The sequence below is a fragment of the Lycorma delicatula genome, chromosome 4 (genome assembly GCF_047948215.1).
Source record: "Lycorma delicatula isolate Av1 chromosome 4, ASM4794821v1, whole genome shotgun sequence".
Taxonomy (NCBI): Eukaryota; Metazoa; Arthropoda; class Insecta; order Hemiptera; family Fulgoridae; genus Lycorma; species Lycorma delicatula.
In genome coordinates, this window is record NC_134458.1 from 43,885,665 (window position 1) to 44,029,843 (window position 144,179).

The 144,179-nt window shown below is 31.2% G+C and overlaps 1 protein-coding gene and 1 long non-coding RNA gene across 2 annotated transcripts; one reads left to right on the forward strand and one right to left on the reverse strand.

Moving 5' to 3' along the window:
* Positions 1 to 621: 621 nt before the first annotated feature.
* LOC142323330 (uncharacterized) lies at positions 622 to 16,804 on the forward strand. The gene is made up of 3 exons (XR_012756085.1): positions 622 to 1,021; positions 1,810 to 2,050; positions 15,695 to 16,804. It is a non-coding gene; the product is annotated as an uncharacterized LOC142323330 (long non-coding RNA).
* A 1,670-nt stretch (positions 16,805 to 18,474) lies between these two features.
* On the reverse strand, positions 18,475 to 83,355 carry LOC142323329 (histone lysine demethylase PHF8-like). The gene is made up of 17 exons (XM_075362815.1): positions 83,206 to 83,355; positions 77,139 to 77,224; positions 73,567 to 73,684; positions 71,768 to 71,928; positions 69,787 to 69,928; positions 59,695 to 59,896; positions 51,875 to 51,979; positions 47,412 to 47,557; positions 45,539 to 45,740; positions 41,651 to 41,863; positions 40,954 to 41,375; positions 33,053 to 33,300; positions 32,052 to 32,208; positions 30,125 to 30,354; positions 25,517 to 25,725; positions 21,481 to 21,664; positions 18,475 to 18,732 (listed from the first exon to the last, which is right to left on the reverse strand). The coding sequence occupies exons 1-17, from the start codon at positions 83,304 to 83,306 to the stop codon at positions 18,653 to 18,655; spliced, it is 3,006 nt and encodes a 1,001-aa protein (XP_075218930.1). The 5' UTR covers positions 83,307 to 83,355; the 3' UTR covers positions 18,475 to 18,652.
* Between the last annotated feature and the right edge of the window lie 60,824 nt (positions 83,356 to 144,179).

A 144,179-nucleotide genomic window follows, 5' to 3' on the forward strand; every position in this document is an offset into this window, starting at 1 on the left:
TGCAACAAGCATCTTTAATTACAGCAGACAGCATTCATTCGGTTAACTATGTTAAAAGATTGTTCATGAAGTTGTATTTTTTAAACCATACTTTATCCATTTGTTAATGTAGTTTTTCTACCATATTTAACTGAATCAGGAATATTTTAACCCTTTTGGCTTCGAAAACTGAGCTATCCACTGTCCGCTGCTCCGATTGTATTCACACTTCCCATTTAGGGACTGCGGTGCTATCTTGTAAGTGCACAATTGGGACAAAAGATTTTTTTTTTGTCTTCAGTCATTTGACTGGTTTGATGCAGCTCTCCAAGATTCCCTATCTAGTGCTAGTCGTTTCATTTCAGTATACCCTCTACATCCTACATCCCCAACAATTTGTTTTACATATTCCAAACGTGGCCTGCCTACACAATTTTTCCCTTCTACCTGTCCTTCCAATATTAAAGCGACAAAAGATGTAGTGGTAGGAAAAACGATTCTTTTCAAGGAATCGATTCATTCGATTCTCAGAAAGGATTCGTAAAAAAGATCGTTCGTCCGAATCAACGATTCTTTTCCTTGCCCCCACAACCAGTAATGTACATTTTAATGCGCATGCTCTCTTTCTCTTCTTCACCCGTGTTTAGCGGTTTATCTCTCTTCATGCTCCTGTTCGACTCAGCTGATGTATACCTATTAAATCTCTTCGGTTCTTCTCTTTTCATCTCCTTAACAAAGACTGCTACGAATCGAATTGTAACTGAGAAAGATTTGGTTTCATATCGCCTATTCAAATTAATTGTTGAGAATCGTAGACAGAATCGGATTTTACCGCAAACCTATTCTCGATTATTTCGTTCAGTAAAAAAAATTGAATCGAAGAACGACTCGTCCCGATTCTTCCCATTACTAGTTAACTGTATAGTGAAAATTGTGGGCAGATGTTCCACAGATGTTTGTCAGTAGGATTTTACAGGTTATGTTGATATGTTCTTTACAAGATTTGTGAATTTTTACGCCCTATGAAATGTTAATGAACGGGGTAAGTTATTTCATATATTTTTCTATTTTATTGATCTTTTTGCTTCTTTAGTGGGAATTCTGCTATCTACAGCCCAGTTACGGCATTTTTTGATCTGCGATACTGATGAAATAGCTATATGTGATATTTACAATACATTTATTAATTTTTATACTTTTTTTTAAATTTCACCAATTTACATCAACTATCATATCGATTATAGTTCCTAGGATAATTAAGCTTGTATTTTGTGAAATGATATTTTGTTGTATTTATCTGCTACTTGGTTGTGTAATACATAAGCATTTTGCTTGTGTATAAGTGATTATATGAAATGATGAGTTATGATAAAATGCCAAGCTCAAAATAGTAATCGAACCTGGGACCTTCAGTATATCAGTTAGTTGTCTTACTGAGGCAGCTATTTGTTTATTATTCAATGAATTCCACAAATATTCTACAGTTCGATCTGTAATTCTTTTTATATTCTGAATAAATAAATGATATTGTTTTAAAACAAATAATTTTGGTTATAATATTTATGTTCTTGTTTATAACAAATAAAGTAATAAAAATTTGGAAAATATCTTTACCTTATTTCTTTAGATACTTCTTTTATTAACAGATTAAATCACATAAATATTCTAAATAAAAATGCAGTATTCTGAGTGTTTATTTACTAATACACAAAACAGAATATAAACGTGTAGAATGGTATATAAAATTACCACATTTACTACCATTATGTGGACTGTACTGTAAACTTGAACCTGTGAATGCCAATATTGTTTATTGTGCTCTTGTTTCAGAATGTGGGTAAACAACATATAACCAGTGATGAGACTGAACCAAGATTTATTTTCATTGCTTGAAAATGAATCTAATTTGGACAAAGAATGAAATGAGGGTTCAGCAGCAGAATTTCAGAAACTAGATAACATCTCTGCAGATTCTACACCATCTTTGAGGTCTCCATCAGTTTCATTCTCTCTGTCTTTCTACTAACTATAACAACATCCACTTTTTCATCGTCTTTGGCCATTATAGAAGGTAACAACAATATGCCTATCTGCTTGCCAGATGTAGAGCTTCCTTAAGTGAGTATTGACAATTTTGAGTTCCACTTCCAGAATAACTTTCTAATTCTGCAAACAAATCTAAACATAGTTAGGGAGAACAAAGTGAATATTTTGATAATCTAAACATATTTGATTCTCTGGCTAAGTAAAATTGTGTTCACACCAAAGAAAACAGTGATATAAACACTTTTATTTACCATTCAATGATGAGTTCCTAACATAATGGTCAATCATACAGATTTATATGCGATGCAAGAAAGAGTTATTAGAGGTAAAAAGTCAGTCATAAAAATCTAGGTACTAATTACTGCCAAGGAATATAGGTAAAAATTGGATGTCTAATTTTTTTGGAAACTCATACATTATCTAACTTACATAATCACTGGAGTTCAGACTTAGCAATTCATGTACCAGCAGTTGGAAATAATATGCTCTGAAAGGAATCTAAAAAATTTCTGAAACAATTCACACAAATAACAATGCTGAATGTATATTGAATGGTCAACTAATATTTTATAAATATTTATGAATATTTCATTAAAGTTTTTATAAAGTTTTTGAACCTTCATTATGTCTTTCAGTAGATGAAGGTATCTTTTAACGGTACATCAAATAAATCTTTTAGCCTGATCAGCACATAATAATGCATTATATAGACCACATCAATGAACACGTAAAAGGGGATGAAAATTTAATAATAGTTGGAGATTGGAATGCAACCATTGGAATAGGCAAGGAAGGAATTATTGTGGGTGAATATGGGCTGGACAAAAGAAATGAAAAAGGGAACCAACTTATAGAGTTTTGCATGAAGTATAATTTAGTAATTGCCAACACCCAGTTTAAAAATAATAATAGAAGAATATACACATGGAAAAAGCCAGGTGATATTGCAAGGTATCAGATAGATTATATCATGGTAAGCAAAGATTTAGAAATCAACTCAACTACAGCAAAGCTTACCCTGGAAAAGACATTGATAGCGATCATAATTTAGTGGTAATGAAATGTAAAAACCTGAAGAAAAGGTATCAGATGAATCGGTGGAATTTAGAGAAACTTGAGGAAGAGGAGGTAAAGAAGATAAGGTAGAAAATGTAGAAAAAGAATGGGAGAATATTAAAAAGGAAATTCTTAAATTAGCAGAAGTGAACTTAAGCGGAACAAAGAGAACTGTTAGAAAACCTTGGATATTGCAGCTGATGGATGTATGTAGAAAATATAAGAATGCTAGTGATAAAGAAAATAAAAGGAACTGTCGAAAATTAAGAAATACTATAAACGGGAAATGCAAACTAGTGAAAGAAGAGTGGATTAAAGAAAAGTGTTCAGAAGTGGAAAGAAAAATAATCATTGGTAAAATAGATGAAGCATACAGGAAAGTTAAGGAAAATTTTGTGGTACATAAATTAAAATCGAATAATGTGTTAAACAAAGATGGTATACCAATTTATAATACAAAAAGAAAGGTTGATAGGTGGGTGGAATATATTTAAGAGTTATACGGAGGAAATGAATTTGAAAATGGTGTTATAGAGGAAGAAGAGGAACTCAAAAAGGATGAAAGATGAGAAACAATACTGAGATCTGAATTTAATAGAGCATTAAAAGATTTGAATGGCAGAAAGGCTCCTGGAATAGACGGAATACCTGTAGAATTACTGCACAGTGCAGGTGAGGAAGCGATTGATAGATTATACAAAGTGGTGTGTAATATTTACGAAAAAGGGGAAGTTCCATCAGACTTCAAAAAGAGTGTTATAGTCATGATACCAAAGAAAGCAGATAAATGTGAAGAATACAGAACAATTAGCTTAACTTGCCATGCATGAAAAATCTTAACTAGAATTCTGTACAGAAGAATTGAGAGGAGAATGAAAGAAGTGTTAGGAGAAGACCAATTTGGTTTCAGGAGAAGTATAAGGACATGGGAAGCAATTTTAGGGCTCAGATTAATAGTAGAAGGAAGATTAAAGAAAAACAAACCAACATACATGGCATTTATAGACCAAGAAAAGGCATTCGATAACGTAGACTGGAATAAAATGTTCAGCATTTTAAAAAAATTAGGGTCCAAATACAGAGATAGAACGATTGCTAACATTTACAGGAACCAAACAGCAACAGTAATAATTAAAGAACGTAAGAAAGAAGCTGTAATAAGAAAGGGAGTCCGTCAAGGATGTTCCCTATCACCGATACTTTTTAATCTTTACATAAAACTAGCAGTTAATCATGTTAAAGCACAATTTAGAACCTTAGTAACAGTACAAGGTGCAAAGATAAAGATACTACGATTTGCTGATGATATAGTAATTCTAGCTGAGAGTAAAAAAGATTTAGAAGGAACAATGAACGGCATGGATGAAGTCCTATGCAAGAACTACTATATGAAAATAAACAAGAACTAAACGAAAGTAATGAAATGTGTTAGAAATAACGAAGATGGACCACTAAATGTAAAAATAGGATGAGAAAAGATTATGGAGGTAGAAGAATTTTGTTATTTGGGAAGTAGAATTACTAAAGATGGACATGCAGGAGCGATATAAAATGCTGATTAGCACAGATGAAATGAGCTTTCAGTCAGAAATATAATTTGCTTACATCAAAAATTAATTTAAACATCAGGAAAAGATTTTTGAAAATATATGTTTGTAGCGTAACTTTATGTGGGAGTGAAACTTGGACGATCGAAGTACCTGACAAGAAAATATTAGAAGCTTTTGAAATATGGTGCTATAGGAGAATGTTAAAAATCATATGGGTGGATAAAGTGACGAATGAAGAGGTGTTATGGTAAATTGATGAAAAAAGAAGCATTTGGAAAAATATAGTTAAAAGAAGAGACAGACTTATAGGCCACTTATTGAGGCATCCTGGAATAGTCGCTTTAATATTGGAGGGACATGTAGAAGGGAAAAATTGTGCAGGCAGGCAATGTTTGGAATATGTGAAAAAAAATTGTTAGGATGTAGGATGTATACCGAAATGAAACGACTGGCACTAGATAAGGAATATTGGAGAGCTGCATCAAACCAGTCAAATGAATGAAGACAAAAAAAATAGACCATATCATTATATAAATAATAACAAATTAACCACCAAAACACAGTAACAGAAGAACCTAAAAAAAAACTAATACCAAATAGGACCTTCAAATCAGAGGTCCTATTCAGTATTAATTTTAATTAGTGGTGGTCAATATGTGATGAATTATTTCAATTTTCAAGAAAAAATGTTCATATATATAATAAACAGATTATAAGATAAAAGATAGATTTGATGAAGTCTATATTAATTATTTAAATACAAACACATGAAATAATTGTAAGGTAAGTTTATTAAAAATTTATCAACATAGTAATATTATTTCCATAAAAGAAAATCCTTTAATTGTAAGATTCTTCAAAGGGTTCAAAACTTTATTAAAATGGCAACAGAAGCATAATGAGGCCCTTTCTTGTAACCTGAAGTCACTTCTTTAAAGTGTGTTAATGGTTATTATGATTATTGTAATTACTGGAGTTGAAAACACTTCCAATGTATGGTTGAAAGAGGATATTTTTATTTACATTTTTAAAAAAATGATCATTCTTTTTAGCAAAGTTAGCGCATTCATAAATAGAAGCAGAAGGATACTAAATATATTTAATTTCCTAGAAAGGGTCTATACCCCTTATTTATTCATACTTAGGGTGCCATATAATGGTCTGACTGCCCATTTTTGTATCTTAAAAACTCAATCTGACTTTTTGAGAAACCCCAAGAGTTGTCATTCTGCTTTATACAGGATATATGACATATGCAATGAAACCATTTATGCCTCTTAAGCCCTAGAAACAAGGGTATAAAGTCTGGTGCCTTGCAAATGCTCTTATAGGATTTGTAATTGATTTTGAGGTAAACAGGGTATTCACAGGAAAGATTATTTCTACTGGATGGAGTTTGTTGTTAATACTTCACTGTTTATTAGTGAAAGTGTTATTGATTTAATACCTATCAAGGGAAATAATAAGCTAATAGTTTTTGTTAACTTTTTCACCATAACAAAATTTATGAATGTATTATTGAAGTGTAAAATTTATTCTTAGAATAGTGACAGTAAACTGAAAAAGACTAGCAAAATTCATGAGATCAGTAAAGGGATAAAAGCAAGGAGAAAATTGAAACCAGTTGAAGGAATTTAATTTTGGATTCAAGGATAAAGTTTCTGCTCTGAAATGGCAGGGGATAATAAATAAGTAAATTTTTGTTCTGATCAGTATATAATACACTACATAGATCATGTCATTTAAATAACCTAGTTACAATGTTGTCCACTGTGCAAAATAATTTTTTTTTTTGTAAAAATAAAAAATTATAAAGGTATTTAACATGAAATATGTTGTCCAGAAGTTTTAAAAGTGTACAACTGCATAATGAGGAATGTAGATAGATCTGATTAGTACCATGTAGAAATTCTATTGGAATGAACTCAGTGAATTGGTGACACCGCATCTTATATTTTTTGATAAATTTAATAATTGTGAATTCTAAACTACTGAAATGTTTGATTACTGGAAATAAGGAAAGTCAATTAAGTTTTAGGCTTCGGCTGGTTTGACAACTCACAGGAGGTTATACAACAAAAAACTTTAGAGAAGAACCAGAATTGTAGGAAGTTGTTGATGTACCAGATGAAGTTAGGACAGTAGGTGTCAGGGTCCACATTCCTCAATCAATAGATACTTGGGAAAAGTACAGACAATGTAATTTAAAAAGTTTTGAAAATATAACACAGCTCTTGCATTCAAAATGCCATGTGCTCTTTACATTGACCCTTGTTTTTGTATTTTCCACAAAAAAAAATGCACATGTTCTATTTCTAGATTGTTAAATATATTTTTCTAATAATCCTTCCTGTAAGTAATATTTTTATAATAGTTTTTTTTTTTTTTAATATAATCTCTTATTTACATTTTTATTTTTGTAAAGACTATTTTATAAAATGGTAATGAAATTATAGTAATATATAAAATTTCCTTGTTTTTATTTAAAAACATACATCTAATAACTTCTGATACAATGGGTCAAAATGGCTGATGTAAAAATTTAATAAAATTGATAAATGTAGAAAGCTGATTGGCTGCTGGAAGAGTATTTCCCATATTTATTAGCAATAGTGTAGTCAACAGACCAAAAATTACAATTAAAATCAATAAGTCTTATACTTTTTATTGTTTTAACTTCTCAATAAATATTTTTTAAATGAGTGAAGCATTCATTGTAATAAATTAATGCAAACTATGTATTTCAAACCTAACACATTTTTGATCACACCTTAAATATGTCTTCCCAACTCAAAAAAAAAAAAAAAAAACTAACATTAATTGATGACAGTGACAAGCAGTAGTACCAGAATACTGAAAATAACCCACCGGGTTGGTCTAGTGGTGAACGCGTCTTCCCAAATCAGCCGATTTGGAAGTCGAGAGTTCAAGCATTCAAGTCCTAGTAAAGCCAGATATTTTTACACGGATTTGAATACTAGATCGTGGATACCGGTGTTCTTTGGTGGTTGGGTTTCAATTAACCACACATCTCAGGAATGGTCGAACTGAGAATGTACAAGACTACACTTCATTTACACTCATTACATATCATCCTCTGAAGAATTATCTTAACGGTAGTTACCTAAACAGGAAAAGAGGAGAGAGAGAGAGAGTATACTGAAAATGGTCTCAAGGACAGACAAGTATAAAAACCTTAAGCATTCATTAAAAGTAGATTTTGTTGGGTATGCATTAAAATTAAATAATATTTTATGGTTACTCTTTAAAGTCTGAGTGTACTTTGAAATTATTTATCCAGCAAAGCAATATGCGATTGATGCAGTAGATCTTTTTGACAGACACTTTAGCTAGTCCTTTTGCAACTCTTATATTTGCACTATCATGTTTCAATATGGAATAAATTCAACTTAAAAAAGATTGATAAATTCTAGGATTCGTTTATTACTTATCTGTTACTTAAATATGACCAGTTTCTTCTTGTTTCACTTTAGCATGGATGAGATTGTGTTTATTCCAATTCGCCAATAAAACTCATTTACATCCTCATAAGTGTCTCAGTTTGGTGTCCCTGCACAAAAATAACTAGTATCTTAGTCAGGCTGCTTCCTTTTAGACTAATAGTACAGTAAAATAAAACTGAAAACAATGAGCACTGCTACACGAGGTATGTGTTATCAGTAATTCATTTTATTACATATTTTTTTAATTTGAGTAATTACAGTAAAATTTATACATTATATATTTATTTAAATCGGATGTAATAAATTTGAAGTAGAACAGTTTTATTTCCAACTTATTGGCAGAAACCAACATTTTCATTGTATACAAACTAATTCTTTACAGGAAGTTGGTGATGATTCCATCAGAGATCAATTTAAAACCTATACAACTACTTATGTTTTTCAAAGATACACTAAATTGTTTATTAAATTAAGAAATTCTTCTTTGAAATGTTTTTACAAAATTCCTTTGTTGGCGTTGAATTTGATGGATGTCTTCAGATTGCAATAATACAAAATAGTTTTCTCTGTTAACATATTTCTCTGTTAATATATTACTCAAAATAGTTCTGTTACATATTTCTCAAAATAGTTTTCTCTGTTAATATATTACTGTAAACTTCAGTACTATATATATATATTACTATATATATATATATATATATATATATATATATATATATATCTATAACAGTCCTCTTTTGTGTGACCACTATTTAATAAAGAGCATAACTCTTGTAGGTGATGAAGATACTAGAGATCTACTTTCACAGTGTATCTAAATTTTCCGTCATCTAGTATTTGGCCAGTACTTTAAGATATTTATTACCTCTTTATGACTTAAATAATGGGTGACTATGGCTCTGTCAATTTATTCCCACACAGATTGGTACATCAACATGTTGTATCAGAGTTGTAGGATAGGAGCACATATTAAAATGGCACTCAGTGAGATAGTTGCTGGTCTTTACAAAGCGGTTGAAAATCATCAAAACTACTACTAGCTCCAGTTTGTAGAGTACTATTCTTCATAAGAGATATATGTTAATGTCAGAAGTAATTTCAGGTACACAACTGGAATTTTTAATTTCTGACCTCCTGTTCCATATTAAGTGGAGTGTTGAGTAAAAATGACCAGAATTACATCCATAGATCTTCACTGGCATATCAACATATCTGAACACATTAACAAGCAGTAGCACCATCATGAGTCAGAACTCACAATATTTTCTTAGCATTCTGATGTTGAGCATTTTCTATACTCGCCTCTTTGAGTTGCAGTCTACTTTTTTTCACGTCACTGAAGAAAAATTGTCTTTCTTGAAATTTTGAAGCATCATTACATACTTTTAATGGCATACACTCTTGTGCATTAAATATTATTACTGTTATCACCAATTTGCAAAGTAATTCTCTTAAAGTGACTTATACTTTGAGCACAACTACCGATCATAAAACTGCTTTCAAACTTACTGACAAAATTTCTGCATCATGATTGGCTAGTGTAAATCTACCATCTTACCCCAAACATCCTTTGAGGCGCTAAAAGATCCTTGCACTGTGATGGACTCCTGGTGCATAACAACACTTTACTAGTATTTATAACTAACATCAGCATAAGTTGACTCCTGTCATACATTCCTACTTTATAGATTTTTATACATTCATATGAGGCTGCATGTCATATCCATGTATAGATTTTTTAACCCACACAACTAACTCTAAAAGATGCAAAGTCAAAATTCTATTCTTAATGGCATTTTCTCGCCAAAAAACCTGCTTATGAATTTAAAGTATTCTTTCCCAAAACATTTTTTTTCTTTATATTTTAGTTGAACATAAATACACTTTTGGGTTTTTTTTTATCATTCAGATGTTCATTCCCAGTTAAATTTTTAATATATAGATCAAAAGTAAAAGCAGTGCCCCAGATTGCATGAGGTTAGACAATGTGACTAATTAACCTGAATTCGGATGACATTCTACATTATAATTACAAATATTGAATCAATAAAACCAATTCTCAGTTTGAAAGGAATAAGATTTCTCATTTTAGAAATAATCCTCTTACCCCAATGGTATTCAATTTATGTCAAAAGTAAATCAGTATACATTCATTGAAACACCTTGGAGCAAAAAGCTATTAAGCAGCAAACCAACTGCATAAAAAATTTTTCTAATAGGATAATGAGTATGTTAGTAAAATTATTATTTTTTTAACCAATATTTGTTTCAATCAGGTTTTCGAGATAGTAGTTGCCACATGCTTTAAGATGTATCTGTCCTGCTTCCAGCCTGAGTCAAACCTTAATTTTTGTGGGTTTTGCTGTTTACTCCCTTCCCATTCATTAAATTAATTATGTTATTAAAATTGCAGTATTAAAATTATCTTTTAATAAATTTTTGAAATTTATTTTTCACTTAATTTTTTCCGTCATCAGAAAAAGAATTTCTTTACTTCTTTTCATTAATAGGTTCAACTCATTAAACACTCTTGTGAATACCCGACACTACAGGTTTTAATTTACAAATGATCATTAAACTGTCTACTCAATAATTCTCACTATTTGGGGAAAGCAGCTTTTTACTTCCTTGCTACCCTTAATAAAATAATTCTTACGAGGAGCATTCAAATCATGAAGTCAATCCTGGAATTTTGTAAAAAAAAAAGAAAAGAAAAGAAAAACAAATTTCAAGGAGTGGAAACTGTATTTATTTTTCCTTATAACCCCTTGCTACAGTTATACATTTATCCCAGTGGAAGGCTTCAGCATAGAAAAATTTGTCAATGTCTGAACCATTCTAGGACCAGCCTGGTTTACTTTATCATCATTGGAAATGTTGACCTTGTTTTAATAATCATCTTCAGCTACTACTGTCTGAATTCAGAGTTTATAAAAATCATTTTCATATAAAAGTTGTTTGCTGTTACAAATGCTTGTACTTTTAAATTAAAAGGACAATTCAGAAAGTTTCACAGATGGTTTTCTTAGTAGTCATGTGCATTTGGTACATGAAGCCACACTTGGTGGCGGAATTAGAAGTCGTGCTTATTTCATTCAGTAGTCATGAATCCTTAAGAGAAGGCCTAGTGCATCAAATAGTTTATAGAAATGAAATCTGATACTGTGATTCAAAGCAAGCTTCAAACTAGATTTAATAGATCATCACTATAGCTGTAATGGAGTGGTATTTGCAGTTGGTACGAAAGATTTTTACAGCTATGAGAAAATTTGAACAAAGGAAATGTTATAGGTTGCCAAATTATCTGATGAAAATTGCGAGCGTTTTCTTCATAGCCTTCATAATCAACCTAAAAACCAGTTAAACATTTCTTGCTAGATTGCTCATTAAGTGGTGTGGAAACATTTAAAAATGTACTCTTACTAACTTCAGAATGTAAACATAAGGAAATCACATAAAATGATTGTATTAGTTGTAGGAATTTTATATTCACCATGCTAGATTGGAAAATAATAACAATTTTCTTAATAAAATGAATTTCTCTGATTAATTACTTTTCATACTTCAGGGAATATAATCATACAAAATGCCATAGTTTGGGACTTGGAAAATCTGCACTTCACTATTGAGCACATAAGTCAGACAGTCTAAAAGTTAAGTGGCGATACATGTCAGTTGACAGAATATACGGTCCTTTTTTCTTTTATTAAAAGTTGGTCTTAACATGCTGGAAAAGTTTGCATATCCTTCGCTATAAGAATTACAGCTTTATAGCATATTCTAGCAAGATGGCACTCTGTCAAATTGGGCTTTAATGATACATGAATTTCTGAAAAAATTTCCTAATCAGTGGTAGTGGTGATCCCATAGCCTGGCCACCAAAGTTTTTACTCTGTGATTTCTTCACAAGGGGATTTATCAGAGATCACATATAGAACTTTCAAAAAACTAGTATTCAAGATCTGAAGATAAAAACCATCGCTACATTTGCCCATATCAGTCCTGATAAGCTAAGTCAGCAAGAGTTAATACCAGTTAGACATTGTACATGCTACTGATGGAAGACATGTTGGATGCTTGTGATTTTAGTGTATCAGGAAAAACTTTAAGGTACTTTTTTTTCTGGCCAAATAATTGTAAGAAATGCAATACATTTTTATGATTTTGTTCTTAAAGATCTTTTGTAGACACCTTGTATATTTTGTTCATCTTGATTAATCAATTAATGTATACACACAAATAACAAACTTACTTTAGTCAACTCCTATATAATATTTTATGGATCTGGAAAAATATTGTTATATTGACGTCTGGTTCTATTCAGAAATATTCTGTTTATTTAAATTCAATAGTTCCAATAGTTCCATAAAATGGAAATAGAAAGCATTTAATTTCAAAATAATACAGTTTATGTGAAAAACAATTTCTAATTAGATTACAATTACTTGGGTATTATACTCGCCTTAACTAACACCAACAACTATGAAAAATGAATTGTAATAATCTGGCAATTAATAATTCTTTTAAAATAAATACTATAATAACAGCTATACAGAATAAGTACTGTAACCATCATGTGATAGTATTCACTACAAATTGATGTTGTGTTGCTCATAAAACAGTGGTTAGCTAATCATTTTCTAGCAAGAGTTATTTACTACTATACATTGCTTGCACAAAGGCAAAATATTTTATCAGACTTTTATTTAGATATTTTATTAACTGGCTTATAAAAAAACAACCGTCATTTTTTTTTTTAATTTTAAAAAGTAACCATTTCTGCAGTCTGTTAGCAGTCAGGTGTATGTAACACCATGTCTGATGCTATAATGGAAATAATTGGAAGGAGTTTCAGCACCCGTATTGAAATCAAAACAAATCCATTATTAAAGAAACACAAAATATTTTAAAACCGATTTAAAAATTAAAATTACGACCACGGTTAAAAAAAATAATAAAACTTATATGTACAATGTACAAAAAGTGACTGGTCAAGGAGTTAGAGAAGCTCTTAGACAAGACAGCACTAAGATTATAATTTTCCAAAGAACTTTTATTCTTTTTAACTCCTTCAGTGTCAAAGCTGTAAACTTGTTCATACCCAGGATGTAAAAAAATAAATTAATATCTTAATTTTAATTTTGAACAGGAACTGATTTCATTACACACAGATACACCGTCATTATGTACTGTAGATTTTATTACAAAATCTAGTTTAAGTTTATGAAAATACAGATTACTATAAAATTATATTACATAACAGTTTATCAGGAAAATTCAAGGTGCCTAAAATCAAAGAATGATTTATTATAGGGTGATTATACAGCACTTTAATTAGTTCATCTGGGCCCAACGCTAACAGGAGATATTGTAGCTCAGCTAAGTCATATTTGTACAATATATTCCATGTGGCGACTGTAAAATACTTCTTTAAGCTGTTAAAATGAAGGCAGTAAGAATTTAGTTTTATCAGTATTAGTAATACTAATTTAAATCAAAGCTCCCATATGAAAATCATAATTACATAAAAGTAGTACATGTAACATGAGAATGTAAAAGTTTGTAGTAATTTACTCTCAGGAATTTTTTACAGTTACGCTTTTCAATTTAATTTTGTACACAAAAACTTTTATGTTAATAAAAAATATATAAATACAAGCCAATTCTAATTTTAAAAGTAATAACAATAACAGGAAAGGAATCAAATAAGATGAAATGGATACAAGTACAGTAGCAATAAAGTAACGTGTAGAAAATTAGAAAGACTTTATTTCTATTTCTTATATGATTCAGTTTCAGCATTATAATACAGGAAGACCTTGTGGAAGCATTCATCAGCCGTGAAGGTGAACTGTTGAGTAACATGTAGGAGTCATATTGTTGACATCATATCTTAGGTGATAATATTACCTGGTACTTAACAAGCTTTTTTGACATCATTCCCTCCACAAATATGCCTCAGCATTAAAAAAAAATTAAGATAAGAATGTTTTCTTCTTTCAGATTTGATCCCAAATATCATAAATTACAAAATTTAAGACTAACGATTTACATGTTATAAACTTATATAAAAAGTTAATGCCTATTATAAAGTACAGTAATTTGTCTGAGGTAAAATCAAGCTAGCCTACCACGTATAGTTGAGAACTTTGGATAACAGAGAAGTTTCTTAGAAATTAAACAAATAAAAAAATTAGTAATATCATCTCTCATCACCTATACTGTTAAGTAGAATACTGTAATCAGGCTACAAGTGCAGAATAATATAATAGTTAATTTAAGTATTTATCGCTAGTAGCTTTAATAGAAAAAAGAAGATAATTATAACTTAAAATTATTTAACACTTATGCTAGGAACTAATCAAAACAAACCAAAATGATAAAAAAATCAAAGTAGGGATAGAAATATTCCATTAACAATATATGATGTTCTTCTGAAGACATATCCATTAACAGAAAATACAAACTTAAAATCAAACCTTAATATGAAAAAAATAGAATTTCTTTTGACTGCACATCTATTCTAAAGAAAAAATAAAAGAAGTGTGAGCAGCAGGTAAATGAAATATTTAGAAATAAAACACAAAATATAAGTAATAAAAAGGAATAATGTCTTCAAAGACATTTCTACTGATTTCAAGAAACACGTTTCACAATCATACCAAAATAAATACATACATAAATAAGTGGTAAAAAAATAACACAAACCAGTTTTTAATAGTAATATATGTATTTTCAATTATATTTTGAAATATCTCAACGAGAATTTAATTAAAGAAAATGGTAAATTTAATGTTAATCTAATTCAGGACAGTACACAATGTTACAAGGGCAATGTAAAAATGTTTATATACATAAAACTTTTGTTTATTTACACAATGTACAATTATTAGTTTATATAAAAAAGAGAAAATAAAAATATACTGAAAAAAAGTACTTTTAACAAAAAAATATTTTTCATTTATCACAAAATGTAGCTAAAATAATTTTTTTAAATAAATAAAATAATTTTTTACCTATATCATCAAATACACATGACTTGATTAAAGAAAAGGAAAAACAAAACAAATTTAAATTTCACTTACATCTTTTTAAAAAATAGAGAAATACAGAGCACAAAAAAATAATAAACAGTACATAATTTTTCACAATCTTCTTTTATCTGGGTACCACTGCATTTTTATTTTCAAATAAATTAATTTATCATCAAAGTACTTCTGACAAATATTTATTAAATCTGGACTAAGCAATCGGTAAAAGAGTAGTGAGAAAAAACTTTTATAAATCTCTTTTACAATGTTTTTATTTCTGCCTTATGGTATGTTTTGGGAACAAGTTCCATCATTAGGTATGACTTCATTATTGTAGATTGTGGTGATAAAGTTAAAATGAAATAATAAAATACTCACTTGCAAAAAATAAATAAATAAAATAGATTCAAATATTTTTTTGTTTTAATTTAATTATCAATTTACAACAGTGAAATGCATAAGCTCATTTGATGATGAGAACTTGTTCCTAAATCAATTTCATAGACAAAGAAGTTACACAATTGATTTAAATTGAGGTATTAATATAATTTTTTATCTTTTTCAGAAAATTGTACGAGACTTAAGAATTAAAACTGACACCACTACCAGCAGTAAAATCATTATACTTCATTCTTTTATCCGTGCTGCAAATTTGGCATTCATCATTTATATGACCGGAAAATATATTTCAGTTCCAAGATGTTTACAGATTTATAAACATTGTGTTGTTAGTTACTTGATTTTAACTTAATATACTGGTTACTTTTCATAGTATGTTTGATTTTAGATTATTGAAAAAAATGATGGATTTCATAAAAAAAAAATGATGTATGTAATAAAAAAATTATTAGAATCAATATTACATTAGAACATTTTTAAAAATAAAATTAATTTCTTAACTACCAAGGGTTTAATCTTCAAGATTATACAGTGCTGACTTGAAGAACCAATTTCCATTTACTGTATTTCGGGTGGTAATTAATTCTGATATCTAGAAATTATATACATGGCTGGAGTATGAAAAGTGAAAATGTGGTTTAAAACATACAGTTTCTTTTGTTGTACAGGAAATCCCCATAACTTGAAAGAGGTACCAGAATAGAAAAAAAAAAACTTATAAAAATACTATTAAATACAGATACATAATGTAAAATACAACAAACTTGGTTTTATAAGGAAATGAACTCTTCAAGTGAATAAAATGGACAAAATATCTTTAATCTTTTGTTGGTAATACCAGACAACTGATATAGGTAAGAGAGAGGGGTGCAAGATTTATACCAAGAGAATACTCATCAAAATGAATAGTTCACTACAATTTAGAATAAGGACATTACCATTTTAAATAAAAATAAAACTGCATAACATTGCAGTATATATAAATAAATAAATATATATATAATACTGAATGTTTATTTTGTGTTACATTTATATATATATGTGTTGGTTTTTTGAATTTTAAAAATTCCTTATAAATTAAAATATGATGAGGTAATCTGCAAAACAAATTATCTAATATGACAGAATGAGACCAAAATCATCTACTGATTTAGATTATCATCATTCATTCTAGGAAGTTTTCTTAAATCATATACTTCAAATGCTATTTCATCGGTCATCTATTTACTTATTATAAAAACTTAACTGCTAAAAGGTTGTAGCTATTTTTTTTAATTTACCGCATTGTTGATTTTACATTTAAGAAATGTACTAGTTTATTAATATTTATTTTTATATCTAACAAAATTGTTACTTTTTTATTTAATATTAATCAATTTTAATTTAGATATTCACGAGTTGAGTGTAAATCCATCTTAGCAGTTTTCAGTAAGCGAATATTTTTTATTAAAGTTAATAAAAATAAAATTTTATCAAAACTGAACTTTGAGAAGTCTTGTCACATCTATTAGAAACTCTGAACCAAGATATCCACTGTTGAAGAGTTGTGGCAACCCAAACACTGATGTACATACTCAAAATAAAGAGATTAGATGGAGGAAAGAACTGGCAAAATGCAAACAACTCTGAGGAACTGTTAAAGTTAATCTGGAATCATTTCATGAAAGTATGCATGGTAGCAGTTTAATAAAGATAATTGCTATTCAAAGAGACTAGGACTATTATTTGTGTTTCTTGGCCCTCCAAAGACTCACCCTTAACATTTTTATCATTGTTAAGTGATTTAATAGATGTTTATACGTAAGATTATAGTAAGTATAAAAATGGCATGGTACTCAAATCACAAAAAAAGTAAAAACTGTAATTCTAAAAAGAAAAATTCATGAATTAAGTTTCTTTTTAAATGTTACATAATATTAAACAATAATTATGAAAATTTTGGGTAGTATGTAACCTTCAAAACACTAAAATAAAAATCATATATAACATAAATAACTTTTTTAATTCAAAAATTAAAGTTATTTTTTTCACCGGTAACTTAAGACTAATGTTTTGACAAGTTTTCATGGATCTAGATGATCACTTTCATCAGCTTGTAAAGTATTTTAATGTAAACTGCAATCTCTACCTTTGAGAGATACAGTTACTAATGATACAACCTTTTACACAATAATAATAACAACAATGTTATTTCACAATTCACTACTGATGAAGCTAGAACTTTCAAAGTGAAGTTCAGGTATTTAAACATTTGATTATATCAATTTTAGTGATTATCTAGTTTTATATGGCTCTCTAAGGGTAGCTATTTAATGCAAGAACACTGTTCTTTTATGGGAAAAAATGGTTATGGACAAACAAATGTTAAGCTTTTTTCCTGAGCATATGATATCTCCTTGATTGGCAACACAGAGATACCTCTTTTTTATATATTTGGTTTAAAATGGAATTCATAAAAAAAAAAAAATAAATAACTATTGCAAGATAACCAATCTCAACATTATGTTTTACTACTAATATAAAGTGTTACTGATCACAAAAATCTCATTTTTATCTTCGACAGTATAACTGTTCTTTATGGTTAATTTACATTGTTTATTTTACAATATTTAAAAGAAAGCAAATTGGTGCAATTCAATCACATTCTATCAAAATATTCACTGTATGAAAAATTACAACCACAGAACACAATTATAATTCTGAATATATTACACTTATCAGACATTTTATAAGTAATTTTTACTCACTTCATAACCCTTACAACTGGTTACAAAGCAACTCAATACATTGTATTAAAATTTACTGTTTATAGTGTTCATCAAAATTAAGTATAAAAATAAAATAAACATGCAAATAATACTGCAAATTTTAAGCAATAACACAAATACAACTAATTAAAATTTTCTATACATGAAAATAATGAATACATCAGGAACTAAATTAAATAACTGTACAATAAAATTACTGCTTAATTCAAATATGGTGATCATGTACATTAAAGTATATCGAGTGAGTGTCCCACTGCATAAATTACACTTAATCATTTAATTTAAAAAATTAAGAATAAAAAATAGAGTAACTTTTTAAAAATTTTAATGAAAGGAACATAAAAATGAGAAAAGCATCAATGAATCATCTTGTGAATTTTCAAAATTTTTCCCAGTCTCTGTTTTGCAGTTGCCATTCCCTTCTTTGGTTTTCGATCTGAAAAACAAAATTAAAAATATAATAAATTATATTAAAAAATAGATTTAATTCAATAACATATCAGTAAACACAAAGAATTACAGGGAAATACATGATCATACAGCTACATATAAATCCACTTAATGTACAGTATGATGTCATTATAATCCAATTCTTGAGGGTAAGACAACTTTGTTACTAGGAAGTACACTGAAAAAAAGTACCTAGGTTCATCACTACACTCCTGAGACAAAACAGCAATCAAAACAATGGGTTGGACAAGATCAACCTGCTCCAAAAAAAAAACCGACTTTTCGCACAAAAGTTACGGTAACTGTGTTTCAGGATGCACTTGGAATAATTTTCATTGATTATCTTAAAAAGGGTGAAACAATAAATGGCAAATATTATGCAACCTTATGCACCATCTCAGCGATGAAATTAAGGAAAAATGACTGCATTTGGCAAAAAAAGTGCTTTTTCATCAAGACAATACTCCAGCTCACACTTCAGTAATTACAATGGCAAAAATCAACAAATTACAGTTCTGCTCTAACACAATTCATTTGATCTGCCTCCCAGTGACTTATCACTTGTTTGCTAACCTAAAACAAAAAAAAAATCGCTTGGAGAGAAGAGATTTTCGACCAATAATGAAGTTATAATTGATGTAGATGATTATTTTAAGAAGTTGGATAAATCGATGTACTGAACTGCTGGAGCATTCCACTAGAGCACAAAGTGCTCTAGTGGAATGCTGGGCTAAGTGTATAGACCTTAGTGGTAACTATATTGAAAAATAAATCAAAATGTACACAGAAAAATGTTGTTTTCTTATCCAGGCCAAAAACTTCTAACCCTATCCTCATAATAATATAAGATATTTAATTACTGTAGCAGTATGTAAGCCTACAAAAAATGATTAATGACATGACAGATGATAAATAGTAGTGTTTCACACGATCATACTACTATAGAATATAAGAAATTTGTTTAATAATAAAAAAGCTATATTCCCAGCCAAGAATTACGAAAAAAAATTTCTAAATTGTAGATATTAATAACTCCTGTTATAATTTTACCGACACTAACATAAAAGTATTCTGTTTGTTTTCAGCAGAAAATATAATGCGTTTCTGCTATTCTGCATTTTCCTTTCTGCTAATGTACTACATATGATTACTGCATAAAATATAATCTGAACAAAAATACTGCAGTTTTGTATGTACTGAATACCTTAATTAATGTTGATTTCTGTACAAGTAATTTTATTTTAATCTTTATATTTTTTGTTATATATTTTATACTTATATTTTTTGTTAAACTACATGATCATTAGTATACTCACACTACATCTGAAACTACAGTATGCCAAACTATGTTAGAGTAAATTACAGTAATGTTGATAGTAAATTAAAATGTTAATATTAATCTCACTACCATTAAATAATCATGATAAATAGAAAAAAAAAATTTCTAGAATTAACTTTTTTTCTAGAATCCATTTATTTCTTCACATCTTTCTGGTTTAGAATATACCACCACTTTCTGAGCTATTCCACATACAGAGGAATCAATATTTTGCCTTGCTTAAGGGATGAACATGACATATATCCATCATTCATACAAATATAAGCCAACTTTATGAATCGCTCATAAAAACAAGACAACTATGTAAAGATACAATATAAAACATGGTAATAGAACTTAGAGCATCGAGTCAAACTCAACAAACTAAAGTAACACAGTATGCATAGACAAACCGAAACCTGCATTAAATCACAATAACTTTAATCACAACTTCACAGCATGCCTAATCACTGGAAAGCTAATTCCAATTCCAGCAAGACTATGTTATTAGCAATAAAACCTGTTTGCAGAAAAAAATACAAGCTAGAAACATTTTTAGAAAATTCTTTCATTAAAATGCAGACATTTACAGGATGACAATTCACTTAAAGAAAGGGACATGGATCCCTTTCCACGTTTTCTACTTTTTTCTATAGTCTAATTTTGTATTTTTTCTTAGCACAATCATTTATATTATACAGCTATATTTATATTATAAATCAGTCATACACTCAATGATTTCTTTACATACAATATTTTTGTAAAGATTCCTATACTGGATATTAATGAACAAACTATACAACTTGACATCTGAACTAGCATCAGCTTAGCTGAAATGTGAATCTCGACTGAAAGGAATTTAATTTTATAAGTAAAGCAAAGATGTATTGGTCATTAGTAAATTAAAATAGTTTTTAAGAAAGTCTGCAAAAAACTTTACTGGTTTTATGTTTTGACAATTGTGGCTCTAATTTTTTTATTTAGGGAATCAATTAATGTCCCAAAGTTTTACCCTCAACAGTTAAGGTATTAAGTAAGTTTTCTGAGAAAAACTGACTTGAGGAATTATGAAAAATATATTCAAGGAAAGGTGTGAACACCATTATCATTAAAATCAGCCTGTTACAATTCTAGAAATAAGCATGTTATTGTATAAAATTTAACCATATTAAAATAAATCCCAAACGCCTTACTTAAATTTTAACCTTAAAAAATCTAACCTTTACAAACATCTTAAAATAAGTAACTTGTAGGTAAGTCTTCTTAAAAATTCTACTTGTTTTCAAAAAGTACACTTATCATTATGAATTCTGCATAGATTAAAAGGAAATTTTTTTAATCCTAAGTTTTATATATTTTCTAATTTCAATTTATTTTTTCTGATATATACACAAGTTAACATAAATCAAAACTTACTTTTTATATCACTGGGTGTATTTTTAACAAAAATTGTATTCGCTGTAGATGTTGAAGGCAACGGTGATAATAACGATGAATGTAGTAAAGATGTAGAAGACAATGAAGGTGAGGATAATGTTTTGGGACTTGGTGAATCTGCCATACCCTTTGGTTTCTTTCTGTGATATGGTCTTTTTTGAGGCTAAAAAATTACATCAACATAAGTTTATTATATTATTTTAACAAAATGTGATCATGAGTAAAACATCTGATGAATTTTCCACTTCATAGACTGTATTAATAGCTTTATTGTACTGCTATGAAATAAATAGTTTCACCTGAAATATTACTATTTAAATGTTAATAATTTTTTTTAATGATATATTTTTTACAAGACTAGTATTTATGGTAGTGAATATCTAGATCCTGTTTCTATCTTTAACAGACACTAAATGCACTGAGAACTATTACACAACACAATATAGTCAAAGAAACAATGTAGACTAATTAAACAATTGATATAACTACTGTTCTCTTTATAACAACACAATAATATAATAAACAAATCTGACAATAGTACTTTTCTATAATGTATTTTCAACAACTTAAACTAATAGTAACAAAGAAAATAAAAATCTCATTTTTCACATTAAGAAGCAGAATTTTATACTGACCAGAATACGTATTGTTGAATTGACAATTGGAACATTTTTATCTTTAGTAACCTTCAGTATATGGATATTGATGTTACTGAGAGTTATGAGAGAGAAATTTAGAAGAGATAGAACTGGGAGCAGATAAAATATGAAAGTGGAGATGATTAGTTTTGAGTGTTAGTTAAGATTCAGTGCATGAGTGCACTGAAATCATCTATGTAGCATGTGATAAAATGTGTTAACATAGCTTGCTTTAATTAATAGCCAGTTGTTAGTGTAACTGCCCAGCAGGTTTTCATATAAAAAATTGAAAAATTATAATGTCAGAGAAAAAATAGTGAATGTTTGATTTTACATAAAAATTATACACATAAAAATTATACAGGAAAAGTCTTCATTACATGACAAATTGTCATGTAATGAAGACTTTTCCTTACATAAGTATTATGTACGTATTATTCTAAAAATTATGCATGTATAATGATTTTTGTAATTAAGTAATACATTAGATTTTTTGGGTGTTTTTAATCATTTTATTATTTCTTTTTAATATTTTCTATGTATTTTGTGTTTCTAACATCAAATCATGATAATGGTTTATTATTAGCTATAAATTTCCCAATAAGGATTAAGTATTAAGAAAAACAAAATCCATTCATTACTTAAGAAATACGTAATGATTAAATGTACACTAGCATATGAAAAATATAATTAAAACGAGCATTTTACTATAAAAACAACATAAATGCATTTTCATATTAATACTTCATTCTTTAATTTTAATTCATCATGTGCACAAATCAGATTTAATAATCTGTAATTTGCTGAACTACAAATGTACATAAAAATTAGCAGAATTTCAAATAAATTGATAAATATGTACATGCCAATCAGTTTAACAACTTTGGAAATGACAAAACAATAAATCACTGCTTTACTGATGTTCATTAATTTAATGAACTTTTTTTATTTTTACAAATATTATCTTTTTTTAATTATTATAATCATTTCCTATACTGGTCAGAATAAGTTTACTTCTAATTAAGTGGCCAGCAACATTTGATATTTTAATATTTTTGTTTTTATACTGAATATTCTACACATCTGATTTTATCATTTAAACTATGAATTTTTTGTGATTTTATGATCTGCACACTAGTCTACCAATAGCAAATTCATTATATTACTCTACTTGAATGACTCGCACGTAACTTTGGAATTCTCCAAGAGCTCAAATACAATATCCAAGATTTGATAAAAAAAAGCCAGAATTTTTAATTTCCTGGTCTGTATAAGTCGAACTGTCACAATTTTTGTTGTTGTTATGTTGGTACACTTGTTCTTAATGTATATTTATATTGATGGTTAATTTATTGTTGGCTGTTCAAAAGACTACATGGGTTTTGGTATGGTCAGCGAATTTTAACTTGTAGAAAAAATGGAACAAAGAATTTGCATTAAATTTTGTTTTATGAATGGGATAAAGTGCACCACTGGATTGGAAATGTTGAATGTTGCTTATGGCGATTATTCTATGAATAAAACAAGTGGCACAAATGTTTCCAAGAAGGTCATGAAGATGACGAGGGCCCTGATATCCCAGCACATCAACAAATGATGACAACAATGAAAAAGTGTAGAAAATGATTACTGACAAAGACTAAATCACTATCACAGAGGTTGCTGATGATATATTTGGCTCATATCAAGCAACTTTTACAGATGTTTTGGGCACAAAACGTGTGGCAGCAAAAATCGTTCCAAAATTGTTGAATTTCGGTCAAAAGCAGTGCTGATTCAACATAGCTCAAGAGTTGCTGAATGAAGTGAATGTCAGAACTGCTCAAACGGGTCATATATGGTGATGAAACATGGATGTATGAGTATGATGTTGAAACTAAGGCCCAATCATCCAAATGGAAGCTTCCTGAAGAGCTAAGACTGAAAAAATTTCACAAGTTCAATCAAATCTGAAGGTTCTGGTCACTGTGTTCTTTGATTTCAACGGCTTGGTGTTTCATGAGGTCTTGCCACAATTGTATGGTCAATAAGGCATACTACCTGGAAGTTCTATGTAGTTTGCATGAAGCAATCTGGAGAAAACACCAGGATTTGTGACAAAACAATTCATCACAACTGCACCACAATAATGCACCTGCTCACACTTCACTACTTGTTTGTGAATTTTTGGCCAAAAACAACACCGTTATGATGCCTCAGCTTCCATGTTCACCTGACATGGCCCCCTGTGACATCTTCCTGTTCCCCAAGCTGAAAAGAACCATGAAAGGACGATATTTTGCCAACACTGAAGTGATAAAGACAGAATCACTGAAGTGGCTGAATTGCATACCAAAAATTATGTTCCTAAGGTGCTTCGAAGACTGGAAAAAGTGCTGGCACAAATGTTTTATATCTGATGGAGATTACTTTAAAGGTGACAAAATCAATATTGATGAATAAATACGGATGTTTTTTAGAAAAACTAAAATTCCGTGCAATTGTTTTTATCAAACCTTGTCTTTTCATCATATCAACATTCTTACCCCTCCTCAAGACTAGGAATGTATCACCTCAAATGCTATAATTTATGTGGTTACATCATGGTGTCATAATTATAGTTGCTGCATTTCTTAAGAGCAGCATGGTGCCAAATCAGACCTGCAATATATATCACATCAGCAGTACTGAATGGGTTAAATGCTCAATTGGTTTTACACATGTATCATACTATACATACATGTAGTGATTGGCTAATCATACTGGTCACACTTTACCATACAAATTCTGCATTTTTGTATTTATTTCCATTTACATTTTTTTGGATTTAAACACTTGTCTGTTTATTCTTTTAAGTGGTGTATTTTTTATTTACTACTTTTATATATACAATTATAAAAATTTATTACTATACCCATTTTCACTACAGAGCCAGATGTTCACTATACAGCCTTTTCTGTGGTGAATAGAGTGACAGGTCACTTCCAGGGTTGAATGTCACCTGCATTTCATTGCAGGCTGATTTGAAACAGTAAATTTGGCTTAGTGAAGAAGAAAACAGAGATTATTTTACTTCACACTTTCCCTAATAATACTGGTATGGATGGTTGTTATTCTAGGGAACTGCTGTACCATTTTTGAGAGCAACTGGAAAATGACTGACAGGTCACCTGTAACCATTAGGCTTATAGCACTTAATATAACATCCACCTTGATTAGCTATTTGTATTATTTATGTGTTTATTTTGATTAAAATACATTAGAGAATATATGGGAAAAAACAATTCATACAGGTTAATTTGATAAATTTCTCTAATGAATTATATTAAGTAGTAATAGACAAAAAAATTATCACTCAAATATTTATGAAAATACAAAAAGCACACTGTATAATGTACCACAGACGGTGGAAGGCCAGCCCTTCTTGCAGCTGCTGCTTCAAGGCCCTTTTCTACTGCCTGTTTTCGAGCACCTTCCCTAGCAGGTCTATCTGTCTTTGGTGCAACATGGCCCACCTTTGCTTTCGGATTCCAAGCTTCATCCACTTTCCTTCTACCTGGCCGTGGAATAACTTCTTCCTCATCAGATAAATCTAATGACGGATATACTGAAAAAAGATAAAAGCTCATTTAATACATGATAAGCAAATAGCTTACCTGAAAAAATTTTAAAAAATTAGTGCTTGAACTAAATTACATTTTGCAAGTGTTTATTGCTGTTGCTGAAGACAAAATAGTACATACATTATCATCACTAAAATTTGATCAGAAATTACCTAACTTAAAAACTACATCAGTCACACTATGTATTTATAGAGAGGTCTTCATATGATCTGGTCTTCAGCCAATCTCTTTTCTCACTTAACTGGAAAAATAACAGACAGGAGTAAGAGTAACAAGATATTGCCCAACATAAGGGAAATTAGGTATCCAAACATTTCACTTTTTAAATAAAAAAAAATAAAATTGAGTATCTGAAACAAACAAAACCAATACTGTTGGAAAAAACAATCAAACTCCAATCAGAAACTAAAAATAATTACATAAAAAAGATATTAATAAATATAAATTTAAATATAAAAAATGCTAATATTCCTTTAACACTGATTTTTCATAGAACAGTCAACTAATTATAAAACTGCTTTTAAAACGGATAGTAAAATAACAATGATAGACAAAAAATTTTTTTTTTATTTTCTCTAAGTGTGATACCATTTCTTGAATTGTTTCTTTGCATACATTACAGATCTGTAAATACAACTTTTCCCATCACCCTTAGTTTTAAATAAATTACGCTTCAAATAAAATTAAGGGAAAATATTCTTAAAATCTATAAAATTTATAATTTTGGCTGTGTTAGAATGATTTTACTGATGCTTTTGTGAATTTTATAAATAAAATTTTATTTTATTTTTATAAATAGTCTCAGGCACATCCTGAATTAATGTCCAACAGTAATTGGCTAGCATGTTAGTATTCCATTTCCCTTTATAATGGCTTTCCATCACCAAAATGTCTTGGTGGAAATGTTCACAGTGTTCGTCACTTACATCTCCGAGGTTGTCCGGGAAAAAATCCAGATGTGAGTGAAGGAAATATATTTTCAAAGACATATTACATCCCATAGTTCTGTATGAAGTAAGAAGTTGATTAACAATGTTGTGGTAATTGTCGGATTTTTGTTTGCCGAGAAAACTTTTGCAGAGGTCTTTAAATGAAGCCCAAGCTGCACTTTCTACATTATTTAACACTGAGTTAAATAGACCATCTTTGACCAACTCTCTTATTTGAGGACTAACAAATATTCCTTCTTTAATTTTTCCTTCACTTACATTCAGAAATTTCTACCTGAATTACAAAAATCCGGGACTATCCTTCTTCATTGCTTTTACAAAACTCACCAGATACATAACATAAGGCATCCACATCATTTAAACAATTTCAAGGCATTATGAAACTGCACTGTTAACAAACTTATAACAGTAATAAGACTGAACAAAATTAATTCATTCCTAAAACCAGTGCTTAATACAAAGAACACAGCTGTGTTTTCAGCTACATGTTTTGACCTGCACAGACATGATTAATCTTGTTCATGAAGGCTTGCTCTTTGGTATGATATGATTTAATTCGTTAACTAGTATTGTTTATTTATAGCTTACAAATTATGTTAACAAAGTTAAACAACAAAAAATGAGCTAACAAAATGCAATATAGGAGCTTAAGCTAACTACATGTTGAAACATGGAAAAAAATCCTTTAATTAAAAATTTAAAAGTTTTTCAAAAATGGTGGGTGATAAAAAGATTCTGAGTTCATATTTGTTTTCAGCATCAAAAAACAGATTAAAATCATTTATTGCAATTTATTGCATGTTAGGAAACAAAAATTATGTTTATCACTGTAATTATTAACTGCAGTACCAATTTTAATATAAATAATAAAGCAGGTATATAAAATAATATATTGTGAGAAAATTTAAAAAGAATGCTATCTAAAAATGTTCAAACAAAATCTTTTAAAAATGCTTCTAGCAAAATCTACACGTATAAAAACACAATAAACAAAAATTTAATCTAAAAAAATCTATTTAACTACGTTGACAGCGTTGGGGAAAATTAACAAACACTTTCAAACGTGAAAAGCATGTCAATATTAAATATCAATAATTGCAAATTTAAATCTTTCACAGTGAAAAAAAAAAAATATATATATATAAAACATAAAAAGAAGTAATGAAGATATAGTTAATGAACAAGCAAAAGTCAATACATAACTGCCTTAAGAAAATTATAATTTCAAATAAACATTTTCTTGTAATTCATAATTAAATATATTACTTAACATTATTTTCATTAATTTTTAACAGATCATAATAGCAGTGGTTTATTTTTGTTTTTTTAACTGAGATACAATAACTGAACATATATCTCAATTTCAAATAGTTTTTAATTACTATTATACAGGTGATTCCAAAATTACATTACAATCTCTTGGGAGATGATTCTATATCCACAAATAATAAAAAAGTTCATATAAACATAGATCAGAAAACAGTTTGTAAGAGTTTCGGCTCGCTAAACATTTAGCCCTGCTTTCTGTTCCCTCTGTGAAATTAAATTGTACTAAAATTTTTGGGGTACAAATCGAGGGGTAAATTTGGTGCTTACAATTATTTTTTTATCTAAACATTTGAATACAAACTGCGCAAATGAATATTCAAATCCTAGACACTAAATTTAATTGTTATTGTCAAACTGTTATAGGTCAATTATTAACAACTGTTATTGCCAACCTATGAAAAAATTAAAACTTTTAATATGTTTTAGAAGGATGTCTTTCAAATTTATTTTTATAATTTTTAGCATTTGTATGTAAATTATTCTGTTTAAAATGATATCACTTTTCCAATCCAGTTCGTGTGTTTTGTTTCTAATTAAAATTGAACTTCTCAATTTTGTATTTAATTGTAAGACATTATTTATATAAATTTTCTCAGAGATAAACTCTCTACAAAGTTAAAACAAATTTTAGTTTGTTTATTGGTAAATTAACAAAGATATTTAATTTAAACCTAAAAAAATATATTTTCCAACAAAACCTTTTCATGTTTTACCCAGTTTTTTCTTAAAACTTAACTAAGATAGAGGTCTGAAACCACTTTTATTTAATTTCTTATATCAAAAACTATAAGGAAGCAACAGATTTATCCCTGAATTTGTACCCTAAGAATTTTAGCATGGTTTATTTCACAGAGGGAGCAGAAAGCACGGCTAACTGTTTCGTGAGCCAAAACTCGCTAACAAAGCATCTTCCAATCTATGTTTATATAAACTTCTTTTCTTATTTTTGGCTATAGAATCAACCCCCAAGATATTGCTGTGCAATTTGGAATCACTCTGTAAAAAAGAAATCGTGTTCTGAGAAAGCAGAGATTTCTGTAGGCCTCTAAAAAGAAATAACATGAGGAAAGTGTAGTGAATAGTAATTAATTAATTTTAACAAAATACATTAAATACATGCTAATGTATGTGAACATTACACAGGAAGTGGGTTATTTTTCTACGAGTTCATTAAACTCCAGATTTAACTTTTGTGGAAAACCTCACATGAAAGCATTTCACATGAAGCACCTCACTTCAACCGAAGGAAAATTCAGTAATATTAAAAACTGGATCAAATGAACTTCATATTTAAAATCTGCAGAAGAAATATTGACAGGATTCAGAAGACTGATAATTACACTCCTTCTCTACCTGTCATTATTCTATATCTGAACATTATTCAATCTTTCCAAATGCAATGCTCATATAATCACTATCATATTTTAAGGTTTATAATTGCTGGATTTAAAATGTTTATAATTTTTTTATAATTTAACTGTTTCTATAAACTATATCCCAAATGTGTTCACTGGTCAATATACTTTATTAAATATTTTAATTTACCATTATCATTATAAATACAAAAATAACAATGAGCTTCAGTGTGCTCATTATCTCAGCCTTTTTAAACTCTATTATTTCAAAACCTATGATTTCATACAAGTATACTAGTCCACACATAAAACTCTTTACTTTGAAAAAAAAAAGGATTAATGTATCTTAAACAAGTAGTAACTTCATCATATTGATATAATTTTCATCATAAAAATGAGTAATCAAACAAAAATTACATTGAAACGTAAAATTCCTCCGTCATAAGTACATCCTGCACTCAAGAATACAGGAGAATGGACAGGTGGAACATTTTTAACTGCTAGTTTAACCTTTTTTTATAAACATGTTACACAACTGATCCCTTATATGTTTGTTCTTAACAACACTTATTGACACAGTGTTAATTATGTTAATATGTTTATTTATGAATCATAATTAATGAAGCAAATTATTTTATAAAACTGTAGGAAATTAATTTTTTTTTAAATAATATTTTACACTCTTTACACCTGGAATTGTCTTGAGGAATAGCAAATTTATCATACCAAAACTTAATTAAAAAACTTACTGAAATCATCATCTTGATGTACTTTATCAATGTTATCTTCAAATTCATCCTGGACAAAAGATGCTGATGATGCAACTGCTTTCTTCCGCTTTGTTTTTGAATTACCAGAAGCAGGAGTAACATTACCATGATTTGCATTTGCATTGTTATTTTCTCCACCTAAATAAACTCGACTTAATGACAGCATACCAGCCATAGCTTCCCTTGTTGAAGGTGATGCCCGTCCAGACCTAATAAAATTTCAGTTTAACATAAAAGTTTATAACTTCTTGTTTAATTATTTATTTTTATGCTGGTAATAATTACTTACAAGATAAAAACCTAACTGTTATAAAACTTCTCTTTCTCTTCAATGAAACATACTGCTCAATTTAGTTAAGCTCAAGTAATGATTACAAATTAATCAACACTAGATCCTATCCCAAGATACTATCCTTACATAAAAATAACCTTGCAATAAGTTCCGGTGATGATTTATATATATATATTTATATATATATATATATATATATATATATATATATATATATATATATACACACACAAGTTGATAACAAAACATTTTGAGATCAGAGCTGTGGCATCTAAAAAACTGGATGCTACATGATGAAAATGCACCCTGTCACAGTTTTCTCTTCACACGTGAGTTTCTCCCAAGATACAACATGATTTCAGTTCCGCATATGCCATACTCTCCAGATTTGGCTCCTGCAGACTTCACCCCCCACCCCCTTCCTGAACTTGAAAATCTAGCTTAAAGGGGACCATTGTGGAGATCTAGTGCAAATTGCAGAAGGTGCTTGCCGTGCTTCCGAGAAGTGAACTTCCAGGATACATTCCAGAAGTGGCAAGAATGCTGAGCAAGGGGACTACTTTGAAGGTGACAGTGTATACATGTAGATAAATAAAGTAGTTTCTTATCAACAGAGCTAGTCTCGAAACATTTTGGTACCCTCTCATACACACGCATGCGCATGTGCACACACACACACACACACACACACACATGTATTAAGTCAATTATATTCACTTTCATTGTAAAAGTATTACCTCATTGTAAAAGATGAGTTTTCAACAAGGCTTTGTAAGAATGCATTAAACTTGCATTTTAAATAAAGAAATATTTAATAATTAACAAACTCATATATCAAATTTCAGAACAATTTTAAAAAAATAAAGAATTAAAATAAAAAGATAGATTAAAAAATAATAATTTTACATTTTAAACTGTAAAATTTAATTTTGTACAAAAACAAAATACCGTAAATTAAGGAAACCAAAAGTGATGACTAAAAAAAAGAAAGGATAAAAGAAATCTTAATAATAATTACAAATAAATATATATAAATTATTTCTACTATAAGTAAATGTTTGGTAGCCCATATTAGATCTGTAAATAAAAATAATAAAAGTTGTTATCTTTACATCTACATAAAATAATTTATTTGTACGTAACAAAAGTAAAGAAATTTAAAAATTGTCCAGTATGACAGAAAATAAAGAGTAATTTGTGTTCTAATAGATCCATAATAAAAGTTATGCCTTCATTTGTTAATTTTAGTTGGTACTTCTCATTAGGAATTTTCATTTTCTTTTTTTAATTAATTAGGATCACAGAGTTTTTTTCAGTAGAAATAATCATATCTATTAGTTATGTTAAGGAAAACGTATTATTATTAATGTACTGCACTTTCTTACCAACTTGGCAGTATGGAAAAAAGTAATCTCTGCCAAGAAGTGCAGTTACTGTGGAATGAAGTTGAACATACAGTTTTATATCATGTGCATCAATCACACCAAATAGAACCATGTGTAATAATTTCTTTTTCCAGAAAAACTGTACATATGTGTATACATGGTTATCTAAACAAGAACCCCATGAAAAAACTTCAGAATGGAATATACATATATATATTTTCTTACTTACTCAATATCTTCTATTTTTGGGCTCTGGTCTCTAGTATACCCAGAAGCTTTAAGAAGTTCTTCAATGCCATTTTTCGGTAAATCAGATACAACATCAACTTCTCCTCCAATTTCCATTTCTCCAGATGATACGGCTTTTAAATTCATCAACACTGAACCTATTCCAAAATATGATGAACCAAAAGTTAAACACACATTCAATTACAAATAATAATGAAATAAAAAAAAATTGTAAAAACAAGTGCAGAATTTCCTTAACTACATAGTAGAAAATGTACACAACAAATTAACAATTTACTCTTTTAATAATGAAATAAAAAATGATCAGTTGGAAGAATATCCAACACCCAAGAAAGAGAAAGCTAAAAAGCCATTTTTACATCTTATCAAATCAATTTTTAAGCAGCAATAAAATAGTTTCCGTAGATATGTTAAATGTATTACCAACAACTTCCAATAATAAAAGGCTATATCTTTCATACACTTCACCTTGACATGGTCTATACTCTTTCTAACTATTTTTAGTCCTGTATATTTTTGATCCTATTTTTGCATGTATCTGTTTATTTTTGTACATGAAATTTTGTACCCAATTAATTATAACCCACATAAAATTCATAAATGGAAAAATAATAAAATTGTAATAATATAGATACTGATTCACTTATTACATTGTAAGCTTACCAACATATTAAAATACTACACACAATAAGAAAAACTGAATTTCAATTTACAAAGATTCGCAATATACATTATTGAAATAATCATCACATTATAATAATTTCTCTGTACCAAATATCTTCCTTTAGTTTTAGATTTGAATGACTTTAATTCTGTCTTTAACTAGCAAAGATAAAATAAGAAAATCTATAGTCATAGTTTAAGTCATATGAGCAGAATGGTATAACAAATCTGTCAGACTAACGACCACAAATCAGAAAAGGGTATATACAGGAAAACGTAAAAATTATTTATTTATTTTATAAATCAATAAATACTTACTCAAGTTAAGGTGGGAATTATTTGTGGTTGGAGTAGTAAATTTTACACGAAGCGGTTCACTATTAAAGTTTGCATTCTTTGAATGTGCATTGTTACTAAGGATACTACTTTTCTTTGGATTTTCATCAATAGTTAAACAATTGTCATCATCATCATCATCATCGTCATCATCATCATCATCATCAGCATCATTCATACCTTCACTATCATCATGAAAATCATAGACAGAATCCATTACTTTCTGAAACCTAAAAGGAAAAAATCCAATTAAATTTTCTTTACATCGCATATCTTTATACTTAACATTCCATGAGCAATTTGCAATAAGAGTCGGGTATTTTGATACAAAATAACAAACTTTAGAAGCATATAGATGCAATTTTCATTTATGAACAGTCATTTTAAAGTTTATAGTGGGGAAAGATACTAAAACCTTTAAAAAAATTTAATAAAACCCAATCTCTTCTCTTTTTAATATTTTATCTTTAGTTAACACCATTCTATTTCCAGGTTGTAAATCTCTTGAGGTGTTTGACGTGTTAAGGAACCATGAGGTTCTGGAAAATGTAATTTATCATGAACAATGAAAAATTGCAAGATAAGTTGCAATGCAACTTCGGGTTAGCAGGCAAACAAAAAAAAAATCAACAATTACACAGCTTTATATAAAGAATTTGGTTTTTATCAATAAACTTCATTCAGTATCAGATATTGAAACTTTTGTTTAGGAGAGTTTTGACACAATGTGATATAAAGAATACCATCTGATTATAGTTTAAATTAATATTTTATGAATACTATAGATAACAGTACAATATTTTAGTTAAAAATCAATCCTTGCTTACAAAGTAAAAAAAAAAAAAAATGAAAAGATAACAGGTTTTGAAATAGAACAACAAAAAAAATATTTCATTTTTAGTCATCAATGTTCATTCATAATTAAAATCATTTTCATTCATTAATGTACGAATTTTTATTCATGACAGACGTTTTATATTTATGGAATGAAACTCACTTTCCCAGAGCTTTATATCATTACTTTATCTCCTCTTGAGAAAGATATATATAAATTTTGAGTGAAATATCTAATCCATTGTTTTTCATACTTTACAACAAAATTGGATTCATATCTTCACAAAGATTAAATTAATATAATCTTTCTCTACTTCATACTTCTCATATCATATCTAACTCAGCTGTGTAAGATAAAATCTTTTATACAACTTAATTCTTCCTTGCCAATACAGGATTAAAAAAAAATATTTTACAAAGTATTTCCAAGAACGTGATTTAAATTAAAGAATGTTTATTTCCTGAAACTGTTTATCTGATCAAATCACATTCTTCACAGCTATAAGCTTTTTGGGAAATGAAACTTAGATAAAATTCCAAATTTAATCCATACTTTTTTTAATGATGATTTTCCATTATGAATTTTAAAAGTATAAGCATCAATAAATTAAACAGTGACATGAAACCTGAGACCTAACAATCTGAAATTTTATTACTTGCTTAGAAAGAAATGGTACTTCTTCAATTTAATAACAAAGAATCAAAAAGTATCCATCCTTATTTTTTTCTTAGGAAGAAGCAACTGCAGTCAAAAGGTGAGGCTTAGCACAGTACTGTAACTGACCATGTATGTTTTTTTTCTAGGTATATCAGTACAATTATGGTTTGAACTAATAAAACAGAACTTTGCATCAATGCCATAAAGATACATTGGATTACAACACCAGATTTTCTTAGTCATAAATGGTAATAAAATTTGGGTGCTTTGATATAATCCTGAAACTAAAGATAAGTTATTCCAACGGACATTTTCAAACTCTCCTAGGTCAAGAAAGCAAGACAGGTAAGAAAAGGAGTTATTTTACAACAGCTATTTTTACGACCATGGATTTGTATATAACTATAATTATACTCCAGAAGGTCAAACAATATCTATCAAGATATTCTTAGTAGGTGCTGTTTGCCAGAAAGGACCAGACTTATAGAAACAGTACAAGTAGCACACAAAGGTTTGTCTTGGTGGAGACCAAGACAAACCTTGACCCATTCCTTTCAACTAGATCAAAACAAACAGATGAATTCCCTGGTTAGCTAATACCTTATGCTCCAAGAGTATGGTTCTTCTGATTTCTGATCATTGCCCACATTGAAATACGCTGCTTAATTATAAAATGTGAGAATCAAAAGCCCATTATGAAAAAGTAAACTGTTTTCTGAAATGAAATTTTAGAACCAGTTTGAACAATGGAGAAAAATGCTTTGCTATGTGTCATGCTACAGTGTTCATAATTTTAAGAAGATAAAAGATGAAAACAAACATGTAAAATAGTTATAATTATTGTTAACACACAAAAACTGTTTTTCTATCACATTACACATTTAATTTTCTTTGTAGTTGAGCAACCATGGAAGAAAAAAGAGGCAGGAGGTAGAATGAAATGCAGAACTATGAAACTGAAATGAGTTGCTTGAGAAAAGAGAATAAATGATAAATTTATTTATTTCTGCTTACGATTTTTTACTTTCCAGAGAATATACTTAAGAATATAGCTACACAGTATGTCTCAAAAGTTCCAAAACTAAATTAAATAAAAATACAGATTTTAAGATAAACAAATTTACTCACATCAGGCCTCTACATAGAACCCTTTTCTAGTTTATACTCGTTGCAGTCCTGGTAGAGCCCGTCAAACGCTCTGGAAATATTACTTTGTGGTATCGTCTTCAAGTGCTCGGTGCAAGCCATTTGGATGGCAGGAATGTCTTCGAAAAAGCGGCCTTTCATCTTCAACTTGAGTTTCGGGAACAGAAAATAGTCTGCTGGAGCTAAGTCGGGTGAATAGGCCGGGTGGGATAAGACAGTGATCTGATTTGCGGTGTAATAACGCATTAAAACTGTTGCCACTTGTGGGGGCATTGTTTGCAACAGAGTCCAAATTCCCAGATCCCAGTATTCAGGCTGGATTCAACGAATGCGACGCATCAGGCGTTTTATTATTTCCAAATAGAACTTAGATTTCATGGTTTGACCAATTGGGGCAAATTCATACTGAATCAGGCCCTTTGAGTCAAAGAATGCAATCAACTGTTGATTGCATTCTTTTCACAATTGAAAAGAATGCATCGTTTTCACAATTGATTTTTGCTGCCTGACTTTCACTGATCTTTGTGCTGCAGGACTCAACAAAGCGGCGGATTGACGTTTCGCTTACAAAACATACATGAAGCACCAGCTTCCATCTCCAGTTACAATTGTTTGCAAAAAATTCAGGTTGCTATCAGCAGTTTCAACAAAGTTTTGAGCGCAAGAAAAACACAACTTTTTCTGTTCTTTGGTCAAGAAGTATGGAACAAAATGAAAGCAAACCTTTTGTGGTTCATTTTTTCTGTTAGAATTGTACGTACCACGTCTTTACCAATGTTTAGCTCTTCTGCTATGGCTTGAAGGATAAGGTAGGTTGTTCGAGCAGGAGCACATGCACTTTTGAACGTGAACAGCTGTTGACAGCCTCCCACTTTGTTTGTCATCATCCAACGACTGTCTACCATCTTTAAACTGCTTCCATGTTGTAGTACGAGGTGTGGCTTCATCACCGAATGCTTGCTGTATCATAGAATAAGTTTCAACAAAAGAATTTTGAAGTCAAACACATAATTTTATCTCGTTTCTCTGTTCCATGTCACAAGCTCACACAAGGTCACATGAACACAACATACGCAGCCAAATATAGCTCAAGACTGGAGTGACGAAACGTGATGAAATTTTGTACCCACACTTGTCAGACATTGTACTACACAGTTTCTTGGTTGTCTTGAGAGATGGCGCTACTTGTATCGACTTTAGAGATTTAGTTCAGGAACTTTTCAGCTCTACTGTGTATATTAAAGAGGAAAGAAGTAAGGTGATCATGTCAAAGAAGGGATATCGGGTTTTTGAAAGTCTTTACATTTTAGACTTCAATTAGTTCATTTAGACCACTGATTCTCAAAATTGTTCACCCACTGCCCACATTGAGAATCAAATTTTCTAGAACCCCCAAAATTTTTAAACTTACCATCTATTAAAAATAATAACTGCAATTATTGTTTTTAAATGTGATATATTCTATTTCTGAAATGAAAATTACATTTTAAATGAGAGCAATTAAAAAGCATATTTAATAATATTGGAAGTATTTTTATGAAAATTACTTTCAAGATAATTACAATTGTATCTATATAGTTATATAACAACAGTAGTGATAGCATATTCAATATAAAAACACAATAATTAAAACAAAGCTTTTGAAAAATTACACTTACATTAATGTGAAAGATGAATCTGATGTGCTTTATTAAGTCTGTTAATATCAGGCTTGAATTTACTTAAAAAGAGCTTTAGTCGCCGCATTCGATAACATGCAACCGATTTCTCCTTTTGGTTAGCAACATTGCTACAGCACTAAATCCACATTCAAATACGATGGAAATGTTATCAGAAATCGTTGAACAATTGACCATAATCCAGGGTACAGTTGTGGGATTGGCTTTTACTGCCAACATTCTTGGTAGCCATTCTTGAATTTTATTTTTATTTCTTTGTTTGTTGACATTTCTATAAGTTTTTCTTCTAACTGGGAGCTCCTGCTGTGTTGACATTTGAAAAAGAATCCAACACCCAGTCTGATATATCCATATTTAAAATGTCCTGAAATTGTTTTTTGAAACCACCATGGAGGTTCTCCAATTGCTAGCAGTACACAAGCAAGTCGTCGTTGTTGAAAGATACTGCTGAAAAATTAGGGAAGTTATTAAATTCATGTCTGCCATTACTTCTCTAGTGTAACAGTAGTTTAGCTACCAAAGCAGCAACAAGATTTTTTGTTTAAATCAAGTTTAAGTCGTTGCCTTGAAGCTGGAGATTAACGTCATTAAACAATTTATATAGGTTTGTCAAATACGCAACATCATTCTTTGATGTAATAAGGTTGTTGCACAACTCTGTGTCTTTGTTTTCCAGGAACTCTTATCACAGAATCAAACAGATTGTAAAATTGAGTCAGACAAGTATCTTTTGATAGCCAGCAGACTTCTGTGTGAAGCAGCAAGCGGTTGAAATCTTCAACATTGACAACTCAAACCTGACTAAATAATCTGTCATCTAGTGAGTTGCTTATGATTTTATTAACTGCTCTGATAACATACTGCAGTGATGTATGCAGGCATTCATTCAGGTTTTTCACAACTAAATGCTGGCGATGAATGACGCAAGCACGTCTGGAACTTTATTTTTTAAGTACACTATGAAGCCTTTGTGATGCCCTGTCTTAGCCAGAGCGCCATCAGTATTAATTGACATAATATTCCTTAAAAGAATTTCCTGTTTGTCACAAAGTGTTTCCAGTGTATTATATATGGTTTCACCCTTTGCATCGTCTCTAAATTTCTAGCAAATAATAGTTCTTGACATATTTTCTCATCTTTGATAAACCTCTTGTATGACACCAACAATACTTCATTAGTTACTAAAGTGGACTCATACAATTGAATTGAAAATTTGCAAGTCTTCAGATGATTGCATAATGATTCTTCGATGTTTTCAGCCATCTCATCAATTTGTCTTTGCACAGAACTATTGTATAAAGTAATTTTTCAGATAATATCTGCCGCTGGTTTATGGAGCACAGTGGTTATTACTTCTTTTACTGCCGGTAAAATTAAATCTTCCCCAAGAGTATGTGGTTTGCCTGTTTTAACAATTAATAATTAAATACTGTACAAAGCTCGAAGTCTGTCATCATATTGCTTGGAAGCCGCTGATAAAAGTTTTGATGTAATTGGCTGAGCTACATACTTCTTTTCCAGGTTTTGAAAATAAGCCACATCTTTGTATTTCTTATCTGAGTGCATTATTAAAATCATCTTGTAGCCTGCAAGGCTTTATCGCTTTATGTGAAAAAAAATTTTGACAAATAAGGCACATTTACAATGATTGATTTGTGAGATTTTTGATAAATCTGTATTTAATAAATTCTGCAATGTACTGCTGTTTTTCTTTTTTGCTTACGATGGTTTTGATTTCACAAATACATGAGTAAAAGATTGACTTTAAAAAACTTGCTACCAATTGTACAGGAAAATGCTAATGAAAATAAAAGAAACAATTTCTGCCTTTATATAAGTTTGAAATGCAACATGCACTGACAGGAATAAACATGCAATTACTCATTTACGGCATATGACAGTATTCGTACTGAGCAAGTTAGAACAAGCAGCGATAATCCTCTCAATTCATGCAGGATTGGACAAATAGCATTTTTTAACTCAAACAGACCTAGAGTCATATAAAAATTGACTTAAGCATTGATGACTTAATCACTTTAATACATGTTTGAGAAATGATACAAGATTCATAAACTAAACAGCATTTTAAACAGGATGTCTTAAGCTTTAATTTGGTATAAAAACATATAATATCAGATAATTGGTTTGTTTATAATTCATGTTCAAAACTTAAAAGTTTGTTCATTTATTTTTTCTTGTAAATGTATTTCCCGTCACTTTTTCTTCATTTCTTCACTGACAATTGAATAATAATGCTTTGTATATAATAAATACTTATTTGTTTTGCCATATTTATTATAAGTAGTTGTCAAAATAACAAATTTGGTGATTCTACACAGAACAAAGAAATGTTCGAACTTGTATCAGTAAAGTGGCTGTATAACAAATATAAATCGGTTTTATTTTTTTAATTCGTATTACTGCTACATTATACACAAGTACAAAAAATTAAAGGGACACCTACATATTATGATAAAAAAAAACTGTATTCAAACTGTTTTAACTTTGCAACAAAGGAGCTTAGAGAGACGAATAAAAAAAAAATTAAAGCTTGAATACTCTTCTTTTTGACAGTGCACTTCTGATTTAAATAATCATCAAATTAAAAAAAAAATCAGTGAGAAGAAAAGTTTTGAAAATTTGAAAGTTTTTCTTTGTGTTTAATTGAGTGCATGGGGAAAACAAATTTTTTTCAGTAAACTGCATTAAAATCATTTGAAAGCTTAAGACTTTAGCTATAATTTCTTTTTTTGTATGTATGACTTTTCTGAACCTAAATATTCCACTTTAAAGAGAAAAGGTCATTTCTGTCTTTAATGCTGCATATCTCCTGATCTAAGCAAAGTATTGATACAAATAAATATGGAAATTAAAGGGTTTTGATATACCTTTAATGACAAATTGTGAGGTCTATAATGTAGCATTGCAGTTTTTCAATTTGTTCATTTTGTGCCAAGATACTGAAATCTTTAATGACTGAGACTGTAACATGATCTTGGGTTAAGCTGACAGCGGTTGATACATGTTTCTTTTTTTTTATCTAAAAAGAAGTCTTTAAATAAATGAAAAATATTAACAAACTTGCTGCAGGTATTATGAATCTGTTTTAACAAATACAATAGGCTAGATTACAATCTCTTATGTTTAGTACAGGCGTTTTCCTCTTTTACTAGTAACAGCAAAAGAATATATAAATTCAATAGTTGAATATTAAAGTAATTGTTGTAACATTAATTGTAGTGCTTTGTAAAGAAAAATTTCAATTAATTTTTATTTGCAATAGTTTACTATAAGAGTTGTGTATTTTGTAAATATATCATGAAATAGCTTAAGTAAAAACACTTATTTAATACATCTACATTTAATTTTCTTGTAGCTACAACATATTTACTTTACTTCTATGGAATCTACCTGGTTTTTCAATTACATTGAGACCTATTACTAACTACAGTAACTGTTGGGCCATATCTCCCATGAATAGTAAAAATGTAATTTCTATAGGATAATTTTAAATAAAAATGATATTAAATTATTTGAATAATTATGAATAGTTATAAAATACAAACCCAGTATTAAATGGCCGGACAGTAAGTGAAGACTGTGACTGTGAAACAGCAGGGTTATTAGACTGTTGAGATCTTTGAGGCAGCTCAGGTTGTTTGGCCAGTTTTACCTTTAATTCTCCTTTTTCTTTTTTCATTTTGACATGTGGTGAAGAATCCATTGCCACAAACCATGATTTGCTGTCTTGTTTATTATCATCAGTTAATGATGTAGAATATGGATAAGTGGCAGGTTTAGGTAATGTTAATTTCAGAGGCGGCCGCAATGGTGCAGGTACAGTAGTAGGCACTGATGCAGGTATTGAAGAAACAGGTAGCACTTCCTGCTTTACTTTCACTTTATTCTCCTCACTGCTTAATCGGAATTTTTTATTATTCAGAACTTTAATACTTAGCTTTAATGGCTCTTTTACTTCCATTTTAATCTGAAAAATATGCAAAGAATATAAAACATGGATATATTTCACAACTATAATTAAAATATGTTACACAAGATAATGGGGAAAAATTTAGCTTTTTTTTTTTTTTTATTGCTATAAATTTGTAAAATAGTATTGTATTTTGCTAAGGTACGCATTACAATTAAAAACCTGCATTACAAACTCTTCAGTACCTCTTGAACTTCAGAGAAGTTAAGTTTACATACTTTACAGCTACATATGACTATGCTATAAGAATAAAGGATAAATAACTCGCACACCTCTTCATTGGAAACATTAGTCTGAGGTTGAGAATAGTCTACAAAGTCTTTATAAACTGGTTTCTTTTTCTTCCTTTTTGATTCTCGTTCTGGTTTAGGTGGATTTAATGAATTCAAATATCTTTCGGCATGGCGAATTTCCTTACTCAAATTTTTTAATAATTTTGGACCTTCAACACTTAGTGGAATTTCTTCTTTCCTACTTTTGTTGCTCTGAAAAAAAAAATTACAATCACTTGCCATCAGGTAACTAAATTTACAGGTTTTTTTTTATTTTAAGCTCTAAAAATAAAAAAATGCTAAATTCAAAAAACAAAAGACCATTTATAGGTATATATTATGAAATTAATACTACATTAAATCTGGCCGTATGATCATGCTTTTCCCTACTGAGCAGAGATAAGAATTATTATAAGATTTTTTAACTATATCTATTATTATACGAAGGCTATTCAGAAAGTAAGGAACGTTTCCACCTGACGCCGCCAGGCGCGTATATAATGGTGTGCTCGTGCTTGGCACCTCAGTCAGCGTCCAGCCGTGACAACGGGAACATCTCCGCACTGCCCGTTTTTTTATATACAAATTTGAAATGTGTGCTGCAATCGAAAATCCCGCCAGTTGTGGGGTGCGGTCTTGATTCATTTTTTGTTGGCAAAAAACTTAAAACAAATACAAATTCATCGGGAACTATGTGAAGTGTACGGGAACAATGTAATGAGTGAAAGTTCTGTCAAGAAATGATGCATTCAGTTTAAAAATGGCCGAACAAATGTTCACGATAAAGAGATGAGTGGACGTCCGAGCATTGTGACTGACGATCTGGTCTCCAAAGTTGACGAAAAGATTCGTTAAAATCGCCGTTTCACAATAACTGAGCTTTCTCTATCTTTCCCGCAAGTTTCACGCACTTTATTGTTTGAAATTGTTTCACAGAAGCTAGGCTACCACAAGTTTTGTGCAAGATGGGTGCCAAAAATGCTTACAGATCACCATAAAGAACAACGAATGGGGGCAGCTTTGACGTTTTTGGAGGCCTACCACAGTCATGGAGATGCACTACTGGATCGAATCGTAACAGGAGACGAAACCTGGGTGAAACATGTGAATTGTGAGACAAAATTGCAGTCCATGGAGTAGGGGCACACAAGTTTCCCTAAAAAAACCAAGGAAATGTCTGCAAACTTTGTTGGCAAGGAAGATCATGGCAACAGTGTTCTGGGACAGGCAAGGTGTTCTTCTTATTGATTTTCTCGAGCGTGGTGCAACAATAAACTCTGAGCGATACTGCCAAACATTGCAAAACCTTAGGAGAGCTGTCCAAAACAAGCGCCGAGGAAAATTGTCATCTAAAATTTTGCTTTTGCATGACAATGCCCGACCTCACACGGCAAACCGTATGCAAGAACACTTGAACTCGTTCAACTGGGAAGTTTTTCCTCATCCCCACTACAGTCCAGATCTTGCTGCAAGTGATTTTCACTTGCTCCTGAAAATGAAGACCTGGCTAGCGTTAACACAGCGTTTTGACGACGATGAGGAGCTCCAAGTACGCGTCACCGAGTGGTTGAGATCACAGGTGGCAGAATTCTATGACACAGGAATTTCAAAGCTTGTCCACCGCTATGATAAGTGCCTGAATTTGTATGGTGATTATGTTGAAAAGTAGTATTTTAGTCCCTCTTTCACATGTATATAATAAAGTTTTTCTTGTACTTGGTTTTTTAAAATTCCGAAATGTTCCTTACTTTCTGAATAGCCCTCGTGTATATATATATGATAATTATTATAAAATATTTTATTTAAATGTTTTGTTTTCCACAGAGATGGATCCATTACTGTGTCTTACTACTTTACCTATACCACTTTTACTTATTACTGTGGTAAACAGAGTGAAGGTGTCTCTAGTAGGAGTGAGTATCAGTCTATTTCAGAGGGCTTGGCATGATGATATAAGACATTACAAGGTCTGTTCAGAAAATAACCAACTTTATTTTTTTAATCTTTATTATTAATTTTAAATATTACGGAGATTTAACGGAACACCATGCTGCCAACTGCACATCACTAAATATCTCTGTTGGCGCGTAATTAAAAATGTTCAGTTATTTTCTAAACAGACCTTGCATTTTAGGCTTACTGAAAAAGGCAGTGGGAAACTACTTTGTTCCTCACTTTTAATAAATATGGTACAGGATTCATGTTAGCCTCATGAGTGACAATCCCATTTTTGGGAGCAATTTGTGTCAAGATGCTTACAACTACAACAGTTATAGCAACTGCCATGCATAAGTATGCATGGCAGTTGCTATAACTATAGTTAATGTTGCCATTAACTACATAGAACTTTTATAATCTCATTTACACCTACATGAAACTTAATTCCCTTCATTACGAGATGATGGGATTGTTCTTGAAAATTTCTTCTTTCAAGGTATACTGCACTTCTATATAATAAGTTCAATAAAGAACTGAACCTATTTGGTTCACTAAGTTTCAACTTTAAACATTATCATTCAAAAAACCTCGAACTTATTACCTTATTTTTTATCTTCTTCCTTCTTTCTATGTTGTTTCTTTTTATTTCTGCAAATCCTTTTCATAATTATACTTCAAGCAGCTTATAGTAAAGTTAAAAAAAGTATTATTTTTTTAATCTTTTGTCAAGTAGTTTTATAAATTAGAACGTAAATAAATAAATCAAATCAACAATTTCATAAATCAATTAATAGATTATAGTACATAACTCCAATTATTGTGAATTTACTGTTACATGAATCTTAAACAAGATTTTCAAAATCATACTATAATCTGGAATCAGAATCATGTACACCAACTGACAATTCTAAAATTCATCCAACAGCTCTAAATACAATCAATATGGACCTAAATAATATAATAGAATTTCTATTGCTGAACAAACATTTTTTTGTAATTATCAATTAGGAATCACATACTGGCCACTTTTAATGCTAATTATCTTCGTTGGATTTAAATGAGTTAATTCTGGATACTGATTAAAAAATTAAATTAACATCATATGACTGGTGAAGTCCAACATTATGAAATAATAAAAAACAAGTGCCTTGTGGAATGAAATAACAGCTTGATATAAGTTGTGGCCTACTCAATGTAGTTGCTAATTATATCTCAATTGAATATCTATGAAAAAGAAAATAGAAGAAATAGTCAAATTGGCCTCAAAATGAAATGAAGTAGAAAAAATTAAGTCAGGTGATGTAGAGTTGTGTTTGATAAACTTTTAACAAATGAGATCTATTACAAATTCAAATGCAAGATTACAATATGTAACAATGAAAAAACTTTTCAATAAGCATAATTCAACAAAATTTAGGAAGATATATGCCGGTTTAGATTTGTTTGATAAAAAAAAACTATAATAACGGTGCATATCATATGTTGATGATATGATATACTGGATATTATGGCTCACTTTTACAGAATATAATTTTGTCAGACTTAAGGACTTTCATTCCAAAGAAATTTTGATTTAAAAATGTTTAAACTGAATAATTGTCCAAAAATAATGTTATCGAGTAAAAAAAAAATTATATTTAAAGCAAAATAAAAATTTTATTTTGATCAATTATGCAGAAAAATAGCAAATTAAGTTTCTGGGATAAGTGGCTAAAATTTGATTCTGTGGGATACCACACATTTTTGTAGAGCAACATCTAAAAAAATTTTTTTTTTAAATTAAGATACTTAAGAAAAAATACTTGTTTTTCTACAATTAGTGAGCCCAAGACTTAGATTTACGCTTTCAATATTAATGCCATTTCATATAATGATAAATCAGACATTAGTCCCTTTTATTTGGTATTCAGTAGGCACATGTTCATAACCTAAAAATATGTTGGCACTTACATCTTTATCCTGACTCCACTGTTTTAAAGTGAATAAAAGAGCCTTAACACCAACTAGAAGATGACTTGGCACTTTTGAACCTTCTTCATTAATATCTTTTAATTCTTCACATAATCGTTTGGCAGCATACCAATTTATTGTCTCGAACGCTGGAAATCTGAATCTTTCTGGTGTTCGAATTTTTTTTTCAATTTCATAAACTCTGAAATAAAATTAAAATTATCAAATAAAACAGTTCATTAAAACACTCATTAAAAAAAAGGAAATATAAATGAAATACAAAAAATAAATAAGCATGTGTGCATGCGTGCGTGTGTAATAATCGAGTATCGATTAAATAAATAATCAAATCAACAATTTCATAAATCAATTAATAGATTATAGTACATAACTCCAATTATTGTGAATTTACTGTTAATAATATTTTTCATTCTAATAACTTTGAATTAAAAAATAAAATTAATAAACAAATATATCACTTGGAAAAAATCTGCAAACATAAAATATAATTTAGGACGTGCATGCTAGAATCTGCACTAAAGTTTTGTTTATATTTAAAAGCTAGAACCTTAGGAAATATAACAGACTGGCAGTCAAAATATTCCTTATTTTTTTTATCATGTAGTTGTATTAACAGCAGTATATAACGTTCTAAAAATCACTAATGACTTTAACAGAATGTATATAATCCATATTATACATAATTACATTCAGGACAAAAGTTTTCATCTCTGTACACATGTACAGACACTAATGGTTAAAGAACCTAACCTCACATTCAATATCCTCATGTGAATGAATGTTTTTAAACATTCATACCAACTACTATATATATATGTGTGTGTGTGTGTGTATGTTTAATTAGTAATTTGCAGTAAAATTAAAATCTATCATCAAATGTTTATAAATTAATAACTTATATCAAAGATCAAACAAGGTACTTCCTCTCAAAGCATAACAACAAAAAAGATCAAATGAAGTCAGATTCTACTCTTTAAGAGCATCCATTTGTAAAACAAATCTGATCTTAAAAAATGTAATATTAAAAAAATAAGTTAAATTTAAAATACATATGAATGAAAAAAATAAATTATTTTGGACAATGAACATACGTTTTATCTTTTTACCTATATATAAATGAGCTAGGTAAGTTTCACTTTTAGCATACATCCTTCATTTCTTATTCTAATAGTACATTTTTTCTCTTTTTTTGTAGTAAAATTTAAGAACTTTCCTTCAAACAAAATTATCTGACATTACACATATAATATTATTTATTTGATCTTTCAGAGAATGAAAAAAGTAGTTTGTTAAAATTAAATAATTATTATTTAATATTAACAAAGAACATTTATATTCTTTTGAGTGTTTACATGCATTTAATTTATGAAACTTCATAAAGTTGCTTGGAAAAGGATAAGAAGCTGGTGAAATAAAAAAAACCAATTGAGATTTGCATGGCCAGGATAGTAAGTTGTTTTTAATAATAACAGCCACTTTCTTTTATCTTTACATAACATCCATAATTAATTTATAATTTAACAAACAAACTTAGAAAACATTTTAATTTCAGCTCTGAGATACAAGCAGAATTAAAATATTTATATACTGTAAATCACAGTATACATTAACGTTATTTAAAATAGAAAATGGTTAATAACTACAAAACTATACATATAAAAATAAATATCTTAGAATAACCATTAATCGATCTCCATTTTTGTATTTAAAAAATGCTAGCATAAATGTACTAATGATACACTAAAGATTTACAAGAAGCCAATTAATATACTAATGATACATTATTAATATATTATTTTAATATACTAATAATACATTGAAGATTTACAAGAAGAAGCCAACAGACACTTACTGAAGTTGCATCGGTATATTTAAACTATGTAAAAAATTTCCCCCAAACACAATCGAGTCTACTGGGGTAAGAACAGCATGAATCCAACCAGTTGGAATAAACATAGTATTTCCAGCTTTAACAATACATTTATAACATACATCTACCTGTAAAACAAAATAAGTACAATGTTATGTATGTATTTAATAACATATTCAAAAATATAGGACTGCATTTAATTCTTCTATACATAACTTCCAGGCTTCTTTTACAGGCTTTGACACTTCCTACATGATTTTTTTCCCAGTAAATCAGCATTTAGCATGCAGCATATTTATCCAATTACACTTCAATTTATGATTTATCTACATCATAAATACTTTTCTTTTCAATCTGAACACAATCAATTTTACCACACTGGAAAAACCATCAGAAAAAGTAGTTGCTTTGGTATATTTTATTCTTTTAGAAGATGGGCAAGTATTATATCTTTAACAACTTTACTAGGGCCTCCCAACTCAGAATTTATTATTATTATTTTAAAATATAAAGAATTATAAAGTATTACAGTTTTAAAAAATAACATCAATCTCTGTTTATTAATTAGTTTTCCCAATGAATTATAATACAAAATTACGAGATAGCCTAACCTCACATTCAATATCCTCATGTGAATGAATGTTTTTAAACATTCATACTAACTATTACAATATTTTTTATTCTAATAACTTTGAATTAAGAAATAAAATTAATAAACAATTCACCACTTGGAAAAAATCTGCAAACAAAATATAATTTAGGACATGCATACTAGAATCTGCATTAAAGTTTTGTTTATATTTAAAAGATAGAACCTTAGGAAATATAACAGACTGGCAGTCAAAATATTCCTTATTTTTTTATCATGTAGTTGTATTAGCAGCAGTATATAAAGTTCTAAAAATCACTAATGACTTTATCTACTAGAATGTATATAATCCATATTATACATGATTACCTTCATGGCAACAGTTTTCATCTCTGTACACATGTACAGACTCTAAACGGTTAAAGAACTAAAAGTTATACTTTAAGAAAGTAATCTCATTATTCTATGAACTAAGGAATTTTAACAATAATGTTAATATACATCAGAGACTAACACAAGTTAAAATAAAGATTCTAAATTGTTTAATTTTTTTTTATACATTGCTGTAATATAAACAATTTAAAAATAATATTTAAATTCCATCAGAATAAACCACCTAGTACAGAATATTGAGATAAGACATATCTTAACTCAATTTTTTGCATGAAAATACTTTCAGAGAATCCTGCATCCTCAGTCAGTTTTCAATCATGACTGAGAATGCAGGATCCTGTGAAAGCACTTCATGGAAAAATTAAGATTAAGATACATCTTATCGCAATATAATGCAATAGGTGGTTTATTTTAATAGAATTTAAATATAATTTAACAGTACAGAGGAATAATATGGATCTGAAAATGATTAATTTCAGTAAAATAATTTAAAAACTATATTTCTAATGTTATAAAATACATTAACAATTTTTATTCAAAATAACAATTATATAAAACCTTAAATTTATACGATGTTTATAAAATAATCAATGACTAATTACAATTTTAAGCAAAAAATCTTAATTTAATGAACTTATCGCACAAATAAAATAGTGATACACAATATATCAATACTTAAGAAATATTGACATAATTTATCCGACGCAGCTAATTACTAATAATAACTATTAGAAAATATTAATAACTACCTTCACAATAAACTCAAATAGAAGAGAAATACATTTATGTAGTAAAAAGTTATCTTACTTACTAATAAAATGTTTTAACTGAATTAATAAAGTTAACTAATGTAAAAAATAAAATCACAAATGATACATTAAAAACTGTATTAAAGTATAAAAACAAAAAGCATCTAATAAAAAGTTCCTTAATGTAAAGAAATGTTTCCAAAGCAACTACATGATAGACCCTAAAACTGTTTTATCAATATTTTTCTGTGTCAATATTTTATCAATATTAACTGATGTCAATTAATAAACAACATCAATTAATACACAATGCACTGACATATTACACAACAAATACTATTTTCCCATTATAAAAAAATGATTAAAAGGTTATTTTAATAGAACTGTAGTTAAATGTACTGAAACACACACGCGCGCGCACGCAGACAGAAAGAAAGATAGAGAGAGAGAGGGTGGGAGAGAGTGAGTGAATACTGTAACAATATACACTGTGAAATTCTCTAGTTTTCAGTGCCAAGTTGTGATCACATACTGAATGGTAATAGCTATCTAAAAACATCTTTCACTAAAATACAGTTTTTTCTTTAAACTAAGATGACAACTGATGTAATGAAAATTGTTATCCACCATGCTCCAGGTCTTTTTCTTTTTTTTTATCTTCAGTCATTTGACTGGTTTGATGCAGCTCTCCAAGATTCCCTATCTAGTGCTAGTTGTTCCATTTCAGTATACCCTCTACATCCTACATCCAGGTCTACAGACACAAAAAATTTAGATGACATCAGTAAAGTACAAACTTCTCGTACAATTTTTATTTGAAAATTCTGCTTTTCTAAAAATTTATTCATAGTATATATTAAAAATTAGTCAACATAAATTTTTTGCTAAAACAGATTAATTGAAATTTAACAAATCTTTTTTTATCAAACATTATTATACACATGCTAGATATCTGATAATGTAAACTATTCCAATGGATTATTTTTTAATGTTTTATGTAAAACCATTTTAATTTTAATGAATCATTTGATGTAATTGAAAAGAAATTCTGATAATTAATAGCCAAATTATATGAAACTGATAAATAGTACATAAGTCAAATTTTTGCATAGACAGGATTACAACATACAAACAGGTCTATTTAGTTTTAATTTATAATAAATTATTATCATAAGATAAAGATTGTAAAAATATACCTACATTGAAATGTAAATTAATAGAACTGCTTTTTATATGTCATTTTATATTGAAAATAGTTTTATTTTTATCTTCAATAGTACATAATGTCAATTTTACTTGTGTCCTTTTTTAACATTAAACCAGAGCTATAAAGAAGATACATTGAGTAAGGCCAAAAATTCTATTCTTTATCTACATAATAAATAATCACACTGCTAAAGGAAAAAAATTAGTGATAAAAATGACTTTTAGAAAAAACGCATTTCAAAATAACATGTTTTAAGGTAACACAAAAAAGTGTTAGCAGTGTTATGGCCAAAGACTGACAGATGTGCCAGTAGTATGAAAAAAGATTAAGGAAATTGTTTTTCACCTTAAATGTTTAGTTTCGGGCTTAATCTATTTTTAATTTCTGCTGTGGTATTGAAAGGACATTAACCAATTTATGCCATCAAAAGAAAATTCCATCAAACACTGTTTAACATAACAGCTCAGCACTATGCAAATTGATGATAATGATAATACTAACTACAGGGACTGGTCACAAAAACCAAATGGTTTTGAATAAGACTGTCTTGCCTATTTGTGTGGGGAGAATCAGACCAGTAACATTGTACACTTTGCTCAATCCCATTTCAGTATTAATGGACAGGAACAAACAACATCATGCATTTATTATAGACACACTCCCTTAAATATCGAAGCTTTGCGTCGGTCAAAAATCAGGTGTCCACACCCCCTACCACACAACATGCCATTGTGCTGAGCATATCAGATCAAAGTATTTGTTAGATACTGCATATGGATCTTCATTTTCATCCATGTAAAATTGTAGCAGTTCAAAAATTAAACCAGTGTGACTTTCAAAAGCGAAAATACTACCGATTTGATTATAAATATTCTTATTAATGAGACAATCATAATGTCATATGAGGCGAACTTCCACCTTTTTGGAGTGTGAACAGACATACTTTCTGGTACTGCATAGTAGAAAATCTTCATAAGCTTCACAAGAGGTCACTTGTGAACATGTAACAGTCTGGTACACAATAGCTAAATTCAGTGTGATAGGTCCATATTTTTATGAAGAGAACAGTCGAACAGTTTTGATTACTTCAGTTCGTTATGTGGAAATGCAGAATAATCTCCTTGCACCAGAGTTACATTGTCTTGAAATCAATACTGCAAACGTATAGAGTCAACAGGATGGAGCTACCGCACACACAGCAAGAATGTCAGTGAATGTGCTACGATAGATGTTTCCAGGACTGTGTCGTATCGAGAAATAGTGACCTTTCATGGTATGCCATTTCTCCAGATCTGTTGGCTTGCGACTATTAATAAAATGTAAAAATAAAGACATTTTTAACATCTAATATAACTTACTAATTTTACATATAAATGGTGACATGTAAAGCAACAACAGAAAACACAGTAAAGCTCAGTATATATCAATACAGGGGATGATTTTTACCATTAGTCATTATTGTAAAACTAAAACCAAATTTGTAATTCATTGTACACTATTATCCTACCTGATCCCCAAAAAATGTCTCGTACTGAGTACTAGAAGTCATCCAACGTTGGTACAGTGATAAATTGGCAAGAGTTGGTTTAATTAAATAGAAAATCTTCTCTCCCTAAAACAGACCAATAAATTTTATACATCACTATAGCCATTATAAAGTATTAAAAATCATAATATAATGTAAAAGGCAGATAATAAAATGGACTGAGATGTCCAATGATGGCATAAATGGATTTATTTTTCATTAAATAAAAAAAAACAAAGTTCTATTTTCTTTAATTTAAGGTAAATAATAATAATCTTTTACAAGATAATTAAATGTTAATTTTAATACTGCAAATTACAGACATGACTGTCCACGTTTCACCAACAGAAGTACATCTGTAAGTAATATCCATCTACAGTTTTTACAATCTTTCTTAAATAAATTTCAACTACAATTCAAATAAAGGCATTCCAACTGTCACACTTTGGCATATAGATAAAATTTGTTACCACAAGTAAAATAATCTTCATGCATATATTATGTTATAGTTGGAAAATTATTTATTTCTGTTTTTAATAAATCATTTTTAATTTAAATTTTAATGTCATAATCGGTAATATTTGTATATATATTGCTTACATCATACAATAAAACTATTCATTAACTAAATATATTCAACTCTTTATTACCTTATAAGCAGTTTTATATATATTTTTTTTATTTTGATAATCTTATAAATAATTTTTTTCAATATGATAAATAAATAAAATCAAATTTAAAATTAATAATCTCAATGAAATATTAAAAAAAACAAACAAAAACAGATTATTATTATTATAAATAAATAAATTTATATATATATATATATATATATATATATATGTTAATTTATAACCAAACTATTTTTATTTTTATCAATTTTTTATTAAACCGCTTTTATAGTGCATATAGTGCAACCTGCTTCTTCTTCAGTAACCATATCAAATAAATGACTATTTTAATATATATACATATATATATATATATATATATATATTTTTATTTTTTTTTTGAAAATTCAAATAATTTATCAAAATATTAATGAGTGTGCTAATTAAATTCAATAATATTATGTTACCATCAACATAGTAACAGAAAAACCTAAAAAAAAATTAATTCCAATAGTCTACTATGTGGGATCCCACACCATCAGTCAGTACACAATTCTATAATTACATCAAAACAAATAATTAAAATTTAATAAAATATAAATATTTTATAAACTAAAATGTATAAAATATAAACAGATTAATAATGGTTATTGATGTGCTTATTGTTTTGTAAATTTAAAATTTTTATTATTTGTTTGATGTAATTATAGAATTGTATACTGAATTATGATGCGGGATCCCATGAAAGTCGATTATTGGTATTAGTTTTTTTTCTGTTACAGTGTTGATGGTTAACATGTTATTACTGAATATATATATACATGAGTGTGTGTGTGTGTGCATGCATGCATATTTTTATAATGAAATTAAATCTGATATAACAGCTTTACAGCTTTAATTTGGAATTTACTGGAAAAAGCGGCCATTTATATATACTATATTATATTTATGCTTTTATTTTTAGTATTTCTTTTTTCTTATCATAAGCACTTTCATATGTGCTGTTTTAGCAAATGAGTATAGTTATTAAAACAAAAACGTTTGTATGTTATAGAAAAGAAATTGCAATATAGAAGAATCATTCTTAATGAAATTAAAACTGATGAACATATTGCAAATCCACTAGTGATAAGAAAAAAGACAAACTTAAAAAAAAAATTATATATAATTTGAATAATAATTTTCCTATATTCTGCTGCTATATTCAATTCAATAAATTACTTACTATATATACAGCTTATAGTTACTGCACAGCAGTAATAAAGATGCCAAGCCTGTTTTTTTACATGCATACAGTTTGTATAATATTTTGAATAATTATCTAACAATAACACCCCTCTTGCAGTTGTGTATTTACTTATATGTAAACCATTTACTAATACATTTAAACTAGTCAAACCACTGCCAAATCTATTTATTGCAAAGTAAAAAAATACAAATTACAAAAAAAAAAGTATACAGAAGTACTATACTACCTATTTTACTTCTGTAACTTATTTTATACTACTTTAACTTATTTTATATTACTACTAACTTATTTTACTACCTATAAATGTTAATTATTTATAATAATAGTAGTTGATCTTTCTAAAATTTTTATGAAATATAATATCATTAGCCAACCTACTGATTGTTCGAAATTAGATGCTTTAGTTTTAATTTAGTTTATTGTGCAAAAATGTGTAGATTATATTTTTACATTTGAAGAACATCTTTCTTCTCATTAAGATGATCATGAAATTGGTAATGATGTCTTTTTATAACACTAAGTTGTATCAGTCCACGTCAATGTGTTTCAACACCATTTTCATGTTTCTTTTTTGGTATTGTATCACCCAGTATTAAATTTTCTAGCCATTGTATGCATGGTCTTCTTTTTTTTCAACAGATTGAAAGCAAGTTTATTCACATCATCATCTGTCACCATAGCTATTTTACTTCCATTTTGATGGCTCTTCCATAAATTTTAGGCACATCACCTACCAATTCAGCACTGGTGAATCTCTACATACCCCATTTTTTATTAATGATTTATTATGTTATGTTTTCTGGCATTAAGTTAGATATATTTTAGTCAAGTTGGAGGCTTCACTTCAAGTAGAACTGTTCTGAGGGCTCCGCGTTCTGATAGCTTTTGATTGGTTTTTCTTGATTTTTTACCGGATACATGCAATTGGACTTGTGGTTTGGTATATAGTGATTACATCTGTAAAATTTTATCGAGTTTGGATATGGATTGATGATTTTATTGAGTTTTTTAATGGTGAACAGTTGTTTGGTTAGTTAGGCGATGGAATAACTATACTGTGTAGTTTTATTAAAGGTTTTTGGTGTGGATATAAATGTTACCTATTAGGGGGCACCATAAAGTTCCTGGATCCACATCATGCGTAATTTTAACAAGGTACATGGATTTTATATAAATTTTCAATTTATAAGTAATACATTGGAACAGTGTACGGAGAAGAAATTTTCTAAGTCCTACAAATAAGTGGTTGCAGGCTAGTGACAAAGGTCCTCACTTAGTAAACAAGGACTTAGAATAATTTTCATATATTTTCTTTAATAGGAATTATTCCAAGTCCTAAGGGTGTAGGGAGAAACTTCCTTCCGCTACAGCTTTGTATCCAATCCCTTCCCAACCAAATCCTTCAGGATCCAATCCAGTACTTTCCCATCTTTTACCCCCTCCCCATCCAAATCTGACCTTGGATTTAGAGAAATGCATTTTACCTCCCCACCAACCCTCCACAACCCCAAAATATACCATGTGGGTACTCAAATTGAGCAGAATTTGGTGGACTAGTGCTTTTTGAGGTCTATTTTTAAATCTGGTTTTTAAAAATAGATGTGTCTCAAAAATGAGGTTCGTACAATTCAATTCAAACTGCTGCTGGAGGGCTATTGATCTCGGCTGGGAGGTAGCCAGGAGGGACAGAGTTGATAAGGTCAACATTGCAGAACCCAATGTGGCGGTCGTTGAGAGCGAGAGATGGCTAATAGACAGTTTGGCCTCAGCAACCATTGGTTTTCCCAATGGTGGTGTACCATTGGTGGCAAGTGGGGCAGGAGCAGTCTTTGTATGGACTGACCAGGGGGAACTGGTAGTCCACAGTTGTTACCAATCACCTAATGTCGCAGTTCAAAACTTCATTGACTTCTTGGACACCCTGGGCAAAGAAACTGGTGGGCATGCAGACCAGAATGTGTTGTTGGCAGGAGACTTCAATGCAAAGTCCCTGACTTCTCAGGTACTATTTCATCAGTCTGAGGCTCACACTTGAGCGACATAGTTAGCGCACTAGGATTAATGTACATTAATGAAGAGGGCAACATGTACACCCAAGGCAGCTCTAGTTTGCCAATTGACCTGGATTTTGTAGTGGATTCCAAGGTCAACGATTATGGTGATTGGAGGATTTTGCAGGAGGAGTCCCTGTCTGACCATCTGTTGATCCAGTTTGACTACAGGGCTCACTCAGGACTCGTCTCTTTGGCCAGACTGGGTACCTCAAATAGTGGTTGCGGGAGGTTCACACAGCAGATAGAGCAGCAGCTGGCTGGGGTGGTATCGCCAAAGAAACTTATACACATAGTAAAAGAAGGATGTAGGACTTCTGGAGTAACGTATGATATCAGGAGACATCAGCACACATACTGGTGGAGCCTGACCATAGCCCTTCTGCACTAGAAATATTGGGCTAAAATGCAAGCGTATCAGCGGGCCAATAGACGTGGGACCCCCACAGGTGTTGCCGCTTCTAAACAGGATTACGCTGAGGCTAGGGCAGCTCTGTGCTGAAATTGATAACAATCCCTGGGGTAGAGGATACCAGCTCATGGCTGGAAGACTTGGTCGCTTCCTTCCTGTGATGACTGAAGAGCAGGTTAGGTCTTGTGTGCAGACCCTCTTTCCACACCAAGATAGTGGTAGAGAACATCCCGCCCTTGCAAAAAGAGAGCTTATTCGTGCTGACTGGCCTATGAAGTTGCGTAAAGGCCCAGGTCTTGATAGGATCCCGGTGGAGGTGGTCCACATTTTGGTGAAGATGCCGGAGACTTTGCTGTGGGTATTTAACAACACCTTGGACCTGGGCTGCATTCCAGAATCGTCCTGCTCAGGAAGTATGGGGTAGCAAGTGTTCTTAAACCATATCAACCAATCTGTCTTATTAACATCTGCAAGTTGCTGGAATGATTTTTGGATAACCGTCTTCACAAACGGATCGATAGCAAAGTTGGATTGCACCTGAGGTACAGGTTCTGAGCAGGCAGATCAGCAGTCAATGCAGTGACTGAGTTGATGAGCAGGGTGAGCGAGGTGGCTGCTGGGACCTGGAGGATCCCAATGGTGGTCCTCCTGGATGTGGAAAATGCATTTAACTACTTCAGTTGGAATTCCATATTCCAAGCACTGAGGGAGCGAGGCATTAGCGGCTACCTCCAACATATTCTCCAGAATTACCTGGATGACAAGCATCTCATATATAAACTGGATGGCTCAGACATTTGGTTTCATTCCACATGCAGGGTGCCACAGAGTTCTGTCCTGAGTCCATTATTTTGAAACATTGTATGTACAAAAATAAAAAACTTAAAACACAAAAAAAAGCAAAAAAACTTTTATTAATATAAAATTAAAAGCAAACACCAAAAACATTTAAGAATAAATACCAACAAAGCAGTCATATAATCAGTTACTATCCAGAAAAACTTGAATATACATAAATGAATTAATAAATAGAAGCAAAATAGAATAAAAAGAGACTCTACTCGTATCTACTACAATGTAGCACTATATGCAACTTGTAACAGAAAAGGTTTGTCCAGCAAGTACCCAAACAAAAGCTGAGGAAAACATATCTCTAAAGACCTCTTCTCATCATTTTCCCACATTTTACAGTTCACGTAAAAGAACAATCAAAATAATAGATAAATAAAATTATCTAAAAACATTCAGGTTAACGACAACCTTTAAAAATATGATATAAATCAATTTAAAATAACGATGAAGACAAATCCGTATGCATTCTGAAGACAACTTTGTTTTACAAATTGAATAACAGCTTATAAATAGTTCAAGGAACAAATCTGAAATTTAAGCAGTGATCAATTAACAGAATTGGCTACCTTATGTAAATATAGTAGCAGGATTTTTGCAATAGTTCTTTAACAGCAAGTAATCAAATTCAAGCTACATGACATTTAAAACTCAAAAATGGGGGAAAACTCAAAATGGTATCTTTTTCCATTCTTATACCAAAAGAATACCTTAAAGTGAACAAAAATAGGAATGTTTCATTCTAATTTATAGGAGACAATCCTGGTTCCCAAAATTAACAAACACATGTGTAAACATTTCATTGTATATCATAAAAATGTATCCTCACTTTCCCTTATTTATTATAAAATTACTGTACTGTCATTTGTACTATGGATAAATAATACAAATTGCACTATGCAATTATGTGCATTTTTTCTAACATTTTCAAATTTATCACAAGTCTTTTCAAAGTTTGATTAGGCTATAGACAATAGATACAAATATTATTATTAAAAATTAACACCACTTAAACCTCCACACTCAATACGTTTGCAGATATCTTTGCTTCATCAGAGCCTTTTATTTGCAAATTAAATTAAAATTATAAATAAAATACAAAAAACATTAAGTGGTATGTTTGTAATTTCAATCACTGATATAAAATGAACTACTATTATTACATTCTGCATCAGATAACGTAAGTATTATTTTTTTAGTACTAAGCAATTATACAAGGGGGACCAAAAAGTTATCTACCTACCTTAAAAAGAGTGGTGGTGGAGAGGTAGTGTCATTTTTATTATTCAATATAAGTCCCTTGCACTTCCACACACTTGCTCCTTTTAGCCTGCACAGAGGTTATACCAGAGTAAAAATAATTTTTATCTTGCCCCTCAAAATTCCCTGAAACAGCTATTTTCAATTCATCATCATTGTGAAAATGTCTGTCCAGAAGATTTTTCTTGAGGTTTATGAACAGGAAAATCAATGGGGACCAGGTCCGGACTGTAGAGAGGGTGGGGAAGTTCTTGAAATCTACACTCTCTCAAAGTTTGGTTTCTAACATGTGATGAGTGGACTGGAACATTGTCATGAAATAGCAAGACACTTTTGGTTACCTTCCCTCGCCGTTTTTCCTTTATTGCTGCCCATAGCTTCTGAAGATACACAGTGTAGACAATACTACTGATAGTCTTGCTTGTGCTCCATGTATTCAATCACCAAAATTCTCTCACTATCCTAAAAAATTGTGACCATGATCTTCCCAGCCAATGGCTAGGTCTTGGGGATCCTTTGTGTTTTCACTACATGTACTCTTGTTTGGTGTCAGGGTACCAGTAATGAACCCGTCTCATCACCAGTCACCAACCTACTGAAAAAATTTGTAGGATTCCTTTCATACAGCTGCAAGTTCTCCGCACTCAACTACACACAACATTGCTTCTGATGTGGTGTGAGGTTTCGTGGGACCAGGAACTGACTTTTGTCATGTGTAAATGGTGATGAAGTATTGTTATAATGGTTCCTTCAGACAACCCACATTCTATAGCAAGTATTGTGACCCTAACATGCCTATCTTCCATAACCAATGTCGGGTTGTGGTTGCTTCCACAGGTCTTCCGTTGCAGGGATCATCTTAAATGGATTCCCTGCCCCACTTAAATTGTTTGGACCAGAAATTCACTTAGTTTTGTGAAGCACATTATCACCATCCTACTATGGATGTCCTTTGGACATTTCCCTTCTTTGGTGAGAAACTCTATGATTGATCGATGCTCCAATTTCTGCAAATCCATTACCATAGCCGGGTTACTAACTTTGAAGGACTACTGTATCAACACTTGTAACAGAAATTCTAACACAATTAGGTCGTAGCACACACATATTATCAACTATATATAGGTATCAAACACATCTCAATACGAAACTCACAACACTCCTAGGTAGATAACTTTTTGAGTGCTCTCATATGTCACTTTTAATTTACTAATTTAAAAAATTACTGATAATGGCCTATATCTTAAAGCATATGAACACCAGAGTTTAGAGCTACCAGAATAAGTCTTCAAAGTTTCATAATAATATATTTTAGTTATTACTGAATTGATATCTTTCATAAAAACTCAAATTACAGATAACAACTATACCTTCAAAACATGATACCATACTGATGTGCCACCGAAATCAACATGGAAATCAGTATAAGAATCTTTAACACCAATTAAACAATATTTCTGAACTTCAGGTCTTTTGTATTGAGTATCATCATCTTCTATATCATTTGGCCACATAGTGTTAACCCAGTCTAACTTACGTGCGATATAAGGAGCCTCCACAATTTCTGCCAACCTACAATTCAAAGAGAATTCATTTAGGAATACATTTGGATAAAATTAATTAATAATTAAAAAAATTAATGACTTACACACAAATTGTGTTCTTTAACCAAAAACAACTAGGTCAGATTAGTTATGCATTTGCATAAGATGTCACCTCCTGATCACAGGCAGATTTAACAACCCTTCTCTTTTTTTCAGTTTTCTCCTTTAAATCTTCAAGCTACACTTAAAATATTTCAGTAATTTTGAAACTTCAGTTTTGATGATTCTATTTAAACTGCTAATCTTAGTGATGATTGAAAGATAATGGCACAATAGAACTTTGCAAACAAAAAAGAACAGTCAAACATAAACAGTGATATTCATTACTTAAAAAGACAGAAAATTATTATATTCTCCAAGTCTTATATTAAAGCACTTTTATATCTCTATATAAAAATTAAGACTCACTGGAGTTTAAAATTAAAAGTTCCATTTTTTTTTAGCAATTTTTTTTGAATATAACATTTAATTAGCTGTTTCTAATAGATCTAATATTAACCAAAGTAATGAGGATAGGAGACAAAAAGCCAATGAATATCTGCACAAAACAAGGGAAGAATTTTAACAAGTAAAACAATACAGATACACAAATACCATCTTAACAGAATGATCAAGAAGTGAAAATAGCATAACAATTTGAACAGAAACTTTTAAGGAAGCATTCAGAGAGCAGCAACGATGAGAGTTAAAAAAGAATAGACACTTAATCAGAAAAGTAAGATATGTGAACTAAGGGCCATAACCCAACAATTTTAGGTGATTTGACATGTGACACAAGTCATTTCTGAAAATGGTCTATCATCACGAATAACATCTCATACCAGGATTAATGTGATAAAGGAATATTGCTTCTGACAATAGAGGCTATTTTCACTATTTTCATTGAGGACTGAAGGTTTTGTTATCTATCAATAACATTGTCTTTTTATTAGTTAATGGACAATACTTAATAACATTATGTTGTCTTACTTCATGAGGTAATATTAAATAGAATATTATTTCTCAATACTGATTATAATTTTATATTATTTACTGGCGTTATCGGTTTAAGTGATAGCTTGAGTACACAAGCTACATTATTGATATTTAATTTATTGTTTTATTTTTGTTTATCTTACCGGCCCCCCAATAATGGAAAGGAAGCCGGCAGAAGAACTAGAAGTCGTCCCTGAGCCTACGACATCAAGACAGGAGGCAATGGAGAATCTGCCCATCCTGATTGCCACTGGCGCTGTAACATCTGACCCACTGATGGAGGGCTTGCCCCCCAGAGTGACTGTGGAGGGCAGGAAGGGAGCCAAATGGCTGAAGGTGAGGCAGTCCTCCACCAAGGAGGAGGACATACCTCTTGACTTGGAGATGACAGTCTGGTGGTTTGAAAAGCTAGCCAAAGAACTCAGGAAAAACATGGAAAAAAAATGTTAAAAGAAGTATAAAGGAAATTGATACAGAGTTTACCGCTGCTGTTAAAGACTTACGGAGATTGGTTTATACTTCAGCCAAAGCTACTAAGAAGAACCAAATGGTCAAGGTGACTACCCAGACACTTGTTGATACTGGGTGCCCTATAGTTGATGAGCTTGATAATGGAGTGCCCTCACACCAACTTGTGGATTTTATAAGAAAGGTTTGGCCGAAAAAAGCCTTTCACATTAGATATAATGGCCATTGTGGACCTCATGAAGCGATTAAAGGACAGCTGTTTGACAGCTTGGCATTGAGGCATCCCCAGGTGTCCTGGCTCTTAAACAGACCTAGGCTTATGGCGGGTAATGTTCTGACTGCCACTTTGAAGGCCAGACTTATTGGTGGGTCTCCTGAAGACACGATGCCAATGAAGAACACTTCCACATAGTTTTTGTTGACTCCGGTAGTGGTGGCGACCTGTCACAGGAACTGTTTAACGCAATCGATAAGGTAAGAGCAAATAATGGTGGATGCCTGGGATCAATGCAGGCTGAAGTGTACAGGCAGAACACTGCAGTATACATGAGGAAAATATTGGAGTGGGAGGGAAGGAAATCTAGGCAGACATATCATCTGCTGGAAAAGTAATGACCCTGCCAACCAACTGCACAAGACAGAGACACTTGTTATTAAGGTGGCTCCAACTACAACATATGCGGACTTGCTGAGATTCATTAAAACAGAGGTGCCAGTACCAGCAATGTATGAGATATTATCGATACATAAAGCTGGTAGCAGTATGGAAGACAGAACTGCAGCGCGTGAGTTTAACATGGTGGATCTCCATGGCTCTCAAAGAGGCCGAAAATTCCAATCAGCTTGGGAACATTGTAAAGTACTTTACAAACAGAGGAGGAGGGAGCTACAGCTCATAAGGGAATCCAAGAAGGCTTGCTGGCACAAACATACTGAAGAGATCGAAAAGGATCAGTGGAGAAGACCATACAAGATTATTGTTAAGTATGCTGTGAGACCTAGAGTATTCACTGCTATAGCCCAGCACATCAATGATGGATTATTTCGATGTGGAGATGGGGTTCCGGCGACTACCTCAGGTGAGATAGTACATTTACCAATGTTCACGAAGGAAGAATTGATCACAGTGATGGAGCGCATACCTTGTGACAAGGCCCTTTGTCCTGATGCGTTACCGAACCTTGTGATTAAATTGGCAGTCCAAGCTAATATAGATGTATTTCTCGATGTTTATAATACCTGTCTGAGAGAGGAGGTATTCCCCAAAGCGTGGAAAGCACTGTGTCTTGTACTGGAGCTGAAACCTGGACGTGATCTGGCGTTTCCATCGTCCACTGGCAATGATTAATACATTGGGGAAAATCATGGAGTGTATGCTCCAGCAAAGGCTGGTTCGTGCAGCGGAGGATGCAGGCAGCTTCTTGGGGAGATAATATCATTTTCAAGCTGGCAGGTCTGCACTTGATGCAGTGGAAGGGGTGATAAGCATGGCTTGGATGTATCTTGCAGAGCGTAAAATGTGTGCGTTGGTGGAGTTGAACGTGAGAAATGCATTCAATTGAATTTCTCACGTCGCCATTGCAAATGAAGAATCCAGAATCTGCAGGTTCCTGCATATCTGCTAAAATTATTAGTCTTACTTAAGAGACAGGCGACTGACTTATACGGCAGAGAATGGCACGATTGTAAGGACTATTGATCGGGGTGTGCTGCAAAGGTCGGTCCTTGGACTGAACTTATGGAATACGATATATGATGGAGTCCTTTGAATTTCACTTCTGGAGGATATTGCTGTGGTCAGCTATCTGGATGACATAGTACTCACAGTCAAGGCTACCACAAAGTGAGAGATTGTGGACATAATTCAGGCTTTGTATGCTAGGATCAGCACTTGGATGGCTGGGGTTGTTCTTGAGATGGCCCCTGAAAAGACTGAGATTGTACTTATCACCTCTAAGAAAAGACATCAAACACTGTCATTGGAACTGGCGGGAAGGAGGGTTAATTCCAGAATGGCCATTAAATACCTTGGCATCTGGATTGATGTCCGATTGAGGTAAGGAGTACCATGTTATGGAAAGTTGTGAGAGAGCAGAGAGGACAATGTGTGTGGTTGCCATCTTACTTCCGAACACCAGAGGGCCTGAAGAACTAAGGAGGAGGTTATTATCAAGTGTGGTGTATTCTTCCCTCTTATATGGGGCAGAGATCTGGGTAGATATTCTGAAGTATAAAAGGTATATGGGAATACTTGCTGCGCTGCATAGGAGATGCTGCCTCCGGATTTCAGCAGCTTATCATACGATCTCAAGAGAGGCTGGCAGGTGTTATGCTAATAATCTGCTAATTGCTCACAAAAGGAAGCATAGAGAATTAAGGATGCTTCCTTCTTCTGAGAAGAAGAAATTGATTGTGACCAATTTACAAGAGTTGATGAATACTTGGCAAGAACGGTGCAATGTGGATGCCCTGGATCGGGTGGACATGTTCAGACCTGAGGATTTTCAGCAGATAACGATTCAGAGTTTTTAGCAGTAACTACTATTGCAAATTATAATTGAAAAGTTTTAGAGGAACTTAGTAACACAGTAAAAACCTGTAGGAGATGGCGAGCATTGGCATGGTCTGCAAGGGAATGAGGTGTCAGAGGGTGCTAAGTTGGACAGGTCTGTGGCCGAGTGCCTTGGGAGCCCTCTTGAACATGAGGGGGATCGCTTTGGTGCAGTGAGGCTGTAGCACTCCGCTCCTGGTGCCTGAGGGTGTTAATCACATTTTTAGTGATTATGGCTGATGGTCGTGTGGGTAAGTAATAAGCTGGTAAGTAGTTGAGTTGAGTTGTGTGTGTTTGTGTACTCTGGGTGAGATTGTGGAAAATTAATTAATTATTGTTAAGTGTGCTTTGGTGGATAAGTTATGTCTTGCTGCAATGTCTACATGATTGTTGTGCACTTGTCTTGTGTTGGCTTGATTGTATCAATGTATAAATGTGTGTGGTACCATCTTAGTACCTGCTAGGTGAGCTATTTTTTTTCCTGGATGTTTTCCTCCTTTAGGTATTTTTGGTGTGTAGTGTGTGCATGTAGTGGTCTGGTATGGATGATGTTTGCTTGTGGAAACCGAATGTGTGTGTGAGCACTTACCCCCCTCCTGAAGTAATGCTTTATTAATGGTTTCCCAGGAGGTGGGGTCGCCAGAGGTGGAGGTTTAGTCAGTAGTACGCAGGAATACATATGCATTTTCTGTAACAGCTTGCAGAACCTATTAGCAACTCCGACACTACTTTAACACCCGTAAATGGGGTTCCTGTGAACCCCAAAAAAGTGATACAGGAAAGAGTGAAGCTGTTTCTTGTTGTCTTTACAACTACTAAATCAAACATACTCTTGCATATCAATAAGCAAACCCAGAAAAATGAGGTTGATATTCAGCCCTAAAAGCGGCACCTTCAGTCTGTTTATTATAGGGACTATATTAATAGTCCCTACATAAATAAATAGTAAAAATCATTAATCTCTGAGAAATCAACTCCGACTTTTGTCTTACGTACCCCTCAGGAGCTTCACATATATCATACATAATGAAAAAGAATGTACATATGAACACAAAGATGAATATGTAACGGTGCTAATAAGCAATTAAATAATAATTCATTTTATTATAATTTTTTTTTCAATACATATAAATAAATCTAAACTTCATCGCCTTCATAACAATTTATTTTAACATTTCACATTTAAGACAATGTTTTAGAATTAATAAACAATCAATTCGGTTTGTTTTGCAAAATAATGTACTAGCAATACATGATCTTAGCTCTTGACTGACAATAGACTCATGCAAATGTTTTCTCTTTTAGTTGTGTGACAGCTCAACTTATGAACACCACATGTAACTCATATTGCAATCCATATTAATTCACCACCACTTTTAAACCATCATAAATCAAATTCAGTGAAACCACCAAACAACAAATAAATCATGAATCAAACCGATTTGAACTTCTTTATATTTTAAAAATAGGCAGTTAAATTTTAGGGTTAGCATTCTTTACACTGTACTTATAATCTGAGGCTTCTATTTCTCATTAAGTGATGATGAAATATCTGATATTATGTTTACATTGTGATAATTATAAATTACAGCTACTGTATAATATTTGGTGGCTTCAGCTGACATTATGTTGAGATAGTTTTATTTTTAACTTAGAGAATTATAAGTTTCAAAAATATTTTAGGGAAACCGGCATAAAAAAACCAGTTTGTGATATAGGAACAAAGCTTGAAGAAAGAAAGGTTGCTAACATTCATGGAAAAAAGAGAACAATTGTAAATCTTATTTTATCTATTCAAATTAAAAAAAAAATAATAATCTAAACATTTGTGCAGACAGTAAAAACAAAAAAAATAATAAATAAACAAGTAAGTAAAGAGTATAAGATAAACAGTTTTCTACTGCATATGAAAACCATGTCTTCATCATCAGAGCAATTTAAAAAATATTATACTCTCTAAAAAGGTATGAAGTATAAACATTGTAGAATAATAGATTAAAAAATATGTACAACAGAAAAAATACAAGGAAAACACAAAAAAGGAACTTTTAAAAGATTGAAATATAATAAGACACCTCTTTAAAGAAGTGTTCCTATTCAGCAACACTTGTTATAAACAAGGCAGCAATTTTCTGATTTCTACATGAAATAACTTCTAGTATGCAACAACCCCATATTCTATCATACGTCATCTCGTAAAAACATAACAATGAATTTAATCTTTCAGCCCATGAAATTCTGCGTTATCAGTCTCTTAAGAATAAATGTTTTGTATATTATTTACTAACGAAATATGACAACTATAATAAATTATCACACAACAAAATCTTTATAAGTGCATTGTTTAATAATGCTTTTCGGAATACATTATAATAATAATTGCATGAGGTTATCTAAAATAAAGAACGTTTCATTGTAAAAAAATTTATTCTGAAAACTTTATAAATATTTTTTATTTCTCTTAAACTACATACCTTATACTACTTCTCTATAAAATCACCACATGAATTAAGACATTTATTGTAGCGATACACCAGCTTCAATATACCCTCGTCGTATTCTTCTGCCGCCAGTCCATTTAGCCACTGATTAACAGCATTTTTAAGTTCATCATCACCCACGAATTGCTTACCACTCAAAAATTCTTTCAATTTTCCAAACAAATGGTAATCAGAAGGAGCTAAGTCCAGACATACAGTGGGTGATCATAAATTTCCCATCTAAATGTTCTCAGTAAATTACATGTCGGACCCGCAACATGTGGAAGTGCATTATCGTGTAGCAGGACAATGCTGTGAATCAGCCACCCACATCGCTGATTTTGAATAATGCACTGTAAATTATGTAGTTTTGCAGTAGGCTTCCGCATTTATAGTCGTTCCACGTGGCGTAAAATCAATCAGCAGTATGCCAAATCAATTCCAAAAGACCGTGGCCATCAGTTTGCATTCAAATAGCTGTGGCTTGACCTCTATTGGTCTAGTTGGTGGTTGAGGATGACGCTATTCACTTGACTGCTGTTTTCTCTCGGGCGTGTAAAATGAAATCCACGTTTCATCGCCAATAACAATTGAATTAATTAACTCATCACCATTTTCTGTGTAGCACATAAAATTTCCGAAGTAGATCCCATTTGGATTTTTTGTGATGTTCTGTTAAGACATGCGGCACCCAACGTGCAGTAACCTTTCTGAAGCCTAAATGGTCATGAACAATGCAACAAATAACAGCTCTTGAAACATCTGGAAAAAGAAGGGCCAAGTCGGAAATCGTTGAGCGACGATCTTTTCTGATTTCATCATTGACACGTCTCAACAAGTCCTTGGTGATTATCAAGGGCCTCCCTGAATGTTCTTCATCATACACATCAATTCTGTTATTTCTAAACCTTTCATACCATTTTCAGACGTTTCTTTCATTCATTACATTATCACCATACACAGAAACCAACTGCCTATGAATTTCAGCCAGCTTAACATTTTGATGGCTTAAGAAACGTACAATTCCAAGTACTTCACAGTCGGCGGCAACATTGATTTTCCTATACATTTTATAACGTAATATCTCACACATAATCAAAGACACTACAACGTGACAACTTACAGACAACAATGCAGTGTGTACAATACTAGCGTGGCCATGAATGACACAGGTTCACCGACCTTAAGGAAAAAAATTTCCCAGCAGTCTTTACTTTAGAGATATCCCTTGTACATATACCAAATTATTGGGATGAATGCAAGCGTACCTATCACAACTTTGTGAAATTATGATCATTTCTTTTTATATTAAGGTGGGGTGGAGCTACCCATACCTTAAACTTAGACAAAGAATTATGACAATATTGAAATGGACTTCCCATTATAAACTACCTTGTCTCTTTTAATGAATGATTTTCATAAATTTTAATAAAATAAAGAAATGTACTGTTAAAATTTTTTGCTGCATGAACATCAATTTAACAAATTTAAATTTAGTTAAATATACAACACAGTAAAATTAATTATTAATAGAGCTAATTGTTACATTTTCCCTTACTTGTCTAACAAAAGAAGTGTTTTTTTAAAACAATTTCTTAAAAAAATGATCCGATTGAAAATCTTGATTTATTTTTGTTAACTGCATATTTATATTATTATGCATAATTTGTTAAGAATTTCCAATAAGTACATAACCATGACTGTCACAAATAATATTTTTATTTTATGAACATATAATTATGTCATTAAGAAAACAGACTGGTCATTGTAATGTTATTTTACTATTAATATTATTACTGTTATTCATATTATTGCTGATGGTTCTCAGTGAAATTCTACAAATTTACCCATTAATTTATTTTCTAATTTAATGAATTAATTTACTGTAATTTTAATTTGTATTTATCTAATGAAATTAAACAAAATAAAAAAAAAAACCAAAACATATAATTTGTTTTTGGTTGAGCAAATAAGTTTAATATTCATTTACTTTATTTCTTAATTCTTATAATATGTAAATTTAATACTTCATGTCATCTTTAAAGAAACTACCATGAATCCCACAAAATCATTTGGCAGTCCATTAAGATTAGTATTGTTAGTGTGACAACTCCATATAACACATTTGTCCCAGATCAAATGGATTCATGAGATGGCTATCCCAGCTTTAGCAGATCATACAAATCAACACTGAGTCTAATAGTGGAGTTAGATATGTTACTGGATTCTAACTTACTGCTTTGAGTTCTTATTAAGGCTGTAAATCACACCATACAATGACCAGTCTTCAGCTTCCGCAGTTTGTTTTTAACTAAAGAATATTCAACTTTTGAAGGTTTAATTTTGAATTTCTTCACTCTATTTTGAGAAAGATCATGTTTCTTCATTTTTATTTATTTTTAATGTTTTAACATTTATATTAACAAAGATTTATATTTTTATTATTTAATTTTCTACACTGATTTCCTATGAAATATACTAAACTAATTATAAAATTTGTTAAAGTCTGATAAAGATTTGGCTTTCTCTCATTTTTTATTTTACCTTCAAACTTTTAGATCATCTTCCTATTTCTAATTATTTCTTAATTGATTTATTTAAAATAATGTGCTTAAGAATCATCACAACAACTGCTAAATCTTCTGTTAATATTTTTAAAGTTTTGTTTTCTCAAATCAATAATTATTCCAGATTTCCATTTCTACATTTTTTATACATAACATTGTCTTCAATTATTATTTTTTTCATAATCTGATCCTCATATGATTTTTTGCATATGAATTAGTGAAATAGTTTCAATAAGAGGAATTTTCAACAAAATATATTTTTAACAAAAAAATAAAAAATAATTTTTTTCCTAACAGAAAAAAAATGTTTTCCTTACATTAGATATATATAAACTGGCCACTATTCAATTTTATTATTCATTTGAACAAACAATTCCAGACTTTAAATATTTCAAGATTTATAACTTAAAAAAAATTGTAAAATTCTTTTTAAAAAAAAAAAAACGTTACTTGAAATACAAAAAAAATCAGTAATCACACTTGAACTATTTTCCTTAAATGTAACCCATGATGATTTAAATTAACAAAGTTTGGTTCAGTGAATTAAATAAATGGGAAAAAATCATCATAGAAATATGTTATATAAATTTTTCCACACAGAGTAACAGATCACTTAAGAAGGATTTTGCTATATTTTAAATACTAAAGTAGGGAAACAATACAAGAAAAGAATATTCAAGGACAAAGGATTAACAGGCTATTAAGTGTTGTTATCTATTTGTTAACTGTATTCTTTAAAACCTGCATAGGATTTTTATAAACTAAAATAATTGAAACTATTAATTTTCAATTATTAAAATTAAGATTTACCACTTACTTTGTGTTAGTGAATTCTAAACTTATAAGATTAAGTACTCTAACTCTATTTGGATTGGTAAAGTAGTTAACGAAGTCACCAAAACGCATTTTTATGTCAGACTGTCGGCAAACATCAATTACATCAACCATCCTATCAGAACCTACAAACAAAATTATACATATAGATCAATTATATATAACATTACTTATTAAAATTTAATAGTGTTAATACATACTAACACTATTACTAAGAGAAATGAATCAAGGTAAAAAACTAAAGTGCTTCCCCATGAAAAACATACACATGTTAACCCCAACCTTCAGAAATAATTCACCTTTATTATCAACTTTAACAGTTTTTTTTCTATTCTTGCATCTCATTGTAGTTTTTTTCTGAAAAGTGCTTTTAAAATTAAACTGATTCTAAATTCAGTAGCATCATCGATTGTAAATAAATATAAAAAGAATATCTAGTTGTAAAAAAAAATTGAAAACTGTTTCTGATGATAAAACATTAAAAAATTACAATACTTTAAGACTAAATTAAGTAGACTTTGACAATTTGAAGAATTATGTGGCATAAAAATATGAGAACAAGATTTCTATATTTCTGTTCTTGTTTCATGTAATCAACTTTTAAATGTGAATATTTTATCTCCAGCAACATTTTATAGACTTTTCTCAAATAAAGATCTAAAAATTGCACCTAAGATTACTACAAATTATTAAAATAACTTTAATAATAAAACTTCATAGTTAACTTGCAGGAAAGTTATGACTTAACAGCCAAACATTTGGGATTTACTCTCTACCAAAATGAGGCAATCAGTAAACTGAAAAATAGGAGTGATGGGGTTAGATTGCATCTGTTACTATCTGATGGTTTCACAATACCAGGAATATCTTAGAAAACAGCAACCTGGAAACTGAAGATTATGAAATAAGAATAAAATACCAATGGTAGTGTCAACAGTGTAGACTTCCTATTGGACGAGTAACTACATGCTGTAGGCAATTAAGAGCAAATGAAAACAAATTTAAAATTAATAAAACTGGAAAAATTTTACAGTAACAACTGTTGAGCGCTTTCTTTTTTTCTTTTCAATATTGATAAAAACATATAAAAAAAATTAGATTCCAAATGATATCCTTCTTATTTTTTTAAGTTGTATTTGCAACTTGACATATTCTATTCTACTAATATCTCTCAAAAAATGATTAATCATCAGAAAAAGAGTAAACATCTGGGTAACATGAATATCAGTCAGAGGGGTTCTCAGAAACATTTTAAAAAGATTAGAAGGTAAAAGTAAGAGTTAAAAAAAGAGAGAGAACACATTTAAAAGGAGAGAAGCTCTCATTGCTCTTTTAGAATTTTAGAATAAAACATGACTCTTTCACACTATCTTCTTTGAAAACAACATGACCAATCAATCAAGATTGATTGCAAGCGAGCATGTTTGTGCTCACTTGCTCTCTCTTTCTCTCTCTCTCTTAATCTGTAACTTTAACTTCATATACTTATTTTAAAATGTATTAGACTCTCAGATGAAGTAAATAATCTATGCTTACTATGAACAACACATGTTTATAAAAATGAAAAAAAAAAGCACAATACCACTTTTACAATTATTACAAAAAGCAATCCAGTAGAATGATACAAAGACTGACAACATAGAATTATTTATTAACAAGAAACTCCAAAAGACACTACAGAGACCTCATCAAAAGGGAGAATGTGCTTTTATATCAATAAAATGTTGTATATAAATTCTAGCATTATTTTTTAAGACAACACTAATGCTACTTATTTTTACATCAAGATATTAAGTTTATGAAAAGAGTATTTTGCACACAAGATAATCACATAACATACAACTCAAATAGCCACACAAAAACAGAATTAAAAATTACAGATATATTCGAATAAAAAAATTTTATAAAACAGCATAACACATAAAATCGTATGCTTAAACGGTTAAAAACTAAAATAAACATACCAACTAATTTCTCAACCTGATGTACAGTAAAATTTTCAGGAGGTACAATTATCTGTAGTCCTTCTTTATCATTGACCATGATAGGTTGCTCAAAACCATTCTGATGTAAATACGGCAATGTCAGCTCAACACCCTGCATATATACTATAATTGAATCTGCACTGAAATATTTAAAACAAATGATACAATTTTTAAACAAAAACATTATTAATTTTACTGTTGTAAAACTTTACATGTTTTATAAAGCGATTTTCGACTAAAATATGAATTATTTTGTAGTTTTTACGTTAAAATGTGGAAAGAAAATGTAAAACATTTATACTGGTATGACCAATACAAGTTTAAAGAATATTATCAGGAGCACTTATAAACATATAAGTACAACAAAGGTTTAATTATGCAGATCATAAAAAAGGCATTATTTCTAAAATGAAAGATACAAGATCAGAAGTTAATAATAATAATAATAATAATAAAATTTAAATGTCATATCTTCAAAAAATTACAAACAGTAAAAAAATAACGAAAATATAACAAATATAATGATAACTGGTATGAACTTATTAATTTAATTTTTCTAAATAAAAAAATTAAATTTAAGTAAAACACCTAATATTTGTTCTAACTTCAAAAAACTGTAATTTAACTTTTTTTTAATATACCAATAACCAGAAGCTGTGACTGAGTTCATATTCAAAGATATGAGATAAATAAATGTCTAAATAAAACTCTTGGAAGAGTATTCTAAAATATAATGTTCTAAATCAAAATGTGAAACATCGTAGAGAAGCAGGCGATGCTATTAAACATGAATATTACAAATAAAAAACATGTATCTGAATCAAGTCTTGCAATTAACATCGCAATAGCATTGTTAATACTACAGCCAAGGTTATTACTATTGCAGTGTTTTTCACTATTAGGATTAAAAAGCATTAAGATGATCAATTATTAAAATAAGATAACTGTAAAATCATCATTTAGCTAGCAACTGTTCACAATACCTTTCAATGTAAAGATCAACATGACTTCTGCAAGTATGATTTAAAATGCTGTTAACCTCAACAACCAATAGTTCACATTTGTAACAATCAGGAACTATGTCTAAAACAATTAAAGTTATCTACTATAATTTTAAAACATACAATAAAACTAAGGGCTTACACCCTGCTTACTTCCATTTGCCAACCTGAGAAAAGTTTTGGTCACCTAAATTTAATTCACTAGCATCAGTAAGTTGATTAAAAACAGTCAATAAATAAGGAATATTCTGGGGGCATAATTTAAAATTTAATTCATATAGTGTAATTCTGATGAATATTTCAAAAGTGAAACATTAATCAGAACTTTCACGCATACATTGTAAATTGTGTTTTTGTACAATTTTATTTTACAGTAGGTTAGTAAGTTGTTAGAAGATATTACTGACTAATTACTATAGCAACTGATGTAATATGAAATTTAAAAAGAAGAATGCATCTATATAAAATTAGAAAAAAATAAAACCTCTCACACATAACAGACATAAAAGAGCACGCACTGAAGAATAGAAACAAAAAACAGGTAGCTGAACTATTTCACCTGTGATGTAAATGCACTTATTTTTAATGAGAGTTATACAGAAGTTTTCTGACTGGGATATGGTAATGAAATAGCAATTTACTGTTGTCTTTGGTCACTATAACCAAAAATGAGATTATAAACACAGAAGAATACTCGTCAAAAAACAACTTAACTCCAAATTCATACAAGTTAAAGATTACATAATTTAAGGAATGACTAACAAAAAAAACATGTACCTATGAAAATGTCTTGTTTTGAGTTCATTTATAAAAACAGGAGTTCCAGTCTGAACAGGCTTAGAGTCTGCTTCTGTATCTGAATAATTATGACGATGAAAATTGTGTTGCTTTTTAACTGAAATAAATACAAAAAGTTTATAAATATAAAAAAATGATAAAGTAAATAGAATGAAAATTAAAAATTAATAAAAATTCAAGACTAAATTTATTATTTTTTAACTTGCCACATGAGCATGAAGCTTATGCATTAAAAATGATATGAACATTCTTTAGTGTGAAAAATGCCAACTCGGCCAGATACAAATACAAAATCTTCTAGATGAAAAGTTCAGATGCTACTATTCGGCCAAATTTAGTTGCAAAAACTTTTCATTTTTTTCAGCCAAAATACTGAATTTATGACTGGCGCATATTTTCATCACAAATTAACCTGATTAAATTTCTTAAAAATTCATAACTAGTCCTGAACAATTTTCTACAAACAGTATACAGGATGAATAAGATTTGTTCATACAGTAGTCATTCATTTAGCTGACATTTTCACAATGATATGTTTTGCCAATTGACTCATCTAACATCTTCAGCATACACCACCAGACACATTTAGCATATAATGATACTACAAAGAAGATGAAAGCAAGTTTCATTTTCTGATGATATTTTTTGTATAAACCAATTTTGAAATTTTATATTTTAAATTTATAGAATGATAGACAACATTTTGTATTTATAAAATATGTTTGCTTTGTTTTAACTTCGTAATTTATGGTAAACTACATTCTACGTAATACTGAAATACTATAACTATCATAAGAGCAGAAAGTAGCAGTAGCAATTCAATGTAACTCAAAGTTTACATTACTATAACCAAGCACTGTTCACAGTGAGCAGGCCACTAGGTAACTATCACAGACTCATAAGACTTTCTATACAAAATATCAGTTAACACAAGCTTGAATGACATTAAACCAATACTCTTCAATAAGTGAGCCCATGGTCTAACAGTATCACTGGTTCCATTAACTTAAAAATATGTTAACTAAATTATTCTTCCTTCCACTTAAATTGTAAATTCCTGTTTATTCATAATAAATATTACTGACAAGAATCATTTCATAATATTCAAATAAACTGTTGCTTTCTTTAATTACTATATTAATTATAATTAAGACCTTTCTTTCTTTTTCCTCTTTAGCCTCCAGTAATTACCTTTCAGATAATACGTAAGAGGATGAATGAGGATGATATGTACGAGTGTAAATGAAATGTAGTCTTGTAGAGTCTCAGTTTGACCATTCCTAAGATGTGTGGTTAATTGAAACCCAACCACCAAAGAACACCAGTATCCACGATCTAGTATTCAAATCCATGTAAAAATGAAGGCCTACTCACATAATTCTTAACTAAAAAATAACTTTTGACAGATTTTTCACAATTAAACTTTTGAGGGAAAATGTTATCTATTTTGTTAGCAATATGTCACACTATCATAAAAGTAGGATACAATAGGACAAATAATACCACAGATGCAGAATCTAAACACACCAACATGCAGACAGAAAAGAGTTGTTTGTTTTCAGACTGATTTTAAAACTTTGATGTAGGACCCAGTAAAATTGTTATGGTCATGATAAATAGTAACATCAAAAAACTTATTATAATATTGTCAAGTTGTAGTCTTCCACCATTGCATTAAACATTTCCCACTCGTTAACAATTTTATTTTTAATTCAGCCATGTCAACTATGGTCAGCAGACTGTCATGGAATTCATTTTAAAATCTGACAATAATAATCTTGACGAGATTATTATCTTCACAATAATTTGTCAAGTCTTTTTATTAGTTCTAATTTTAATTAATTTAACCATTTTTTTTTATGCACAATAAATTTTCTATTTTATTTTAAGATCTTAAAAAACCATTAATAATTTTTAAACATTTGTTAAATTATTACAAAAAAAAGTTGTTATAACTTTTACAAGAAAAAAATGTTATATTGCAATGATACAAATGCAAATAAACTTTTTACACTCCACTTTTTCAGGTTTAATTACACAGACCAAAAGGGTTTTCTAACAGTTGAATTGAAAACCAAATTTAATATTCCAACTCACCACATAAAAAAAAGAAAAAAATATTTTTTTAAATTTTATTTTGCTGAAAAAACTTGATAAAAACCCCACAATTCTGCTACAACTTTTTAAAGGAAAGACTTTTTCTAATTTTTAAAAAAGCGCTTTGGACTCTCTTTCAACAAAAACACTTTTTTATGGTAGGGAAGTAGTTTTCTGAGAAACTACTTTTTTGTACTTTTTTTTTGCAATTTAGATTGGCAGTTTCTTTCCGAGTAATATATAAAACCCGTAACCAGAGAAATGATAACTAATTATTTTATGATCTTAATAAAGACTGAATTTTTAATGATTTGTCTACACATTAGAATAAACCAATTCCGTGACACAGAGATTATTTTTGCATCATCTATGTTATTATTAAAATAGATAAAAATAATGTTTCAGTAATTAATCATAATCAAAAACTGTTTTAAAGCATATTTTTAAAATAGTATTTTTGAAAGAAAGTGCTGAGTATGATTAGAAAGAACGAAGTGTAAAATATTCATGCACTGCGTTTAGTTAACTAATTTATATTTGAATTACTAAATATAGACAACATGAACAAAATGAAATCAACAAATTTAATTTTCAAAAAACTCCTAGCAAGGTTAAGGAAAACATAGCAGTCCAAGAGAACTTGTGGAAAAATGGTAGTAGTTAAGACCATCAGTTCTATCACTATGAGGGATTTTTGAAAACTTTTCAATTAACAACTGATAGGCTGTTTAATTGTACATTTCAGAAAATACAAAATCATATCTAAGAATCTTCCTTCTTTTCTACCCACACTGTGTATAAGAACAGAAAGATTCCAATTTCCATGGGTTGGAGCAGCAACATCACAATCATTCATATGGAGAGTCCTGAGTTGGAATCCTGGTCAGTCTTACTGTTGTTAATTATAAGCTTAAAAATTTTTCTGAATTTGTAGTTTACCATCCTAGCAGTATATAACAATTATTATCAATAATAAATAAAATAAAGATATCACTTACTGCTTATTATTTTTTTTAAATTCACATAGTGCACTTTATCAGATGTATTAAACATTTTTAAAAAGAAAGATGTTTCTTTTAAGCTAGATTGTTAACAATCCGATCTCATCATTCTTTTTTAAATTTTTAATACATCTGATGAAGCGGTATGCAATGTGAATAGTATGCAATAAGTGATATTTTTAGTTTAAAATTTTCAATATCACATTCTCACATACAAGTTACAAGATTACATAATGAATTAATCATTAAAAACCGTTTTAATCTTGTACAAAAAAATGTAATACTGTTCTTTACGTATTATAGCTATTATAAAATCTCTTTAAAAAAATAACGATTAGAAAATATACAAAGTTATGATTAAATATAATACATGTATACTATAAAATAATTCATTATCTCATAAGGTAACTTCAACATGATGCTTTTAATAATTACAAAATTTTTATTACATACACTGTGAAGGGCCGTATGTTAATTCACACTGCGGGCAATGGTATTTATCCAGATCAATTGTAACATATTCCCATACACCAACACAGCTGGAAAAAAATGGAGTTAATAACTAACAGCAAAACAATTAAAATAAATGTCTTAACTTAGTTTAAAATACTGAACTGAATAAACAGTTTGTCACATTGCTGTTTTATCTAATAATAAAACTATTGACTTAAAACAAAGATTTTGCATGTCAGCAAGTGAATTAATCAAAGTGATAATATGTAAAAAGGTAGATTCATACAATAAAGGTATACATTACTTCCACCTTCCCTGACAGGGATAGAAAACTGTTCCCACCCTGATAATACCTAGTTTAAAGAAATAAAATACATTATAGGGGTGGAGAGCATTAATGAATTTTTGATTTCAAAAATTTTTCAATAGTACTTCTTAAGTTATTTTTTGATACACTAAAATCCATGTGAGAATAACATTTTCATGACATTCCAGCCCCTTAGAGTTAAATCATTCCCTCGATATCACAACTATCTCTTATTTTTTAATGTTATTGAATAGATCTCCCTAATCTACACATTTTGACAAAATACTAACAAATACTTGCAAATATAAAACCACATAAAAATCAAAACACATATAAATACATATAAACAACTCTACAACAAAAATTTTACTATTTTTTTTTTCTTTTTCAGAGATCCTCAAATAGTGAGAAATACAAAAATCCAGGTCATTTTCTTCCAACAGCACTACTTTATAAAAAGTAAAAGGATATAGAATTAATTTTTTACTTCAACTAATTTTTTATACTATGTTATATTTTAGAAAAGAAATTGAACATAAAACATATTATGATTCCCAAAACATGTTATCGTAGAACAATAACGGCCTGAATATGTAGATAAGTAATGTAGGTAGCTTATAAAATAAATCTTTTTCTCTAATTTCCCCCAACCAATCATAAATCAATTTTATAGTATCCTTATTAGTATTTAAAATAAACCCACAAATGCAATAATTAATTTATTTGCCTACACATACATCACTGATAAAAATCAATTAATGCATATTTTTTCACTCCTAACGTCCAACTTAGATTTCAATTTAACTTTGCTAGTTTACTTGAAACCAAAACAGTACTTTACAATTTGATAGCACATCATGTGAGGCCAAATGTTAATAAAACACAAAATTAAATTTTTCATCAAAGAAATTAATTATACTATTTGCATTGGGGAAAAAACTTCTTTAATACTGAACAACCAGAGTTAAAAAAAAAAACTAAGCACACTGAAACTTTAGAAATTGTTCAACCATAATTTTATTTTTTAAGCAATGAACATTTTTTATTAACATAGTTAATTGTATAGAAATGCATAAATAAATTCTCAAAAAAAATCAAAGAATTCCATAAAATTAATCTGAAGAAATTCCTTATTAAATAGATTATCCCTATCTCTATTTAGTATGGTATATTTAACATGGCTGTTCAGTTCGCATTTACTATATTAAAATACTGTTTGAGTCAATATGACCCGTTTAATTTTTTTTTTTTATGAAATTATTTGTATTGCATATAAAAATAACAACTTTCAAGTTAAAATTATTTATCATTAATATTATACAGTTCCATAAGTAATAATAATAATAATACTTATGTATTTATGAAACATAATACAGATAGACTGGATAGTGAAATCAGTGACAACAAATATAAATATGTTTACTTGAATAGCCTACCGTTCTACAATTTAAAAATTTCAAACCACTATGTTTTATAGAGTTATAGACATTAAATAAATGTTAAAAAATAAAGTTAAAATACTAAATGTAATGGATGAAAACATTAATTAAATAAAAAAAAGCTATTTGCAAACTTACAAAAATATTTACAGTTAAGATAATAGTAAGTCACATGTTTGCATAAATTTTTGCTACATTTAGAACAAATAATGTTCAATCACTGTCATTATTTGAAAGACAAAACTTGCACCGCGCACACGTTTTGCCCCTGCAAATTCCCTGTCAGAAGTTCCTGGGAAAAGCAAAATATTATTTTGTCCCTGCATTAATTTCACAATATTTAGCGAATTCAATATTCTATGCATGTATTTTCTTGATTTTATATATGGTGTAATACGTAATTTTCCCAGTTTTTGTAAATAAAATTTTCTTTTAGTTAGCGAATTATCACTGGCCACCCGGTTAGTTTATTGTTTGCAAGTGTATGTGGCTACGTGTTGATCAAGGGCATCTACAGCACCTTTAGTTATAATCTAAAATGATTTTTAGTTTTTGTCAATAGTTGCGCCTATCTCTACTCCTATGTAAAGTACTCATAAATACAACACTTTTGTTGCTTTTTGGAACATAGTTCAATACCAATGTGTTATTATCAAAAAAGAAAGATGAGCTGTGAACATCCTTATTTGTCATTTGTACCAGCAATTCTTTCCTATTTTTTATTATGGTATCAAGCATACTTAATTTACATCTTAGAAGAAGCTGCTCAAATTGTAAGATGTAAAAAATATTATCTACTGTAACAATGTGATTTCCAAGGTCACTAGTCAAATCCCACATAACTCATTCCCTGAATCTTCTCTAGCTGGCCAACTGGTTCTTTTCCAGAATAAACCTGTAATCTCAGCACGTAAGAAGTACTATTATCACATAATGTCCACGTCTTTATACCATACTTTGAAGATTTGCTGGGAATAAATCATTTGAAAAGGCAATGGCCACTAACTGTTCATCAATTGTTATATCTTTATCAGGATAATATAATTTTGATAGAACTTCAATCAACTTTTTCCAAACTTAACGTACAGGAGCTAATTTATGTTTATGCCTTTGTTCTTGATGTGCTGTTTTATTATCAAAATGTAAAACTCAAGATACTGAACAAAACATTTCAAGGGATATAGTTGCTTGGAATATGGGACAACTATTATCTGGATTCCATAAGGTTTTTGTTGATTCTCCAGAGGTTTATAAACCCCCACTAGTAACAATAATCCACAGTGTGCCTAAATGCTGTATTGTCTAAATTCTTCCATTTTTCTCCATAAACTTGAGACCCCTTAATGTTAGTCATTTTTATCACTTCATTTTCAATAGAAATGAAAATAAGATTAAACAAATTCACCAAGTATGTTACCCTGGAAGATGCATATTTTCTGACACAGGGGACACTTTTGATAATGTTTATGGCAGCTTGTCATCTGTGTTGTTATGGAGGCTCCACCTTCCACTGAATCTCTTCATCCTTAGAAAGTATACTTGTATTTGCTGCAAAATTTATTTGCCTCGCTCCACTATCCTCATCAGAGTGATTACTATCACTATCCTATCACTCTCAGCGCTTATATGATTTTCAATCTTTAACATTTCTTCTTCACTGTAGGAAACTGCTACGTTTTCTTGAACCTTTACTGTGTTATATTTGATTTGCCATACTCATATTGAACTATATACAACAATGAAATCAGACTAAATAGACTGAACTGAATGCAGCAATATTTATAGTACCGTACCTATGTGTGCAAGTGACATGTTCAGATGTGACAAAAATTCATGTTGAGACTTTCATACTTACAACACACATGCAAAATTTGTAAACATATTCAGTAACATAATATTTTTTTTCATTTTTTATGAATTATTATTATTTTTTTTTTTTTTTATGAATAGTGTTTCATAACTGATGATGACTTAATAATACATGAAAGTTCAGAAATATCAAACTTCAAAGTAAACAGGAACATTATACTGTACGCACACCACATATTCCCAATCCATCTCATCACTAGAGGGTAAAACTATGTAATATAATATAAAACATGCACTGGTTCATACTGATCCGAACAATACAATACTACAAAACTAAAAAATAAGGTAATAATAGATTAAAATCAATCATGTGGCTAAAACCTTCAAAATAAAATTGTCACTGGAAAAGAAATGACAGGACAAAACCTCTTTCAGGCCATACTGACCAAAACAGAACAGCAGGGTTAAGAAAACTTAGCTACTGGGTTCTTTATAAGTATAGATGGATACAATCCAAAACTGTTTGAACATCTGACTACAAATCCATTACATTTTTGTCCCAATTTGGAAGCGTTTCATAATTTTCATACTTTCATACAATACTGTAATACTACAACACCATACTATATTAATTTAACATACTAACCATAAAATGTCTTATAGACTAGTGTAATTTAAATATTTTCATAAAACAATCAATAAATTAATTACTATTTATGTACCAAAATAGAAGACAGAAAATTAATTTTCTAGTTCTAACTGGTGCTGCAGTAAAGTTTACCAAATTTTTATTTATTAGCTGATATTTTCTCTGCGAATATTCTGTGAAGATTTTTTATTTTAAATAAGTCACATTTAGCACATAGTAGAAACCTGAATACCTAACTTTGATCGGGCCAAACTAGGTTTAGATCATAAAAAATCTGGATGAAACAGGAAATACCTTTAATGACTCAGTTTTCAAAAATAGATAAGAATTTAAATGTTTAATCTCATCAGTTTCTTCACTGAAATACTTTTAAAAATAATTGTTTACTCTCACAGTTGATTAATCTGTTTCCAAGTAGACTAATTAAACTCTCACAGAGAAGTAAGACAGTCATTTTAAGAAAACTTACAATCTATTCTTCAACAACAGCATTAAAAAACAAATATTTTTAAAAATGATAAATTACAAAAAATTATTTTTATGTTTCGGTTTATTTTTTACTTTTTTTACTAAAATTTTCTTTAGTAATTCATTAAGACTTGTCTGATTAAAAGTGCCCAGACAGTACCTCATACAACTTCTAGCCTTTAATTAAAAAATTCAGACTTGTGATCTAAACTATATTTACACTAAGTAAAATAGAATTTATAGCTTTCAATTTATATAAATTTAGTCTTCTTTAAGTTGACATTTCAATAATTTAATTTCAACATGTTCCCATTAATTCTCCAACTATGTAAATACATTGAAGTAGCAGTAGATAATCATCTGCTCAAAAGTATGGTCTGTAGTCTAAGGATCCATAATTGATTTTCTAAAGTATGACAATACTAAAATCAAATTTTTTGGCAATGCTATCTATCCAACATGGATAAATCTTCTAAGAAGCCTCATTAACTATCCTCTATCATGTAAATAGATATGTTTAATAAGATCCAGCATAAAATTTAGTCAAATTTCAATCATAGCACTCAGATAAAGTGCTACAAGACTTTTTTTAAAAACTATCAACAATTAAAAACAATTAGTCAGTACTAAATCGCTGTATAGAAAGCAGTAGTAAAAGGAGTAAACAATGCAGCATCCTACTTATCACTAATTAAAATAGCATTTATTTCATGTTTTGAATATTTATTTAATAGCCTGACAGAAAATCTAACAAATACTTTTCTTTTAAATTGCCAACTAAATTTTGACACCTTTTACTGACATCCCAACCTTAATTTTTCTCTACGTTTTTGTTATGATGAATATTATAGAAATTATTTCACCTATGTAGTACCTACTATGTGTTTTCGTTTATAGCATTTAATAGAAACGAGAAAAAAAACAACAATCCTTAAAACGTACTAAAAAGTACATACAAAAAATACCCATCACAACATTAAACCTAACCAAAAAGTATGACAACACGAAAAAGATTTTTGAATTCTTTCTGAGGGAAAATTACGAAATTAATACTACTGAAATCTTAATAAACAAACAAAATTCTTAGTTATATACGATTAATTTCGCCCTCAAGAAAATACGAAATATTATACTGAAATTAACATACAACTATTACAATTTTAATTACATGAACGAAAAATTTGCAAATAACTACAGACAATAGCATTAATAAATTCTGAGTACATAACTAAAGATTACTTGGTGTAATATTTAGTAATAGGCTGAAATTCTTTTAAAAACTTCAATATATCAGCTTCAAGTTCAATGGTCCCAGATGAAAAGTACTAAATGACATATACAAACACATAAATGAAATGAAACATACAGTGTAAATTAAAAAATAATTCGTCTTACCTCCCGTGAAACCATTCTCTGCAAGCATCGCACTGAATCATAAACTTTTCATTGTCATACGGCTGACCACAAATACAATACACCTCCTTCGGTGACTCCATTTTCTACACCGACTACCTCTGCCAACTACAGACTGAATGCAACCTACAACTTGTATGCAATCTGGTGTTAATGTAAACATTGAAACGCAATCAGTGTTGCCATTCACAACGAAATCAGGATTTTTCAGATATTGTAGTAAAATTAGCGTTACTGTTTATTTGTATCATTTACCTACCAAAAGATAGGTTTTTTGGAAATATTTTATTTATTACTGTAAGATTTAACGTTAAACGATGTGAATGTAAATAAAAATTATTATTCCAGAACTTACTCTTTTGAAGATGAATGTTGATTATTTAGCTTGAAACCCAAATTAATAGTAAAACATTTCACTAGTTAAAAATAATTTTATTCAGTTGTTTTTAAAGATTATTCATGAAAACCCGTAATATTTTTGCAAGAAAACAAATGTAATAACATGAAACAAGAATAATTATTTCCTTGCAATATTTATTTGTAACGTTAACTACTCTTTACGGAAATGTATGGTTGTTTGAAAACCATATTATAAATACAATAGCCGTTTCTGGAAAATATTTACTCAAAACTGTTTTAAAATATAATTAAATAACTCCTGCTTTCTAAATTATCAAAATGTGCTTGCTGATGATCTTTAGGAGTTTCTATTGGGCTCCTTTGACGGTCATGATATTATAAGGAGGTGAAAACAAGCTCCAAAATATTTTCTGGAAGCATAACCGTATATTTAAAGATTAAGTATAGTTGTAATTTTTGAGAAATTTATTACATATTTCATTATGATTATCACTGAATTCACAAGATAAAGCAACTCTTATTTCATGACAGACTAATGACGAATTTGAGTTTGAAACCCGAAATTCTACGTTAGCAGTTAAAAAAAGGCCGTGGATTATACAAATGTAATTTTTAGTGTAGACCAAAGCATCGTAACATCTAGGTAGATATTCCTACCGTTCATAATGATATGAATGAAATTCCCATTACTGATATTTTGCTTTGAAATCATGTTTGAAAAAAAAACAATCATGTTGATTTGCTTTGCACTTTACAATTAGTAAGCTTGCAACGTTATTAAATATTTATTATTCCTATTTATACTACCTGGTGAAATAAATTATTCAAGTTGGCACTATATCAATACCATTTAGTCAAAACACTTTGGCCTACAAGATAGAACCTTATTATTTTTAAATTTCTAGTTTTAATTAATTACTATAGTTTACCCAGTGGCAATCTGTGATGAAAATTATGTCAAATTATTAATCTTTTAGCAACAAAATTAATACAATATAAAGTTTTCAACTCATATTATAATGCTCTCACTTTTGTGACTACCTTCATTATGTGGTGGTGCTGCTGTTCTTATGCAGGCATCAACTGATATTGTGGTGGGGTTTTATTTTTAGTTAATGCAAATATGTATTTAGAATGGGATAAAAAAAAATGTTGGATCTGGATTGAGTTTGTTTATTTAACATGTTATTATATGTTTTTATATTTCATTCTGCTCAATTGCATTAAGATATGGTCCTTTTTTTGAATATGTGTAGAATATCAAATCTGTTGTTAATGTTGATGGATTTGTCATTTTTAACTATTATAGATGGTTTGTTGAATATTGACTTACATTGTTAGACATGTCTTGTTCTATGTATATAAAGTCTCAGTGAAAGGAAGGTCTATATTATAGTTAGGACCACCTGTTGGACTATGCTACATTTACTATTCACCAGCTTAAATTCCCTCTTTGCTCGATCCCAATCAGATTTATTACTCAATCATTAGATTTTTATGCTATTATGAAATTTCTTTGTAAACCTTATTCCTGGCTTGAAGTTTAAGGCAGTGAACCCCTAAACTTAACAGAGTTTATGCTTAACAGATCGCCTCTTCTTGATAATGCCACATACAGCTTGTGAGAAAAACCACTACTTTCCAAATCTACTTCAATAACTTTAAAGTTTGTTCCTGACATTACTGTTACAGTGAATGCTGCCTTTATTGAAAATTGCACTCTTTTAAATAGAATGGGAAACTCAGAAAGAAGGTATAATTACTATTCCACCTTCACTAACCTCTGTAATAATCTTAGTCTCAATTGTAAATTCTGTTAACATGTGACCTGAAGTCCAGTACCTTTATCAAGGAATAGAAAATTCAGATTCCTTAACAATATAATGGGACAGCCAAGTTTTAATTTTAATATTATGGAGGTATTCAATTCCTGGAAATTAAAAAATTTAATAGGAAAATCAACAGTCATCTTCATTTAATTGGTGTCAGTGGATTTGTAGGTAACTTCCTCCTCACTCAATTAATTTGTTCCAAAACCAGGCTATTAATAAAATTTACTCTTACTCTTATCATTCTTTGTTGTTGGTAAGCCCGTTTTACAAAACCACTTAGCTGCTTTATATTTTACATCTTCAATGTTTCATAGATATTCTGAATAACTGAATTTAAACTTTAAACCATATTCTGCTCATTGAAATAAGTTAATAAATTTACATTTTCATACATACCACTTTCTATTGAAATCAGTAAAATTATATTTATCTACTAAATTATATTTTATTATCCTCATAGGGAAAATACTTGAGATGCAAGAATAAAAAGATTTTAGGTAAGCTTCAATCTCATTAGCTCTTGTGCCTCTTAAAATGAGCGATAGGCTCTGATGAAAAAACTCTACGTAGTATTGTAGTTGTTACTCCTATTACCTGATTCTGATTGCATGTATCCGATAAAGTATGGTCAAAAGCTTCTAGAGACTTTTTGTGGGCCACTGTATATTTTCCTGCACTATTAGTGAACTTTTTGAAAGAACATCTTCATCAGAAAATGTTTTGTTATGTTACATAATGTGCCTATAGTTTTAGAGAATAGTAATAACAAGCTAAACATTGAGTGGGCTATTCTTCCTCTTTGCAGTAAGGTGCCCAGTGCTCCAGATGATATGCTACTCAATCACTAGTAACAAATTTTTTCAGACTAAACTTTTTAGAGAAGTTGGTTAATTAAAAAGGTCTTATCAATATCTACTGGTATTTAAAAAGAAAATAGATGAATAGTTTTTTAACAGTAGAAAGAATAGAGTTGTATGTCAAATCTTGTTCACAGGTTAAAAGTGCTCATGAGTTTTAATATTATCATAGTAATTTTAAGATCATTAATACTCCATGAGGTGTTACAGATAAATCTTTTATTTTTAATGTCAACATCATTACTAATCATGGTAGATAAAAATCAGACAGGGATAAATCTGATGAAGTTTTAACTTTAATTTGTTTTTGCCTCAATGCTTCATTATAACTTTCATCACAGAAAATAGCTGGGCATCCAGGAGACTGCTTTACTAATTTTCTTTGCTACACAAATAACAAAATCCTGCAAAAGTCATCTAAGGAGTTTGTTAAGCTTTTTCTTTAACATTCTCTGAATTAAAGTAATGGTTTCCTCCATTTTCAAGATGGATAGGAAAATTTGTCACTGTGAGATACCTTTCATATATCTAAAAAGAAATTATTCTCCAGACAACTGATGCTGAGCTTATTTGGTCCAGTTTGATTAGTTAAGATTTCTTCATTTTTATCCAGAACCAAAAAAACATTCATAGTCAGAGCCCTTATTAATATATTAGCAGAAATATTTAATGGCTTTAATTGATGAACTGAATTCAACATTAATGTGGGTGTTGAATCTTCAAGACAAAATAGGATAGCATGGAACAGTCCATTGATTGCCTACACCATAAACATAATTTCAAGATTTTTTTACTAATTAAAAAGCTGAAAAGTAGTTAGTTCAGCTGAATTTAATAGTCAGGAAATTTTATTTTAGTTTTTATACTATTATATTAAAATAATAAAAGCAAATATAGTATTGATAAATACTGATTTTAAATATATAACATTGAAAAAACAGTAAAACTGAAACACTGATGACACTACACTGGTCTGACCTATAATAGACCAACAACTGGCTTCAGTACACACTATCTGATGGATACATTGTGAACTGAATGTCAAATGGTATAACTCGCTTTCTTAAAGGAATAAAATATTTTAAGGGTTATCATTACCGTAAGTTAAGCACTCTCCCTGTGTAAGACATCAGGTGTGAATTCTTTCTTAGTAAAAAATTACAATTAAAAAATTTCCTCTAATCTAAATGCTTAAAAAGATAATAAAAATTTAGGTCCTTTTTGAAAAGACCTTTAAAATGATGTACTTCACTTATGGCTAGAGTACACAATTATTGAAAAAAATTCAAATAATTGTTTTCAAATCTATATACTAATATATATTATATTCTATTGTCTTTCTTAAAAATAAACAAGACTTACATCACTGTTGTGTAGTTTAGGTCTCCCGAGACAGGTAGCATTATGGTTGCTTGTTAATTTTTTATTATGTAACCAGTTGGAACTACACCACAAAACAATAATATCTTGTGAATAAATGCAATTTCTATCCATCACAACATGTTTTATTCAGAATTTGTATATAAAGTATGATTCAATATTTGAAAAAAAAAATACTTGTCAAATATAAACATCTACAATTATAAATCATTAAAATAATTTTCATACAAAACTGAAAAAAAAAACAAACAAAATTAGTAGTTCAATATTTGTAATATCAATAAACTAAAATTTATTGGAAAAAATATATACATATATATATAAAATTAAAAATAATACTTTACCCTGCGACTACAGAATTGGTTTGAAATCAGAAAAACAGAATATTTAACAAAAAGCTGACCAATCACCATTTCTTTTTTCATCAATTTTATAAAAGAAGGCTAACTTTTAATTCACAATGTTATGAATAGCTTAAACAAAATCCTTTTTCCCACTATAATTTTTATAGTATAGAATTACTTACCATACTTTTCTATGTTTTTTTTGCTACTGTACTTTCTCAAAGATTTTGGAAAATCTTATAAACTTAAACACAAGTCTGCATTTTATAACTTTCACTTTAAAATAAGCTATTCAGTTGTCAATTTAGAAACATTTCAGTTCTTAAATACAATACATAGATATAAAAATTCAAAGTTATGGATATGTAATGCTTCACTTTTGTTGTTTATTTCCCCAGTTCTGTCATAAGTAGGTACAGTGATCAAAGTTAAGATTGATCTCTTACCTACAAACTTCAGTACTTTTATTGTTTTCTTGATCTCATATTTCACTGCAATCAAATTGTTTTGAGTTACTTCAGTTGAAATTCTTTCTTTGTTGCTTCATGATGTTCCACAATATTTATTCTATTTTTATGCACTTTATCTGCAAATGGTATAGCAGAATAAAAATGATCAGGATACACTGTTCTCCCTCTCCACATTCTATGCCATTTAATAACTATAACACTACTGATTCTGAATGATAACATTCTGTATCAGTTACCTTTCTTATCATATACAATTATTTCACAAGCCATATTGTTTAAATTTATAGCATGTGTGTAATTTGATGGGAATACCTTGCATGAGAATCCACTAGTTTTAATGTATCCTGGTTTTAAAAGAGATTTAAAAGTTTTTTTTAGTTATGGCTCTAGAGGATGTATTTTAGAAAATCTTTTACTTTGAATATGCTATTCAAAATTACTATATAAACGCAAGCATCTCAAAAGAAGAATAAATTTATATTTTGATATTACTTTTAACATAAATTTATTTTTAGACATTGATCTTTAGACCAATACATAATTACAGATGGCCCTTGCTCTAAACCAAATCAAAATCATGCAGACAAAACATGCATTTCTTCTTTTTTTGCTGGTGTCCATCTTTTCTTTCTTTGTTCTAAAATGATAGACTATTCAGATTTTATTCTACAAATCAATTCATGTACACCACTAATCTTCAACTCACAGGATGAATATGGTCTGCCTCAAAGATTTTTGTAGTCCGTGTACTTTAAAAAATTAGTTATAAAAATTTATCATATTTCATTAAATACTTGTGCATCTAGAAATAAATTCAAAAGGTTTAAAATATAAAACACTGAATACAATCTTTTTCTTTATTTAATTCCATTCATTATGTGTTGAGATTATAATAAATAGATTCCTGTAGCAAACATCACTGAACTGAATTTTGTGAATGTGTAACAGTTCATATAAAAACAATCATATAAAAAATGCTCAAACAAATTTAGAGAGTTTTTCATAATTCAAAAGTAGTACATATGTTAGATGTGACCTTTTGACTTAGGGCGCCGGTACATGCCTATAAAAGCAACATAAATTATTGTATGTTCGATAACAATATTGTTTGTATTATATTGTGGCCCTCACACCAGTATAGGTTTGACATAATGGCTTGACAGTGAAAAATGGTTGAAGTCCCTGGATTTAGATTATTATTAGGTCCATCACTTTATTGGTTAAAAATAATTTAAATATCTGCTGTTATTTTGTTCACTAGGTTTATCAGGGCTATCATAATCTGTGATTTTCACAAATTCAATAGTAGAATTTCAGGGAGGTTGATTTTCCACAAAACATTATCATCATTTAAATTGCTATCATTACTTTTACTGCTGGTGTGTATAGCCCCAAGAGCTCATTTCACTAATCTGCAACTGTGACTTTCCATAAAAAAAATTAAATATAATGGAAAAACTAGTAACTACACTATTTGAACAGGTATCAGAATGCCAATACTGGAAGTTAAATAGATTCAAATAAAGGGGAATTGATAGGCAGTGGGGAGCATATAATTACATACATCAGCATTCCAAAACACAGAAGCGTTAGATAACAATTACTATTTAAGATATAATAGGGGATGTTTGCATTTATTTAAAAGAAAAAAATTAGTAGAAGTTATGACTTGCAGTTCCTGGAACAAACTAATTTTAACTGGAGTGAGACCTGTGTAAAAATGAAATAAAATACATAAAAAAAAGGTAAAGCATACTTTCATCACCACGATTTACACCATAGTTCTCTTGTGATAAAAAACTTATAAATAAGTGTGGATTGATTGTTAAGGGTTTCATGCTAGCTAGAAAGCACTGATAATACAATTTACAAACAGTATATCTCTTAATGCTAAGGAACCGAATACAGAAAATACAAAATTTAAGTACCAAAGGGGTTATGTAAGCAATCTTATTCAAAAAATTATAATTAGAAGTAGAAAACAGAAAAATATGTGCACTACATTGAAAAGGGTTCAGATCATTCTGATCCCATGACATAGGTAAATCATGTCACAGGGACTGAAAAAGCACTAAACATGTTAAGTGTTCAATGTATTTTTGAAGCCACATCCCATTTGCCCAGTGCAGAACAATGTGCTGATGGAGCAGTTCAGTTTATATATTACAAAGAAACTGTTTTGTTTGGTGACTCTGATATGTGTATAACAACTGGTACTAATTTTTGTTCTGAAGGCTTCATTGTATCAAACCTTTTTTATTTTTGAGCTATTTTCTCTTAGACTATTTTTTTTTAATGTTATTCCAATATATATCTTATTTTGTTTATTGTTTTTATTTTTTTGTATTTATTTAGTGTACTACTAAATTAGTAAATGTACTAAATATTATATTGATGAGATTGTATATAATCTTCAGGTAAAATGTGTGTATTCAGTACCATACTTTTAAAAGCAGACAATTTTGTGAGGTTAGGTGGTTTGAATTTCTATGAATAAGAGTCCCTCAGAATAGCTCACAAATTTAAAAAAAAGTAAGATGTTATGTAACCTTCAGGAAAATGATATAAAACAAGCCATTAAACACAACCATCAAACAAACATAACACCCCTGGAACGTGCAAATCGAACTGCTCTGACTGCTCAGTGTTCTACATTAAATAAACAGAATATAGTTTCATAGATGCAATGGAAAATTAGAAGGCCGCTTAACAAAGGGTCAATACATGTTAACTGTCTCATAAATGGAAATCGGAAATCCACTAACATTGATTACTCTGATATTCTATGCACACACAAAAAAGGAATGCCTCTTCGCACACCTAAACATTATGAAATTGACGAACAAATAAAAATGAGGAATATATGAACAGCACAATTCAAATCCAAAACCCTTTTCAACCAAATTTCATATATGTGTCTACCGACCTCAAAAAATCTGCCAGCTGATACCAGATGAGAACAGCAGCATAATCACCACTAACAATGGCTGTAAGAGCAACTGAAGGCACTGATGGCATGAGTTTTATAAACTAATTTAATAAATTTGCTTCACCTTGTTGATAAAAAATTGATAGTTCTATGTTAAGAAATTACCTAAAGATTTTCTGACCAGTTTGTTTAAAATTATTTATTTTTACAGTAACAATATTACTATGTTATGAGTTTTTAAATATTACCAATTAGATAGTACCTTGTAAACTTGTAAATTGTACTGAAATATTTACTCAGACACTATATTTAGTAATTGATATCTTAATGTTTCAAAATGGGAATTAAAGGACGTAAGGAACTACTGACCAATAAGTTTGCTTATATTGAATGTAATAAGAAAATCAAAAGAATTTAAGTTATGTTTATAGACTTAGAAAAAGCATTTGGTTGAATGACAAAGGTGATAATAAAAACTTTTAAAAGCTTTTAAGTACGCAAAAAAAAAAAATGTAGACATATTCAATTAAGGATATGGAAATCCAAAACTAGAATTCACTTTAAAAAAAGAAAGTGATGAAGTGAAAGTAAAAAAGGGTTTGGAATGGGGTATACCTTTCTTTTTCCTGTTTAGCCTCCGGTAACTACAGTTTAGATAATTCTTCAGAGGATGAATGAGGATGATATGTATGATTGTAAATGAAGTGTAGTCTTGTACATTCTCAGTTCGACCATTCCTGAGATGGGGGTATACCATCAACAAAGATCTTCAATGTACTGTTGGAAACAACTTTCAATAATATAAACTGGCAAGAAAAGGCATAAATATAAACAGACAATGGTTAAATAAACTGAAATTTGCTGATGAAGTTACAGTAATAGAAGAAAGGATAAGAAAGAAAGTGGATAGGGGTCAAGGTGAATTAAAAAAAAATTTGCTTTTTAATTGTGAAATTGAAAGAACCTTAAACAATGACAGAGAGGAAACAAAGAATATAAATATTTTTAATTATACAGGAAAGAGAATTTTGAAAAACAGACAGTTGCCTGAAATTATCAGAAGTATTAGCTTAAGTCAGTCCATGTTCAATAAATATAAATACTAATTTCATGTTGAAATTGATATATATATAATAATTAGAAGCTATTTAATAAGTGTGTTGTACTGGTGATGATCTATGGCTGTGAAACATAAATGTTAATGGGGAAAATAATAAGGAATATTAGAACTAATGTAAGAGCAATGAAAAGGATCATGTTAAGAGTAGCCAGGAAGGACAGTAAGTTTAATTTACGGATCATGAATAAAAGTAAAATATAAGATTTAACCCACATACAGCTGAAGTAGCAACAACGCAACGTAATTTGTTTTGCATTATTATTACATGAAATAATATTTGTTTATTGTTTTTGAGTAGCCTGTTTTAATAACAATCTTTCACATTATTAAATAACAGCAAAAACATTTTTGTTGGTAATAAGTATTTTATGTTATTGTTCACTAAATTTAATCATTTTTTGCTTCTTCTGAGATGACCTATAAATAATTTATATAAGGATAAACTACGATGTACAATATAATTTTAATGATTATTATGTGCTCAAAAATAGTAATTGTTTTTCTATGGAAATTTATCTTCAATTATTTATTATGTCAACATCTAGGCAGAAAAAAATTAATGTTGTGTTTTTGCAACTTCAGCAGCAATACATATTTATATGGAAAGCCATAAGCTGCCAGCAGTATAGAGAATAAAATGAAATTTACATTTGGCTGACAATGATATGTTAAATACTACAAACAAGTTCTTTAAAGTGCAGCCTTACATTGATCTTCTGAATAAAAACTTTGGCAAATATGGTGTTTTTGTTCACCGTCTTTTTTTGGTGATACAATAGTTTGGTCACATTCTTGTATTTATGAAAGGAAAACCTGTGTGCTTTGGCTATAAGGTGTGGTGTTGATGTTCTTCACTAGGATATCTTTTCAACTTTCCTCTTTGTCAAGGAAAAGAAGCAAAAGTAGATTCAAGCCTTGGATTAGGTGCTTCAGTTGTTCAAAATTTATTGTGCATTGTGGACAATCCTGGAAAGCACAGCATTTATTTTGATAAATTTTTTAGTTCATATAAATTGTTAGGTTTAATGAGAAGGAAGACTTTTTTGCAATTGGAACACTTAATGAAAATAGAATTCAAAATTGCCCTTTAGAAGATTCTCATTCTTTGTGTAAGGAACCTTGTGGGATTATCAATTTGATACCACCAATTCAATTTTTATTACAAAATGGAATAACTCTGCTGTTACTCTAATTCAAATTTTCAGTCCACTGCAGCTCTGAATAATGTCAAAAGGTATTCTAAGATGAAAAAAATTAAAATTTCAATCCAACAGCCAGATCTCATCAAGCAATACAATTGCTATATGGGTGGAGATGATTCACTGACCAATGGTGTTAGCAACTATCAAATAACAATGAAAGGAAAAAATGGAGGTGCCCTTAGTTTTCAAACTTTCATAATGTAGCTTTAGTAAATTCGTGGAAGCTTTATCAATATGTAAGCAAAGAACAAGTCGAGCAACTAAAATTTCGATGACTTGTTGTTATCGCAGTATTGTCATTGACATCAAAGGCAAATAACACGGAAGAAATTGCTATTCTACAAATGCAGAGACTTGGACAACCAATAGTATTTTCAACTGCAACAATGCAACAGAGGCTCAGTTGAAAAGCATCTTCCTGATGAAAATGTAAATAATAGAAGAATCCGCTGCTGACAATGTAAAATTACACTGGAATTTTCATGTAATAAGTGTAAAGTTGGATTTCAGCCAAAAGGCTTTATTGATTACCATAAAAAATAAACTTGATATATTCATAGTATACTAAAAAAAAAAAAAAAAAAAAAAACGTAAACATTTCATTTATATTGTATCCTAATTTCTACTCTGGTTAGTTTTTATTTAGATTCGTAAAAATACTATAAAAAAAGTAAGCTAAGTCAGTTTGTGTTAATTAAGACATCCGTTCCTGTTGAAATTGCATTTTCGCAACGTTTCATAAATCAATAAATAAATATACCTGAGGGTCAAAAATCATCTGATTCAGAAGCATCTATAAACCTAAGAAATCATTTTACTACCAGTGCATCAGATTGTAGCAAAATATGGGTTAAGAAAATTAATAAAAGAAAGGAAATGTAGTTGGGCAGGGCATATAGCTAAAACTAATGAGAGATGAAAAAAAATGAGAGTTGGAGAGTAACTGGTTTGAAGAATTCAGGAGGGTGTGCAGAGGGACAACATAGTAAATAATTGTGAAAAAAAGAATGGCGTGGGAAAGGATGAAAATGGTGTATGGTTGTTCTGGGTGTATAATTGTTCTGGGACTAATTTTATTGATTTCTTCTTTCACACTTATGACCTTATAGAACTTGTCTTTTTTTATTTATGATGTGTGGTTTATGTATTTGGTTTTGGTTCCACTATTCTATGTAGTAATTATTGTAAAGTTTTTCTATTATTTTTTCTTTATTTAAAATTATGGTCACATATTGGTAGTAACAGAAAAGAAATAAATGATTTATTTATTTAATAACATGAACTACAACCACTTTCTTTCTTCATGATGACAAATGCTGGACCAGGTCAGTTTTGTTTCTGTGAAGTAGAATACCTAACTTTCCTGATGCAACCTATATAATGTACAATTGGGCTATGATTTAAATGAAGTACTGCATTTATTTATTTTTTTGGCATAATTTATTTCTAGGTCTACCTTAAGTTTAAAGATCTATATTTTGATGTGATACTTGATAGAAAGATTGTAAGGATGAAAAAGTTTAGAAAGTAGATTCATTGTTGAAGATGGAAACAGTGTTATGGAGAACTATCTACAACAGCCTGAGGAGGAAAACCAAAACAGGATGGACGACAAATCATTTATGCCAACCAGCATATCATTTTAGAAGAGATTGCTGAATAGCTTGATTGTGGCTGTAGTTCTTTCTATTAGATAATTCTCAATCTTGGATATGCAGTGTACTGAACAAATAATTTTTCATCATTTAAGAGCATTAACTATAAATTAAATAATTGAAACACTGTAAACTGTAGGTAACTTGAGAGCATTTGAATGACAACGTTTTCAGGATTATAGCAGTGGTGATGTGACCTAGGCATTCATGAGTGACACAGGGACAAAGAATAAGCACATGGAATGACCAGTCCATGACAAAGATAAAAGCCAGTACTTGAAATAGAGTTACTCTGTACAGCTAAGGAGTCGTATACCTCTTGTTTAATAACAGATTGGTTTAACTGGTATTAGTTTTAGTACAATTCTATTATCTTGGAAGTTGCTCTGGATTTCAAAAGCTGTTGTTATTAAAGGAAAAATATTTTCAGCCAGTATAATTCATCACAAATAATACCATCAAACAGATGTTCAAATCAGTAATTTACTGAAAAATTTGAAATTCAGGGAATAAAATTAATATTTATAAAAAACTGTCTTTAGATAAACCTTTCATGATGACAAACCTATCTTAAAAAATATATTTAATTCAGTAATCAGCATAATAGAATGTAACTAGACTTAAAACCACTTCACTTTTATAAAATAAATTCATCTTAATGCATTTACATTTTTTTCCTTTAATTATATTTAAATATGTTTATGTATGAATACTATTAGTTAGTATGAATTTATGTTTGTATAATTTACAACTAATTTATATTTGTGTAACGTATAAACTGAATGTTTAGGCTAAATATTACTTTTTTTTCATTTTGTTATCCAAAATTACTGCAGTGAAGAAACTTCAATACAATATTTTAATTTGTTGAAATTTATTTAAACATTGTTTAGAATAAACAGAAGTGAATAGAATTTGTAGATTAGTATGTATAGTTTATAAGACTAGAAAAATACCCTAATAATTGTTGATATTTGTAAATACTTGTAAATAATTGTAAATACCCTAAATAAGTATAGTTGTTGCCTGCTATTATTATAAGCAGCCATGAAAAAGGAGTGAGTACCACCACATTATCAGTATAACTTTTCACTCATAAAAAAATACTTTCTAGAATAGCATACAGGCAAATAAAATGTATAGTGGAAGATGAACTAGATGAAGCCTAGTTCATCTAGTACATCAGTTTGCTCAAAAAGTGCGTGGATACAAGCAAGGCCACTCTAACCCTCAGCTAATCTTAGAAGACAGGCTTAAGAGTAACCTATCTTTGAATAAATCCATGCTTATGGTGCACATGTAGATCTGGAGAAGGTATTTGATAATCAAGAATGGAGAAAAATGTAAAAGTTAAAGAAAATTAGAATGAAATATAGGGAAAGGAAGATTTACATATATTCTTACAAGAATTATTGCTATCATCATCATTTCTATCTGATTTACAAGAATCAGATAGTAATAATAAAAGTAGAAGATGAAAAAAAGCAAGTTTTAATTTAGAAAGGGATGAGATAAATTTATCCCTGTTGAATTTACTATCCCTGCTGTATGCATACAGCAAACCATACCTAGTTATAAGGAGCAAATTTAAGTAATCTATTTTATTCAATTTCTTTTCTATATTTTATTGTATTCCTTGGGATTGCATTGGTTTGGTTATTATGGGGAAAACAAATTATTTCATGAGAATGATGTTATAATTCAGAATCAGCAATTGTAATTTTAGTTTCTGGTATATGGTCTATAAAAGAAAAAGGTATTGAAATGATACAGATTCAAGCTAGGCTAATTGATGAAAGCCTTGAAATCAAGTAGAAAAACTTCCACAAACTGTAATTGTTTGTGCACAGGAGAAATGATAGATGGAAAAAAATCTTATGTTAGACTGTACTAAAACATACTCATATTTTGAAACTGAGGGTTTGATGCTCTTATGGAAAAAAACTTGTTAGTTTTGTACTAAAACTTAATTTGATGGACTGAGTAAAAGAAAGGCTTGAAGAAATAAAAATAGTTTTGGTAGTGGTTTTTGATGGATTAAAATAACTAATTCATAATGGAAAACCATCCCGTTTTGTCTTTTAATTAATTTTATAGGATAGAGTGGGGCAAGACAGGGTAGTAGGGTATGATATGGTAATAGAGCTACTGACTCAATTTGTGGTGCCATAAATTAGTAAAAGTTATATTAGTAGTAGAGGCAGAGAAAAAGAAGCCTTGCTGTAAACGGAAGCTATCTTGAGTTAGTAGTTTAGCTTAATTAGATGTTTTGCTTACAAGTGGTGAGAATTTTTCTTGGATAGTGTATTGTTTTGTTGTGGTTTGATGTGGAGTACAGGTAATGTACGCTATTTTATTATTAAATTCATGTGTGTGTGTGTGTGTGTGTGTGTGTGTATATATATATATATATATATAAATGAAAATTGTTATTTGATTTGATTGATTTACATAAATCAAATTTATTGTTAGATAAAACCTAACCAAAACTGAGCAATGAAAACCCAAAAATGCTTCAATGGGACAAGGTGGAGTGTTGTTGTCTGTGGGCTAAGATGAGGAAATATCTTGCCTCACAGTTTTTTGAGTTATTCCTTTTTTCTTTGAAAATTAATTGAAATGGTTAGACATACAAAAGGAAGTCTGATCGAGGTAGGTGGGGTCTGGGATTTATGAAAAATGCTATTGAAACTGTTATCAAAGGAGACATGGGGTACAAAGAGCCGCTGACTCCTTTAGACTGCCACAATTGACACTTGAAAGATAAGTAAAAATGACTCTGGAACAAGCTGAAAATATGATGAAACATTTACTGTATCGAGTGGTACAGTTTATATGAATCAAATAAATCCAATTTTAGTATAGTCTAGACCAAATAAAAACTGTCTTTACTGTTGATGAAGAGAATTTATAAGCTGATTATTTGTTAAAAAAGGAAGATAGATTATTTCGATTAATATCTTACGACCTGAGAAGTCTTACCTCTCAATGGGCAAATAAACATGGTAAAAACCAATACCTTTTCAGAGACAAAACAAATAGCTGGAAAAGACTAGTTGTTAGGATTCAAAGCTCAACATCCCCAAATAAGTTTCAGAAAACTGGAAGCCAGCAATGTAGCAGCTTTTTTTTTGAGGTGGAGGAACCTCATTTACAGGTGCCTAAGCAGTATTGGACTCACTAACAGGTTTCACAAGCAGTTACAGAAAATGCGTATGTATTCCTGCACACTACTGACTAAACCTCCACCCCTGGTGACACCACCTCCTGGAAAACCGCTAATAAAGCATTACTTCAGGAGGGGAGGTAAGCACCCACACACACATTTGGTCTTCACAAGCAAACATCATCCATACCAGACCACTACACGCAAACACTGCAAACCACAAATACCTAAAGGAGGAAAACATCCAGAAAAAAATAGCTATGTAGCAGCTAGGGCAACAGTATTTAACAAAATTAAATGTTACTAAGGTTTTTGATTTGTTAACCTGAGTTGTCAATAAATACAAATTTACTGCTGATAGAATACATAATTGTGACAGAATTGGGGTAACCATAGTACCTAAAAATAGGTAAAAAATACTGTCTCTAAAAGGCAGGAAAGAAGTAAGGGTGTTGTCTGCTGCTGAAAGGGTGAATACAATTATAATAGAAGTGTATACAATGTGTAGGTTCATACATGCCCCCTTTGTTTGTCTTTCTTCGAGTAAGAGCAAATGATCAATTTATTATTGAATGACTGCACTCTGGAGCTTGGGCAGAGTATAATCCAAATGATTGGATGCAATCCCATATATTTTGGCTTAGTTTAAAAAATTTGTTGAATGGAGCTGAGCAACTAAGGAGTCTTCAGTTCTCCTTCTTCAAGAGAGCACTTTACTCATACAAAATACATGCAAGTTATAGACCATGCAAGGGAAAATGATATTGTGTTGTTGTGCTTTCCACTCCACTGTACGAATTGCTTACAGCCTCTTAATGTAAGCTCTAGGAAAACACTGAGTGTTTTTTACATTCAGGAAGTATCCATGTCAGGTTGTTTCTCTGTTCCAGATAAAAAAAATTATATGGAAATGCATTTATAAAAGCTACAAACATGTCAACTGCATTCGATGGATTTTGCAAGACTGGAATTTGGCCTGTCAATCAAGGAGTTTTTAATGATCATAATTATGCATCATTTGGGACTACAGATTGACCATCAGCTGCCATTGCCATTCCCCCTTGATTCCCCAGCCTGCTGTCATCAGAAGCTCTCACCTGCTGCTAAAGGAAGCACTCTGCCTGCTGTCACCGGAAGCCCTCAGGTTGATGCTGCTATTGAAAGCCCTTAGCCTGCTGCTGTCAATGAAACACCAATTTCTATAAAAAAAAAATGCGATCTATTCCAAATATCCTATGCTAGAAGACATCCTACCAATTCTTCAGCAGCAGTGGCCTCCAAAAAGAAGAGTTGAGAGTTGTAAAACTGTAATCTTGCCATGCTTTCATACTAAGATTACAGTTTTAATGGAGTCACCATACAAAATGAACTGCAAACACAAATAAATCATAAAAAAACAGAAAGAAATGAAAAAAGGCTAACAAAATTTGGTTATTAAATGAAAATTGGTGAAAAGGACAAAACAAAGATAAAAAAAATAAATCCTAAATGAAAATGGTCACATTCCTCTTTGTCATGAACTCACAGTCTATGGAGGGATGGCTCCATTGTTGGAAGTGAATGATGAGTTCATTTCTGCTTTGCAGGTGAAGAAGTTAAAGATGATGAGTTTGTTAACCTTTGTACATTATGTCAATATCCCATCATGCCCTAACAAAGACCTTGCCACAGGTTAGGCAAGATAGAGTTTTGTGCTATCAGAAAAAATACTTATTTTAATTAATTTAAAATAGAAAAAAAATTGTATTTCAATATGACCAATAATAATGTAAAATTAAATGTAATTTTTTTCAAAATGTTCAAAGCATTTCTGTTGACCCTGTAAATCCTAAAGTATTAAGTATTCTATCTTATACCACTTTCCTCTACTATATACTTTGAAATTAAAACTTCTTTGGAGTTACTAACCGTATTCATATTACTATTTATTTTAATTATGAAAAGAATTAATATTATATTTTTGGTGTTAGGAATTTTGAGTTATTTTTCTTTAAATTGAACAATATTGGAAATTAGAGATTCCTAACTCCATTTTTAATGAAACTGTCTATACCACTAGGAGATTGTTTGAATGCTGAGTACGGATGAGAGTTACCGTATTTTTTTCTAATTGTTGTGCGTATGTTATTAAACCGCAGGTAAAAATAATAACACTTATTTTTATTACGAAAATGATTAATATTATACCTTTAATGCTAAGAATTACGAGTTATCTTTTTTAAAGTGAACAATGGTGGGTGTAAGTTTGCGACTCAACTCCATATTTTACGGAAACTGTCTTTACCATTGTTTGAAAAGAGCGTAGGAGCGGGAGTTACCGTAAACTTTCTAGTAGTTGTTCGGGTATTCCAGACTACTTCAAGATCATTTAAGTGCGAGTAAAAATATTAATCAATTTATTAATACTTATTTTAGAATTATTATCTACTATGAAAATATGTTTAGGAATCGATGTACAAGTATAACAGACAATTCTTTTGAGTTTCTTAATGTATATATATAAAATTATAATGCAGTAATCACGTTTTCGGTTACTGATCATTTTTAAAACGGCAGTTCCAGAACTGAAACGTTCTAAAACTCCCACTTTAAAATAAATTTTATAAGTTAGTAGCTTAGATCAGTTCATTACTTCTAAAAGAAAAAAAATAGCAATTTTACTAACTTTAAATGCCATGTTACTGAGTAAAAGCCTTTTAGGCTATTAGCTGTTAGTTTTCTTAAGACTGTTATTTACTGATGTTCGTGGATATTATTAAATTACTTAATAGTAAAGGAATAGAAATTCCTTTACTATTATTTCACTGAAATTCTATTTTTATTACATATCAAATTAAAAGTATATGAATAAATAGGTTTATATAATATTTTAATTTGACACAGTTAAAGGAGTGTAACGCTATATGTTACTGAAAATTAACTGTTTTGATAAAGTTTAAAATAAAGAATAAGAGGAGAAACATTTTTGTGGTAAAAATTTTACGTAAATTTGTAGCATTATATTGCATATTTTTATTTATAAATTCTAGTTATAGAATAATTGTAATAACTGTATATGTGAATTTTAGTGGAAATAAAGAATTTGAGAATTGTGAATTTGAGAAAATCTTTTAAAGAGAATCCTTAGGCTAATAAGCTATGTATTAAGACACCCAGTTTTAGTTAATTTGGTAATATAAGGATATTAACAGTGTAAAAACAGTTTTACAAAGCACCAGTCTTCCTCTAAGCAAGTTAGAGGAAGACTAATGGCTGAGAGAATGATGTGTAACACATATTTGTTATGGAACTTCATCAAGGAGGTCATCAATAATATATATTATGATAAAGGTATGGAGACTCTCATTTCAGTAATAAAATACCAATTTTTTATAAATGGGTAACTAGATAATTTTGAGATATAAATTATGGGTTAGGCTTTTGTAACTTTGTATAAACTAGTTATTGGAAACACTTTTTAGAAATTGTAAAAGAAGATACTCATTCTTAGATAAGATCAGGAAATACAGGAAAATATCAGTGAGACTGTGCAGTAGTCAGGAAGGAATTTTTAAGTCAAAATTGATTGAATAAAGGTGTACAAAAAAAGAGATAAAAAGATAAAAAAAAGAAAAAAAATGATTAGTCATTCTTCAAAGAAATTTTAGGAAGTACCTAAGGTTTTGACATTAAAAGAAAATTAATGAAAAAGTTAAATATTTATGACAAAAAGATTAAAATGGATAAAGTAGAAAAGCATGGATAATTGATGAATAAATGTTGAAAATTTAAATATACAAAAAAGGTGAAGGCAGGAATCTATTTAAGCTCAATAAAAATAAAGTTAACAGAAAATGCTTAGAAGTAAATGAAAATTGCTCAAAAGAAAGATGTAGTGAGATAAAGAAGAATGTAAACACTGTAAAGATAAATACAGCTCATAGAAAAAGTAAGATAAAATTTTGGGAAATTGCCACATGAGTTTTTTAAGGGCTTTAAAGAATTTCAACAAAAATAAGACATTAGGCCTACATATTGAAAATCTGAGTTATTATCTTGTTAGCATTGAGGATGGGAGACAATAAACTGATGAATATCTGCACAAAATAAGGAAGAAGAGAAATTTAAAGTCTGATTCTATTTCAGTAGAATCAGTCTTTTTCAACTTATAAGTAGAAGAAATTCAGGAAGTGAAGGACAAATTTGAAAGAGTAGTAAGTATCTTAGCAGAGAAAACAGATATTGAGATTCATTTATGACATTGTTTTATTAGCAAAACCAGATGTCAGTTAGAAGAAATACTGAATGGCATGTTTTTACATTGATTTTTACCTAATGTACAATTTTTACCTTCTACTCATCCCTTGATTACCAAATTAATTAAACCTGGTTGTTAATACATGGCCTGTCAAACCAGTTCATCTGAATTCAAGATTCTGCAACAAATCTCTTTCCTCTCCCATTAATCTTTTATTTCTTCTCTTTAAATTTTATCTCTCCTCCCATGTAATTTTCAACATCTTCCTTTAACACCACACTTCAAAGGCCTACATTTTTTTGTTTTTCTAATCTCCATTTTTTTCTGTTTTACTACCAAAAATCATATACTCCATGCAAATATTTTCAAGAATTTCTTTTGAATTCTTAGATTTATACTGGATAATAGAAGAATTCTTCTTTTTATGAAAACTTCTTGATTATATCATTTTGCTTTAGATGTCTAAATTACTTTTTCCATCCTTTACAGTTTTATTACATAAATAATAATATTCTATAACTACTGGTATATTATGTTAACCTGTCTTAATATTTAATTCCTCATCATCCTCCTATTTATCATATTTCATTATCTCTGTTTTAGTTTTGTTGATTTTTAAACTAAATTTCTCTCCTAGCAATAAATCCATGATATTGATTATTTCTTTCAGTTTATGTTCGGTTCCTGCCAGAAGAATAGTGTCAGTGGTGAATCCCAACACATTAATTTTTTTCCTTCTGTATTTATTCCACTCTCAGATTTGGCTTTCAATTTTTGTATTGGTTCTATATACAAGTTTAAAAGCAATGTAGACGGGCTGTATGCTTGTCTTACTCCTTTCTGAATTACAACTTGCCTTTCTTTATATTTTACTTTCCTCATTGCTACCTGGTTTTTTATTCAAATTGCTAATAGTCTTCTTTCCCTATATTTCAGTCCAATTTCTTTTAAAATGTTTAACAGTTTTCTTTGAATCTAAATTATTAAATGCCTTTTCCAGTCACAAATACATGTACTTGTGATCTGCCTATATACTTTTTAGGCTTGCCTTCTAAAATTAATATGACTGCCAGAATGGCCTTTCTTGTACTCATGTTTTTTTCTGAAATTAAATTGGTCAAGCTAATATTCCTTCTGTTCACCCATAAACTATCTATTAAAGAATTATTGTGTATGAAACAATAAACTGATAGTGCAAGAGTTTATCTGCTGCTTTCTTTGGTATGGTAATAATTACATTCTTTTTAAAATCCAACAGTATTTCTCCAGTATTTTACATTTTGCGTACTAACTTAAAACTTATTCAGTCCTATTTCTCTTTGGCAGCATAATAATTCAGATCTATAAGATCAAATCCTACTGCTTTATTCTTATAAATATGAAAGATGTATATCTTTCAGAACTCTATCAAATGCAGATCATATTATGTATTATGTGTCCTCTAAAATTATCATCAGTTTCTTTCTCTCCTCCAGTACTTCTCTCAGATGATTCTTCTCAGATAATTTTCTCTTCTGTATAGTTTATATATTTTTGCCACTTGTTACCTTATTTTTCTGTAATGAAGATTTTTGATTCACATATTTGACATTAACAAATTTTGGCTTTATTTACTATGCTTCATCTATCTTCCTGGTTGTCATACTTTTCTGTGTCTTAGAACATCTCTTCTTCTACTATCTTCCTTTTTTAGCTTACTCTTCCTAATAATTTAATTTCTTACTTGATACAGATTTACTTCATCTTTATCTTTTGTATTTTTATACATTATTTCAACATTCATTCATCAGTTTTAGTACTAATATTATACTTCTTATTATTTGTGGTTTTACTTTTCTAGCATAACTTTCCTCTCTGCTTTATTTCCTTTTTAATTTTACCCTTTTGTTTTCAGCTGAATCTTCTGCTGTAGTAACTTCTACAACTAAACATGTGATTTTTTTAAATTTTAATAGTATCACTCTCTTTTAGTTTGTTCTTATTCCAATTCTTTGTTCTCATATTTACTTTATTTTCTTATACTACAACCTACACATCATCATTTCTAAACTATGGTCAGAATCATCTGCTCCTGAGTATGTTTTGCAGTCTGTTATTTGGTATTAAAATTTTCCCAAACTACAAATATTACCTATCTGATATCTTCTTGCACCTCTCGATCTTACCAAAGTTTTATTTTTATATTTTTTAAATTTGGAGTTTCAATCACTAATTGTATTTAGTTCAAAATTCTAAAAGAATAATTACTCTTTCTTTTCTTTCATCTAATAATCTCCTACACTTTCCTGTCTCATCTTTTTTCTTCTACATCATTCCAGTTTCCCATTACTCTTAAATTATCTTCTTAAAGATATCTGATTACACGATTTTTCTTGATATATATTTTCTTTCTCTTCATCTTCTGAAAAGAATGGCACATAAATCTTGCACAACTGTTGTAGACTTCAGTTCTGAATCTGTCCTGACTAATTTGTCTACTGTTTTATTTGTTATAACATGTTCTTTCCCATAATTTCTTACTCATCACTATTCCTACTTCTGGAATTCAATTTTTTAATTTTATATTAATACCCTGACCAATAGTATTGTTAATCTTTCCACTTTACCTCACTAATTCCTGCTATACCTAATTTTAACCTATCTATTGTTTTAAATTATTTAGTTGACAATTTTTATTTAAACTTCTAACATTCCATGTTCTGACTCAGAAAATGTTATGATTCTTATATTTTCTGATGATCTCCTCTTAAGTAGTCCCCATCCAGAAATCCAATTGGAGGACTGCTTTAGCTGTGGAATATTTAACCCATAAGGAAGAAATCAGAAATATCTAATGAAAAAGAAAGGCATTCCTTTAAATATTCCAGTTAAATATTCCAGGGATAATATAACTGATAGTCAGATCTCTCAGTGGAGAAAGATAAGGAATGAGGAAAATATTCCTCAGAGTATACAGCTATAGCCTTTCCATTGTTACAGTTATGCAATACTCAAAGTCTAAAACTGATAAGCTTTAAAGTTTGTTGTTTAGGCTTTACTGACCATGAATTAGTTAGTGCTCTCAATGACTACAAAAGGGTTATGACCGTCTTTATAATATTCTTTTATGGTCTTTCCACACATATCCCCACCAATTCTTGTAGAACCAATAGTACAGCTATTCACTCTTCAAAAGCATGAGGGGTTTGCCAGATTACTTACTAGTGACCAATAGTTCCCTGTGGCATATCCTTTAGAATTGGCTTTGTGATATTTTTTAGGTGTATTTTCCTTCTTTAGATGGTCAGCCTACCCCATCACACCTCAGATTCTGCCACTACCTGTTCATCAATATTTATTTGTTTCTAACTAACAGTAATACTAATGATCTTTCCTCTACCCACAACCTAAGGATGCACCATATTACCTCCAGTTAGGTTCCCTATACAATTGAATTTAGATGTTATTGGGAGTGAAAAGCAAGATTTAAATAAAAGATATAGTAAAGACTGTATTTTGGTCTACACTATTTGTGAAGAGGCATTATGTATTGTCTTGCACTTGTTTATACATGAAAACAAAATTTTTATGATTATGAATATTCAAAGTAAAGGAATCTGACCAAAAAATTTGATTCTATAAATGCCAATTGAAAACATAACTTATTATTAGCTGAGGGTGAAGTAAGATTTAACTTTCTATTTAAATGTGTGTTTTTAATGTACATGACCAACAATTCCAGGAGTCTACATAGTTGAAGGATTTCTAGATCTTTCTGTATTTTTGGTTTTAAAATCTCTAAAGGTGAAAGTTGAGAATTCTCATGCTTCTTCACATTTCAGAATGATGAGTACTCAATGTTTGCATATTACACTCACAGGTTTCTTTTGGAGTATTTTTAAGCAGAAATTTCATGGTGTTTCAGAGTTTAACAGAAAAAACATCCCCATTTTTCATTGAGACAGTTCCCCAAAGTAATGAAAACACACAAATAAACACTACAATTTTGCAGACTGGCACATTAAATAAAAAATTACAATTTTTCTAGCTACAGTGAAAAGTTATACACAGTTTATAGAAGCAGGTTGGGTTCAGAAATTTTCTACATTCCACCCCCTGTATATTGATAAGTATTTATTTTTATATCTAATTAATTAATTTTTTTACTGTTGACAGAAATAAAAACATTTACTACATCTCAATCTCTATTCAGAAAAAAAAGAAAATGAGTAAAGACTTTGTCTTCGCAGAAAAATCTTTAGTGTCTAACAATCATCCAAAAACAGACCATTTAGACAATAAATCATTTACAATAGTTAAGCAGCAAAGGGATCATAATAAGGGTGAATCTTCTTCTTCTTCATACTTCACAAAAGATACTGATTCAGTACACAGTTATTCCCAGAACTCACATGGTATCGTTTGTCAGGATGGTTCTGATGTTGATGTAGACTATGATGAATACTCCGATGATGGAAGCAGCAACAGTAATCAAATTATGGATAATCAGGAAAATAATGAAACAGCAATGACGTTTATAAATGTTGATGACATTGTTATAGATGACTATATTAGTGATGCTGTTAACTGTAATAGAGAGGATTCTTTTAATGATATCTACTGTGTGGAAACGACTACTGAAGAAATCTTTACTTCTCAAAAAATTGACAGAATAGCTTTTGACTTATATACTAGTGCTGAATGCAGCTCTGAGGGTCAGTTACAGCCTATGGAAAATTTTACATTTAATAATACTGACACACAGAATACAAGAAGCTTTGTAGACTACATCACACCATCACGTAAGTATTATTTTGAATAATATTAAATTTTATTCAGTCATTACTAACAGCACATTTAATGTATTGTCACTTGCTACATAGAATATTAAACAGTATTCTTTACATTAGTGAAATTTTTATATTCATATTTTGAGTATTATAGTAAATAATGTTCTCTTTATTGAGTGAATTCATTGGTTATTCATTAATAACAAAAATCTTTAAATTGTTTATTTAATAGTTAAATTAATATTTAATAGTTAAAGTTGGCCAATCAAAAAAAATGCTTCCATCCAACTTTTCATTTTTGACATCTACTCACAGCACAAATAAGCAATTAATTCTCACTTATTTTATTTAGAAAACTTCCCATTCAGAGTGGTGAATGAAAAATAGTATATTTTTTGTGTTGCATTTATTCAAATATGTAATCATTACACTATTAATTATTATTTTTATCATATTGCAATGTAATATAATAAAATTGTCGTAATATAATTAAAATTAAACATTAATAACGTAATGTAACTTCTACAGTGACAATCACAAAATAGTTACAATTTTAATGGGAGGGATGTACTGATTGACAGCAAATTATCAATATTTGGCTTCAGTTTTGTTAGGAATAAGCGCAAATCTCCCCGTTCTGTGATATTGAATCTGCTCCTCTTTTTTGATAAAAGGTTTGTAACGACACTAAAACTTTTTTAGACAAGATATGACGAGGGAAACGCTATCAAAAGCTTTCTCGCAATTCCCCACAGTCCAGGATATTTTTCTGGTATTTCTGCCTACAGCCAAAATGTTTGATACCCTCTTTTAAATTTCACCTTCAGCTCCTCATTAGTGCTAAGCTAGAGTAGCTCCTCTTGTAATATCACATTCTCCACTTCTGTTTCATCAAATGGATTTATGATCCATGGTGTTATTTCCATCGTCAGAATATCTTCAAATCTGATTTTGAAGTCATCATGCAGACCGTACATTAAATGTTGAACGTATGTCTGAATATCCTCATCAAGGCATTCTACCTGTGACAAGTTTGAAAACTGGGAAAATACGCGCCGACTAATATTTTGCTTCATAAATTTCAATTTATGAAAAGCTATAAATTTCCAAGATAAGCTGAAATTACACCCTTTGTTTTTATTAAATTGAGACTGTCCCCTTGTAATTGTAAGTTAATGTCATTAAATTTTTTGAACAAATCTGTCAAATACGCGATGTCAGCTTTCAAAGCGATCAGGTTTTCTTTTAAATCTGAATCTTTACCTTCCAGAAACTCTAAAAGTGATTAAAAAAATGAGTAAAATCTTGTTAAACATCAATCTATCACTCAGATTTTTCGCTACTAGGTGTTGTCGGTGGATGACACAGTGAATTGCAGTTACCTCTGGTATAATTCTTTTAAGATGGCTTATAAACCCACGATATCGCCCGACCATGGCAGGAGCTCCATCTGTTGCCACCGAAATGACGTTTGTGAATGGAATTGATTTTTCGTTAAAAAAATCACTCAGGACATTAAATATTGATTCATCTTTAGTGTCCGTCTCCAAAGTTTTCGCGAATAGTAGCTCTTCATGAATTTCTTCGACCATAACAAATCGAACATATGCCAATAATAATGCTTCATTACCAGGTAATGTTGACTCGTCCAGTTGAATAGAAAAATGAGTTGTTTGCAGATAATTACACAAGAAACTTTCAATACCAGAGCTCATCTCATCAATACGTCTTTGTACAGTGTTGTTACTCAAAGGAATTCTTTTGAGTATGTCAAATGGAGATTTGTGCAGAACAGTTTTTAAAACCTCTTCAACAGCGGGTAAAATTAACTGTTCTCCAATGGTGTGCGGTTTTCCAGATTTTGCTATAAGTAATGAAATATCGTATGATACTCGCAAGCCATCATCGTTACTTTCAGACGTCGAAGCGAACATACTGTGCACGGTAGGTCTCTTTTCATATTTTCCCTTCAATGTTTGAAAATATTTCAAATCTTTACCTACTTTATCATGATGATACTTTCTTAGATGATCTTCGAGCTTCGATGGTTTCATAGAGTCATTGCTCAAAATTTTGCTGCACAAAAGGCATATTAAAATCGCTTGTCTGCCTTTGATGGAAGAAATCCAAATTTTAAATAAACAACACTGTACAGTCGACATTTCTTCTTAGATTCAGCCATGTTTCGTATCAGTTACCTACCGGTAAATAAAAAAAAAACTTTGTTTTAGTAATCTCAAGGCGGTCTTACTTAACAGGATATGACTATTTTAACAGAATAGGATTAATTAATTATTGCAATGAAATAAAGTACCAGCGGCAAACTGATTCTAATTATTAAAAGCAATAAATCGGTAAGATCCATAATAAAGTTTTATGAAAATGGCTGAACCGATTTTAATGTGATGTAAAACATTTTTTCATTAATTATATTTTGATATATTTTTGTAAATTCTATAGAAAATACTTTTAAATAACCAATATTTTGATATCACAACTCTGCGATTTTAATCATTTATTTATTACTTTGATGCACGTTACGAGTATGTAAAGATAGGTACAATTTATGAAAATATACAACGTGTTACAGAATAAGGGTTACAACCGGGAAATAGTATGTTCAGGATCAGTTTTTAAGTCAATTCCAATTGTTTTTTTTTATATATCTGAAAAAAAAATTTAGACCGAAAATTAATAAATCCTTAAACGGAAGAGATTTCTTTTAGAAATAAGCCTCGCCTTTTGTACCTACGTATTTTTTGTAATTTGTGCATTTTTTATTTACTGAAGTGTACAATAAATTGTCAAATAAATAAATAAACAATAAATAAAATAAAAGTAATTATAACAAAAAAGCAGGTAAGTACTTACTACTTTTTCCGACACTGGCAAACGCTAACATCTATTCACTTTACTTTTCTTTTCGAAATTCCGGAAACAAATGAGTAACACGTTTATCCTTGGCAATCGTATTTATATTAGTGAAGAATCAAACAAGTTCATGCAAGATTGCTAGCACACACACCACAAGTCGTATTTCGTCCCTTTGCACGTCTGAACAAGCGATGCGGACGGCGGCGGCGCTTTGCAAGTCTCGACACGTTTGTTGTACTGAATATGGAATATGAAAGTTTTTACAAGTAACAGTCGCTGAGCTTCTCAAAACATTATCTGCCTAGATTGATACGCAAAGTCAAGCCAACATTTTAGTTCTTCACTATCGAAACCAGATGAATTTTCGTGGACCCCCGCTTACGAATTGTGAACCCCCATTTTTTTTTCACGCCAACGTAGACCCTCGTCGAGTCTCCCGTGGACCCCTGGGGGTCCACCTGGACCACTTTGGGAATCAATGGTGTATAGTCACTTGTGCATCAAATGTAATTTTTCTGATAAGGATTTCCTTTGATAATTACTAATGCCCTTTGCCTTGAAGGGCATTTAAAAGAAGTAGGAGCTACATTAATACAATACTAAAAGTCTAGCATTTTAGAAGCTTTGAAGTATAAATCCATTGTTTGTTTTTAATAAAATTGCAATTCTTTTCAGTACCTGCAGAAGTACCAGCCAGACAAGTGGAAGCATCATTGCCTTTGTTGTCAGACTCAGAGCACTGTAAGTATTAATAAATTATAAAACTGAAACACAATAAAACTTTGTAAATTTTGCGAACACATAGCTTGAATGCAGTCCAGATTAAAAGTTCAGATAAAAGAGTTTTGTTTGGTAATATATTTACTGTGAAAAATTCATTAATTTTTATAATAAAAATTCTTTGATAATTTTGTCCAAGATAATTTTATCATATGTTATAATTATTAATGAGAAAAATAGTTTTATTACAATTTGAAGATATACTTGTGTAAAGCAAAATTCACAAAATGTATGTTTAATGTTACATTAAAAATGACTGCAATATTTTTATCATTCAGTGGATGATTTAGAATTAAGTTCAATTTTAGGGTCTTAGTAAAAAAAATTTACTTTCCATTAAATATATATTGACATTTTTATTACTGTTATAATTGTCTTATCAATAAAACAAGTGGATAAAAACGTAAGTATTGGTCAGTATAATATAGTTTAAACTTTTATAGAATAAATTTAAGCACTCACTTTCTAAGAAACTAAAAATATGTTTCTGGAAGATCAGTTAAGAAAATAATTCACTTCCTTCCTTACTGACATTGCAAATGATGTTATTGTTATTAGTGCTCAATCTTGAAATTGTGAGGAAATTTGTTTAAATCAGCCAAATAATATTTGATATGTACAATATTCGTTCATTTAATATGCTGTTTTTGTAAAATTTAGTGTGTAAATTTCATATTGTTTTAGTAGGTAAAAATTTGTAACATACCTAAGTAAAATTTTCATTTCATATATTTATATGATATGGAAATTTATCTATTTCTATATTGTGATATTGCTCTAATTAAAGTCAGTCATAAATTTCTTTCTTTGATGTATCCAGATACATGCTGGATCAGTTCTCTTTTATATCCATGGAAAATTTAATTTGTTGTAATATTTATGAGTGTTTGTTAGTTGTTTTTACATTATTTGTATTGTAGATAGGATGTCAGATATAAAATGAACAGTATGTACTGTTGCATATATTAGGAAAAATTATGTTAACTAAATCCTTTTATATTAATTTCTATATTGTTATATCCTATTTCTATTGAATACAGTTATATTAATAGTTTTGTGAAATGTAGTTTTTGCTCATTTTGTTATGAATTTAACAAACTGAGCTCTATAATGAAATTGAATTATTAGATTGGAAATTAAAATAAAGTAAAAAATGTTGTTCATAACTGATTGTAGAAGGTTTAGCTACTGCGGAAAATAATCTTTTTCTATCAGGAATATTGTAAACACTGTTTTCAGGGACACTGGACATCACTTACTATGACTGTTGAGGAGGTACTGTATATATTGCATGGTTTTAAAATATCTCTTTTTTTTCAAATTTTCTTATAAATATAGCATCCAAATAGAAAATGATAAAAACTAAGTTTATCATAAATCAATTAAATATTTAGTAGGGTGCTAACAAAGGTATGATATTGAACAGTAGTAGGAGAATAGTCTCAGAAACAAGCATAGGTTTAGAGGTGAAGTAAAACATGAAAGAGTGAAGTACCTAAAACAGGACCACTGGGAGATACTTTGAAAATGGTGGTGACATCAGGATCAGGTCATGTTATGAGTGACGGGGAGACTACAATATGTTCAGTAGTAACACATTGGTGGTGGCTTGGTGAAGTAAATCCTTTTTATTGCAGCTCTCTTTCAACCAAGCCTAAAAGGTTCGTTAGGCTTCGGTTCTTTTTTGCAGCTGGTACCTTTAGTAAGAAAGGCACTAACTGCCATATTAAAATGGAACATTTTTTCACATACACTACTCCACTTTGTAGCAAGAAACCCTATTGGAAAATCTCATAAAAACTGGAAATAAAACATTTGACCATAACTTTTATCATGAACACAGTAACAACCAGATGATATACAAAAAAAATGGTTAAAATAGGACCTTGATTTGGTTTTTCAATAAATTATACTTCATCCAATATAACGTGATTAATACTGGTTCCCATAATTTATAGAATGGTATACATAGAAAAATCAGATAATACTGCCTATATACAGAGTGTCAGTGCCCCATGAGGATTCTGCTAAACTTCATAACCATATTTCTCTCATTAAAGTAATAAAAAAGTGTACATACACAGTAAACGTGGGTCTGAAAACGTTTTGTCAGCTCCCCTAGGTTGGTCCTACAGTCAAGCATGTGGAATAACTCAAACCAGAAGAGTGTCCTCCGACTCTAACGGGCCTTCCCACCCGCCGGCAGTATGTCCGGCACGGCAAGTCGGCCCGCCAGTTCTGGATCTTTTCTTTTCTTCATGTACCTGCCTCTAACTGATGAAGCGAGGTTAACCCAGGCCCGGCTATGCCGTTCCCGGTTCCCGACACATCACCGGGACTCGGTCTTGATTTTTTTTTAGACCGTTCTCCATTGGCTGTATTCGACTTCTTTCGTCTTTATAATTTCTGTCACCAACCATTCAATCTTATGCCATTCCGTGATGCCTTCAAGCGTATAGTTTACCGTGGAATCCGGCGTAATCCACTCCAATCCATGCCGTTGTTTAAGTTCAACCCATCTATGGCACTCGTAATATGTATGTTCAGGCGAGTCAATCAGGCCGCAACATATACAGTTGGGCAGTTCCCTTCTCCTAAAACGATGAAGGCATTCGCCATACTTACCATGGCCAGAGAGGAGCTTTGGTAATATAATAACCCACGTTCGCATGACCCATCTCCAACCATGGTTCCAGCCTAGGTATCATCCGTTTCGTCCATCTGCCGTAGCATGCCTCTTCCCACCCCTCGTGCCACTCCTGATATAATAGTTTCTTGGCATCCGTCTTGGACATTCCTTCATATCTTCGTTTTCTATGCAGGGCCATCAGCCGAATAGACGGTACTCCTGCCAAAACCTCCGCCGCTACAGCCGACACCGTTCTGTAGGCCGCAGAAATCTTTATCGTTGTGCGGCGTTGCAGTGAGGTCAATCTTCTCTCATTTACTTTTTTCTCCAGGGCTTCGTACCATATAGGTGCTGCGTACAATATCACCGCTGTGGCGGCTACCATCAATAACCAGCGTTTATCAGACCACGTCCCCCATTTGGAGCCCATTAAGCGACTTAGAGAATTAATGGCTTTCTCAGATTTTTTTACAATTTCTTGAAAATGTTTACTAAATAAGCCATTCTGTGTAAACCAAACACCTAGATATTTAACTTATACCATCATACCAACTGGTATTCAATCTACGCTGACACTAATTTGTCTTTTTTTGCTTCGGCTCACCACTGCCACAACTTGAGTTTTAAGAGGAGATAGGTGTAGTCCTTTGTTTTGAAGCCAAGTGCTGATTCTTCTGATCGCCGAATTGGCTGCTCGTTCCACATCTTCCTTAGTCTGCCCAGAGACTAACAGGGCCAAATCATTGGCAAACCTATCAGCGACACATTGCCTGGAAAATCAAGCCGCAGCACCCTGTCAAATGTGATATTCCATAATAATAGGCTTAGTATGGAGCTTTGGGGCACCACCCCTGCATAAGGAACCGTACCTAACCTTCTTCGGTTTCCATCAGCACCTATCTTTCGTGTAAGTAGCTGTTTACCGCCGCTCTGAGATAAGGACTGATCCTTCGCTCTAACTCAGACATAACAGCCGCCCATGGTATACTATTAAAGGCATTACATATGTCTAGGAGGACCAGTAAAGGAATCTTCCTGGTCCTCTATGTGCTGGTTCTACACGAATCTATCCAGGTCTTCACACGGCCTAATGCATCTACCGTGGATTTTCCACTAATAAAACCAAATTGTGCTGGCGAAAGGCCGCCAGTTGTCTCTATCTCCATCCAGATTCTCTCTGGAAGGAGTCGCTCATACAATTTGCCGAGTGTTGGAGACAGACATATTGGGCAATAAGTCTGGGCTTGTCCAGCCGGGGTCGGCTTTAGAATCAGTATCAGTCGTCCCTGCTTCATGAGGTTGGGAAGATGCCACTCCCCAAAGATTTAAGAGCCGTCAAAACGAGCCAGGGACGCGACGCCATCAATCCTTTTAGCAGCCTCCCGGCACCCCGTCAGGTCCCGGGCTTTTGTTCGTGCTCGTCCTAGATATCGCCAAGAGAAGTTCGTTCATACTGAATCTTCTCTCTCATTACTTATGACATTTACTAGATCTGCCTCATCCTTTATGGAGAGTTCTCGAATGGCTCTTAGCGTTTGTCCACGAGTTAGAAGGGGAAGGGGTGGACCAAATCTTTTCATCAATACCCTGTACGCCCTCCCCCATGAGTCGTCATTTAATTGCTGAACCAAGTTCTTCCAGGCTGCACGCTTAGCAGTCTTAATCGCTGCACACAGAGAGTTTGTAGCCCTTAAGTATGGATTTTCTAGTTCTTCCGTTGCTTCCGGTCTACGCCTTCTCAATCTCTGAAATTTATGTCGAGTCGCCAGTGTAGCTCTCCGCAAGTCTGCAATTTCGCTAGACCACCAATAAACTTTCTTATGTCTGGGATTGGGCTGTGGTCTCAATTTGTCGCTTTCTTTCTTTAAGCTAACCATGAATTCTTCCGGGGTCCAGTCATATCTGGACTCAAGCCTGGTGCTCACCGCTTCTGAAAAGGTTGCGATTTGTGTTTCCATTGGCTTCCAGTTATGGTTATGTCTTTTGATCCGACGTGTTGATTCTCCAATAGAAAAATTAAATTTGATTGCGAGATCATCACTGGAGAAGTCCTCTACAAAGCACTCTCCAGTAGTCCAGTCTTGGCGAAAGCCTCTCAATAACCGCCGTTATATCCACAGTAGAACCAGTCCCTCTATTAACAAAGGTTTTAATACCAGATGTGTTTAGTGTAACCATGTCAAGCACACCCAGCATCGTCGCCAATTTATACCCAGGTTGGGTCGACCTTATTCCACCCAACTCGATGCATTCGGCATTGAAATCGCCCGCCAGAACCACGGGCGTCTCGTCGTTCTAATCACTTCCATCAAATCTCCCAGATATTCCTCAAAACGAGCTTCCTCGCAATTAGGCGAAATATATCCACTAATTATCAAGCACGACAATAATGTCAGGGTGACAAAACTTCTTCCGGTCTTGACATTCAAAATTGCGAAGCGATCGAAGATCATTCGTATTGCGGTGTTCCCATTCTCATCCACGTGTCAGCCACCATTGGCAATCGATCTTTGATTCGGTTGAGCTAGAAGAATAAAGTCAGCGTCCTGTCTAACCGCCGACGCCCACGCCAAATCAGGGGCAGTCGATCTGCGATTCGCATTTAACTGGATGTACTTCATGATCTTCGTCGTTTGTATTCTAGGCCTCGGGTCCGGTATCCCCTTTCTTCACAGTCCAGACATCTGTTGGATTCATCCCAGTCTCTGATTTGATATCCCTCGCCACCGCAATTACGACACAGTCTCAAACGGTTTGGCTTAGAACATTCCATCGCCCGGTGCCCGAATTTCCAGCACCTGTAGCATTCAACCTAGTCTGTGCGTTGTTCAACCTTGCAGGCGTGCCATCCAATCCGTATTCGCTCTTTACTCGCCAGTATCTTAGCGCAGCTAGTTGGGAGAACGACCGTCGCTCTCTGCGTCTCTCCGTAAGCTGGTCTTAATGATGCCACCCGAAACGGAGAGTCATTTCTAATTTATCTCTTGACTGCAGGTTCTATTTCTTCAGCTGTCGCATCAGCGTCAAGTCTTTTCACGTGGAAAATCGCCCTTCGTGAACCATGAATGTGTTCATCCACTATAACATTTTGTACTTGGGACCAAAGCCGTTTCACAACATCCACTCTTTTATTTGAGGACTCTCTCACTCTAATTTCCATGGTGTCAGCACGTCCTTTCCTGACTGACAAGATATCGTCTGCAATATCTTCGCCTATGGTGTCCTTGACCTGCTTTAAAAGATCAGCTAGTCTTTGAATAGTACTCATGTGAGTGCTTTTTCTACCTTGATCCTTTGGTACAATAAAAACCTGAGCATTGTCCTCATTTGTGGCTGAAGGGTCTCTTGTAATGTTCACATTTTTATAGCTCTCCCTTGGCCAATGTGATTCAGTGATTTCTTCCAACCCTTTGATATCACCCTCAGATAGAATTTTCTCAATTCTTTCTTGACTCTTCCCCTTGAATTTTACACCTTTCTCAGATAAGCTCTCCTATTCAGTCTGCGTCTCTATGGTCTTCATCAATTTTGGGTGTGAGGTCATATAGTGCCTTCACCACCAGATCGAAATCTAGTGCCTTCTTCAGGATTACATCTGCACATGTTTTAATTTCGTTTTTGATATTAGGATTTCTTCTGATGAGTTTCAGTGAATGATAAATCTCCTCCATAAGGTCGTCCATGTCAGTACCCTCCGTTGCATCACCTTTGCTGCTTTTTTCTAATGCCTCAATTTTTCTCTTTGGAACTTGCTCAGCATCCTCCTCCATTTTCTCCACGCCGACTTGGCTTCCTTCAACACCTGGATATGTGGTGATGGTAATACCCGGTAGGCTGGCCCGGCACACCAGTCTGATGTCTGTTCTACCCTCCGGTGAATGAGCAAGGCTCCTCTGTGGCTGGAAAACCTTCTCTTCAATTTTTTTTGAATCAGGATGGTCTATTCTAATAATAAAACAGAGGGAGATACCATAGCATATTTAACAATAGCTTAGTGGTTAAAACTATCGAGCTAAACACACTTGATTCTTGTCTATTGAACTAAACTACAGTAATCCATCATCAGACGATAACAAAAACAATAGAAATTATAAGATTAATTTCCAACAGCACTTATCAGTCTAAGTTATGATAGTCCACTATCCACAATTGATAATAATAACAATATCCACAATTAAGTAACAATATTGTCTACTACTTAACACTACCTCCCCCACAAACTTGCTACTGTAATTAGCAGATGACTGTAGACCTTAATGCCAAAGGCAATTAGGTTGATCAACTAAAAATTTAAATAAAAAGGTCAGTCCGCATCCATAAATCATAAAATTTAAACGATGCTTCCTGTAAATTTCCACCGACAATTGCCAATCCTCCAAATCAGAAACAAAGACCATTGAACCGATAAATTCAGAATACTAACAGAGTGCACTGAAATATGTCTGACCTCGACAGAATCTCTAACTCAACTCATGGATTTTGACCTGAAATATTTTTAAAAAATGGGTCCCAGAACTGTATCACTATTATTTTCAACAAAACAAGATATAATAAACAAAAAAATTAAGTTGAAAATCAGTTGTTTAGCTTTAGCATTAACTAACTTTCTTAAATTGTCAATAAACAAATAAGACTTTTAGTTAAATTGATAGAAAATTTAATTCTGAGAAAACAGATATAAATAAAATCCATAAAAAATAAATAATATGCAAGAAAACAATGTATTTTCTAATGCAGAACACTATGTACCAATATGAAAAATACTGAATTACAATTTTAGACTAAAATGAACAGCCTTCTATTATTATTGGATAAAATTGTAAAAAAAATTAAACTTCTAAAACCAAATAAAATAGCATAAATTATTCTTGCATTACATCAACAATTCAAAATGTCCACCATTCACCTGAAAACACATTTCAGCCTGGTGATTTACAGATGAGATAGCATTTTCTAGCATTCTTTGTTTGTTTTTGATTTCTTCAGTGGCCTATGTAATTCTTTGTAATAGTTTATTTGCATTTTCCGACTTTTTGTGCGTACCCTAATGCTTTCCTATATCCCCCAAAAAAGAAATTCACAGGATTAAATATCAGGGGATCTCTTGCTGGTCATAGTTGAGGCCCACCTCAATCAATCCAGCAATTAGAAAATGTTTCATTCAGAAAATGAATAACAGGACCATAAAAATTGGCTGGTGCACCATTGTGTTGGAGATACATATCACTTCTTGCACTAAGTGGAACTTCCTTTAAAAGTATTAACTACTCATTTTGAAGAAAGTTCTGGTAACCATTATCTGTGAGTCTACCGTTGAAAATATGAGGCCCAATAAGAAAATAACTATTATCCTACATCAGACATTTAAAGAAAAACAGTGCTGTAAATTATTTTGGATGGTTTCATGAGGATTATCATGTTTCCAAAAAAGTGTGTTTTTATGTTATTATGTATTATATACTTTTATTATTTATCCCATCTCACGTAAATGTTGCTACATCTCTAAATAACATCAGTGATGGAAGCACATTGCTTTTTAATAACCATTGACAATAATTCAGCTGCAGATTGTAATCACATTCTTCAAGACATTGAACTGGTTGAGGATGATGTGGATAGAGACCTTAATTGTGTAATGTTTGTCATACAGGTTGCATAGAATTCCCAAATGTGCAAATAATCTACAAGCACTAGTAGTTAGACTTCGCTCTATCATATGTAAAATCTGCTCACTCACATTTGTCTCCTATTCAGAATGGAATGTTTTGATTGGGAGGTCTCTTCAACAGCTCATAATCATATTCTTCAACAGCTCGTGTAGCACTGCTGTTACAAAAACCATAGCTAAAATGAATGCTGGTATATTCCTGATTTGTAAACTTATCCAGTATTTCTCTTCTACAACAGAACAAATCACTTACTAATTATTATCAATAGCTTTTAAAATCAGTGTAAATGAACCAATTAAATACACCACATAAACTACAAATGCACACTTCAAAGATTAAATAAAATTTTATACTGAAAATTAATTTCTCAATAACAAATACAGCACATTGAAGCAAGATTCTAAATTATAACCACAACAAGTTTTGAAAATTTTATTTGTAGAGCTTTGCTTTCTGGGAGATTAAACACAGACTACTAATATTGCACAGCATTACAACTAGATCAACAAATGCTAATAAATTACACCGGCTTTGCAAGTGTAGTGAACTAACTATCAATTGGTGAGTTGAAAAGGTCTTTAATTTTTTCACTATTGAACTGTTATCCAACAACTGAATGGTTTCAGCATTGCTATTTTCATGAAGTTCATACTAAACATCAGAAGAAGTTTGATTTCATTCACAGCTTCCACTTCCAGGTTTTTATGAATGTTGTTATTTTGACAGTACTGCACTGTGTTAACAGTACTTTGAAGCACTTTACTTTAAAGATCTGAATAATTTTAATATTAGTTTTTCTTCTGCATCACCATAACTTCAAACCAATATTAAAATTTGTTAGTACAATAGTACTTTATTACATATAGACAACTCAGACCCTCCCCAGAAGCCAATACATCTTAAACTAAGAACTTTTTTACTTTTTAACATGTTCTTTCTGCCTGAGCTTGGCATCAAGAATTGTGTCTAATTATTTGGTGGTATTCAAGTGAGATATAAACTGATTGTTGGTAATTACTGGCTGATAATTGACCATTTCATTAATAAAGTTGATATTAATCGATTTGGACTACTTTAACGTCATTCTCCATTTCTTTGTCCATTCAGACTCTTGATTTACAGTTTCTTAATTTTAATTGTTTCTTCCAATATGTTATCAGCAATATGTTATCAGCAAAAGTTTCAGTCTCCCATTTCATGAAAAGGAATGTCAGTTGCGTAGAGGACTGGTCCTAATTCACATCTGTTTGAGATCTGAATATTCATTTTCAATCTTAATTTTAAGTAGACTGTCTAACATAAATCATGTCAGCAGCTCAATGTGCTGTCTTGGTGACACCTTTCAGTTTCATTTCTAAATTCTCGTACCAGACTATTAAAGGTTTGTGATACATCTAGGAATGTATCCCTGCAAATTTTCTTTTCTTCAAGTGTTTTTTCTATTTTGTTTGTGATCCTCTGAAGTCGCTCAATAGCAGAGTGCCAACTTAGAAAGCCAGACTGGTGCCAAATAAAATGATTATCATCAATGACGGTTTTTATCCTTTTAACGTAAAAAAAATTACAGATAATGGACAAAGCAAGTTTGACATCAAAAGCAGAATCGTTCAAACAAGAAGAGGTTTTATGCATCAAAATGTTTTTAAAAAATAAAACATATTGTATTGAATGTAGCACTTATTAGTACAGAAATGAGAATGAAAAAAGGAATTATGGAAAGATAGAAGCATATTTTTAATCTTATGACATCTTAATTTTAATTAAGATGTCATAAGATGAATAGGTGAGAAGAGAAGTTTACAGCAGAAACTTAGAGAGAAACTAGGTTGGTGGGTCATATATAACAAATGTAAATTTAGTTAATTTGGTGGTAGAGGGTAAAAACTGTAAAGGAAGAGAGAGACTGGAATTTGTGAAACAGATAGTGAAGGATGTAGGATATAGTAATTATGTTGAAGTGAAAAAATTGGTATAAATTTGATTGCGTAAATTTAGCATTATTAGAATGAAATTCCATAAAAAAAGAAGAAAACTTCAACAGTGATTCCTTGGTAATGAAATGTATATTACCATTATATTAGGATAAGTTAAGTTAATAAGTATAACCCACCGGGTTGGTCTAGTGGTGAACGCGTCTTCCCAAATCAGCTGATATGGAAGTCGAGAGTTCTAGCGGTCAAGTCCTAGTAAAGTCAGTTATTTTTACACGGATTTGAATACTAGATCGTGGATACTGGTGTTCTCTGGTGGTTGGGTTTCAATTAACCACACATCTCAGGAATGGTTGAACTGAGACTGTACAAGACCACACTTCATTTATACTCATACATATCATCCTCATTCATTCTCTGAAGTATTATCTGAAAGGTAATTACTGGAGACTAAACAGGAAAAAGAAAAAGTTAGTAAGCGTGTTATGTTTAAACTTAAAAATAAAATTTTCAAATAAGTTATACTGTGAACTAGACAACAAAAGTATATCTTATTTTAATTACAATTAAAATAGCTTAATTTAAAAATATTTTTTAGAAAACTTTATTAAGAATCAATTTTTTACTGGCTTATGTGATACTGAAATTATTTTCAGTTTCAGCACAGAAAAAAGAGCGTGCCTCAAAGAAAGCACGATTCTTTCAGTCGTTAAGGTTGAAGTCATGTAAGTGTTAAGAAATTATGCAATAACTTTAGTAAAACTTAATTAATTTGGTATGTTTATGGATCAGAAATCTGATTTAATAAAAGTTAAAAAAAAAGAGTTTCATTTAATGTTTTTTTGCGATGAAAAATTTTGTATTGAAATGATAAAATTATTTTCTTGAAGGATGGCATTGATAATTTATTATGTTCAGCAACACAATAAAACAGTACTCTGTAACCTAAGGTGAACGTAATAACAATTTTATCTGAATTTGAGCTAGCTTTCACACTAAATCAAACTTCTTCAGAGATTGGTTAATTTTTACTTTTCTTTTACTTTATACACACACACACACACACACACACACATGAATGCTCATATTTTTAATCTGAATAATACCAAGGAAGTTGCTGGACCACTGAAGCTTTTGAATATTTTTTAAACTCTTCACTTTTTGAAATTGTTACATGATGCTCCTACTTCTTTCTGGCATACTTGGTTTCCTTGTGGGAACAGTTTTTAAAGTTATGCAATCTTGAACAATTTGTGCGACCTGAATCTTGACATATTCATCACCTTTTAATGTGTCATTCTCTGGTAGTAATGGATTCTTTTTTTAATGACTTTCCAGCATAAAGAAACCTAAAATATTTCTCTAGGTGTTTTCTGATTGTGGATTGCTTGTGATGGTCTGTCATCTTTCTAATACATGCAATTTGTTGCTTCTGAACATAAATATGACCCATCAGAAAACATACCATTTTTCAAGTTTCCTGTGGTCCAATTTGCATTTGCTTCAGCTCACATGAATCTTGTTTTGTATGTTACTAGTTTAAGAACTGCTTTTCAGTTGGTTAGTGAGCTTTCCATCCAAAATCAAACAGTTTTTGTTGAGCATCAATTTGATCTATATTTGTTTTACTGCTGCTAACTTTACGGCTGCTAACTCATTATTTAAGGTCACAGTCTGTAATCAAGGATCAGTTTTATTTTTAAACTAATAACTAATTCTATAATGAGATAGTTTTTTCTATAACCACACTTAACTTTTCTTTGAGGGTGAAAAAGAATCAGTTACTTTCAATTGTTTTAATGAAGCATTTCCAGTTCTTAAGTCAACACTGCACCTCAAGAAGCTTTTGTCATAGTGGTACAGTGGCACTTTTTGAGTAAAAAAATTTACTTGAATCTTCTGCATAATCGTGTAATATTTAATGTAATTTCTCTAAGAATTATGATGCTCATTATATAACCGATCCCAATCATAAATAGAGATAAACTTTTCCTCCTTCCTCTTTTGTAGTATTACAGCCTGCTAACCTTGGCTTCCTCAATTGTGAACCTCCAATCATTTCTTCTAGTTGCCACCAGTTCCTTATCCCCAAAAATTAATGGTCACATCATGCAGTCAGTACATCTTTGGCATCCTTCTATGTCTGGCCAGATTTCTCTTCTGAGCATCCACATCTGTAGCCTTTCATAAAGCATCCTTTGTGTGTGACCAAGTCAGCTAATTCTCCTTGATCTAATAAACCCCCTCTTTGGTATAAATAACCCCTCTTTGTAACATATTTTCTATTTCATGATATGTCTCCCTCTTTATATCCCTCCTCATTGATTGACCATACGCTTTCCTAATTATTTTGAGTTTCAAAATCCTCAGAACATTTGCATTAGCTATTGATAGATTTCTTATTTTGCAAGTAATTGCTACATTCTTCTTCTTTATCTCACCTTATAAATGGGGTGGATCAGTCACACACTCCAATCATTATGCATTGCCTGCTTGCTTCAGCTGAAAAGAATCAATTACTACAACCATTCCATAAGTTTTATCTAATTCCAAAGTAAAATTTGCAGGAGCTTTCTTATCTTTTTTGCTCATTGATCCGTCCTCCTTTACTGTCTCTAACAGATCCCATTCAAAAAATACAACCACTTTTTTAATCAAAATGACTACACAAAATTTTCTTAAAATAAATCATCTTAATTCTATAAAATGGACCATGTGTCCATTGATTGATACATTATTTTCCATTTATTGTTCACATCATTGAAATGGTCTATGTCTTTGTTCTTCCAAATCAGACACAAAACATGGCCTACTGATCCCCTTTCCTGTTATTACAACCATCTAATGGTGGAATTGAATTTCTTGCTTTAAAAATAGTGCTTATAAAATATTTTTCATTATTAATTATCCATCCAATCCTCTAAGTTAACATTTTATTATATATGTTATAAATTTATAATCTGTTAGCCCTATCTATCCATTTCTTTTATTTTTTTCTAACTGAATTCATAAGCTCAATTTTTCTGCTATATCTTGCCTTTCTGTACATTCCTGCCATTCCTTGCTATTTTTAGCATTAAAGTCAACATTTAATTATATTTTTCAATCATTTCTTTTACCTTTTATATCAAGCAGTTTTTTTTTGTGGCTAGAATAGAAATAATATAGAAGAAAGAATTTTGTTTAATTTTAACTTGAATAGTTCACACTATTTCTATTCAACTACTTCTATTCAAACTTCAATTTGAATAGTTTACAAAGTATTTTCTACTCTCTATTTCAAAGGTTAAATCATTGATTTTCAAACTTTTTCGCCCACTACCCACATTGAGAATCAAAAATTTTGTAGGGCTCCCAAAATTTTTAAACTTGCCATCTGTTAAAAATAATTATTGCAATTATCGTTTTTAAATGTGGCATATCCTATTTCTGAGCTGAAACTTACATTCTAAATGAGAGCAATTAAAACGCATATTTAATCATATTTGGAAGTATACATGATCTTGGGTTAAGCTGAGAGCGAGTGATACATGTTGCAGTCTCAATCCTTAAAGATTTCAATACCTTGGCACAAAATGAACAAAAGCCAAAAACTGCAACACTACATTAAAGTCATCACAATTTTTCATTAAAGCTAGATCAGCTAGATCAAAACCCTTTAATTTCCATATTTATTTGTATCAATACGTTGCTTAGATTGGGAGATATACAGCATTATAGACAAAAGTGGCCTTTTCTATTTAAAGTGGAAAATCTTGGTTCAGAAAAATCATTGAGAGAAATACAAAAAAAAGAAATTAAAGCTAAAGCCTTAAGCTTTTAAATGACTTTAATGCAATTTACTGAAAAAGTTTCATTTTCCCCATGTGCTCGATCAAACACGAAGAAAAACTTTCAAATTTTTAAAACTTTTCTTCTCACTAAATGTTTTCTAAATTTGATGATTTTTGAAATATGAAATATACTGTCAAAATGTAGAGTATTCAAGCATTAATTTTTTTTAAATTTGTCTCTAAGCCTCTTGGTTGCGAAGTTAAAGTAGTTTGAATACAATAATTTTTTATCATAAAATATAAGTGTCCCTTTAATTTTTTGTACTAGTGTAGTAGGTATTTAATTTTTGTTTGAAATATCAGGAAAATATAATTTTTGCCTTTTCTTTTAATCAGCCATCACCTTCCTAGACCGCCTGAACGCCCCCAATTTTCTGTGGGCCTTCTAATTAAATAGGTGCAAAAAAATGTAGGTGAGTTAAATAGGCGTCAAAAGATTCATTTCATTGTAAATGTTTGGGTATAAGACCTATTAAACTACTGGGTAATTTTTTTTAGAAAGAAGCATTGTTGGAATCCACATTTTAATTTGTCTGGCAAAGATCTTGAGTATTGTTACTACTGAGAGCAGGATCTCTTTATGTTCTCTGAAAGTGTTCGTGTAGCACTTAACAAATGTTTTGTTTGATTCAGTATTGAACAACAGTTTATGGTTAGAACACAGTTGGATTTATGGATGCATTTTTGCTCCAAAATAAAATAGCTATTTTTCCCTGCATAAATTATCACTGTAGCTCTCTTTTATTCAGGAGAAACTACTAATGGTGATGAATTCATATATTTCAGTCAACTGTATATATAAATGACCAACAAAGATATTCCTTTTTTTTTGGTCTTCAGTCATGCAGACTGGTTTGATGCAGCTCTTCAATATTCCCTATCTATTGCAAGTCATTTCATTTCAGTATACTCCCTACATCTTACATCCTTAACAATTTGTTTTACATAATCCAAACATTATCTGCCTGCACAATTTTTTGCCTCTATCTGTCCCTCCAATATTAAAGTGACTATTCCAGGATGCCTTAATATGTGGCCTATAAGTCTGTCTTCTTTTAATTATATTTTTCCAAATGCTTCTTTCTTCATCTATTTGCTGCAATACCTCTTCATTTGTCACTTTATCCACCCGTCTGATTTTTAACATCCTCCTATAGCAAGACATTTCAAAAGTTACTAATATTTTCTTCTCAGATGGTCCGATCGCCCAAGTTTCACTTCCATATAAAAGCTGCGCTCGTATTTTTACATTCAGTGGTCCATCTTTGTTATTTTTACTACATGTCATTACTTTTGTTTTGTTCTTGTTTATTTTCATGCGGTAGTTCTTGCATAGGACTTCATCCATGCTGTTTATTGTTCCTTCTAAATCTTTTTTACTCTCAGCTAGAATTACTATATCATCAGCAAATCATAGCATCTCTATCCTTTCACCTTGTACTGTTACACCGGATCTAAATTGTTCTTTAACATCATTATCTGCTAGTTCTATGTAAAGATTAAAAAGTAACGAGGATAGGAAACATCCTTGTCAGACTCCCTTTCATATTATGTCTTCTTTCTTATGTTCTTCAATTATTAGTGTTGCTGTTTGGTTCCTGTAAATGTTAGCAATCGTTCTTGTATCTCTCTGTATTTGAACCCTAATTTTTTTTAAAATGCTGAACATTTTATTCCAGTCTACGTTATCGAATACCTTTTTTAGGTCTATAAATGCTAAGTATGTTGGTTTGCTTTTCTTTAATCTTCCTTCTACTATTAATCTGAGCCCTTAAATTGCTTCCCTTGTTCCTATACTTTTCTTGAAACCAAATTGGTCTTCTAACACTTCTTCCACTCTCATCTCAATTTTGCTGTGCAGAATTCTGGCTAAGATTTTTGATGCATGGCTAGTTAAGCAAATTGTTCTGTATTCTTCACATTTATCTGCTCCTGCTGATATTCCTACAGATATTCCATGCATTTATTATTATTATTTTTTTTAATTAAAATTTTACCAAATTACATTTATAATAATATAATAATTTTAATATTTATTTTATTTTAATTTTACATATTTTTTACAATTTTTATTTATTTTATAATAAATTTAATAAAATAAAATAAAGTAATTAAAATAAAATAAAAGTAAAATAAAAGTATGCATATTTGTATAATCTTTCATGGAAATAATTAAATAAAAATGGGTTGAACTATTGGTCTTTTTCCACTGTAGTTTTGTTAATTTTATTATCGTAATTGTCTATAAAACATAGACTTTTAAAAATGATTTACGATGAAAATGTTTTATAAATTAAAATACAGGCCTGCTCACATGTAAATCTAAAAAAAAGAAAGTTTTTTTTAAAGTGGCAGAACGCATGTAATGATACTAAAATTAATTTGTACAAAGAATGTTTAAACGTTCTGAATTTTTTTGCCATTGAAGTTTTTGCTAACAGTTTTCCTAAGGTAGTAGATCAGAAGTCGGGTTGAGGATTTCACAGTGACTAGACGTGATTTTTCTCTCTGCGTTCGTATTATGTTTTTGGTTTGGAGTATTAGGAATTGCTGGCGGAAAGTTAGTGGACATCCCTATAAAGTTTTTTGAGTTTTGGACTACGAATTCACCTGTAATTTCGTTTTTTCTAATGTGTTTCTCTCCATAAGAGACAGTGTAATTTAGGCATTTATAACCTATAAATCTAGTTCAAATTTTTCTAATTCATTAGACAAGTTTGTACAAGATCGTTACGTCATATTCTAGATCGCAAATAACTACTTAGAATATTCTCATTATTCTACCGGTGAGTGAACATTTATTATTCTTGGTGCTATGCTAGTTTATAAGGGGAAACTTCCTTCCTCTGTATTTCTTACACCATTCCTTACTTATCCTTCCTCTTCCGGATCTCCACCGATCCGGACCTTCCCGAATTTTTTTTTTACTCCTGAAACCAGATCCCGAATTAGGGAAGATACATTTTCCTGACCGCACCCCTCCTTAAAGTTAGCTTGTGGGGTATCGTTGGACGCGGGACGAGGTTTACGTCACAGATCCAGTAAAATTATTTCAATCCAGCCCACCGTAACGGAGAAAACTCCAAAGGAGGGAAACTAATATGGAACTGTCGAAATCGCGGCATGAGGACAATGGGGCCCTGGCCATGAAGACCACCACTGGTGCAGCTATCCTAGAAGCTTTGATCGAGGGTCTTCTCCCTAGACTCTCTTCGGTACCAAGAGGGGTGCTAAATGGCTGAATTGCAAGCAGTCCTCTACGGAGGAAGAGGAGATTCCACTGGAAGTAGAGTTGGTCAGGAGGATTGAGCGGCTGGTCAAAGAGATTAGGAAAAATATGTATAATAACGTCAAGAGGATGATAGGAGACATTGAGGTGGATCTTAGTATTGCGGTGAAACAGCTGAGGAATTTGGCTAAGAGCGCCGTTCTTTGTGCTTGTAAGAGGCAGACGTCTGAGACCGCCACTCAGACGATGGTTGTTACTGGTTGCCCGATTGCAGATGTCTTGGACATTGGGGTGCCCACTTCTCAGGTAGTAGAACTGATAAAAAAGAACTGGCCGAAGGAGGTATTCCGAAATACACAAGTTGGAATACCAGACAGAAGTGTGGGGCCATTAATACGATGGCAGTCGTTGATATGCATATCATGAAGGAGGGTAAGGTGCTGCAGACACTAGCTGATAGGCAACCACAGGTGGCCTGGTTCCTGACCAGGCCCGGCATAAAGGCAGGGACTGTTATATCGGCCGCAGTTGAGACTCGGCTGCTTGGCGATGGTGGAAGTGATGACCAACCGATCACTAACAGATTCTACATAATATACATGGACTCTGATGACGGTGCTGATTTGGCCCAGGCGTTAGTTGACAGATTTGAGAAAGTACTAGTTAATAGTGGTGGTAAAATAGGACCATTGCAGACGGAACTGTATGGTCAAGATACGGCCATTTATGTGCGCAAAATATTGGAGTGGGAGGGGAGGAGAACTGGGCGCAGATACCACCTCATCGCACCGGAGGGTAGGCTCCCTCCTGCATGGAGTCTTAATGAGCCGACACCGTAGACGCATAAGATAGAGACTATGATGATTAAGAGAGGTTCGACATATGCGGACCTGCTCAAGAATAAAGAATAAAGCCCCCCGGATATGATGGTATCACAATCAAGCTACTTCTTTGCACGTTGCCAGTGATTCTTGGTTCTTTGACTAGGGTTTTTAACAGGATGCTTTTTGCTGGATATTTCCTAGCGTGTTGGAAACGGTGTGTTGAAATTGCTCTTCAGAGCTGGCGACAAGGATCCCACTGTAAGTTCTTCTTACCGTCCTCCGACGCTCTTGCCTGTAGTAGTTAAGGTTTTCGAGAAGGTCTTGTACCTCCCCATTAATTGTAGGGTGACTTCTAACCATATGCTGATGGACGACCAGTATGGTTTTCGCCTCGCCTCGGCAAGGGCACAGAGGACGCAATTCTTAGGGTAATGGATCTGGCTTCGTCCAGCGAATGCAAATATGTGTTTGGCGTCTTTCTGAACATATCCGGGGTCTTCAATAACTTGTGGTGGTCCTCTGCCTTGTTTCAACTTCAGCAGCGTGGGTACACGGTAAATGAGATTAGAACTATCTCGAGCTACTTCAGCGACAGAACCGTCGTCATTCGTGACGGTGGCTCGGACGTAGGAAAGACCCTATCAAAAGGTTATTCGCAGGGCAGTGTTTTAGATCCACTCCTTTGGGTCGTTGAGTTCGACTCTCTCATGCGGTTGGGGATGCCCAGTGGTTGCCGCATCGTGGCTTATGCCGACGATGGATTGCTGCTAGTTGAGAGCAACTTGCGTGCCGAGATAGAGCTCAGAGCGGCGTAGGCATGTAAGGTTCTCAGGTTGTGGAGTCTTCAGCATAACATGGTTTTCAGTGCAGAGAAAACCACTATGATGCTCCCGATTGGGGGTTGAATCATCATACCATACGTATTCTTTACAAATTGTCTGTGAGGCCATAATGTTGTACGCTGCGCTTGTCTGGGCTCATCGTTTACTATCCCAGTGTTACAGGAACATTCTTTTGCGAGCCCAGCGTCTTCTATTGTTAGCTGTTGTCGGTGGCTACAGAACCGTCTCGAGAGAGGCAGTCTCTGTGATCGCTGGCATTAAACCCATTGACAATCTAGCTACAGAACGTAGCAAGCTGTACATTTCTAAGAAGGAAAGTCTTCTTACTTCTGGGCGTATGTGAGAAATTAAAGACCAAGGTTTTGACTCTTGGCAAGCTAGGTGGAACGATTCTTCTACTGGTCGATACACACAGGGTATCTTTCTAAATGTTAGGGAGCTGCGAGCAGTTAGTTGGGTTTCCCCAATTGGCATATAACTGAATTCCTTTCGGGACATGGTGCCTTTAGAAATAGTTTGGTTTGGTTGACTCCGGCTAGTGTCTGGACTGTAGGGTCGATGACGCTGTGGATGATGTCCTTTATGTTTGTCCCCAGTACGAAGCTGAACGTACCAGAGTTGTTAGGGAACTCAAGAGCGTGGACTCCTTTGATCTGCGAGTCAGCTGGAAGACTCGCAGAGAATGAACTATTGTGGTTAGCTTCCTTCGATTCCTCGCCCTCAGCAGGACGGCTGAAGGGGTATAGTAGAGTAGCACCTCGGGTGGATAGGGACCGCCTGGGTAGTTGATTGGCCGTAGGTAGGCGTATTGGCGTCGAGCCACGGTTAGATAGAAATTGTGGTGATTATTTGAATGTTAGCAATTGGCGGAACGGCGACTGCACTGCCGAGGGCATGGGTTACCATGCAGCCGTGAGGTGTAGCACCGTTTTGACGAGGGTTCTTTGAATGAACACAAGACACTGTCGGCGGGATGGCGACTGCACTGCCGAGGGCATAGATCCCTTGCAGCCGCGAGGTGTAGCGGCATTTCGACGATGGTTGAAGAAAGTAGATGTCACGCGGGACACTGTGATGGAGCTGAGTGGGAGTAGGAGAACTGTCCGCCTCTCTCTTATAGACCAGACCGGAGTCCGTAAATTAAACTAAAGTCAGGAGTATGAACTGAAGTCGAGAGTTACAGCGTTCAAGTCCTAGTAAAGCCAGATATTTTTACATGGATTTGAATACTAGATCGTGGATACCGGTGTTCTTTGGTGGTTGGGTTTTCAATTAACCACACATCTCAGGTACGGTCGAACTGAGAATGTACAAGACTACACTTCATTTACACTCATACATATCATCCTCATTCATCCTCTGAAGAATTATCTAAACGGTAGTTACCGGAGGCTAAACAGGAAAAAGAAAGAAAGGAGTATGAACTGAAGTTGAGTTCACTAAGAAAACTAGGACTAAACTTTGTTATTGCGAACAACATTTTTAGTGGTATGTTGTTGTTAATTTGCCTCGATATTCGAGACATTTACTAGAAATTGGCTAAATAAAAGTTAGGCGCAGGGTTCGTGCTTCCGCGAGCTCGGTTAGCTAGTTCAGAGGCCAACGATGTAGGAAATTCAAGATATCCGGACGAGGCCTACAGCATAGGCAAAAGCTGAGTTTAAAAAGCACCGATGTAAAGGTCTACTGAAGCATTTACATCGGTGGCATCTCAACGAGACCTGACTTATTATTATGAGATGTAAAAGGTTAGAGGGCGAAAGACTACTCCCGTTAAAGCCCATCAGGGCTATGAACGGAGGGAGGGGGGTGCGGCGACCGGAAGTGTCACAAGCCGGGTGTCTTCCCCTATGGGGTTGGGATGTGGACCTGCTCAAGACAGTCAGGTCGGAGGTGGTGGTTCCTGCAGCTACTGAAATCTTAACCATTAGAAAGGCTGGGGATAAAATGGAGATCAGAGTGAAGGAGTAAAAAGATACCTCTGGAGCCTTCAGACAGGCTATTTCCATGGCAATTAAGGAAGGTAGTGTCCTCATGAAAACTAGGACCGCTGCTCTTCGTATAAGAGACTTGGAGCAGGATATACTCCCTGAAGAGATTATATGAGGACTGTCTGCGGCCTCTGGGTAGGAGTTGTCGGGCGACCTGAGGGTCATGATTAGACCGGGCTAAGGTCATGAATCGAGCGGGCGCCTGCTTGAACTATGGCGTGGAAGGACAGCGTGCAGTTAATTGTAGGCTAACCCCTAAGTCGAGTGGAAGTTTTTGTTGCGGTCGAACGTATCGGACGTATAATCGTGGAGAAGCACCGGTCGGTGCTTATTAACACTTTTTTTTTAAAGAGCGTGATTGTATAATACATATATATATAATGTTGAGTACTTTTTGGTACGAACAATTGTAAAACAAACAAATAAATATTTGTTAAAAATCATCAATTATTTTAATTGTTGGTGATAGAATTCCATTTTTTTAAATTAAATTTCATACATATTCTCAAAACCTGATATTCGAAATATGTTTTACTCAAAAGATTTCATTGATATAGTACGATTGTAGCATTTCAGAACCACTCATTTGTTTTTGGGGAAAAAAATTAAAATTTAAAACTCAAGGTAAAATTGCCATACGCTAAAAAGTAAAAAAAATGAATACTTTTTATCAAGTATTACATTTTATTTTTTTTGTAGAAAAGTAAAATTCCATTAACTAACTTATAAATATTAGCATGACTAGTTACAGTTAATGTATCAATATCTGGAGAATAAAAGCTGTGAAGCCAGACAAATACAGGAATATATCGCTGAAAATGTATTATGTAGTTACAATTAAAAAAGATTAGAAAAACTAAAAATAGAAATATAAAAAAACTCAAACAACTAATATGTATATTATGTCTGTATATCTTATATATTATATATATATTGAAAATTATTTTCCAAACACATATTTTTGCAATATCTATATAAACTGTTAATCATGAATGCTTGCTTAGCTTAGAAAACGAACGCACATATCTACAAATTACAAAAAGGGAAATTTTTTATTTTTGTTCAAGTAACAGAATAGAAAAATTACATTATTAAAATGTAATAAAAAACGTGGATTACATTGCTAAAGTTTATTAATGCAGAAATTTTAATAAAATATATATTTAAAAAACATTAACTGTTAATATAGATTCTTGAGGTGAATCATACTTGGTTTTTATTTTTAATTTTATTATGACTTCTACAATACAATGTCTGGACTGCAATCAGTTAACATTATTACTGATTGTTTATTACTGAATTGTTTTTATAAAACATTAAGTTAATTATTGAATAAAATTGCATTCATTTACATTACTCATTTAAGAACCATTAAAATATAAATAAAAGCGGTTCAATTTGCAAGTAACGCGTGTTTTCATATTTAAAAACGGTATTAAATAATTTAAATAAAATTATTAGAAAATAATTAAAAATAAATTGTATAATTCTTAAGAGTATTTCTTAAATAAATAATAATAACTAATTTAAATGGTCGATTAAAATTAATGAAAACCATTTAATGCAATAAGCACAAATAAACAAAGTACGAAACTCACCTCCTAGAGTTGCTTTCTCTGACAGTAATATGTTAAATAAAGCCATTCTTTGTGAACCGAGTAAACATGGCATTTCGTTAAGCTTGGTGACCCTAATTTTTAAAGATTATCCTACCTATCGTTGGAAATTAATTAAGAAATTACTCTACTAGTCGTCACTAGGTTCGAAAGAACCTTGTCTTTGCAGTTAAATTACACCAACCTCTACACAGAAACAATCTACTTTTATATTATATTAAACCTTTTTTTCTTTTTTGCGTAATTTTTTTTAGATTTCAATTCTTTTATTTTAAAGAAAACCAATCTTAATTACGAAAATTATACATAAAAAAATATTCTGTTTTTCGCCTGCTTACTCGATAGTACTGTATCAACATTTCATAAGTTCATTAAAATTGTTTAAAAAAACATATTGATGTTTAAAAACAAAATTTGTGTATTGTTTAAGTATTATTAATTTTTTTTTTCCGGATCGTTGGTTTCAATATGGCCGCCGTTATAACAAAAGAAAAATTACTTCGTTTCTCAGTAAAGATAATTTTTATTTACATTAGATTATGTATTTTAACAACATGATTACGATAAGTAAATAAATTTATATGAGAGAATATATATATATATATATATATATATATATAAAACAGATATATTTATTCAATTTTTTTTTAATAATCGTATGATTTATATAACACGTAACCCGCACGCACGCATACACGGGTGGGCTGTACAGGGAACAGCCCATTTGTTATTAATATTGTATTTCGTTATTAATATCGTGTTGGGGGATTGACCGATACAGAAGTAAATCCATGTTGATTGATTCGTAGTAGATATGAGAAAGCAAATCTGACCGATGCATTTCGTACCTCATATGATTTACATGCCATAAGAAATACTGTTATATTGTTGTAATAAATGTTATATTGTTGATAAAATGTTAAGAAATAATGACTGGTATTCATTGTTTCTGTTTTTTAAGGAAATTGTTTTAATTTAAAGGTGATAGCAAAGCCTAAATAATAATAATAAAAATAAGCTGAAGTGTAATAAGAACAGGAAAGATATAAACCGTTATTTATTAAATAATGAGATTGTTTTATAAAGCTAAGAACTTGAAAATCGTATATGTAACAAAAGTTTTAAGTAAAATAAGGTTTAAAAGGGTTTAAATAGCATAGAAATGAATAGGCTTTAAATTTATTGTATAACATGATTTTTTTTTACAGTGATTCATTACAGATTAAATTCTTTAGCATATTCTTACGTTAACCATATTATAGCTTTTTCCGGTAGACAAATCAAAGAATATGCAGGTAAGTGTTTATAATTTCTCCCCCTGTCCACAACCTTTTTGATATTGAGATAAATTAATCTAAACCATGTATTAACAGTAAAAAAACATTTATTTTAAGTCGGAACCTATAAAAAAATGCATAACTAACCTTAAAAATTGTCTTCAAAAAATTCAGAATCATCTGTCAGAGACAGTGTGTCTGACTGCTGCTGGTGCTCCAAACCGTTGTAAAACTGCCCTATTGCTTTTAAAAAGACGTGGATTCGCTATTCATAGTTCGTATTGAGTCGACGAGGTATTCGGTTACCGTACCTTGGCCGACGATTCTTATGCTACCGATGATCGGAAGCATACGTCGACGACTTGGCCGTCGGATGCAGAAAGGAGACAGATGCCAGACTTCGAGGAGATGACTAGTCCAAATGCGAGTGAGGTCCGAGCCGGAACGTCAAACTAGCGGTGACAAAGCCCTCAGCTGCGACGAAGACTCGAAGACTTGGACCGGAGAGCGTGGTGATGAGGGACAGCCCTCTGCTGAGTCGTCGTGCGTCTGCACTTGTGTAGATGGGTGACGATGATGACGAACAGGGACTCCTGATCCTCTCGTGCTCGAAGGCACCTCCCGGGCCTGAGTGATGCTTAATTGCGGGTCCGGCCCCGGGGAGGGGAGTGGGTGAGGTGATTAGTTTTAGTCCGTAGGGCGCAGGCATATATAACTTCTTGCGGAACCTGTTGAGAGTCCGAAGGCCCTACTACTGCCCCTTTCTTTTTCCTGTTTAGCCTCCGGTAACTACCGTTTAGATAATACTTGAGAGGATGAATGAGGATGATATGTATGAGTGTAAATGAAGTGTAGTCTTGTACATTCTCAGTTCGACCATTCCTGAGATGTGCGGTTAATTGAAACCCAACTACCAAAGAACACCGGTATCCACGATCTAGTATTCAAATCAGTGTAAAAATAACTGGCTTTACTAGGACTTGAACGCTGGAACTCTCGACTTCCAAATCAGCTGATTTGGGAAGACGCGTTATTTTGTGAGATTGTTTTGTCATACTGTTTTGTAACTTTTTTCCTTGAGAATCAGCTGTATTAATTTTTTTATGATAGCGAAACACTTCCCTTTTTCATTTAATGTCATTTGATTTCCAAGATCCGGACATTTCTTATATTTTGGTAAAACACCGTGATCGTACAAAAACCTACGCAGAAATCTTCCGATAAAACAATAAACTATTATTGTATAAACTCTCATCCGTTGCCTCCGAAAAAGCCTTATCAAATAAACATGATGAAACAATAAACGCAACTGAATTACACGATCCTCGAGCGTTGATATTCAGACTTGCGACAATCATCGTTATTAGTTGATAGTGATAATCCATTCGATCCAATGAGATTTTTTTCTTATCGTTAGTAAACCACTTCATAGAATATATCTCAGTATCAAAGAGTTTAGTGCCAGGGGGGGGGGAATAGTAAACAATTACCAGAATGCATTCCTTTTCTTGATATAATAACAATAATAAAATGCCAAAAGAGAATGGAAACAAAACGTTTCGGTACACAGAACCTTCCTCAGATGTTGCGTACAAAAACCCTTACCAAAACAGCTGTCATTTTTTAAATAAAAAAAAAAAACATTCTGTTTTAATCTTCTTTTATTATGATGGATTTCCATTAGGTAAGTAATTTAAACTGATTTTAAATTCAAGCAAAATTTTTATTTTTTTCTATTCGCAATTCAAATAATTTGTAAGCCTGAGTTAAATTTCATGAAAATGACGTAATTGTCTTCAAGAGTAGCATTTAAAGACTTCGGTTATTCTTGTAATATAAGATTAAATAAGCCAAACGGTTACCAAATAAATTCTCTTAGCTTGAATGAAAATGTGTTGACGTGAAGGAATTTTTTTAACTCTCGAATTCTGAAGTCTTTTTGCCAGCCAGTGAAATAAAAAGAGGTCACTCAAATCGTGACTAAAATCTGAAGACACGCTTTAATAATATCTTATTTTAAGTACATCGACTTTAAATTATTTAACATTTTGTATTTTTTTTAATTATAATTATTTTTATCGAGGTTTGTTATTACTGCAGGTGATCACTTTACCTCAAATACTGGATGAAAAGAAGACTATTCTCGAAAGAAAGGTTATTTTAATTTGAAACTGTACATTGTGCATCATTTTATATATTATTCTTGATGAAGATTTAATTAACGTCAGAAATTTTTTACTCAAAAACCGGTTTAACGAATTTTTCTTAAGAGAATGATATTTATTCATTTAATGTATTTCGGTTATAATCCAGTTCATCGTGAACTTTTTCGTCTTTGAGATGAACATTTCCTAAAGTTTCTAAAGGTTTCACATTCATTAAATGAAAGTAGTTCTAGATAAAACATTAACACATATTATATTAAAATTAATCTCAATTTTTTTTTTTTTCAGGTAAAACTTGGTTTCCTTATCACAGAGGAAACTAAAGAAAATGGTTTGAAAAAAGAAAATAATCTAAATGTGATTTTTAAATTTTATGTGTTGTAAGTATTCTATTACACTTGAATAACATATAGCCTAAGTAACAGAACAGTAGTTCACGCACAAAAATTTTGACCCATAAGGAGTCCAAAAAGGGATAAAAAGACAAGTATCTTCGTTATATCCCCATTAATCGATAGATAACTGAAGGTTGATTCTCAAATCTTGATATCAATTCCTGAAGATTGCGGTCCCGCAGATACTTTTTCTACTATGTGTTATACTTTTTTCTGTCGGACAAACAGAAATTCTTGACATTTTTACAACTTTAAAATGCTGAAACATCATCTGAACCGTTATTTATTAAATTCATTTGCGTTCCCTTAGCGACTAAACTGATTTAGAGGCCAACACCGAACACACGTACATACGAACATTAACATCCAGAAAATTTTCAACCGGTTTCTTGGGTACCTTACGTGTCCAAACGTCAAGATGCGGTGAAAACCACATATGTCCAAATTAGACCGATTACAGTATTTTCCCTTCTAGAGCCATAGCACTAGACGGGAAAGTAATACTGAAATTTATTGAAAAAAATGATAGTGGAACATTCCTTCTACAAATTTTTGCCCCAAAAATGAGGATTAAGACGATTCGTAGATTTTTTCAACATTCCTTGAAATTCTCGAAGCTATCAGCCTGATTAGCTAAATCGATTGGAAGACAAAGCATCCAAAAAAAGAGGTTTTACTCTTAACGGGAAAAAAGAAAAGATGGTATTTTATTCCATTAAATGGCCAGTACCAAGTAGTTTTAGGGGAGTAAGCCCCCAGCGGAGTATATCCAAAAATAGCGTTTTTCCCTTAAAAAACAAATTTAGCTAATGACGTAACACTCTTTCGTGACTGCTGCTAGATGATTTTATACAATTTGGGCGATAAGCAGTGGAAACACATTCCCTTTTAAATTTCCATTCTTAAGATAAGACTTAGTACAGAGTTGATAAGAGTTTTACTCGTTCATGTAGGGAAAGGAAAGAAAAAATTGCCGAATTTACAACTGACCCTATCATCCAGGACGCATAATCCTAAAAGGATTTTTTTCGTAAACTACGTGGGTATAAAATAAACAAATTCTAACAGGTAAGGATGCATCCCAGGTAACATAATATAAGGAATTTAACATTCCTTAATCCTTTAATTATTAATAAAATTATAAAGAGAAAACCTCATAGTTCAGAAAATCACCAAGATTTTTCTTTACATAAAAAGATCTTTAATGTCGGAAATACTTCAAAATACTGCAAATCGTTGATTAAATAAGGTGGACAACCCCCTTCCCAAAATAGAATCACAGCCTGTTCAGAGCGAAATTATTTTTTTCCTTTTGCAATCTGAAAAGTAAAAAATAATTTATCAGCTCAAATTTTAATCCTTAGGGCGCAACTTTTCTTAAGTAAAATCTTTCTTTGGTGATTTTAAACGTTAAAACTAAAAGGTAAAACATGGAAAATCATATAATTATAATATCAGGAGGCAGGAACTAATGTAAAATTATCTAATAAACGCACGTGCATTATATAACGTATAAATAATGTAACCACAATTTTTCTAATAAAAAAAAAAGATTCACCAATGTTATAAGTACAATCAAATTTAATATATAATTAACGACATTATTGTAATATTAAAATAGCTCTTTATGCAAAACATTACCTATTCAGTACTGACTCGATTGATTTTTTTACAGCGGTGCTAAAAAAGAATTTGATTTTTGTTAAAACGTCAAACAAAATGAAGGCCTCCGCAATTCATTATTCCCTTTATTTTTTATTAATTTTTTCCACTATTCTTCTCCCCCAACCTGTTCATTAATTGTATATTTACGTTACGCAAATATCTCAATATTTAATCTTCTTTTTATCATTACATAAATTAAGTTATTTAATTTTTAGAAAATACAATACGACCTCTGATATCCATTATCTCCGGGACCAAAAACAATTAGGGTATTTAGAATAAGTTGTTATAATAATTAAAGAAAAACTGTTCTGTTAATTATTTAAAATAAAATAAATTTTTGACAGTTTAATCTATCTCGTTATTTAAAATTTGGTTACTAAATAAGACAAGCGATAATACAGTATGTAAAAATGTAGATAGATAAAGGTCTTATATATAATATATTGGGGTCATCGAAAAAGGTTACAGCAAAAAAAAGAAAATCATATCTCCCAATGTAATTGAGATAGAGTATTAATTGGAACTGCAAAATAATAGGGATATCATCATGTTCTTTTAGACGTGATCTGCTGTGACCCTGAACCGATGCGCACAACGCCTTTGCGCCACTGTCAGTGCAATGGTGACACTTCAGCAGAAAGTGCTTTTTGTGGTTAGTGGAGTATAAATCAGTTATAACTGTTCAACGGACTTTTCCGGCGTGTTTATGGCAATGACCCCTCATGCAAACAACATTAGTCGGTGGTACGAGTAGTTTAAGGAATCTGGCAACGTGGAAGTGAAAATGTCTCCCGGATTGCCCAAAACGAGTGACGAAGCGGTCGATCGTATACGCCATAGTTTAAGAAGCCTTAAAAAATAAATTTCTTGGTGAAGTTTAAAGTAGGAATTCCAAAGATAACTATTCAAAATGTGTTGCACAAGCGCTTACGCCTTCACGGTTACAAAATTCAGCCTAAAAATCAAATTAAACCTACGGATCGTTCTAAACGTGTTGAATTCGCAAGTAAAGTTCTTAATAAAATTGACGGTGACGAAACATGTTTAAAACGTGTTATGTTTACGGATAAAGCGACTTTCCATGTCAGTGGTTGAGTCAACCAAACGAAATTATTTAATATGTCAGAGATGTCCCAAAAATAAACGTGCGGTGCGGTTTGATGTCCGATCGTGTGATTGGCCCATTCTTTTTTCATCAGCCTGCTATTACAAGGAATGTTTATTTAGACATTCTACAAAATTGTACGTTTTCCACAAAATTGAAAAAGAAAATAATGTTCTGTAATATTTCATTAAGATGGTGCGACCCCACTCTTTATCCTAGGCGTTCGACGGGCTCTCAATTAAAGATTCCCTAATCGTTGGACCGGTAGGGCCGGTCCTGTGCTTTAGCCTCCGAGAAGCCCAGATTTGAGACCCCTAAACGTTTTTTTTATGGGGATACGTTAAAAACATTGTCTACAGTGAAAAAATCAGGGATGTCCAACATTTAAGACAACGGATAATCGCTGCTATTACCACAGTTACGCCTGCGATGATCCAGCGGATCTGGGTAAAAATCAATTATCGGCTTTATGTTGCAGAGCGACGAACGGAGCTCATATTGAAGCATTCTAAGGTAGATAAAGAAGGTTTGAGTTTGTGAATTTAAAAAAAATACTCGTTTGATTGTCTCTAGTGGTTTCTAAGATATGATTTTTTTAAATTGCTGCAATTGTTTTGATGACCCTATTTGCCGTGAGTGACTTATAAAACAAATTTTTAACAACATATGTCAAGAAAACGTAAAATAATAATTAATATAGAATAATTTATTCTGGAATAATTATATTGCATGCTTTACAAAAAAAAAAAAAGATCGCCTTTGGAAAAAGAGTATCTTACATCTTATGAGTAATATAAGATGGAAGGTTCTGGTAAAAAGTTCAGAGACTTGCCGACAAAGGGCAAATACGTTGCGGGTCAGAAGTCAAAATCAAGATCAAAGTTCCTTGACCTTTGATTCTCAGTACAGGTGCTTTCTTTTGGGAAAATGACCAAATTGCGTATTAAAAGTATCCATTTTAAACTATTCTTATTAATCGTTTGATGGAAAAAATTGTGTATATAAACCGTATAGTTCAATTTTTTTTCAAAAGGAGTTCACTTTATTAAGTTTGAATTCAATTGAGTTCAGTTTATTCAATTTGAGTTCAATTTATTTTAAAAATCTAGTAATTAAGGCAAATTACGTATAAAGGTACCCGTTTTTTGCCTGGGTTGCCGCTAGTGTAATTCAAACATTCCGTAGTTTCCTTACGAGATGGTATAAAAAAAGGTTTTTAAATATATTAACATTTTTCCATCAAATGGTTTATAATATATAATTTGACAAGCTTTTCTTTCATGAAAAATACTTTAGTTAACTACTAATGAAATCACTTATTATAATTACGGTACCTATTCCATGTGAAAATAACATTTGTAATTATTCAGACATTTTTTACTTCTGAAAAATTATTCGTAATCTTTTATTTAGAAAAAATATATTTTGTTCAAATTATATTCTAATATAAATTTATTAAATCTACTATAATAAATTATTTTCTTTTTTTATAGTTTTAATTTCCTGTGATCCTGTGTTATTTTTTGGAGAAGAGTTACCTATAGACTGAAAGGAGATTATCCTGTTATGTAACCAAAGATTGTTATCTTTCTACTTTTCAATATTTAATTTGTTATTTTTAAAATTTGTTAATTGTTATATATTTATTCATTGTTATGTTTAATATTTTTGGAAGATGATTCACGTGTTGAATACGAAATTGTTAGTTGTTTACTGTTAATTATTTATTTATTTACGTTGGCTTATTACTAAAAATTTCTAGTGTTTGTATTTGACTATTAAGATAAATAAAGATATGTTGTGCAATATTGAAAAGCGTCAAATGATAGTGTGAATCTTACCTAAAATCCCATTCAGAACAGTACTTTGAACATATATACATGGTCCCTCCAAAAAATAAAAAATACTATCATAATACATGTGCAGAGGTGATTCTGATATTTTTATCTGAAAGCAAAAACGTATTATCACAGGATGAGTCTTCTAATAAATAGTGAGCTGTGAAGCTCTATTACTGTGTTAGCTGGGTTTGAACTGAATGGTTAAAATTAATCTAATGAATAATAGAATTAAATTTACGTTAAATAAAATAAAATAATATTAAATAAATTTCTGTTTAATAATAATGGGCTTCGCGTGGGGATTGCGTGTGGGGCTAGAGTGATGAGTGATGCTAGCACCACGTGCGAGGGTAGACCGATCATCACAATCAAGTGGTAACAAACGGGGTGCCTCTGGGGCGCTGTTTTGAGAAGTGCAATGGGTGCTCTTGTAATATCTCTGCAAACAATCGGCTGATTTTCAAAATTCAAACGGGGTATTTGTTAGTAAGCTGAAGGCTAACTTTTACATGTATCAGGTACACTATCGATCTACAAATCACTATTCGGATATGTTATTATATCTTCGCAACCAGTCTTCCTATTTTCAAATTCAAACGGTGTTAGTATAATACAAAATTACGACGATCAACTTGAGCCCGACGATCTCCCAAAAACGGTAGAGTTTGATGAAAGTACGATTAGAGGTAATGCTGTCGGCATCGATTGAAGATCGAGCTCGCTATTGTCGAATTTGATGCTTTAGGGAAATAGGGAAAAGTGGAACGGCGTATGCTGTCACTAATGTTGTTCTGAGCTGTGACGGTACATAAACCACAAGGGACTATCCTAGATAGAACCGTCGTAGATCTGAGTACTCACACCTTTGCCAAGGGCCAGGCCAACGTAGTACTGAGTCGCGTGAGACAATTGGAGAGTTAAGCCATTAGTTTTTTGGATCCCAGAAAATTGATATATGATCCGCACTATAAAAAGTCTCTCAAGGAACTTAATCGCTTGAGAAATCTGTTAGTTTAGGTTGGTATAAGCCAATTAAATAAATAAAATGGCCACGTTGTTTCAAACTCCATCTCTGCTTCGACAGTTATTCGTGTCTATATGTAGTCTGTTGCGATCTGATGCTTTGAATTTATGGAATCTGTATAAATAATCAATGTCTGAAAATTTTTGCAGAATTAATACTAACTAAAAAGCCTACCAGTTAACTCTTCAAGGTAGTTTAGAAATACTGAATCTTCTTGTTTTCTCTCTTTCATCTTTTGATTTACCTACCGTAGATGGATTATTACCACAACTTACGAATATAGAAAAAACAGAAGAAATTCAACCGGTGGATCTAATTCAGATGATGACTAATGCGAATCCAGAACAACGTGCCATAATTGATGAAATTCTTAACTTGATCCACAAAAATGATATAAGTCTTACCAATATGTATTTCTTAGATGGTCCAGGTGAAAGGAAACCCATTTGCTTATCAGTGTTTAATCCACAGTTGCACTCAGAACAGCAAGGGGTTTGTTGTCTGGACTAGAATTGCTGCAATGTTGCTCCTTCATGGTCGTACAGTTCATAGTCGCTTCAAAAATACTATTAAGATGACGAACATTCTGTGCTAAGTTTAAAAGTAAACAGTAAAGAAGCTGATGTCATTTGTTCTGCTAAGCTGGAATACTGAAGTGGAATCATCACGCCGGGAGAACGAAGCACCAACGTGGCGAGTCTCCCAAGGTCAGCCCTGGTCAATCTATTTCTTCTCGGTCTAAAGGATCGGAACGCAGAACTTATCTCAAAGATTCCGTGATATTTCTGGGTATCACGCATACCCGTTTTAAAGACCAATCCACAGTCCCGCCGGAAAGCGGCTTCATCCAAATCAGTGTTCTGCTCCCTATTGAGGGACAAGACATCCTCGTAGGTAAGGTTACAGTCAATTTCATAGACTATAATACGGGGCCTACGCGTT

What these genes read in the sequence shown, in the direction of transcription:
- LOC142323329 (XM_075362815.1), bottom strand. Translation starts at nt 83,306, where the DNA reads ATGGAGTCACCGAAGGAGGTGTATTGTATTTGTGGTCAGCCGTATGAC. An exon ending in AACATACGGCCCTTCACAGT is followed by an intron (nt 73,685 to 77,138) that starts GTATGTAATAAA and finishes TATTTATTTCAG; the next exon opens with TTAAAAAGCAACACAATTTT. An exon ending in TATGGTATCATGTTTTGAAG is followed by an intron (nt 51,980 to 59,694) that starts GTATAGTTGTTA and finishes GGTCTGTTTTAG; the next exon opens with GGAGAGAAGATTTTCTATTT.